Here is a 144,179-nt window from a genome sequence, read left to right as displayed (position 1 = left end):
CAAGGAAGGAAGGGATGACACCACATCCTTAAAAACTGGCAGAATGTCCTGATCAAAACCAAACTGTCGAAGCACCCGGTGTGCTGAATAATGAGTATATTTTGGGCCACTTGAAGAAGGCACAGGAAGCCAGGAGGGGCTAATGCAGGCAAGATAAGCCAGACTGCCCTCATCACCATGACGCAAGTCAAAGGTATTACCTGTAGAAGATAAAAAAGAAGACAACACAGAATCACATGCAAAGCCAGGACCAAACTCACGAGGGGATCTCCAATATAAGCTCCCTGCTTGGTCAAACAACTCCACAAGATTGAGGCCACCACCTTTCAAGCTAATCCAACGAAAAATAATGGGAAAGGCATCAGTAGAATTGCCACAAAGACCCTTCACTATGTCAGGGGATCCTTGGAACTTGTCCTTCACAAATTTCAAATTTCTGCACTTAGCCAAAGTAGCTGCAGAACGGTCCCACATGAAAATCTGAAGAATGGCATAGTGAAGAGATGAAGTGATCACATAACAAGAATCACCCTCAGCCTCATCTCCATGAAGCTAGTCTAGTTGAGAATAAACATGACCCAAAAACAGAGGGGCCAAAGGATACTGGGTACCTCGAGCTAACTTGATTGCCAACGGAAAAAACGAAGATTTAACTCCGTACCCAGAGAACTCACTAAACAAAAACTTACTGTAAGAGTGTCTTTTTCGGGATACTCAGGCCCAAGGATCCCGAGCCTGAATGAAAAAGAAAGAGGGGATTTGGTGGACTGGGCCTTGACTCACCGCAGCTAAGTGGCTGTTTAAGAATCAAGTGAATACAGAGAAAATGCTCCTGACAAAAAAAAAAGATGACAAACAGGGATATCGAGGAGTGCCAGAAATTAACAACGTAAGCTCAGAAAAAAGAAAAAGCAGGATTAGCAAGACAATAAAAGAGAAATATTGTGGGGATCCCGGGAACAATATTTAATTAGAGCATTATCTATTCGATCACAACAAGCTTACTAGGACGTGATACAAGGTCCAATCAAGCTCAAAAATTGCAGCCTTGAATGGCTATTTCAGCCTTCAAAACTTGCGAAGTTTGATTCTCGTTGGATCCGAGTATGTGCCATAGTTGCTTTTACAGGATATCGGGAAGCAATATTTGTTTTCCCTTGATATTTTCTTTCTGCCTAAACTTTCTGATAATTTTCTAGAGAATCTCTTCTTTCTATTGTGTTTCTTTTCCCTTTTTCTCGCTGCCTTCTTCACAACCCATCCTCTCCTTTTATAGTGGAGTTTTCTGGGCGTCTTGGGGAACCGTTGGTTCCCCTGTTTTGGTCTTTTGCAAACAGAGTTCGTTCTGTCTTCATCATCTCGGTAAGTCCCCTTTTCCGTTTTCACTCATTCTTTCCTTCTCTTGGTTCTGATTTCTTTGAAAGCTTCTGGTTGGCCATCCTCTTTGGGGCGTGCTGAGGTATGCCCTTCTCGGCATCCTCACTTCTGGTGTCTTTTACTTTTCCGTTTCTTTCCTATTTGGGCGGAATCCTGTTCTGCTCTTTTGAAATCGCTTTTGTTAACATTCTTCTTCCTTGTTTTGGTTCCCCGACGCCTTTTCTGTCTGTGCCATGAAGGGTCGCTTGCGTCCTTTTTTCTTTGTTTTTCTTTCTATCGATCTGTCCTGGTCTTCTTTTTTCTTCGCGCTTGTTGATGGTGCCCGAGGATCCTTGCGCCTTGTATTTTGCTGTGATGTTCTCTCTTTTTCTTCTTTGGTCGCTTTTCCTTTTCTGGGCTTCGGGATCCTCAGGGCCTTTTGTATAATCCCTTTGGACTTGGTCTCTTCTTTTTTTTTTCTTCTTCTGGGCTTAACTTACTCGTTCTTGGGCTTAGCTTATTCTTTCTTGGGCTTATTTTACTGTGAATTTTTTAGACCTCAACACTTACTAAGCCAAAAGGCCAGGAAACCGGCCCACCTCACTTCCTTATCCTTTTCACGAGAAAGGGTCATCACCCATCTCCCCATCCTAGCCGGCTTACCACCAGGAGAGGCGGAGCGACCACCAAAATGACCAAATAATTTCTCTTCTACCACGAGATCCTCACCAGAAAGGTTAATATCAAAGGGATTCTCTTCACCAAACACCAGGAGGAGGAAGTTATTAACCACATCCTCCAAGGTGATCGTCAATTCACCAGTAGAAAAGAAAAAAGTATGAAGGGAAGGACACCAACGACGTACCAGATGCCTGAGCCCTTTGGCGTCTCTGAAACCCTCAAGGTTTCTGGAAATAGCCACTGCCTTTAGGATGCCGGCGCGCTCCAAACGACCCACAAACTCAGCATCAGACAGTTCCTTGTCTACCCATATGGGCCAACCCTGAATCTTTCCCGGAACAAAATCAAAGAAAATAGGAACCGCCTCTCGGATTCCTTGTCTGATCTGGAGATCAAAAATCTCTCTTGGGTCAGGAACCTGGGTGGAACCAGCGAAACCCGCTTGGCCAGAAAACAGCCAAACGTGAGGGGATGGAGGAGCCTCACCATGAGATATATGAGGAAAAAATAAACTGAGAGAATACCAAGGATCCCGTAAAGGGAAGGCCGGACGTTCAGCAACCTCGCGAGAATCACTCGGAGTAGAACCAGAAGAACCTTCACCCTCAGAAGGACTGGGAGTACGCTCTCTCCTCTTTCGAGAAGAAGAAGAAGCCATGGAAACAACACACACTATGAGAAGAAAAGAGATTGAAAGTGCGAAAGGGAGAAAGACTAGAGTAACAGAGAAGAAGAGAAAAAGAAAGAGAAACACAAAGAATGAAAAACTCAGAGAAGCAAAGTGATAAGATGAAACGGCTACAATAAAGGCGCAAATAGCAGTTGGGGAAAACAGTTTATGGAAAGACGCGCCAGTTGCCAAGAAATTTAATTTGAAGTGGGGATTAATCAGCAGTTATTAATGAGAAATAACGGGAAACGAGAAAAGTGGGTAGAGGAGTTTTACCTCAAATACCCAACTGCCACGTCTCGTATAAAGAGGAAGCTGCAAAAAAGTAAGGGAATACAACACGCAAAAAGGAGGTGACTAAAAGCAGCAGAAAAGAGCCAGGATCCCAAGTAAAGAGGAAGGGAACCCAGTAGAAGTTGAAAAAAAGGGGGATACCACGAAAATCTTAGGAAACCTAAATCACTCACGCGTGGGTTTCAGGCAACCCACGAGCTCGGGGGGCTAAATGTTGAGGTCTGAAAAAGAAAAGGCCATAATAAAATAAGCCCAAAACAGAAGAACAAGTCAAGCCCAAAAAATTCAGGCTAAGCCCAAAGCAATAGATACGGATGACCCATGGGGGAATAAAAGGCCCAGAGGATCCTGGAGCCCAGAAAAGAAAGAAGCGTCCAAAAAAGAAAAACACGGCAGAGTGTAAAGAAGTAAGGATCCTCAATAAACGCAGATCCCTTCAAGCACAAATAAAAAGGAAGACTGGGACAAATCGATAGAAAGAAGACAGAAGAAGAAAAACAAGAAATAAAAGACGCGAGCGACCTCTCAATGGCACAGATAGAAAAGGACCTCAGGGAACCAGGACAGGGAAGAAGAATGGTAACAAATGACTTTCAAAAATGGCAGAACAGGATTCCGCCCAAAAAGGAAAGAAAGGGAAAAGAGGAAGATGCCAGAAATGGGGATGCCGAGAAGGGCATACCTCAGCACGTCCCAAAGAGGATAGCCAACCAAAAGCTTTAGAAGGAATCAGAACCAAGAGAAGGAAAGAATGAGAGAAAACGGAAAAGAGACTTACCGAGGCGATGGAGACAGAGAATGCTCTGTTTGCAAAAGAACAAAACAGGGGAACCAATGGTTCCTCGGGACGCCCAGAAAACTCCACTATAAAAGGAGGGGATGGGTTGTGAAGAAGGCATCGAAAAAAAAAAGAAAGAAACACAAGAAAGAAGAAATTCTCTAGGAAAAACTATCAGAAAAATCTGTGCAGAAAGAAAATACTAAGGGAAAACAAATACTGCTTCCCGATATCCTGTAAAGGCCACTATGGTACATACTCGGATTCAACGAGAATCAAACTTCGCAAGTTTTGAAAGCTGAAATAGCCATTCAAGGCTGCAATTTTTGAGCTTGATTGGACCTTGTATCACGTCCTAGTGAGCTTTCTGTAATCAAACAGATAATGTCTTAATGAAATACTGTTTCATAATTCCCAGGATCCCTACAGCACTCTTTTTTTTATCGTCTTGCTAATCCTTTTTTTTCTTTCTTTCTGAACTTACGTTGTTAATTTTTTGGCACTCTTCGATATCCTTGTTTGTCATGTTGTCAGGAGTATTCTCTGCATTCACTTGATTCTTAAACAGCTTGTTAGCTGCGATGAATCAAGGCCCGGTCCACCAAATCCTTCCCTTTTCATTCAGGCTCGGGATCCTTGGGCCTGAGTATCCCGAAAAAGACACTCTCACAGACATATCGAACCATACCTCGTAGATCAACAGGAAAGACCCCCTTTTCGATGGCTTATGGGGTCGAGACTATTATTCCTTTAGAAACGGGCTTTTCAATGCTAAAAACCAGCTCATTCTATCCGAGCTGTAATAATGAGCTGCTAGAGAAAAGCTTAGATCTTATTGAAGAAAGAAGGGAAAGGGCAATGGTCCAATTGGCGTACTACCAACACAAACTCAAGCAAGGTTATGATGCCAAAATAAAGTTAAGGCCACTAGTGCCTAGTGACTTAGTGTTGAGGAAAGTTCTAAGCACTGCAAAAAACCCAGCATGGGGGAAGTTAGGACCAAATTGGGAAGGACCATATCGCATTACCTCAGTGGCTAGTATAAGGGCATATTTTCTAGAAGATTTAGATGAGCATGTAATACCACGCCCGTGGAATGTAAACAACTTGAAAAGATATAATTATTAATGAAAATCTCCTTTATCATTAAATTCTTTTATTGTGAAAAAGTATTGTGCTTCATATTACTCTATCTGTTCAAGTATTAAACAGAATCTAATTCCTATATGGCTCCTCGAACTAAAGGTTTAGGGGAAATTAATTACTTTTGACATCTATCCCAATATTAAACAAAACCTAATTCCTGTTTGGCTCCTCGGACCAAAGGTTTAAGGGAAATTAATTACTTTTGGCATATATTCAAGTGTTAAACAAAACCTAAGTCCTGCATGACTCCTCCGACCACAAGCTTGGGGGAAATTAGCCACTTTTGGCATCTATCCAAGTGTTAAACAGAATCTAAGTCTTGCATGGCTCCTCAGACCACAGGCTTAGAAGAAATTAATCACTTTTGGCATCTATCGAAGTGTTAAATAGAACTTAAGTCCTGCATGGCTCCTCAGGCCACAGGTTTAGAAGAAATTAATCACTTTTGGTATCTATTCAAGTGTTAAACATAACCAAAATCCTGCATAACTCCTCGGACCACAAGCTTGGGGGAAATTAGCCACTTTTGGCATCTATCCAAGTGTTAAACAGAATCTAAGTCTTGCATTGCTCCTCAAACCACAGGCTTAAAGGAAATTAATACTTAGGGGCGTATACATAAATGTTTAAACAGATCCTAAGATATGTCAAGTCTCTCGGACCACATGTTTAGGTGAAATTAACATTCGAAGGTATCCTTATAGATGTTAAACAGAGCTCGAAATACAAGGTATATTACTTATCTCCTCTAGATTCAATATTCATTGTATAAGGGTTAATTCACGGTATAAGTAGATGATAACTCTCTATTGCTAATACATAGATAGATTTATGGGAATGTCAATAATGATTTGTTAATAGGATATGTTGGAAATAGAGCAACAACAGTTTAAACTCGTTTGCAATAATAATAATAGGTTCAGAGAGCGCAAAAAGTAAAGATTCAAAGAATAGAAGGAAAGATTCATTCATTAATTTCAAAGAAGATGTATTACAAGCGATAAAATAAATCTCGGGAAGAGAAAACAAAAGAAAGTGAAAATCCTACAACTGCTTTTTCTTTGGTTGGGGATCTTCCTTAGTAGTGGTAGTTTTGGACCTGGCATTCCCATCTTTAGGCTTCTCAGCTACCTTAGCCTAGGAGATCATATCCCTAATAGTGAGGGTATCCTCGGACGGAACATCACTGGTTAGAGGAAGGCCCTCTTTACCCATACCTGCTCCGGTAGAAGTCCCAACATCAACGGTAAGATCTTAAGTACTGGGAACCTGCTCAAGAAAGGGTAAGGGTAAAGCGGTTGAGGAAGGATCGGTTGGGATCTCTCTGATGTGTTCTGGAAAATATATGTTCTCCGCCCTCCTCAGCTTGGAGTCCGCCGAGACCCCTGCACTGTTAAGGGCCTCATTCCAGGTTATAGTGCAATAGTCCCTGTACACTTCGGCCACCTCCTTGGCTAGCCTCTGCTCCATCTCGAGCATCTCCCACTCATAGGTTGCTATCTCTGCGACTTAAGCAGCTTTTTTGATCACCTAGGCCTCTGCTTTGGCCTTTTGTAGTTCGGCTTTCAAACTCAGAACCGTTGCCTTCTCTGTGGCTAGATTCAGCTCATTGTATAGAGAAGCTTACGTTGGTCCTCAGCTTGGATCTCAGAGGTCTTAAGCCCTGCTAAAGCACTTAAACGCTCGTGCTCGGAGGTCTTGAGCTTCTCGGCCAGCTGAGTCTTTTCCTCCTTCATAGACCCGAGCGCCTTCTCTACTTCGCACCGGAAATTAGACTCAGCTTCAAATTTATTGTGGGCATTTCTAACGCATTCCTTGGCCACATAGACTTGTTGAGTGACCTGCATAAAAGCACCAAGGGGATTACACATAAAGAATATATGCAAATGGAAAAGGGAAATGAATTAAAATAATGATGAAGCTATACTCACCATTGCGAGGTCTCTTTTTAGAGACATAAACAAGTCAGGCTGCCTTATCCGCCTGAGGGCTTCCATATCCTTTGGAAGGAGGAGGGGCTGCTCTTAGGCTTGGGCCAAATACATAGAGTGCCCCCTACTAGATTCCTTTATTGTAGAATCATAAGGGACAGAGGCCCCGTCCATCTCTATTACGGGTGCCCATGTACGCTGCTGTCGGCGTACCTCGGCATCATCTCGGCTATCCACAGATTTAGACCTCTTATCTTGAGGGTCTTTGGTCTTTTGTTGTTTTGTGCCCTTCTGCGGGAGCATCTGCCCCTCTTCCAGCTCCTGAGGTGGTCTTTTCCTCTTCGGATCAAGATTGGCGCGTGGACCCAGATCAACAGGAGGAAGAGGAGGGGGAAGAGATAGGTTGGCAGAAGCCTGGGTCTTAAGAGCTTCGGGTGGAGTTACTCCTTTACCCCTATTAGCTATCAAACCCCTCAAGCTCGGCCTCTTCTTAAGGTCCATGATCTCTGCTTCCTCGAAACTTGTTTCAACCAAAGCAATGGTCTGTCCTGGTTGATGAGCTGTAGAAAGCTTGTCAGACTCGGTCAATGGTCTGTCTTGGTTGATGAGCTGTAGAAAGCCTGTCAGACTCGGTCTCAGAATCCAAAAGCTCTACAAGCCTCTCGGGTGTTCTCTCTTCCTCGGCAAAATGAAATCTGTCTATCTCTTCCTCAAGTGACAAATGTGAGGAGGAGGCTATCCCTTCCGCTACTGCTACGGCTGTGAACGGAACTTGTTGGAGTGGTATCGCAAACTATGGAGGGTTTTGTTAAGCAGGCAATACCATAGGAGGTAGATCCTACCTCGCAAGGAAATCTGATTTGGAAATGTCTATCCGAGCGAGCCCAGGGTTACCTGCTCTTAATGCTTGGCCTGCGTCTTGGTATATGTGCGACAAGGGCTCGTAACCTAGGATGAGGTGAGCAGCCTGCAGTTGATTATCCTCACTCATGAATATCTCCGATCTTAACAAAAATTTGAGCTCGAGAACGTTGACTAAACTGAGCTTCGGAGAAACATGATCTTTATTTGCAAAAACATTCGAGAAGGCAAACATTGTTAAACCAATAATGAACATTATCCAAGAAGATAGACTACTAAAAATGAATAAAGAGAGCTCAAAAAACTAAGGTCTTGGCCGAGAGACCTGATCCTAGGTACCCCACTTGGTGTTCCTACCCTAACTAGGCAGTGAAGACCGTCGTGCCATCCCCCGGAGACAACTAGATAATTGTCTTTCCTGCCTTTGTTGGACTTAGGGAGGCAGGATATTAGTCTCACCTCATCGGACCAAGATTTGAGGTAGTATCCCCCTGAAAGGGAGTGACACTCGTACAAATGAGCAACATCGTGCCACGTAAGACCGAGGTTCATCTGGTCGTTTAGCGCATCTACACACCTTAAGACTCTAAACATATTGGCAGCGCATTGATGTGGGCATAACCTATGATTGAGCAGATAATCCCTAGTTATCCTACCCATGGGAAGCATCATTCCTCCCTCTATAAAGGCAATCATTAGAATGACAACTTCACCTTCTTTTCTATTCGTGAGTACACAATCTAGGGGACAGTATTCTAAGCCTACTTTTGGGGTGATATGGTACTTAGCCTTAAAGCTGTCCATACTAGCCGGAGAGTCTACCAAATACTTGAATCTACCCATTTGAATGAATAGAAATGACGCAGAGAGAAGTTTCTAAAACAAAAGAAAGAGGGCCGAGGAGGGTGGCCGAGATTAAAAGGGAGAATATAAGGAAATAAGAACTTACGAGAATGAGTATGTTTATCTCTGTTGTTTTTAAAAGATTTTCGAAGAAATCTCGAATAAAAGGTTTCAGAAGCTTTGTAAATTGGAGAGTTCTGTGAATTGGAGCACTGGAGATCACTAGAGAGCTTAAAGATTGGTAAAGTAAAAGGGAAACAAGTTCCCTCAAGGCTTAATATAGGAAATGGAAATGAGTGGGAGTTATCCTGCTCAAATTTCCAAGAAGAGGCTCAACCGTTGGATCTGAGCCTTGCCATTGGATCTAGGGGACAATACACCGCCTGGAGCAATTAATGATGCTTCGTGGGTTGCGAAACGTCAGAGATAATCATAATGCACAGAAAACTGAACTTCCACATGTGCGAGCAACAAAATCAAATGGTCTTAGTTTTTAGAAAATCAAAACCTCACTTCTCTTCTTGGATAACAAAGAAAATAGAGGTTTTGAGGGGCTATTATAGGGGCAAGGGCCCAAGATCATATATTGGGACTTGGGCTTTATCCAAAAATATAAATGGGTCCAAGGAGAAGCAAATAATTATTTTATATTCCCAGACTAGGTCCCATAAGTAGAGAGCAAATGAAAGGTTTTCCGAGGAGTACATCCTCCTTGGACTTAATGAATATGGTTCAAAGTATGTAATCCAGCAATTAAAGTAACCTTCTAGGAAGCCTCAATGACAGGGATGTGCCTCATGAACATATGAGAAGGAAGAAAACCTAAAAATATCTAAGGGAAGGCAGAAACCACCGCATTAAATGCATTGTAGCAACTTTTCTTGCCGCATTTATATGGAGAAGACCTCTGAACAGTCTTACCTTGGCTACCACAACTCACAAAGAGTTAGGGAGGATCTCTGATGGGACCAGTACTCAAGTAAGGGTTTGATCAACAAATGGAGGGTGAAGATAATTCAAAAGAGGATATATAAGATGAAAGACTCTTCATGAAAGAGGATATATAATTCAAATGGACAAGTACTTTGTAAGTCTTCCACAATCACAACTGAACTAAGAGCATCAACAGCAGTGGAGCTAAAAATTTAGTTTTTTAACTCTACCAAAAATTATTTTATCTATTTTGCCTATACACATGCTGCAGCAGTTGATTTATTTTAACTTTCAACACAATAAAATAATATAAACATCACAATAAAATAATATATCCCCTACAATAAAATAATATATCCCATTACTTGAAAAACATCCACAGCACCAACCACAACCATCTCTACCATCAACCACAGCCATAACCACAACCACCACCACCACCACCGGCCACAACCACCACTCTACTTTGGCAACCACAACACAACATAGAAAAAAAAAAAAAAAAAAAAAAAAAAACAATCACAATCACAACCCTATCACCACCAGTCACCACAAACCACCAGCCATGACAACCACAACCACAACCCACTGCCACTGCCACAACCACAATCACGACCACAACCATAAACCACAAAACTCATAGCCAAAATCCACAAAACCCACTGGCAAAGCCAAAATCATCCACCACCACTACCATAGCTAAAATCAACCACCACCACCATAGCCACCAAACCCATATGAAAATACATTTAAAAAAAAAAAAAAAACTCAATCACAACAAGGAGAATAGAGAGATGGGCGGTAGTGGTGGCTTGCAGCTTGGGGAGGACAGTGTCGGTGTGGGTCGAAGACGTGGATCGGCGGCTTGGGGCTTGGGTCGGCTTGGGCCGGTGACGTTGAGGCTAGCGGAGGCGTGTGTCGGAGGCTTGGGGCTTGGGTCAGCTTGGGCCGCTGAGGTTAAGGCCGATGGAGGCGTGGGTCGGAGAGCACGGAGTGACTGAGAGAGAGATAGAGTGACTGAGAGAGAGAGAGAGAGAGACATTTTTATTATTTTAATCAGCAGAGAGAGAGGCATTTTTATTATTTTAATCAGCAGCCAAATAAAATAATTTTTTTTTTTAGCTCTTATGAACAGTGCACATCACATCTATCTATAGATGTGCACTGTAGCACTCATAGAAAAAGGCAAACAACAAGAAACAACATGGAAGTTGAAACCTTTTTTTTCTTTCGTGTATACTTTCTTGCCCCAAACAGACTTTGCTATTTCTTAGCTTACTAATGTTATTTGATTTTCAACCATTCATATTGGTTTGGAAGTGTTGAATTCTTGAGATTCTCTACCTACCCCTATTAGAATATCATAAAGAGTACCTAGCTCCTCAAAAAATAAAATAAAAAAACTCCTCCTATAAATACAAGCTTCCCCTGCACTAATAACCCAACTGAACACAAAACACATTCAAAACATTCTTCATACTTAAGGCTCTCATCACTTGAAAGCTAGCTATCTGTGCCATTAATTAAGCAAGCTAGAGTCATGGCCTACAACAAGCAGAGAAAATCTCCATCTTTCTCTTTCTTCAGCATCTTCAAGGCTAGGAAGCCTCGGAGAGCAGATGATTCAGATGATGATGCAAAGAGTACAACCAAGATATATCCAAGTGATTCTGACAAGATCCATTACGTAGCTGACCGCAAGGTTGATATAAAGGCTGGAGTTTACATCGAAAGAATCCACACAATCCACAAAAACAATCTCGTGGCTTCTGAAAGCCAAACTATGGGTGGACACCAATCTGTCACAGTTTATCAAGCTGAAAATGAAAAGGCTTGATCAAATATGTCTCTGTTTCTGGTTTCCTACTGTAATATTCTTTAGTACTCTTGCTTCCAGTTTGTCAATCAAAATCGTTTTGAAATAAATAAGATGAATATTTGTTTGTATATAAGCTTTTTAATTTTCCACAATATTACAGAGAACTTACCAAGTTACATGTAGTCTCTTCAAGCTCTATTCATTCTTGTGATTTTTTGATAATTTTGGTTCACTGGCTTTACACACTCCTAATTAACACGATCTTTAGCTGTTGTGGAGAGAGATATTCTTTTTCCAGAAAATTACGACAGCGATATGCTTAAAGTAGTCATTGGGGTCAAGTTTCAATACTGCTTGAACTTGATCAATATGCACGAGTTTGGGCATCTTTGGGTGCATGCAACCCTCATGGCCTAATTAGATCAATCTTGTCATTTAGTATATTGTTACAGGAACCAAGAAGCTTCCTAGCTAAAGCTTATAAAAATGTCAGGATATACATTTAAATTAACCAGTGTGGAACTCTCCAATGAATTCTTAAGAACACAGAAGAAGAGGAATGTAATGAGAGAAAGCATTAGTTCAAGTTACTGCCTAAGAACTTCAATAATGAAAAAATCAGCATATTAATGGCATCTAATTTGCTATTGGTTTCACCAAGCTATAAAAAGTCGACCATTTGCAATCATGAAGAAACATAATAATTAAAATTTAAAGAACTTTAGTGCCTGTGATCTGGAATTTTCAAATATCCTATGACATTCTTTGGTTTGGCTTTACTAGATCTATGCTAGAGCAATTTTAGATAATTAAGCTGCTGAATATTCTTGAGTCAACCATTTGCAAGCAACATAATGGTTAATGCTACACAATTCACAGGTCAATAAATTAAGATACGGTTTGTATTAGCCAAGTAGAATTTGGAATCGTAAGTACAATCCCATGAAGAGGGGTTGTGGTTTATTCCGCACAATTATTGTACATGGCACATGTTATTGTTGTCAAGTTGTCAATTCTCTTTCTTTCTTTTTCTCCTTTCTTTTAGGTTTTTGTTCCATCTTTACATTATACATTCTTTTTATTCAGTCGTAACTCACACTTCATAACTTTGCAGAACAAAACCACACATAATGTCTGTTCTGACTCTCTGAATGATTTTTGCTGAAAACAAAAAAGAGAATAAAGAGAAGAATAATATACTACTAATGTCCTTGAATGATTAAAACCCATTAAATCTCGACCAGAAACACAGAATGAAGTTCATGTTATTAGTCACACCTTAGTAATAATTCAAGACTAGAATTGGCCAAACAATTGGCGGGGGTTGTTTTGAAATCTCGAGTCATATCCAGGATTGACAATCATGCGAGAGAATCTGCAGTTGGCATGCATCATATTACAGTACTAAGTGACTTGGAATTTCAAGATTTTAGTAGCTTTCCCTTGTGTGAGTTGTGACCCCTAAAAGAATCATGCTATATATATCTATTTCAATATTCTTTACCTTGGTAAAACTACAAAATGCTTCAGTACTTGAGCCAAATTCAATGTCTCATTCTTCAGTCATGCACTTAATTATTCAACTATTTTAGAGGTTGCTTAGCATATAATTTTTGGACATGCATTTCAAATTTTGGCCAAAGGTTGTATAAATTGCATTGCTGGCTTCTACTAGGCCAAGACATATTAATTACCAAAAATAAATGATACATTCAAGGTGGAATTTTAAAGACGTAGTAAAAACCTACATATGCTAAATTCAGAAATACATTTTGTTGTTTCTTCTCTCTCTCCCTTTTTTCTTTACCACTTTCTGAATGGTGACCATTAAATTAGTAAAGAGTTTGTGCTTTCTTTTTAATGAGATCCCCTTGTATTCGGATGGTTCTCCAGTATATGTGTGCTGCCTTAAACAACTGACTCTTTTAAACCCTTCAAATTCGTCCTTTTGTACCCCACTATAATAATTAATTTAAAAGAAAAGAATCTGAATCCTATTTCTCTTTCCTATGCTATGATGTTACTGAAGATATTTCTGGAAGCCTATTAGTTCTTTTTTTTTTTTTTGGCCACCCTCGGCTCATATATTATATATCACAGTAAATTAAAAGCCTTCTTTTGGAAACAATCTTGCCCTTTTCTTTTTCTTTTTCTATCTATGTTGAAATTTCAATAAAGAAAAAAATATAAGATTCTTCACCTTCACAATATGTTACAAAATATCTATGTGAGTGGGGAATATATATTTTGCTCTCCAACTAAGGAACTTTATCTAATATTCAAATAACACAATCCATGGTCCATGACTAAATCAAAGAAAATCTCTTTACTATTTTTAAGCTAAAGTAATTGGGCAAGGTTTTACATGTATAGCACTATATTTAGAAGATATATATTGTGTTTGAAAGCATTGAATGTGTACGCAACTGCATGCATGTCTTCAGCCTGATGTATAGGTCATGTAATTGTAAAGCCATAGTCATATAGAACATGTTATTGTATAAGTGTGGGAGCAAATTTCATATTTATAATGCAAAAAATACAGAGAATTCTCATATAAGCTACTCCATAGATATTAGGTACTTGCATAGTTGCTAGGTCTTCTAAAAGGTATTCCAAATTTCCAATGACTTGGACTCAATCTCCTCCACCCAGAGGACAACTTTAAATCATGGACAGTCAATATGGCTATGGAATCTGGTATGTAGAAATGATGCCTCTTAACATGTAGTGATCCTACTTAAACTCCAAGAAGTGGTTCGTTCTATATAATATTATTCAATGTATTTAAAGTACAAGAATCATAGCCAGTAGCCACTAGCTAAGAAGTAACTCCAAGTAATAAAGTTTTAATTCCTCCATTTATTGCCTTAATAATTGGCAAGGAATCATGTTGAATGCGCAATTTGCATGTGGGATATTCTTCTTTTGAATTCAAGTCACCAAGACAGACTTCAACAATTCACAGAATCAAGTCAATAAAACTCTCCCAGACCAATTATTCACCCTACAGTTCCTCAACTGCACCTTTGAATTAGTATATGCAGAATTGATACATTCATGCCCCCATCTTAAACACTTCTACTATCTGCATTTTTGTTTTACTTATTCCTTTTTACTTTTTAGGCAAGTAATTCATTGAAACAAATCTACAAAACATTTAGAACATAAAATATCCTCACAAAGCAGCCCAACATATGTTGGAATCACATATTACAATTTACAACCAATATATTTCACTTGTTTCATTTTGTTTTATTGGTATGTTACAGACGTACCTAGTAGGTTTTAAACTCATGACCTCACCTTCCAACTAATTATTATAGGAGAAGGAAGTGCCAATTGAGCTATAGCTCATTGGCACATTTCTTCTTCATTACCAAGAACTTGCCAATACTCTCATTCAACCCCAGCCAACCTTGTTGGCTAATTACCATCCGGCCAAAGGATTCAGACAACAATTTGCTTCTTAAATTATACAATTTTTTAAGGCGACCATTAAATTTGAACAAATCTAAAATATGTGGATAATTACCACATGAAAAATGACAAGAGCATCATTCAGTTGGGTACAAATACATGGAAAGTATTGTATGCATCAGATAATTAATCAGTTGATCTACTTCATAATTTGAAAATTTAAGCTTGGATGAAGTTGTTGTATCAAATCCACATCTAATTTAATAGATATTATTATATGCAACCTTCTTGATATCACTAAATAGATTCACAAAATTGAATGGAAAAAACTACCTAAATAGGTCACAGATTAGATTCTTATTCCAATTAACTTCTTACCATGTAGGCATAAACACATATAGTAAGTAACCTAAGTTTTTCATGTATTCTGCAGGGGAACCAAAATAGGCATGACCTGGCTTTTGTGGCTTAGGTTTTTGTGCTATGGCACCATATGAATGCTCTGGCTTAAGGTATGAATTAAGTTTAGAAGAAGAAGAAGTGCATACTTTTTCATGATTCTTTCACCTCACTAGCCATTCTCTCTTTCAAATGACTAATAAAATAGTGCAAGAAAGCATGTAACATGAGACGTGTGTGAACTGTACTAATAATAATATTGTCTAAAACATGGGTTATTTATGTTTCATGCAAATGTTTTTCTATCATATAATTTTTTCTATTAAATAGTCACGAGACCCTCACTTTCTTATTAGGCTAGCTCCATTTAACAATGGAAATTTAACCTTAAATGCTATAGCAAGTAACTCAATTGTCAGTTACATTTCAGCCTCTTGGAGTTATTCCTTGTGTTAGCGTGTCCGGGCCCAAGCCCACTCTTGGGCCATATTACTGTCTATTATAATTGTATTCTTGTACTATAGCCTCATAGTTTGCAATTATTTAAAATATTAGACCTTGTGAGAGTGCCTTTTTCGTAACACTTAGGCCCAAGGATCCCGGGCCGAATAATTGTGGTTTGGTGGACTGGGCTTTGATTCACCGTAACTAACAGGATATTTAAGAATCAAGTAGTGCAAAGGGCATGCTTCCTACAATACATATAAACTAACAAACAAGGATATTTGTATTGAATGACAAATCAAAACAGCAAAGTAAATGCAGAGAATAAAATAACAAAGCACAAAGTAATGTTATAAGGATTCTTAAATCAGTAGAAAGTATTTCATTGAATTTTCTTTATTATGGTTACAGTACGCTCACTAAGACGTGATATAAGGTTCAAGCAAGCTCAAAAATTATAGTTTTGAATAGTTATTCCAACCTTCAAGACTTGCAAAGTTTGATTCTTTTTGAATCTGAGTATGTGCAATAGTGGCTTTTTTAGGATACCGAGAAGTAATGTTACTAATTTTCCCTGAATTTTCTCTTCTTTGAGAATTTTTATCAATAGTTCTTTCACTCCAAAAATCTCTGCCTTTCTTCGCAACCTTTCCCCCCTTTTTATAGTGATATTTTGGAGTCCTAGGGGAACCATTGGTTCCCCTGCTTTGTCCTTTGGTTAACAGGGCATGTATCGTGCCCATCACTCAATAGGTTCTATTCCCTGTTTTTTTTCATCATTTCCTTCCTTTAGTTTCGATTTCTTTGAAAGTCTATGACTGACTACCTATTTCAGGACATGCTGAGGTCACGCCTTTCTCGATCCTGCTTTTGGCAGTTCTTCTTCTTTACCTTTTTTCTCAGACGGGCGGAATCCCATTCTGTCGGTTTGAAAGTCGTCCGCTGCTATTCCTTCTTTTATACTTCTCCATTCTAGTTCCCTGAGGTGCTTCCCACTTGCGCCATGAGAGGTCGTTGATTCTTTCTTCTTTTCTTGCTAGGTCGTTTGGCGCTTGTGGCTTCTCCTCTGTTTCTTGTGTTTCTTTTTGTCCCTTCCTTTTGTACTGTCTTAATCTTTCGTTGACTGTGCTTATACGCCTAGGAGAATCTAAGCCTTTTGGTGGTCGCTGGGGATTCCGGCTCATCTTTCTTCTTCAATCCCCTGACATGGGCTTCTCTTCCTTTTCTTTCTTCTTTTTCTCATAAGCTTCTGGGCCTCCCTTTTTCCTTCTTTATGCTTCAAGCCTCTTGGGCCTACCATTTCTTCTCTTTCGTAGCCCCCTTGCACTTATTTCTTTGGGCTTAGCTTATTTTTTTGGGCTTGGCTTATTTCTTTGGGCTTGGGTACTGTGATATTTTTTTTTAGACCTTAACAGACCTTAAAATCAATATTTGGCCCCCACAAAAAATAAGAGCTGGCCCTGCAAAAAAGAATTGAGCAACTAATTGTTGGGTTCCAAAAAATAGTTGATAAGAACAACAAACTATCCACCTTGTAACAAAAATAGTTGTTAATTTCAAATTTTTAGTATTTTCCTCTCTTAATTGGTAGTTTTGGTTGTTGAGTTCAAAAAGTAAGTTTTTAATAAAATAAATTTTCTCTTAGAGTTATTTTATTTGGGACTAAGTCTTTTTGTTGTTTTTGTTAAATTTCAATTGTCAATAGACTCAATACTTAATTAGTTAGTCACAAAACATTAAATGAAAAAAAAAAAAAAAACTACACTGAAGATATGTGACATTAGGGAGCGACAATACTTAAAAAGCAATTTCCTGTTGTTAAGTTTCCAATTGTTTTTCAATGCTTTATTTAGACTAAATATGTTGAATGAAAAAGAAAATAGAGGATAATTTAAGGTTAAGAGGTAAAAATGTAGCTATGCAAATTTATTTATGTATATGAATATGTAATTTGGCCCCCCAAACTAAAATTCCTGGCTATGCCCCTACCCTCATACTGCATTTACTACTTGTACTATGTTTTGATAACTTGATTGTTTGGGTGATATTCACTCATGGAAGTGAATATCGTATCAAAAACATATAAAAACATATATCGTATAAGTTATTAAGTCAATAACTTCTAAAATGTAGTGAAACAATACCAGGTTGTACTAGAATATCTTGGGTGTTTCTGTCGGTATTGGTATTTTGGTTGGTACAATAAAAAAAAAAATGTTAGAAAATTGTAAAAAAATTGGGGAAAAAAATGTTCAAGTTGATATATTGGGTTTATGTACTGAGACTAATATTTAGGTTTATAAAATATGTGAATTTTAAATTTTATGTTGATAAACATAAAAATTAATATCCATACTTACATAAATAAATACAAACATACACACATATATATAGCAGTAATCCAAAAACGGAACACAGGTAATATTTCATTCCTCTAGGCACACCAAAACGGCATATTGTACAAAATTGACTCTTAATTTGAACTTTAAACCTTTCCATTGGAAATACTATAAGATATCCATTGAACTACATCTTACAAGGCTCTTAATTTTAATTCCTTAATTATACTATTAGTTACATTTGATACTATTTATTATTATTATATTTTTGGAATTGAAAAATATATTTCTATATTTGTCAAATGGATAACCTTTGAATGAAAATTTTGTGAATATTGCAGTTGCAACTTGCAACCAAATAATGCGGCGTAAAAAATAAAGCACATTTACATACAGAAATTTGGAAGAAGATTTCGAAGTGCATCTCTTGTCTAGTTTTTATTTTGTTTAATTTAGTTTTAAACAACTAAGAAAGAACACTGAATACCTTAGATGGTCATTCAAATTATATGATTGAATAGAAATATATTGACAAATTTAAGAACCAACATAAGACTGTGAATATCATAATTATGATAAACAACAGTTGAACATTATTTTAAGTACATTGAACTTATAATTAACGCAAACATGTACATAATGGAAATTGCTAAATTATGATTCTTTAAGATTTTTTTTTTTTTTTTTTAATCAAGGGAAGAAGGCATTAGACCAAAGAGCATTGTGACTGTTATCTCCAAATGGCAGCATCATCTCATCTCCACCAAACCCCATGTTGTTCTCTTGTGGGAGATTCATCATATCCATGAACCATTGCTGCCTCTGCATGGTGTCCATGTTCATCTCAAAACCTGGTGTCCTCTGATGATGATCATGAGGCTGCTTATTCATCTCTGATGGAGTAGTACTAGTACTAGTACTCCCCACCACCATTCCTTCTGTTTTTGCAGCAGCTGGTTCACCTTTTTGAGCCTCTTTGTTGAGTTGACCAATCCTTCTATATATATTCTTCAAATTCTGATCAATCAACCACCCAAGATCATTCAAGTCCATCATGGTTAAGTTGTGCAGGCTTTTTCCAGTCAGGCTTTGGAACATGACCTCTGTCATCTCCTTCTCCCGGTTGTCTTTCTGTTGTTTATTCAACTGCTCATTGGCTTTGGAATCCTTTGCCTCAGGAAACTCTCCTGGTTGACCATTTTTTTGGTCTGTTCCATTTCAGGCGTGTTCTTGAACAGTCCAAGAACATGTTGAATGCCATGCTCAGAAGCCCAAACTTCAGGTTGAGAATCATATGGGCTATAAATAATGGCGCGGGACTTAATGCCACATAGAGTGCTCAGCTCACTTACTTTCTTCAACAGCCCCTTCTTCCTTTTCTTGAAGGTAGCTTTTCTAGCAGAGTCATTAGTGATGTATGCAAGCTTGACTTTCTTTCTAGTCATGACTGATAGAAAAGGCGAACAATAACAAGAAACAATATGGAAGTTGAAACCTTTTTCTTTTTGTGTATACTTTCTTGCCCCAAGCAGACTATGCTATACATAAAGCTGCAAGAGATTGTAGATTAATACAAGAAGATTTTGCTCTTGTATATCCTGGTTGGAGATATTAATGAGCACTTAATGGCTTGTGTTGGGTGCACACATTGCAATTCATGTTGAATTTGGGCTAACAATTGGGCTTTTTTCAATAAGTTTGAGCTGTAAATATGAGGGTTGAGAGGGGATTTTTTCATTAATGGGGGTGCTCTCACAACAATTGTAATGCTTATCAATATAGGATATTATGAAATCTCGGCAGAGGATAGTGTTGCTGTAATGCAATATAGAGAATTTATTGGGGTGAATTGGTTGGGGAATCCATGTGATTCTCTTTTTTGGATGAGAGACAGCTTATCTTATTTGCATTATGAAATATTGATTCACTCATAGTAATAACCATTGGATTTTTGGGGATGATTGTGTAGACCTCATTGACACAATGAATTATCAGTCTTTGCTGTGCCTCATTCATGCATCAAATGTGATATCTTTTTAATAAGGTAATGAAGCAATTTCATATATGCAATATATATATATATATATATAAATGAATGTGTATTAATGACTATATAAAAAAAATGTGTAAGATGCAAATTTTTTATTATGTTTTTTGTAACGTGGAAGTGATATGATCTCCACGTGTTTTAAAGACAGTTTTTTTATTTTATTTATAAAAAAAAACTACCTTTATTATACAAGGCACAAAAAATTATTATCTTATTATAAAATGTTGAAAGTTGAAACAATGCATAAGAAATATAATCATACTATAAATCTTTAGCTCGATCCACTAAAAAACTTCATAATATGCACAATGGCGAAGTCAAAATTTTAGTTCTGAGGGCAAGATTGAAAGAAAAATTAATTTAAAAAATATTAATCGATAAATATAACAAAATAAATAAATCAATTCTCTATTATGGAATTTTGACATTTCTCCGTACATAAAGATAAAAGAAAACAAAAATAAATAGTTAAATAAAACCAAATGAATAGTTGATAAAAATATGTAGATTGAAACAAGTAATTTGATTTAAAAATAAATTAATGTAAAAATGTTAAAAATATAAAAATGTACTTCAAAATTGTATACTAACCACCTTGAAAATTGTAAATGGCAAATAATAAAATAGTGTAAGTAGTGAGTCTAAATAACTAATTATTTGTGTATCATATAAGACAATTGAAGCAAAGTGTGTGTCAATGTATGGTACACACATTATACATTATTGTTCTGTTAAAAGGCGTGAATAACAATGAAAACACAAATTTGATTCTTATGCAAGACAAACAAATTTATTTCAATTAGAAAAAGATGAAAATCTGGTCAAACACATAGTTTCAAAAAGTATGCAAAAATCAATACAACAAAAAAGTTTTCCTTCACATTTTCTCTCCAAAGTTTTCTATCCATTCTATTTCACCTCCAAACAAACACATCCTAAAGGGGAAAAGATAGAGAAGATTTGTTGAGATAAAAAATCCAAATGACACATTTAAGTTGCCATGATTAATGACCAATGCATTAGTGTCAACTGCCTTAAGCCTGTTGTAGGTTACATGTTCTTCTTTAGTCTCATCTCCTTAGAAACCCTCTTTGTAGTATTGGGTAATAGCTCCGCCTCTAGGCAACGCTTTAGCCCCTTGGAATGGATTATGTCCAGAATTTCATTTCCTTATTCTACAAGTGATATCCAAGATGTGCCATATGGTCAGCACACCAATTCAATTCTCTAAAATGGTGAACAACATCAAGTTTGAGTCCACTATCCTTTGCAATGACCTTAATATCCTCGTTGCAATAGGTTATTTTTTTATTAAAAAAAAAAAGCAATAGGTTTATGCAACACTAGATTTTCGTTGCAATAAATTTCATATATTGCAACGATTTATTTTGAAAATCTCCTTGCAATAGGTTTTTTTTTATTAAAAATTTGTGTAGGACACGCATGCAACCGTGTCCAGGCTAAACCCTGCATTCCAACCGCGTCCAATAATTTTAAATGTGGATGGGTCAGTTGTATATGTAGGAGGTTCTAGACATGTTGTGAAATTTGTTGGGAAAGGTGATTGATTGTATCACTTGTATAGTTTACTTGGGTTTTTTTTTTTTTTTTTATGTCAATAAATCTTTAATAATTATCAAAAAAATATGTGTGCGTTTTTACACCTATTCAGATGCAAGAGCAATGTATAGTATAGTATAGTATACTCCAAGTATAGTATAATATATTCTTTGTATTATACTATTATACTCCAAGTACACAAGTAGTATACTATACAAGTGTATACAAAAAAAGGTCTTTAGTAGGAACGAAGTCAGGATTTTGATTAAGGGCGGCAGAAGCTAGAGTTTAAACAAAAATGAAAATCCACTTTTATATTTCATTATGTAATTAATTATTCAATTAAACTAAAAGATAAAACTCACTATTTGGACATGTTGGGCAATTTGCTGGAAAAGGTAATTGCCCAGCATGTCCAAAACCTCTTGCATATACAACTGACCCATCCACATTTAAAATCACTAGATGATCTCCAAAGTCGAAGAGTAAGTGTCTGGTTTGTTGGGTAATTGTTGGGGATTGTAAAGATTCCATTGATTTTGTGATGAACAAGGGCATAGTCCCTGATATACTAAATTCTCATTTCGAGGATATTAAGGTCATTGTAAAGGATAGTGGACTCAAATTGTTCACCATTTTAGAGAATTGAATTAGTGTGCTGACCATATGGCATGTCTTGGACATCGCTTGCAGTGTAAGTAAATGAAACTCTATTCTGCATGGTAAAAATACCTAGACACAAGGCTAATATCGTGGGATATGACTCCTTAACCTTAGGAGGCATGATGAAACCTGCAAAAAATAAGTAACTTGTTATTATTATTAACAAGTAAAGTGGATATTTCTTCTTAGGCAGTATGAATATGAATGTATAAAGTGTATAAAGCACAGGAAACACATAGAAAAATGAAAAATCCAAACAAAAAATAGAAAGAGTTGAGGAAAATAAATCTAGAAAATTTTATTGAGGGACATATTAATCACTTGAGGAAACCTTGCAATGTGGATGTAGTGCAAATAAATCTCACAAATATTTATTAGGAATGTAAAATTCAATAGTTTAAACATGATGGACTAATCTAGTCTCATAGATAGTGAGAAAAATATAACAAATCATAGTGTGCATTATCATTTCAGACAGTGAATCAATGTTCCTCAATAGGCACCTCTGGAACATCAAACCTAAACAAGAATTTATCTATTCCTATAATTTAATGGAGAGACGAAAACTTTTTTATTTTTATTTATTTATATAAGTCTAATGGAGAAAGGAAAACTTTTTTTTTTTTTTGAGAAAGAAGACCGATCAAATTTTATCCAATCAACTGCGAAAATCAGCAAGTACAAAACTAGCAATGTCTGAAGACTAATAAAGGAGAAGGAAACTTTGCTCTCCTAGCTAAAGCATGAGCAGCAACATTACACCCTAATGGAGAAAGGAAAACTTAAACCAACAAAATCAATTCCATAATTGATTACTGCCTCAATGCATCGTTAGAGCAATACATCAACACAAGGCAAATGTACTACGTCAATTTTCTAGTTTCAATAAGTTAGAAGGCAAATTATATATGGATCAAGCACATTTTGTAGTGCAGCGTGGTGAGCCTACTAATAGAATGTGAGGAATATACCTTTAATTAAAAAAAAATCAGGAGTATTATACATTTAGCACATTCAGAAATAGAAAAGCACCAATCACATTATAGTTGCCCACATTTTCTCAGCTCCCAAACAGATTATTAACATATAACTGAAATTTAAAGATAAAAACTAACTAAATGATGTTTGTACAGTTAATCAAAAACATTTTATGGAGATGTCATATTTCTAAAACCCTAACAATAAACAAAAACACACATAGGAACAAATTCAATTCGATGTGAAAGAAAAGGGTTTTGTACCTATGAACAGAGATGTAGATTGCTGGAGATTACTTGATATTGCAATGTCGAGTTCTTAATGGACTGAGGGAAAGTGACAAATTTCACAGTGAGAGGATAGGGAGATAGAGATGGATTTGAGGCAGAGAAGATGTTATTTTAGATCTCAAGTTATTCTTTTTTAAATGGATTGGCTTTTAGCATCAAGAAACCAATCTTTGTAATTGATTGTATCACTTGTATAATTTACTTACTTGGGTGCTTTTTATTTTTTTATTTTTTATGTTAATAAATCTTTATTACTTATAAAAAAAAAATATGTGTGCATGTTTACACCTATTCAGATGCAAGAACAATGTATAGTATAATATACTCCAAGTTTAGTATAGTATAGTAAAGTATATTCTTTGTACTATACTATACTCCAAGTACACAAGGAGTATACTATACAAGTGTATACAAACAAAGGTCGTTAGCAGGAACGAAGTTAGGATTTTGATTAAGGGTGGGTGATGCTAGAGTTTAAACAAAAATGAAAATCCACTTTTATATTTCATTATGTAATTAATTATTCAATTAAACTAAAAGATAAAACTAACTATCTGAAGAAAAAAAATAAAATAAAATTCACACATGGTCTTAACATTTTATAAATATAAAGGTTGAACTATTGTTATTTCTTAAGATGAAATAACAATACTAAATGAAGCTCAAATATACCTTTAAAAAAAATTTCCCAAAATCCAGTGGTCAAAAGAATGGCTCCGTCCCTGGTCGTTAGACTTAGAGCTAAGCTAGCTAGGAACTTAGTTATATAATCAGCCAATTAGATTGAGAAGAAGGTCATCATTCCTGGACTTTCTTGGTCTAAGCTGAAATAGCAAACCAATGAAAGGAATGCAGAAAAGTGAAAAAAGATGGAAAAGAAAAAAGAAAAGGAAAAAAATACTAATAGAGGAACAAAAAAAAAAAGGAGACACAAGAAAGATACTCGACAAGGGTAATCCTTTAATGCTTTTAGGCATATAATAGATGCATGATTATGTATATGTGAAAGAGATGGAGTGAACTAAGTTTTACTTACATGTGGATTCGTTAATTCACTTATCAATGACACCTTTTTGATACGTGGCATTTTTTAGCCCTCCATTCTTCTCAAAAGCGCACGTTAGTACTTCAAATTTTTTTTTTTTTTTTTTTGGCAAAAACGACATTTTGGTCCCTACGTTTTGGGGTCACGGTTAATTTGGTCCCTACATTTTGGAAGCAATTAATTTAGTCCCTGCTATTTTCAAGTCACAATCAATTTGGTACTTACTGTTAGACGACTAACGAAATCTGCTTAGGTGACAAATAGAATGTACACATGGCATAATTAAATTAAAATATAAATAATCCCTCCACGTCAACCCTTCCACCTCAGCTTCCACTACTATTAAAAATCCCACGTGAGTCTCACACGACCCACTTATAATCAACACCATCCTCACTAGGAAACAACTCAAACCCGATTGAATTCAAAATCCCCAGAATGAAATTTTGAATCCTAATCCAAGATGAAATCCTTCTTGACAGCCACATCTCTTCTTGCCAAAACCCCATGATCAAAACTTAATCTCTTCTCATTGATTCCACTTTCTTCTCGCAGACTTTGGTTATTGTAGACCGAAACCATTAATGAATAACTCTGTAACTCACCCATATTAATACCTTGATTTCTATGCTCTTTAAACAGCCTGTTACTTGTGAAGGGACAAATCAAAATTTGAGGAACACAACTATTGGGTAATAATGATATCTAAATTTGTTGAAGTTTTAAAATTTCTGCCACATTTGTTTGAAATTTTTTATGGAAAATTGGTGTACTTTCTGTTGGAAATAAATGAGAGATAATACTTGAATTTTCCTTGGAAATTACACAATTTTATTTTACCAGAAGAGGTGGTGGAGATGAGGCGTGGACCAAGTCATTGTCTTGAGACAAATCGTGCTGTCTACAGTATATCCGATGTAGTTAGACAAATAGTTTCTGCATGTTGCTTCCAGGATATAACAGCCCAGCCACCTTTGCTGATTATCCTTGCGAGCCTACACTGCTCGTAGGATATAAGCTCTCTATAGTACTTTCTTTTTCCAGAAAATTTTGTAAAAAATAAAATTTTTTTGTGAGCAGTAAGAAGCAATAGATGGTAAGTGTTTAAGACAAAAAATTGTTTTTGAAAAGTCTGTAGCTTTCTAATTCAAAAATAAAAATGTGTGTGTATAACTTTTAGTTCTTTCCATATATATATATATATAAAGCCAGACCCGTGGCTTGTCCTTAGCAAAAAAATAAAAACGTTTGCAAACTTTAAAACTTTAAATGGACATAAAATTGTTGAAATCAATGTGTGATGAATAGCTTTCTTTTTATACATATACTAGAAGGTTGCCCGCGCATTGCGTGGATAATGCTATAAACTTTTATGTAAAATGGTTTTTGAAATTTTTGTACATATATTATAACATAAATGGTGGATATTTTCATTGCTAAAATTACCTACAATTATAGTAGAAACTTAGGATAATGTAGGCATATTTTGTTGCAAACCATCAGTTGATTGTAAACCAATTAATTGCAAGCATTCATTATGCATATCAAACTCCTTCAACCTATCCCTTGTCATATGAAATGTCTAACTAAGGCATTGATCTTATGAAGCATCTTCAATAATATTTTAACTATAGTAGTGCTAAGGTTGCATAGTGATTCATGTCTAGGAAAAGCAACAAACACACTTTGATATTGTCAAGGCTCTTGCGGACAACTGTACATGATACTTGACCAATAAATAAATAAATAAAGCAAGTAGTTTCAATGATGGTTGAGGTAGACATGATTCAACATATTTAACAATTTTTTAACAAAGGTGTAACCATATAATATATTTAACAATTTTTTAATACTTGAGTTTATATAGATTTTAGGCTAACCTTCAAATAATGGAGACACCACATAATTTTTTCTGCCCACTTAGTTCTTAATTTGTACCTTTGATATTCTTTTTTTTTTTTTTTTTTTTTGTGCTTATTTTTAACAATTGAGTTTCTATCATTTAGTAGGACATAGATATGTGTAGATTGTGGTGATTATTTTAAAACTTTGCAACCAAATAATACTTAACCCCTCAATAGGTAAAAGAAAATTATTCACTTGTTTCTCAAAAAAATTATTCACCTAAAAATAATAACAACTTTCTTACCCGTAGCTAGTTTAATTTGTTTCACTCATGTCAATTATATAGGCTGCTACATCATACAACCAAATCAAATTATAAATTTTCTGTCAAACATTTTATCAAACACTATGGATTCAAAATAAAATATATAATTACTCTTGGGCTCTTTGCACTACAAATCCCACAAAAGTTTTGCTTCCATTGGCGCTTTGAATGTGACCCAATCCATATAGATACATGAGTTTGTGCTCCAATTTCATGTGGCATAGAGGAGCTTGATTTATTGATTAAGCTTCTTCCTCATTGATCTTTCTACCTGCCCAACAAAACTTGATTATTTACTCAACCTGTCTTTGCCTTAGGGTCTAAATAGTACCCAATTCAACTAATTTTCTTAATCACATCCTCATGTAACATATTTAAATTACTCACCAAAAGCCAAATCATAAATTACAAAAACGGTGTGGCTTAGTAAAAATCTCAACTAGTAAACAGTTCAAATGAAAAGAAACAAATCACCATCTAGTTTGATTATCAAAAACCCATTAACAAACAACAATAAAGAATGAACAAATTGACTATTAGTAATTTGTACCTCTTAGATACTGAAGAAGGGTTTGATAAATTAGGGGCCGGTGGCTTTTTCTCCTTGGGTTTAGTGACTTTAGTCCTTGGCCAAAATAGGTAAAGTTGAAGCTTCAATCTCCCTGAGTCTGTCTTCCCTCAAACATTGCAAACCACAAACTCAATATCCCAAATAAAATTTTGAAAAAAAAAATGAAATAAAGAAAAAAAGAGAGAGTTGGCAATATTTATTTATTTACAGACACTAAGAAAGGAGCATTTGTCCATGAACTCATAGAGGAATTTTTGATCCATCAATATATAATTTTCAAAAGAAACAGGTACGTAGTGTGCCTTTAATTGAAAGGGGAAGTGAAGGAGTTTTTTTGTTTTTGCTAGAAGAAGTGAAGAGTTAAGAGGCAGAGAAAGAATTGAAGAGTTAAGAAAGAGAATGAATGAAATTTAAAAAATTTAAGATGGGTTTGATCTCAACGGAAATTACTTGGAAAGTATAATATTATTATAAAGGTGTAATAGTGCAAAGATTGGTCTCACTTTGTCAGGTGCTTATCCATAGTGTGCATTTAAATTTGAACGGGGAAGTGAAAGTTTTTTTTTTCTTGTACGGAATAAGTGAAGAGTCTTTGTTTTTTGTAATTGAAAGAAGTGAAGAGTTAGAAGAAAGGAAGAAGTGAATTGATTTTTGATGAAGCAATAAGTGCTAAACATAAAAGCTGCATTGTTTTAATTTTTAAGGTTGGAAAACATCATTTCATAATAAAGAGGATTGCAAAGAACTCATATAGAGTGCCACATGGCAGAACCTCATGCACTCTCGCATGAGGTCTTTGCTTTTATATATATATTGATTGATTATATATAAACCGATAAATCAAGTTTGTCTTTTAGTGTTATAGGTGAGGTAAGTTAATAGACAAATCAAGTTTGTCTTTTAGTGTTATAATGCCATTAAAAACAAAATTACAGCTCCTAACATGGCTATCTTTTAGCTATCAACTAATACTTTCTTTTGAAACTTTGACCATACACAATAATTACAACCAAGAATGGAAAGCAATATATAATGCTATAACCCATCAACAGTAAATTATATAAATATATAGTTGTACAATATCTTTCTATCTATAACATTGTTATTAAATATATTAAAAGAAATGTTTTAAAGCAAAAGTTTATAAAGGAAAGTATACTAAAAGCTCACAATATAGGATATTAAAATTCAAATTAATTTTCATAAATTTCCTGATTAAAACCATTGACAAAAGCTATTCAAATTTTGAATTATATCTTAATTTCAAAATTTAGCAATCAAATATCTGACATTGAGAGATAATTGATACACATAAATGAATATTAAAATAAATATAATATTCTTTTTTTATAAAAATATCCAACACTTTCAATGTTTAGGTTTTCTCAAGGGAAAACGTTGGAGAAGCGAGGAATTCAAATAAAGCCTTCCCCTTGGACCTCCTATTTGAAAGTGTTTACCCTCTCTCTCTAACTCTCTTCTGTGTTTGACTCCATTTTAGGGACCACAAAATCTCAACATTGATACCTTTTTTGTCGTCTCTTTGGTTCTGCTTTTACACTTTTGCTATGCTTTGTCATTGACTGTTTGTTGGTGCTTTTCTGTTTTATCTCCATGGGTCAAGGTAGACAATGGTTCTTGTAGGTGGTGATGTACTAGCTGTGTGCCAACTTTTGTACACTTGGTATCCTTGTCTTCCTTTTGTAAGGGAGAAAATTAATTGAACTACTTGGCCTGGGTAAAACTCTAATGGACTGATTCAGCAAAATAAAATAAAATAAAACTCTAATGGACTGGAAGTGAAAAAGAGGAACCTATAGGACAACCAAAAAAGGACAAAAATTAAAATAAAAATAATTTTATTTACCTGAATTTTTTTTCAACCATAGACATCCAAATTAAATGAAAATTTATTTTTCAACCATAGTACAATGATGCAATGACAAATCTGCATAAGTTGGCACCTGATTGTGATTACAAATGTACACAAAATGTAGGAAAGAAAAAGTTCTTTATTTAATCTTAAATAATTGTCTTACCAAAAATCCTTAATCCAAAATTCCTAAAATGGTTGGGGTTTACCAAAATTGGCCAACTCAAACTCAATCTAATTGTGATTAAGGATTTGTTGACTTGACTCTTGAGTATCGGCATTACCAAATCGTATCAAAACTTTATACAGTCAAACCAGAAAAAGTGTGAATTATAGAAGAGATCATTCAAATACCTCATATTTTCTGCACACTCTTCAACTTTATAGTTTATTCCCCATTTTTAGCAGAATATCATGCACAGCAGTAAGATCCATCCTTGTACAAGGGAGGGGGAAAGCATAGTTGGCATCACCACTATATTTTTAGAACATGCATCAAAAAGCGAATCAGAGGCAGCAGGAACGAGCAACCAGAAGAGACAGACAGTTTTTCAAGATTTGAAGTGGTGTAACTGCTACTAGAAGAAACTTTGTATCAGGCCAATCCCTAGGCTCAGACTGAAGACACTTTGAAGCAAGTTCAACCAATTTATAAGTAGCATCATCGTTGGCATACTGTCCTTCCAATAATGAATCCATCAACAGTAGTAATGCATTTTTCCCTCTTATCGGGTCCAACGCCTGGAATTGTAATAATCACTTGAATAATTATGAAACTGTCAAAATAGTGTTGGCCATCATATGATTCAACCATATACAGCTTTAGTGTGTGTGTGTGTGTGGTGGGGGGTAGGGGGGGTTTGTGCCTGTGTATTTGTAAGCATAACCCAAATACTGATATAAACAAGTACCAATGAGTTTTTACTTGTGGATATCCAATGAGTTTTTATTCAATGCCAGTAATTAACTCAAGTCTAAAACTTGTGGATGTCCCAGATGTTCTGAAAGTCATGACAAACTAAGCTCATAAAGAATTGTTAAGCGAAACAAGTTGCTTGATGAGCACACAACTCCATGTGGGGCCTTTCTCATTACCCAATCGTTTGAGGTAGCAATGATGTCAACCAAAAAAAAAAAAAGATAAATAATAAAACTTACACGACTTAGATAAATAGTGGAATCCAATGTAACATTGAATGCATTCAAGATATATTTGACTCATATGCAAGGCTGTAATCCATTTCTAGATCCTTTAGATGAAGCATTACAGATATATGATTGTACATACTAGTTATAATCCATGGTGATTGTACAAAAGAAGAAGAAGACACCTTGGAATTCAAATAAATGGAGAACAATCTCAGGGTTTATGGAATGAAGACAACATACATGGCTTGGAGGAATATGCTTCCCACTTAAGAGGTCCAAGAGAACTGTTCCATAATTGTAGATCACACTCTCTGGGATGACCCTTCCTGCAGAGTATGACACTAACCAAATTCACTAGATGTGGGTCTTCATATCTCTGTAATTATCAACTACATCTTAATTATCAGATCAACACTAGTGTAGGGCAATACTACTCAGAAGAAACAGTATTTGCATGTATCTGACAACTCGCAGCTCTTTTTAAATATAGGTCACAACATTTTCTTATTAAATGCATTATTAGCAAGAGTACAACCTAATCAAACTTGGAGTTCAATACTCCATAAACAAGCCACTTATTGCTCTGTCACACTAATATAACATATCAATGAGTGACAGAGAAGAGGGTTATGGTAGTATTCTGCTTTAGTAAAGTAATACCTAGGCTGTTCTATTTTATGTCCATAGTGTTGGTGAGAGACAATCTGACCATTTCATCAAACTTAGGTAATGATAAGTTGCAAAATGCATTGGAAGAAGGAAATAGACCCTAAAATCAAATTTCAGTCATTCAGCTTGTTGATTTTTACTTATTTGATAGTCCGTCTATAGACAGGGTTGATGTTTTTGAGGATGACCTCAACGGGATGTACTTTAATAGGATATGTCCTAAACCTCTTGTTCATTTCTAGTTTTGTTAATGAATCGTCTCTCCAAAAAAAAAAAAAAAAAACTAAAAAATTCAGTCATTTAGAAGGATACATGTTCGATGTAATTACCGGTCCTTAAAAACTTAGGCTGAGTGTAAGCTAAATTAGTACTGTAGCTTTTCCATCCTGACTATTTTTCTTAAGACCAAAACTAGACAAATGAGGGTCACCATCCCGACATGTGAATAAATCAGTCATAATCTAACCAACCCAAAAAATGATTTTTCATTAAAAAAAAAAACACTTTTTATTCAAGAATTATTTTAAGGGAGAACATTGTCTGGAGTTGCTACAGTACTATTGTACTCTCTTCTTCAAGAGAGCCACTATGGTAACTCCCTAAAAAAAAACAAAATAGAATTTAAATATATGGTTGAAGGGAGTTTTTTTTTTTTTTTTTTTTTTTAATAATAAAATTTTATTGCTTTGAAAAGCCTATTGAAGATGCTCTAAAAATTTTAAAAATAGTTTCAAATTATTATTTATTTAATTTTTTAATGAAATTTACGTAGGCAAAAACACTATTTTAGCCTCTACATTTTGGGGTCACAGTAAATGTGATTCTTACATTTTAGTAGCAGTCAATTTAGTCCATGTTATTTTCAATTTACACTATGACAAATGGTTTACATTATTTAATAAGCTAAATAGTAAAAAAAAAAAAAAAAAAAAGGTTTTTTAAGCCAATACCAAATGCACACTTAAGGTGTGTTTGGATACTGCTTATTTTGTTGAAAATTGAAAATTTATTGTTGAAAACAATAAAAAAAAAAATTTGGGGTTACTGTTTACTCTCCTAAATACTATACATCTGCCTTAATGCATTGTTCATGTCCCATGAACAATGCAAGAGGCACTGGTAAAAAAAAAAAAGACAAAAACACAAACGCGTGAGTTTTCATCCGTATCCAAACAAATACTTAGAAGTTACTTGTTTCTTCCACCATCACAACTAATACAAGCATCCACAGCAGATGTGGCATAATTTATGCCATTTTGCCACACCAAAGACCTACTTTATTATTTTATCATATTATTTTACAATATCTCATTTATCAGATATTTTATCATTCAATTCTATACATTAAAATAATATTTACTACACATTAAAATAATATAAACAACACAATAAATAACAACCACAACACTGCTACCATTGCTGCTGCCACCACCACCACCACCATCGTGGTAGTCACAATCCATTACAAAACAAAAAACTGAAAACAAAATCACCACCACAACCACCGTCATCAACAACCCACCACAAAACCCATTAAAACACACTTAACCAAACCCAGAAAACACAGCAACTCAAACCCAGAAAACACAACCAAAACCCACTAGCACCGACAACCCAAACCTACGAAACTATTAGCACTGCCAACCCAAAGCCACAAATCCACTTGCACCGGCAACCAAAACCCACTAGCATCGGCAACCCACGATTTCGATCTCACATCAACGTTGATGCCCATGATTGTGACGAACACTCCGATCTCACCTCAACGTCGATTTTGATCTCACCTCAACGTCGATGCCCACGTTGATTCCAATCCCATGATTGTGACGAACACTTCGGTGGCGGACCTCGCCCTCACAAACCTCGCTTACTGCTCACACGTCGATCTTCATGGCTTCGCCTTCCCTAGCACCAAGCTCTACCTTGCCTCCATCGCTGATTCCTTTGTTCTTTCTGAGTTTGTGATGATTCCATTTCTGGGTTTTGTTTTGAACTAGGAATTGGAGTTTGATTTGAGGTGCAAAGAGAGAAGAAAGAAGATTTTTGGGTTTGATTTGAGGAAAGAACACCGGTTGGGAGAGAGAGAGAGATTGTGAGGAGAGAGAAAATCTCAATTAAAGAAGTGAAAGGAGAGAGAAAAGCCGAATAAAAAAAAATCATATGCCACATTTCGTTTGTACCATGGCAAATTTGTGAGGGTACTGTTCAGTGTTGTATAATTTATGAGATTTAGAACATCGGATAAATGGAGTTTTTTGGTGTTTGATGTGCCAAATATTTGACATTTGACACATTTACCACATCTAGTGTGAATGCTCCAAACCTAATTTTAAAGAGATTCAGATTTTCTAGATTTTTTTAAGATACTCTATCAAATATATTGCCTTGAATCCTAACTAAAGCTATAAGACAGTTTAAATATTTTTTGACACAGCTTACGTAAATAAATATAGTATTTAATTTTTTAAAAACTATCTTTCTCTCTGATAAATAAATTAATTTTTTTACCCACACTCTCTCTTCATCGCCGCAGACATGGTCTCCTTTTTATTTTTGCCGGTGATAATCAAAAAAGGTAACCGGTCGGCCTCAGAGGTAGGGCATCGGTCAAGCTCACAATTTTAATACTCTGTCTCTGTCTCTGTCTCTGTGAATGTGTATGAAGATCTGATCCCTTTCAAATGGTATGTATTGTTGCTGCTCACGCAATTTTCTTTTTCTCCGTCTCTGTGTGTTTGTTATTATTATTCCTTAGGAAATTTTTTAAGTCTTTGACTATATGTGAAGATTAGAACATTAAATTTAATTATAAATAAAATAAAAACTTGATAGATGCTTATATCTCAACCCAAAAAAAAAAAAAAATCTGTCTTTTGTTTTAATCAAAGATCTCTGTTTTAGCTTACACCACAACATGACCATGACCATGCTAAAAAGGTAACCTTTGCAGCAAACTTTTCAAAAAAGCTTTACTGTTACTTGTTACTTGTTACTTGTTACTTGTACAGAGAAATTGGGCATGATTTTTTTTTTTTTTTTTTTTTGAGAAGGAAATTTGGCATGATTTGATTGTAGTATTATTGTGTTACTGTTCACTACGTCCTGCTACTGCCTGTTTAATATATTCATTTTTTTATTCTTGATTTTGGTATAAACATATATGTTGTTTTAAGAGTGTTTTTCCTATTAACCAGGATTTTCTTCTAGTTCGTATGTTTATGCCTATCAATAAAGCGCGGAGAGGTTTGACACAAGTTCATTATTTTTTACAATACCGAAAGCAATACACATCTTCTTCTGCTCTGCTATTCCACCCACCCAAACCCAATCCATCTCATCATGGGTTAGGGTTATTGGGGCCACCAGAAGTCCATCATGATCATCCATCCTCATCTGTTGATCATCATCTCAATATCAAAGACCCCTTCATGGATTTATTGCTAAGTGGCAGCTTTGATAAGCAAAAATTCATGCCTCCTATACCTTATTTCGAGTGGTATCAATTTCAATTTTGTCATCCTTGCATAGATCTTTACAATTGTGGGAACAATCAACAGAGTCTGAATGCTCTGAAATTCCTTTTAGAGAAATCTTGGAACCACAATTCACTTACCACCCTCAAAATTATTTGCTTCTTGAGAAAAACAATTCCTCCCAGGAAAGATGGCAAAGAGAAGTTTTTTGCCTCACTTTTATGGCTCTACAAATGTCACCCTAAATCACTAGCATACAATCTCGAGGTGTTTGTCAAATTCGGTTATTTGAAAGACTTGCTCGAAATTCTTTACCGGCTCCTCTATGGCTATGAAATTCGGAAATATGAATTTTATGTGAGGAGAGAAATTACTGTGATGAAGAATTACAAAAAAGTAAAGCTGAAATATTCAAAAATAGTTGAAGAACCACCCGGGGAGAAGCAAATGACAATGCGGTTGAGGGATCAGAAAAGAATTCTTTTGGCAAGAAAGGCCATTGAGAAATACAATAATGACGAGGATTATCGCTTTTTATATGAACATATATACGATATCTTTGCTCGACTGTTAAAATCCGATCTTGAGTTCTTGAATACTGGCCAGATTGATAAGATTAGTTTAGCTGCAAAGTGGTGTCCTTCTCTTGACTCTTCTTATGATCGTTCGACTCTCTTTTGTGAGAGTGTCGCTAGAAAGCTCTTCCCTTATGATTCTGATGCTGAGTACAGAGGGATTGAGGAGGCTCACTATGTTTATCGAGTTCGAGAACGTTTGCGAAAACAGATCCTTATCCCACTTCGAAAAGCCTTGGAGCTGCCTGAGACATACATGAGCCGTCGCAAGTGGGACAGTCTTCCATATGATCGAGTCCCCTTTGTTGCTATGAAAACTTACAAAAAGTTATTCTTTAAACATGATGACTGGCGAATTCGTCGTCACCTTCGGTATCTGAAGCGGTCGGTGAAGCCAAAATTCAATTTCAGCAGATTGCTTCCTCACGAGATTTTAAGTTTGTTGAACCATGCATTTGAGGAGGAAATTGCAGAGTATCATTGGAGGAGAGTAGTTGAAGACTTCTCTAGCAAAGGATGCTTTCACAACTGCATTTCAGTCTTTAGTACTGCACCATATTATAACTTCTCGAACTTTTGCTAGGCTTTTAGTCTTCTAACTTCTGAATTCTGTGAGAGCCCATGGAAAGGAAAAGTGGCTGTACGGAATGCCTCAGATGATGTGGACTTCATAAAGATTGAAGGAGAAGATCTTCGATCTAAGCTCAAGACTTTGAAATCTCATGATAGCATCTTTTTTAAAGTTTCGGAGATTTTGGATAAAGTCATAAATATGGCTCTTGGATGCAACCTGAGCACAGATAAGATGATAAAGAAAATTTTCATTTTCACTCATACTGGCGAGTCAGTTTTGTGTGGCTGGGGGACTAATGAAAGTGAATCAATCAGAAAGAAATTTGAAATGAATGGCTATGTGATCCCATATATAGTGTGCTGGGACTTGAAATTTTGCTTGATTCCTAGTGTGAAATCAGCAGATGATGTGACATTTATATATGGTTGCTCAAATGATATTTTTAGTGTTGGTTTGGATACGGATTATTTACGTTTGCGTTTACACTGTTGCGCATTTCAGCCATTTTTTTTTTCTTTATCAACTGTGCCGTGATTGTTGACTTTGGTACCAAACTTATTGCACACCTCAGCAACTTGTCAGCATTTTAATCAACTTTTCAGCATTTAAAAATTATTTTAATTAATTTTTCAGTACCTTTTACACAACTTTTTAGCAACTTTTCAGTTACGGGATCCATAAATCTTATTTTTTAATAATTTTTTCATTAAAAATGGATCCCACGATACTGTTCACACATTTAAAAATTATTTTACTACAGTATTTTCAGTTTTCAATTTTCAATTTCAATAAAATAAGTTCTATCCAAACAGACCCTTAGAGTATTCCCAGAGGAAGATGGAAATTTGGATCCTGTGGCCATAATGGATGTAGAACTATCAGGTGAAGAATACACAACAGACTCGTTGTGCACAGGGACGGACCCAGGTTAGGGGGGCCCAAAAAAAAATTTGTAGTAAGTAAATTTTCCCAAAAAAAAAAAACAAGAAGAAGACTTGGGCCCCCTCTAAAAATCCTGAATCATCCCACTGAGTCGGCCAGCCCGGAGCCCATGTAAAAAAAAAAAAAAAAAAAAAAAAAAGTAAACCCACACCCACTAACCCAGTAGTCCAAAACCAAACGGAAAAACGAATTGAAAAAAATGAATAGAAAGCCAGAGGCGAGAGTATACAATTTTTGTCAGCAATGCCATCAAACACTTTCAAGGCATCATTGACTGTGCCATACTGAGAGTATAAGTCAAGACAGCGATTACCCAGAAAAGTATGGCTATCAAACCCGACTTTTATCAACTGGGCATGAATGGTTTTGGCAAAAGTTAAAGACTTTAGTGACAAACAGTGGTCTATGAGGTTAGGGTAATAGGAGAGCGAAGTTCTGTGAGGACCTTGAACTTGCTTTAGAAATGGGTACATGCAATGCTGTTTGTTGGTACTAAAAACCATTGAATGAAAAGAATAAACCATACCCATGAACTAAGCGTATAAACGTACACATAATATAAGATTTTGGCTTTGGTTCTTCTTCTTGTTCTTCTTCTTCTAGTTCCATATGGCACAGAAACAAATTATAACTGTCAATATATAAACAGTGGTTTCATGTGAACTCCTTCTTCAACGGTAATTACCCCCAACGCAAGCAAATGGATTGCTACATCCAGTTGCTTATTATCAGTATGGTCAAGTGACCAATATATAGAGCCTGTTTGGTGTGTCAACTGAAAACAGTGTTCAGTGTTTAAACACTGAACACTATGTCCAAAATTTGGAACAATCCGTTTGGTGATGGTGCTTAAAATAGGATTGTTTGAAAACTACAAACTCAAAAACCTGTGTTTGAAACATAATTTTTGAAACATGGTCCGGCCACATTTTAAACAATAAACAGCATTTGTGATGGCATAATTGTAATAAAAATGACAACACTTTTTCACTGTACCCGGACCCACTGACACTGTTCACTTTCATTAAATACATTATGTGTTTGGGTGGGTAGGTGACACGTACCAAGAGCAGGTGGAAATGCACGCTGAAGGATGGCATTATGCACATAAAGCAGGGATAAAAATGGGATTACATCCTTAAAATTTAATACGGGTCAGCTTTTTTTTATCAAACAAAACATACATACCAAACACATATTTTACATTTTTTGAACACTGAAAAACATTGTTTAAACTATGATACCAAACACATTTTTTTGTTTTATTCACACTAAAAACATATTGTTCAACAACACTTTTTAAACCACAATTTTCACATCTTTTTAAACAACAATTTTTGAAAACTATAACCAAACGGGCTCATAGTCACCGCGTCAGCACAAACATTGTTTTTCTTTTCTTCTCTTTTTGCCCTTTTGCTTTTAATTTTTTCTTTTATATATATATATATATATATATATATATATATTTCTTTTCAAAGATAAGTACACAAGACAAAGACAAAGAGATAAATAAAAGCAGAGATACAAAGACCAAAGACAAAAGAAAAAAATAAATCATATAATATAGTAAATTGTCACATAAATTTAAGAAAATTACAGTGATTCACTTGCGCCTATTGTTAACTTATAATGCTAAATTTGATAAATTTATAAATTGAAAAGAAGTGAAGTATACTAAATTTATACATTGAAAAGGATATAACTTTGATATTTAGTTTGGATTCAATTATAGATGATTTTGAAAATTTAAAAGAGCGTTGAGTTCCCTTTTCATAGATGATTGTATTAAAAAGCAATAGTCTTTCGTGTCTTTTATTTTTGTTGGTAATTAATTGTATCTTAATAAATTAAGAAACAATGATTTTTGTGCATTTGTCTTGGTTGATAGTTTTTTAATACTATATGGATGCGTATTGAAATTTTTTTTTTTCGATTAACTCTACCCCCCCCCCCCCCCCAGCTTGAAATCCTGGGTCCGTCCCTGGTTGTGCATGATTGATTCTTGGGGGGTTTTCTTACTAATCCTGTGTGCTAGATGATTGAAGGTACTTACTCTACATGAACTCCTAGTTATTTTCATTTCTTAATTGAACTTCTTGTTCAAAATAGAGTCCATGAAGTAATGTTCCTCATGCAATGCTTCCTACCTCCTATAATCTTTCTCGATTAATTTTACTTATTATGTTATCCCATTGTTTGATATGTCCATAAAGGCCTCTTTAGATATGCAACACTAAGATGATCTAATTTATTAAAGTCCATGTTCGAATTCTTCAATCTAAAATTATTAAAAAAAAAAAAATTCTTAAATTTAAGAAATTTGCATTGGAGGGGGTAAATTAGATCATATATAACTTCTAATATAATCAAACAATGGGATTAATTTTACTTATTATGTCATCGCATTAATTGTTTGTTATCTTTAAATTTTAATCATATATAACTTCTAATATAATGAGTTAACAGCTGTTATAAAAACTGTCATTTACCCCCTCACCATTATCTCAGTATATTTGTAGTTATGAATTGTTTGATTTATCCGAAGAAAAAAAAAATACCGAGAGTTGTGGATTGTTTGATTTTAAAAGATAACCACCTCTCCTTTACCCTATTTCTCTCACTTTCTTGCATTTAAGGGTTTTTTTTTTTTATTTTATTTATCTCTTTACTTTGACAATTTTACACCTACTTGCTATGTGCTGAGTGGTATGCAATATTCATTTTCCTTTTTCCATTCAATGATAAATGGGTGTTTTTACTATCTATTTTAGTGAGACCTCCATCATTGTTGTAGAAAGTTCTTGCTGCAGCGCTTGGCTGGTTTATAGTTATTAGCATGTGGTGGTGGAACCACGTTCAAGGGCTGCAGTGCTTGGCTGTTGTAGTTCTTACTTTTTTAAATGCTGTACCCCAAAAAATAAGAGTTGGCCCGCTAGAAGAAAATATTGATGTCATCTAATGATCCCACACCCCCCCCCCCCCCCCCCAAAAAAAAAAAAAAACAAGTCTAGATGGTTTCCTTACAGTTTTTTTTTTTTAAAAAGAGTTCTTATAGTTGATATACTCTCGTAATAGCCTACTTTCAATTACAACAATTGATAGATTTTGTAAGTAAATTATAAAACTCAAAGTTTTGAATTTTGTTCCATTCTAGCAGAAACGGCCAGAAAATCTCATACCGGTATGCAAATTAGTACGAGAACCCATCCTATTCCAACTTGGATAAAATTTCAGTCCATTCTGTTGTGTTTCGGACGTTATGGGTTGTGTCAGTTTTCCATCGGTATAAAGTTATTTTAAATAGTTAAAATGACTTCAAACTGAGGCTTACAATTATGATTGTCTCTAGTTTCTAACAAAATCTGGTTAAGCCCATGTTCTTCCCCCAATACATATGGCATCTCATGAAGTAAAACTATCACAAATATCTAATACTTACTTTTTTGAACTTGGTTCGTAGTATATTTCCACACCTGTGACATAATGCTTTTTTTTTTTTTTTTTTATCTCTATGGAGTTCACAGAGGCATGAAGAATTCATCTTTATAATAGAGAGTTTAATTATAGAATATAATTGAATTCATCTTTATACTAATCACATAAAGATACTCTTTTTTACAGGATATTCAAGGCAAGATTTTTCCCTCATTGTTCATTCATGGAAGCCAAGGAATTGACAACTGGGTCATATGCTTGGAAAAGCATTTTGAAGGGAAGGGAGGTTACCAAAATGGGTGCAAGATTTTGGGTTGGCAATGGAAAAAACATTAAAATATGGCAGCACCATTGGCTTCCCATTAAACATCCACCTTTAGTCACTTCTCCAATCATCGAGTCTATGGAGGATGCTAATTGTTTAATAGATGAGACAACAGGGAATTGGGATGCTGAAATGTTGGAGGGAGTTCTTATACCAACTGAAGCTGAACTTGCAAAGAAGATCCCACTTGCCCGAAGCCAGACTGAAGACTCTCTGTTCTGGCCTTTCACGGCAGATGGGCAATACAATTGCAAGTCTGTATATCGTTTTCTAAAGGAGTTGGAGACCGGGGTTGAAGAAGGTACACAATCGGACTTGGACAAGAAATTCTGGAAAAGCATTTGGTCATTGGATGTTCCAAACAAGTACAAAAATATTTTGTGGTGTGCGTGCAAAGAATCCCTCCCAACAAAGTCTAACCTGAACAGAAAAACAATTATTCCAAACCCAACCTGTGACAGATGTGCTTCAATGGCAAAAGACACGCTACATGCTCTCTGGGGCTGTTCAGGTTTGAACGTGGTTTGGAATGATGATAGGTGGAGCTTTCGGTCAAGGGAGGTCTTCACTGATTTCAAGCACCTATGCGGATGGTTAATGGAGAATGGGAAGCCCCTTGAGCTCTTTGCTATCCAAGTATGGTGTATTTGGCACCAAAGAAATCAATCTCGGCTACAACAACCTTGCTGCCTAACTAAGGACCTGAAACTAATTGCACAAGAGCGCTGGGATGAGATCAGATCAGTCAATCCTCTGCCAAACCTGATTAGACTAGAGCCCAAGCCAAAATGGACAACCCCACCACGGAATAAATATAAGATCAATTATGATGCAGCAATCTCAAATGCAGAAAACAAAGCAGGGATTGGAGTGGTTGTTCGTGACTGCAATGGTGAGGTAATGGCATCCTTAATTCAACAATTGGAGCAAGCATACCAGCCTGTGGAAGTGGAAGCAATTGCCACGTGCAGAGCAGTGGAGTTTGGCAGTGAGATCGGAGTGGACTGTGCTATTGTGGAGGGTGATTCAGAAGTGATAGTGAAGGCTTTGAGGAACAATGACAATGGATTGACTCCTTTTGCACCACTGATAAATGATGTCTCTTTATTTTTAGGTTTGTTTTCAGAATTGTCATACTCTCACATTAGGAGAGATGGCAACAAAGTTGCTCATAGTTTAGCTAGGTTAGCTTTGATGACACCAGGTTGTACCGTGTGGATGGAGGATGTCCCATCTCGCACCTTACCCTTTGTTCAGGCTGATTTGGCCGTGCTTTGATTTTAATTAATAAACGTCTTCTTTCTCACACAAAAAAAAAAAAAAACATAATGGTTGAAAAAGAACATAAATCACATTAAAATAAGAATAGGTTCTAAGAAACAATAACATAACGAACAGTACCCACCATTCGTCAAAGTCTTACGCTCCGTTTGTTTTGAAGTAAAATATTTTCAAATGTAAAATATTTTACTGAAAATATTTTCATTTTACCGTGTTTGATTGTCTAAAAGGAAAATCATTTTCAAAATTTTTTTAAATATAAAATGTGAACATTTTTCTCACAGCCCACCGGATTAGTGCATATCCTACCAACCAAATCTGAGAAATCTATTTGGAGCTATTAGAGGATCACCGGTAAATACAAAGCCACAAACCCATGGAAAAAACAATCAAGATCTGCCACAATCATCTTGAAAAACAACGGTAACCCATGAGAAATGAGAAACAATTTAAGAATCAGACCCTTCCTGTTCTTCTTGATCTCCATCCATATTTAATTCTGGTTGCTACAAATTGTGGTTTATTTTCAACTATTTTAACTCTATAAGAAATGCCTACACCATGATGTAGTGGAGCCATTGTTGAATTGGTGAGCAGCTTTATCTTCATTTTGTTGAATTACCCAAAAAAAAAAAAATTAAACGAGAAACAATTGAAATCTGCCACTAAAAAGAAAGACTAAGACCCATGAAAAACAACCCCACCCATGCCATCCATCAAGCCACCATATCGAACAACTGAGACCCAAAATCCATCAACCAAAAACTGTACAATCTTGATCACCGGATCCACCTCTGACCCACTAAAAGCAAGTCCCACCACAAACCAACCTCTAGAAACCCAGCTAAATAATCTTGAAGAAGGAACAAGATTGACAGTGGCGTTGAGAAAACTTGAGAACTAGTGGTGGCACCGATGACATGGAGCTGGTGATGGGTGGCAATGATGAAGGGAGAGCCGGTGATGGGTGGTGCCGAATAGGGTGGAACCGATGATGGGTGGTGATGAAGACAGTGGAATTGGTGATGGCTGAGAGAGAAGGGCTGAGGGTGGGCAGGGTTGTGGAGAGAAATCTGAGAAAGCGTAAAAGTGAGAGAGAGGCAGTGTATCGGGACTGGCAAATTGCGATAAATGTAAAATATTTTACCGATATTTCAAGTATAAAATATTTTACACAAATTTGTCTTAATTAGTTTAGTTAACTGAAAATATTTTACTTTTAATTAAATATTTTATTTTAAAACAAACATCGTAAAATATGAAAATATTTTTCTAAAAATATTTTACATTGAACCAAATGAAACGTACTAATCACATAACTAATATTCTATCTTTACATCAGATTAAAAAGGAGGGAAAAGAAAAAGAAAATCTTAAACACTTTGACACACAAAATGAAGAATCAACTGTCCATCAACTCCTATAAACGAACCCCAAATCAGAGAAACAAAAGACATATTGTTGTCGTTCACAGGTCACACCTCCACCTGCCCAAAAAAAAGATGCTAAATTGTCAAAAGCTTAGCCCAGCTCACTCATAATTAGGAGAAAGTAGGAGAAAATATACTATGTTTCGATAATACCAACTCAGCATTTGTTTTGGTATTTTCTATCCAATAAATGAGTGACATTTTTTTAAAAAAAACCACATCAGACTATTTCAATAAATTAATCATAATCTTCTATATAATCGGGAAGATAAATTAATCATTTATTGGAATAGTTTGATGTGGTTTTTTGAAATAGGTGTCACTCATTTATTGGGTAGAAAATACCGAAACAGATGCTGAGTTGATATTACCGAAATATAGTATATTTTCTCCATAATTAGAGGAACAAGACAGCTCCCTTAACTCACAATTATTAACGTGAAAAACAAGAGGTATAGTGCAGGTAACGTCAAGATCACGCGGGGCATATCCAGCCCCATGACTCACGACTCATGAGTGAGAGAGAGTAACGTTTGGAGCCTCTCTGCTTTTGTTTTTACTTTTAAGAATTGTCTTTACAAATAAATTTTAACAATTTTTTTTTTTTTTGGGAAAACTGCCAATAATAGGTCATGTGAGTCCACAATTTCACCATCTTATAATTCTCCAAGTAAATAGATTCTGTGCAAAGTTGTGATTCTAACAAGTACTTTTACTAGTATCAAATCATCTATAGTTGTTACCCCCAAGAAGTTTTTAATTCAAACTTGTTCAACTTAGAAGAAAAGATCAAACTGCAATTTCAAGTGAGTTCTTATACAACAACAGTTTATCTTCAAGAAATTTTTATTGATAATTTTTTATTAATACACACAAACTTAAATCATAACGTACGCACCATCCTATATACAAGAATAAACATATCCATGTATAAAAAGTAACTCATGCATCTGAGCATCTCAATCGTTTTATCTTTCATATTCAATTAGCACATACAACACATCAAGTGGAGATTGGTTATTCTAGTCTGAAAATATATTTATATAACATTTTGTTTTAATAAATCTTTGATTTATAATTAGTAAAACAAAAAAAAATTAAAAAAAAAAAGATTTATATAAGAAAAAGAAAAAGAAACAGAAGCAAGGGGGAGAGATAAGTGGATGCTTACAAAGATTGAAGTTCACTGCGTGCAGATGACAATGACAGCATAAATAAGCCCAGGGAGATGGCCGAAAAAGGTCAGCAACAAACAAATCCAAAACTCGTTCTGAATTCACCCAAATGAAAAATGAATCAATCATCTTTATAATTGAACTTACATACGAAGAAATATATATATATATATATATATATATGAATTAAAGAAATTGAGTATATTATATATAGATGATTACCTTGCAACCAAACTTCAGGAGGACACCAAGAAAAGGAATAAAAATGGCCACGAGGATTTGTATGGCGGTAGTTGTGCAGTCATCAGCTCTTTCTGCGTGTATAGTGGTGTCTATCTCTATGGAGGTAGCTGTGCAGTCATCAGCTCTTTCTGCGTGTATAGTGGTGTCTATCTCTATGGAGGTATCTGTGCTATCATCAGCCATTTCTACTTATGTAGCCTTTTCTTTGGTGTTGTTGAAAGAGGAAATTCAATAGGCTAGAAGGGCTCTCTTCCGAGGTAGAGAGTAAACGATAAGTAGGAAGTTGCTAGCTTTATATATACTAGACACACACAACTAAAGTTTGAAAACGTATACTACAGGTTAACTATTGAAGGATATTTATTTATTTACTGTATTAAAAAGGCTTCACGTTATTAATTGAAAAATTGATTGAAAATCTATAAAACATGGTTTTTATTTTTTCCTCTTTTCTTTAAATATATATAAGAGAGTTTGAATATAAGTATAAAATTATGGAAAAAAATTACTTCTAAGTAATATCTAAATTATAGGCAGAATTTTAGGAATAAAAATACTTAAAACATTTTTTTTTTTTTAAAGATTTAAATGTATAACAGTGTTGGCATATTATTAAAATACCTAAAATATCGGGGGGTTTTTTTTTTTTTTTTTTGCTTGAAGTTGTAAAAAAATAGGAAACCAACGTTGAAGGACTCACCACCCTCAAAAAAAAAAAAAAACGTTGATGCAAATTTATTAACTGAGAACACGTAACACTTGATGCAAATTCAAAAGGCATGGTTTGTTTGGAGTGTTTTTTTCTTTTGGTAAGTTATTTTGGATTAGATTAAATTTTACCAATTTTTAAAATTTAAAAATTCTAAATGAAGTAACATTTTAAACTATCAAATATAAGATATATTTAAGGGTGTAAGTTGTTACCCCTAAAAGTTAGTCTTTTTTTAAATAATAGCTGAATTGGTTGAAATTTCCCTCCCCTAACTATTGAAGAATATTTATTTATTTATTGTATTAAAAAGGCTTAATGTTATTAATTGATTGAAAATCTATAAAACATGGTTTTTATTTTTTCCTCTTTTCTTTAAATATATATAAGAGAGTTTGAATATAATTATAAAATTATGGAAAAAAAATTACTTCTAAGTAATATCTAAATAATAGGCAAAATTTTAGGAATAAAAATACTTAAAACATTTTTTTTAAAAAGATTTAAATGTATAACAGTGTTGGCATATTATTAAAATACCTAAAATATCAGGGTTTTTTTTTTTTTTTTTGCTTGAAGTTGTAAAAACCGATTGATATTTTGGTTTGATGATAAAGAGTTATTATTAGAATAGTTAAAACAATCTCAAAAAAATGACAATTTGTTAATTAGACAGGGCCACTTAAAATAAAACCAATAGTGCTATGATGGTTGTTTTTTATATTTAATTATTTGTTTTATACCATTATTTGCAAGATTAACCATAAATGATTCATTTTTGTATTTAATAATTTAATATAAAATTAATTTGTAATGTCAACAATACTGTTAAATTAATAAATTAATGAATTGACCAAGAGCCTCGTAACTCAAGTGAAATATTTTAGTATTTTTAACGGAAATATTCAGGGCTTAAATCCACTCTCCCCTGTTGTAACTATTAAAAATAAATTAGTGAATCCTCGCCTACACCAAAAACCGATTGATATTTTGGTATGATGATAAAGAGTTATTATTAGAAGTGAACGCAATACATTAAAAAAATCTCAAAAAAATGACAATTTGTTAATTAGACAAGGCCACTTAAAATAAAACCAATAGTGCTATGATGGTTGTTTTTATATTTAATTATTTGTTTTATACCATTATTTGCAAGATTAACCATAAATGATTCATTTTTGTATTTAATACTTTAATATAAAATTAATTTGAAATGTCAACAATACTTTTAAATTAATAAAAATTAATGAATTGACCAAGAGCCTCGTAACTCAAGTGAAATATTTTAGTATTTTTAACGGAAATATTCAGGGCTTAAATCCACTCTCCCCTGTTGTAATATTAAAAATAAATTAGTGAATCCTCGCTTACACCAAAAACCGATTGATATTTTGGTATGATGATAAAGTGTTATTATTAGAAGTGAACGCAATACATTAAAAAAATCTAAAAAAAATGACAATTTGTTAATTAGACAAGGCCACTTAAAATAAAACCAATAGTGCTATGATGGTTGTTTTTATATTTAACTAGTATGTAGCCCCGTGCTACCGCACGGGAATGGATATATTATTAATCATGAGTTTATTCATATTTAAAAGGCTCAGTTAAGTCTAAATTCATATTATTAACTAGAAAATTTCATTAACAAAACTTAGCAGTATATATATTTTACATAGAAAGATTAACCTTGGTGACAATGTTTATCCAAAAGATCCATTCACGCTTTTGAATCTTCAATCTCTATTGGTGATTGAAATTTCGCAGCTTAAAAAATTTAAAATTAAAAAAAAAAAATCCTCAGAGTTGTACTCATTTTGTAGTTTTACGATAGGTCATTTTGTAACATGATGCGCATTTGTGTGAAGAAAAAACCTCTGAAGTTTCATGGCTGATAAAAAAAATTCTCTCCAATCTCTTTTTATAGAAAGAGGGATTTGTGCGTGTTTTTATACATCCTTCATAGTTGTATTATCACGAAGCAGGTCCAATGGATTTAGATTGGTACTACCGATTCCCAAAGCATGAGTGTTTAATGTGTTATTAATTTCATCTCATTGGCTTCTGCACATGACAGCAAAATTAAAAATAATCAGATTGTACACGTGTATAGTAAAATTGGACTCCAATTTTAGATTCTAATTGAACAATTGGAATGATAATATATGATAGTAACAACAATAGGAAAATTCAAATAAAATTTCGAATTAAATTGTAACAATTTGAATAAAAAATTCTAGTAGAAAGACAGGGTGGAGTGATCCACTCCAAGAAGGCGACCAAACTTGCGTAAATATAGAATAATAAATCTCTCTCCTGAAAATTTACATTATTCATAACATTTACCTTCACTGAATATTTTAAAAACATAGTGACTCACATCTGCCATCCAGACATCTACAGCCGGGTCCTCTCCAATTCGCGTGAGATTCCATCGATCACTAAGTTCCTTTGCAGCCTATAAAAAGTATCATCCATCGGTCCACAGCAGTGCTTTCTTCATTGTTATAAGTGCCAAACCTGAACAAAAAGTCAAATATAAGGATAGTGAATTTTAGGCATAATGTGCATCTAATCACATATTAGCAATTTATAACAAATGTAAAGATGCAAACTTTGTAAGTGAATAGTAAACAAAACTCAGTGTCAGAACTAAGAAGAAAGCACTTTAATCCGAAACTCTGTGCAAATGTAAAGATGCAAACTTTGTAAGCAATTCATAACAAAGATGCAAACTCTGGCTTTGCTATCTTTTTGGAAATTATGCAATGTACCCAAACCAAGTTCTTATCACCGATATTAATCTCTTTGGTTTTCACGTTTGACTACAAAATCAAGAAAAAACTTAATTAGCACAGTAACTCACTTGACCCGATACATAGAAGTGGTTTTAATGAGAATGAGCCCACATACATTTAACCACATGATGCAAAATTCAACTTCAATTTCAGATTCTAGACACATGGCATAAAATTAGAGTTCTAATTTGGAATTCAATTTCACACTCTCTTTGCTTCACCTATTATTTTATATATAGATTATTTGTTTTATACCATTATTTGCAAGATTAACCATAAATGATTCATTTTTGTATTTAATACTTTAATATAAAATTAATTTGAAATGTCAACAATACTTTTAAATTAATAAAAATTAATGAATTGACCAAGAGCCTCGTAACTCAAGTGAAATATTTTAGTATTTTTAACGGAAATATTCAGGGCTTAAATCCACTCTCCCCTGTTGTAATATTAAAAATAAATTAGTGAATCCTCGCTTACACCAAAAACCGATTGATATTTTGGTATGATGATAAAGAGTTATTATTAGAAGTGAACGCAATACATTAAAAAAATCTAAAAAAAAATGACAATTTGTTAATTAGACAAGGCCACTTAAAATAAAACCAATAGTGCTATGATGGTTGTTTTTATATTTAATTATTTGTTTTATACCATTATTTGCAAGATTAACCATAAATGATTCATTTTTGTATTTAATAATTTAATATAAAATTAATTTGAAATGTCAACAATACTTTTAAATTAATAAAAATTAATGAATTGACCAAGAGCCTCGTAACTCAAGTGAAATATTTTAGTATTTTTAACGGAAATATTCAGGGCTTAAATCTACTCTCTCCTGTTGTAACTATTAAAAATAAATTAGTGAATCATCACCTACACCAAAAAATGATTGATATTTTGGTATGATGATAAAGAGTTATTATTAGAAATGAACGCAATAGGTTAAAACAATCTCAAAAAAATGACAATTTGTTAATTAGACAAGGCCACTTAAAATAAAACCAATAGTGCTATGATGGTTGTTTTTATATTTATTATTTGTTTTATACCATTATTTGCAAGATTAACCATAAATGATTCATTTTTGTATTTAATACTTTAATATAAAATTAATTTGTAATGTCAACAATATTGTTAAATTAATAAATTAATGAATTGACCAAGAGCCTCGTAACTCAAGTGAAATATTTTAGTATTTTTAACAGAAATATTCAGGGCTTAAATCCACTCTCTCCTGTTGTAACTATTAAAAATAAATTAGTGATTTGATTGAACAGTAGGATGCACTATTATCTCCAAAAAAAAAAAAATCAAATTAAAAATAATATACAAGTTCCTTGAAAATATATATATTACTTTGTTTTCAATCAACATTTTCATTGGAGATTAATATGTAATTATATTACTTAGTATTCAATCAACATTTGTTTTGTATATAATCTAACTATAAAAAATTTGAAAATTTCCATATTCTATGAATAAAATAGTTATTAATAATTTAATGTGTTTACTTTGAATTTTATTAGCATAGAGTGTATAAGAATAATATTTTTATTTATTTATAGATAAATAATGGCAGAGGTGGAGGTATGATTCAAACCAAATATATAAAATGAGTCCAAATTAGGTAAGAATAAGGTGTAAAACTTATATTTTATACCATCCAATAAGAGATTGTCAAATCAATTTTTTACTTAAAACTCTATACATCTTACCACACATAATAACATTTTAATAAGGGCACAAGTATGTTGTATTTTCAAATGGATATTAGTATTTTGTTTTTTTAGAGAAAGAAATGGGTATTAGAATTACTTGAGTGTGATTATACTTATTCTTTAATATGTAGTATGATGGCGTGACTTGTTGGGATTGGATTTTACAAAATTCAATATCATATAAAACATATAAAAGAGTCCTAATAGTTTGTCTCAAAAAAAAAAAAAAAAAAAAAGAGTCCTATTAGTTCTCTTAAAAAAAAAAAAGCCCTATTAGATTATCACTAAAAAGTAAAAAATTCTATAAAAAGAAAATATTAATAAGAGGTAATTTACATATTAATAATAGGTTTTTTTTTTTTTTTTAGGAAAAATATTAATAATAGGTTGTGTAAGGTCACAATTTGGATCTCTGACCCAAAGGATAAATGAACTCAGGCTCAAAAAGCCTAATACAATGAATTTGTAGAGAGTGGATTGGAAAACTAGACTTTAATGAATCAGACAACAAGCAAAGTGAATTCGGATGACAAGAAAATGAAGATAGACTGGTTTATTCTCAATAAAATCATTCTCGGCACAGTCCGAGGAGATCAATTCTTATATATTTCTCTCAAGTTTGATTACAAGTTCAATTCTTAATTGCTACAGTATTTTTTTCTTAATTTCTTGATCCTCATTTTATAAGGGGTCTCTTACATTATATATCTCTCTTTGAATGATCTTGGCCCTCCATTTGTCGTTCATCCAAGCCACTACTTGAGTGTTTGTCCCATCGGACACCCTCATAGGTCCTCTGTAAGTTGGGGTGACTAAGGCAGTACTGTTCAGGGGTCTTCTCCACATAAATGCGGTCAGAGAGCTAGCTGCAAAGCATTCAATGCGATGATAGTAGTTTTTTCTTAGATATTTCTCAGCTTCCTCTTTGTCCTGTACATTCACAATGTATATCCTTATCAACAAAACTTTCTGGAACGTCACTCTAGATAATAGAACTCACCTTTTGACCCCTTCTTCGTTTAGCTAAGGAGATACTCTTTCTCGGCCTATCTCTCCCAGCCTTTACAGTCATAGCTTGCTCATGAAGTTCAAAGTCTTACTTCTTCCTTATTGTTGATCTATTCTCGGACCACTGTACCTCTTCGGACAAGGCCCATGGCCCAATATATATTTGGGCCTGGGTCCCCACAGGTTGATTTGTCAAAATTACACGTAATGAATGCAAACATTGACAAAAATGGCTAAAAGCCAACTCCATATACGTGTTTAAAATAATAGCCCTCAGAGGACAAAATATTCAAGTAATAGCGAAAAGGGTCCCACACTAAAAACTCTACTTTTATATATATATATATATATATATATATAAACTAGGGGTGTCAAATGGGTGGGTTTGGGGTGGGCATAATTGGGTTGGGTATATAAACTCATTTAACTAATTACTTTTAACCCAAATCCAACCCAACCCAATTATTATGGGTAAACTCTAACTCACCCAATTATCAAAATTACCAAAATGCCATTAAAGTGAAAATGACCATTTTGAAGCTTTGAAGCTGGTGGATCTAAAAGCTCATCAATAAGAGGAGGTGCTTTCCTAAGCAAAGGTAACTTAACCTTACCCTCCATACAACAGAGAGAGAATTTTGGGTTCCTAGGCCTTTTAGATTTGACTGTTCTCTCTTCATACCATAAAATTGAACCGCAATGCATGCATACATAAGAAGGCGAGCCAAAATTCCAAGGTTCAGTAAATTTTCCTATATGAATTTTAAAATATAAGAACAACAATAATAATGTAAACAAAAATGAATATCAATATTTTTTTTCCTTGTAAATTTAAGTTAAGTCATTTACTTGGAAATTCTTCACAATCACTCTCATTTTCTGATTCTTGGATTTCTTGAGGTATATCACTATTATTGAATCCATCTTCTACCAAAGTATCATCTGTACTTATGTTCAATCCAGTTTCTTCATAGGAATGATCCATGTCAACATCAATATCTAATAATCAAATATGAATTGAAAGTATTATTTTCAAATTTTTATGAAGCAATGTTTAAAGAATTTATAAATAGAATGTGGCAGAAAGAAAAACGGACCTCTTGATGCATAAAAATCCATATTTGTACCAGGTGAATGCAACGTAGAGCAGTCATGAGTTAATGTTGTTCTATCCTTCTTGTTTTTTTTCCTCTTTTCAGCAATGACCATTTTCCTGGATTTCCTCGCCTAGGTAAATTTATTCTATAAACTATTTTTCCTTTCATGCCATTTTCTGCCGGATCACCTCTCAATCATTAGCATCCGTCTTTTTAATCGCGCTTGTCTTGCATTTTCCTTTTTTTTTTTAAGTCAGAAATGAGCTGCAACAAAATTAATTATAATTATTTAAATTTCAAAAAACATGGCAAGTTTATATTAATGAAATATATTACAAACCCTTTATTTAATCAAATATTCCTTCCTCTTGTATTTTATATAAATGGAATTCATGAAACTTTTCACTCACTATTATGTAATTTTTTATTCATAAGATAAATAAATAAAACTAAAGCATCTATAAGCACTCAATCCAAAACACTAAGATACACACAATAAAAATAAATAAGTAAGCAAAATAAATAAAGCTAACAACAACATTTAAAAAAGCCTCTCAATAAACTGAGTCTAATAGCCTGAGCAGTACAAAAATTAAAAGAAACAAAGTCTTATAAGAATTCTTGTAAATTAAAGACATATATCAATAAGGAAATAACAATAAAATTTACATTAAAAACTCAGTAATTAACATTAAAAACAAAAAATTTTACTTACTAAAAATTACAAAATAATTTTACTCCTCAAACATTCAGATCTTAAACCATCCATCTTACAAAACATAAAAACAATCAGAAAAGAAAAGTGAAAATCCTTACAAAAATCTGTTAAATGGAAAAAAAAATAATAATAAAAAAGGAGAAAATTAGAACTCATATATTTTTCGATTGAGATAAAAGAAGAACCCAAGAAATGGCTCTAACAACCATATATAAAAGAAAAGCCAATAGGAAATAACAAAATGCTATTCTAAAAAAGAACCAAGTAAAAGCATTGTTAAATATTATGTGTGTGTGTGTGTATATATATATATATATATATATAGGCAAATATTCCCTTAGGAAAAATTATTACAGGCCAACACCAAAAATCTTATAAGAAAACTATCATATACTTATTCAAAGCAGCCCAAAACACCAAAACCTACAAACATTGAAAAAATACAATGATTTAGATTGTCCCTAATGAATAAATACAAATCATCTAATGACTTAGATTGTCCCTAATAACAGTAAATAATTAAAGATTATAACTTGAGGCCAAAACATTGAAAGAAAGAGAATAAACGTCTGGATTTTAATTCAAATTCAAATAACAAAAAATAGCGGTGAGGATGTGAAATAAGAACTGAAATTAATGATTACATAATCATCACAAATAGAAATTCAAATCCTTCAAAACCAACACAATGTAATCATTGAGCTACACTGAATAGTAAAATTTAACAAAAACAAATAAGCCAAAATTAATTGCAAAGCCGAGCAAACATAATAATCAAGATTCATGGACTAATGTAAAAAATTAATTAAAGAATAAATGAATTACTGAATCAATATAAGGACGCAAAATATTGTTGTTCTTTGGTCATTTAGATGGAACCAAGAATTAAAAAAAAAAAAAAAAAAAAAAAAAAAAAAAAAAAAAAAAAAAAAACGTTTGCATGATACTTTTATTGGCTTTTAAAATAAAAAGATTCTTCTATAAAAGTTTTTAAGAACCGCAACAAAGAAAGATGAAAGAGAGACTATAAAAGTAGCGGAAGCAAACATTGTAATATGGTTTGAGTTGCAAAAAATATGAAAGATTGTTTTACTTTTTAATAATCTATTGCCTATTTCCAATATGATGATGGTAAAGAATTTGGCTTCCATTAGCCAAGGATATATATAAATAAATACTTGAAGCACATCAAACAGTAAAACTTAAAGCAAAATTTACACTATATTTTGTAAATAAAACATAATAGTTCAATGTCATATGACCAGTGACTTTTATGAATAAGTAAACTTAGTATATATTTACACCCATTCAAAATAACAGCAACAACCAATAGCCTAAGGTAAATTGTAAATGCCAACTTCTAAATTTTAGTATGTATTTAGTGCTTTAACTTAATTCCATGAGCTTACAGATAAATATAGTCACTATTCTACTAACAAATGTGCAGTTAAACAATTAGGAAAGAAATACATTAATACATCAAAACAAAGAACCATAAACTTTGCATATGAAAAAGAATCTAACAAATTTAGACAATATTTATACATTTTGGTGAAAACAGATTCAGCTCTTACAAAATATAATCTTGAACAACATTGAACAAACAATTTTAATTTTTATTTCATTATATGGGGTTCTTATTGTCAAGGAATCCATACATAATAATAGAGCAGGCATGAAGATGTAGGAAAAGGCGGAATAAATATGTTTTAATATTATTATTAAAAGACTTTTCTAAGTTAGGTTGAAGAAGATCACTAAACACCAATCCAATCTAACCAACAACACAAATATACATCAGAATTGAATCTCACACCAAATACCCAAAACAAAATCAATTGTAACCCAAACACCTTAGTTAAAACAAAATCTAACCCATTTAATCATGAATTGATATCAAAAAACCTATAGTTAAAAAACAATAGTTAATATCCGCACATGAATTTATATATATATATATATATATATTCATTTAATCTAAGGACATAAAAGCATACGAACGATGTAAAGCACATAATTTCATAGATATATCAGAATCATAACAAAGATTCTAGTGCTTTAAATATTATATGATAAAACAAAGAAGTTATATCATATCATAAGTTTTACGAATCAAGTTTGTACCCATGTAAAATTATATATATGGCAAGCCACAGTATCCAAAACTTGAATTAATATATCACATATATCAATCACAGCACACAGATTTATTGAACAATAGTTCTTAAACGAAATTATGCAGGAAAATTACTGCAGAAATTTGAAGAATCAATATTCTAGGGTTCTGCATTATTGTCCATGCCGTAAGAATCAATTTTCACAACAAAGCACCAAAAGGGGAAGAATGAATACAGAGAATTGATGCGTACCTTTCGTCCAATTTTCACAACAACGCACCAAAAGGGGAAGAATGAACACAGAGAATTGATGCGTACCTTTCGTCAGAATAGCGCCGATCTCTAACTCCGTATCTCAAAACCTATGGGACGTTTGATCGTATGTAGCTTTGACTGGTTCGCAAAGTCTGAAGAGAAGAGATCGCTAGGGTTTTAATCGCAAAACAGATCTAGAATATTCTGTAAATTGACGGAAACAGGGGAAACTTATCCCGAAATCACAGAGAAGTTTCAAAATCGAATGAAAACAACAAAAACTCATAGAGAGAAAGAGAGGGAGAGGGAGAGAGAGAAGAACGTACCTAGAAAACTCAAAAGGGGATAGCGATGGTCGGCCAATCGAATCTCCAGTGTGGCGCAAGTTTTTTTTTTTTTTCTCCTAGCAGAGTTTGATGTGAAGAGATCGCCTCTATTGCAGTATGGCTAGGGTTTTTTTAGAGAGAAAAAATGTTAAGAAGACTGATGTGAAGAAGGTAGGTTTTTTTCCTTTTTTCCTTTCTCTATATCGCAATATTGGCAGGGTTTTCTTTTTTTTTTTAAGAGAGAAAATGTTAAGTAGTCTGAAGAGATCGGTAGATATTTTTTAATTTCAACGTTTTCTTTTTTTCTTTTAGCAGTTTTTTTTTTTTCTAATATAAACAATTACAGCCAAACAGTGTTAATTTTTTAAAACAATATAATGTATCGCTTTTTAAAGTTATACATGTCTAAATTTTAGGGAGACATTTTCCTATTTGTCATTATCTCCTTAATTCTAGGAACTCATTTTCTCTCAGCTTTTGCTATTATATATATATATATATATATATATATAGATATATTGATTAGACCCACTCATCAAATATATATATACTGGACCCACTTATGCGACTGAAACAGTCTGTGAATATATGTAGAGTGTAGTGGTTATAGATTGGAGTGATTGTAAATCCCTGGGCCTTAGCCCTGTTGTTAAATAGAGGGGTTGGGATTGGGGTGCATTTTGCGAAATGAAGGTGACAAGATGATTATGGACCATCTAATTTTAGCATTCCAGATCAGACATGGAATTTTTCTGAATTTTTTGTGGTCTTTGATGTTGGGAATTTCCTATATTGACTCATCTTCCCCTCCTAATACTGTTGCTGTTATTCACAGATTTTGCAACGACTAGTATCCACCTTGGACCGTTGTGTGTCACGCACATGCTCGTTGCCTGTTGAGACTGCGGAACTTATGCCTTCCCACTGTAGCAGATTTCCCTTAATCAATGTTTACTTGACATATTAGTTTTCAATAATTAATTATGTGAACATTGAGTGTCTTATTGCTTTGATATCTAACGTAATGGTTGACCATATGAAGAGAACTTGTTCAAATTCTGGTCTTCGGGGTAATTCCGGACTTCCAGTCTTTGATATTCTTGATTAGCTGCTTTACTGGAACCTGAATGCCAATGCCAATCTTTTTGTCACAACAGGTTACTCATGAAGTTATTTAGTACGATATTAATCTTTTAAACGAAATAAATGCCAGTGATTGGTCAGTTCCATCAACTAGAATAAACTTGTCTTTCTGCAACTATTAATGCATGACTCTTCCATTAGGCAACCTCTAAACCCTGTACTTTTAAAGCCTTCTTTTGTTTCTTTCAATTGAAACATCTTTAGACATCTGCAAAGCTCTGTTTTCCAATGCATTTTTATTCCAAATTTCACATACTACTATCTGTACCTCAGTTACAGCAAAGAAACCAATCATTGGAATTTGACAAGATCTGAAGTTAGCAAAATCTCAATCATGATGCTCGTGACCAGATGTGAGTACATCTTGAACAGATTTCTCACTGATGAGAATGACTTAGGCGCGTGTCTTCTTACAATATGTTGGGTTCCTCTAATGTTCATTTCACCTTCAAGATTATTCTCTTCTGAACCATCCTTCTGTTCCTGCAGGTGAACGCCCGTTGCCAGCAGCTAGGCTCGAAGAAATAATATTTGTCCTTCAAGAACTGGCACGTCTGATTATTCATTCGGACACAGCATCCATCCTTCCTTTGCATCCACACTTGAAAAGTGGCCTAGCAGAGGAGGAAAGTCAAGACAAGCGTCCTCATCTGCTTGTTCTATTTCCCTCCTTCTGTGAGCTTGTTGTATCAAGGTAAGAGAGAATATCTTTCAGCAAAAAATTTAGTCACTAAAAAACTGGAGATATCTGCCATGTTTGAAATAATGTCAAAAAAGGAGAATTTATAAGGTATGAGAAAGGATGATGCCAGTAAGGTGCCACAATATACCTCGGCCACAATATATACAAAAGTTAAAAATTTTCATGATCTGCCTGGCACTATGATAAGAAATTAAACATGAATTAATGTTTCCATGGAGTAGTGTATCCTTTTTGATGAACAGGGAAGCACGAGTAAGAGAGCTAGTGCAACTACATATCAGGCTCATCACATGAGAATTGGCACTTGAAAAGGTTAGCTTAGCCAACTGAGTTGTGGAAGAATACACTTTTAAGTGATTTAAACCTCAGTCACCTCACAACGTTATTTGTTTATAGAAGATTTAGGTCAGGAATTTTTCTCATCCTCCAATATTCAGAGTTGTATAGTAGTTTGTACATTATAGGGAAATTATCAATTTTGTTGCATATGATGTGGTGATTTTTTTTGAATTGTGAGCATGAGGTTAGCATTGGTCCTCTGTTTGCATGCAAGAGATGTATACAGTCCTATCGATTCAAAGAAAAATATTTTTGGAAAGCTTGCAACTAGCTCAATTTTGAGTAAGTGACAGTGCAAATTAAAAATGAATTGAGCATGAGCTGAGGTTTCACTTGGTTTCTGTGCTTCACAATTACTCGCTACAATATTGAATTTTATAAAAGCTTACAGCTACCCTGGAGTTTATAAATTATAATCATGAATATCCTGCTTTAGTTGAGTTGATTATGTTTTGCTGCACTTTGTTCAGTACTGTTTATCTTTTGGGTTCAATTTTGATATCATGTATTTTTCTCGTCTCTCTTGGATGGCCGAGCACTGATGTTTAGAATAACATTAGAAGAGAGAAGGGGTAAAGCATGATTCTTTTGATATTGCCCCACTGACATGTAACACAAGTTAAATGTGTGATGGGTACTCTATTCAAACCTTTAGTAAGTAGTGTTATGAAAATGAGGATAGCTATTGAAAAGAACAAGGAAGTTATCTTAATATTTCAAAAAATCTTAATCCTAAAAAAACGTTCTTTGCACGCTTAATGTACGTACTCTGTATATACCCTTTAAAAAAAAAAAAAAACACTAAAGTCTCAACTGAATATGATATGCAAATGAGGGTATGTCAAGGGCTCAAGGCATGCAAGGAAAATGTGCAAATAGAACAAACAAATAACTGATGGCGAGAGCCATCAATCAAAGACAGCCAACCCAACCTTCTCTTATCTAAAACTCAATGAGCAACATGTAATCCCTAAGAGCGACATTTTTTTTTGATATCTCCCTAAGAACGACATTGGATCTAAAAAATGTCATCCAGTTTACCAATGTTGTGGAATGTGTTCGATACTGGTCTGCGAAGTGAAACCATCGACTTATTTTTATTAGCATTCATCAGAGATTATATCACAGACCAAGCAACGCTCTGCCTTAGTTTGCCATGTATAAGGAGATGGTTGAGCCTAGCAGGCCCAAAAAGGACTGGAGTTTGGACCATCCTAGGAGCCTTTGGGCCCGTGGCAAAGTCCATCTTCTAAGGCTCCTTAGAGTCGATCCAATGAGATCTATCACCCGAAATAAGTTTCGGCCCAAATTCCATGGAAGACCTCAGGATCCCTTTAATGGGTATCGACTATTAGCCTTGGTCATCAATCTAAGAGGGTCATTTACGGTCAAAGCTGCCTCTCCAAGGGCACTTTTCCTTGACCAATCGGTTGATACAGTTCTCTCAAAAGAAGAGTAAGCCGATCGGCGATTGCCAATAACTCCTTCGTGTCAACATTTATTGCAACCCATCAATTGTCATTGACCATATCTCATAAGCTTACAATTTTAGGGGCAGCATCTCAATCGATGAAAATGAATCAAATCTAGGGCCCTGCTTGCCTTATAATCAAAAATTGATTACTAATCCAATCTTTTTAAATAGATATGATAGAATTTCAACATATTTCGTTTGCTCTACGATGATTTAATAATAGTTTTTAGTATAGGTAGAATTTAAATCTCAAATTCTTTTATTCAACGACAAAAAACTTTATATCATAACATCTTTAACTACTTCATCCAATAATAAAAACGGATTGTGCTAAATATCTTTCTTCTTAGTAGATAACCGAAGAACCTTCTCAAATAACTTATTTATAATATTAATTATATTTCTAAAAAGAGTTCTTTGAGTAGGAGTTCAATAGCCACCCTAGTACACAACTCTAGAGGAGGTGGAGGTTGTCGAACCTAACCACTTGGAGGGAGAGGAGAGGGGAGGAGAGAGGAGGCTGAAGTATTCATCCAAACATATCATAAATGAATTTAAAATATAATCTAAGAGGAGGGGAGAGATGGGATCGATGCTCAATCTCTCTATGCTTGCAAAGCGAGGTTGACATGTATATATGAGAACGTCCCCAATCCCTTCCAGTCAGGATTTTCAAAGCCAATTACTGTGCAAATTCCCATTGTCTTGAGATTCAACTAAAAGCTAGGGACTCATGCATGTGTGGTGGAGAAAGTGTGGGTATATTTGGGGACTATCTCAGAGTCTCAGACCAGGTCAGAGTCCTCTCTCCCAGTAGTGGAATTAATAGACCCCAATACAAAATGGTAGAACCTTCTGCTCATCCAAAGGTGTTTAACTAGAAGGACGTGTCCCATAAAAAAAAATTAAAAAAAAAAACTAGAAGGACGTGGAAATGACTAGCAAAATCCTAATATACCAGAATTTTGAATTCGGGCTTACATCAAAACTAACCTAAAGATGAGATTTTAATCTTGTTGATTAAAACTCAATTTATTCATACTCATTGATTATGAGACAAGGAGATAAGGGAGAGAGAAAGGAAAAAAGACAAAGAACGAAGCAAAAGAAGAAAGAGGAGAAGAAGTGAAGCCTGAGATAAGCAGTTTAGTTGTTGTAGAATTGTACCTGTAGTTCAGTGAATTGTGTTTAACTAGAATGTGTTCACACGTGAGATAATTAGCTGGCACATGTGCCCGTATATTTTTTGTATTTAGTCTCTATAACGTGTACAATTTTATTTTGATTCAGTTGGTTATATCAGTTCAGTTAATGAAAGTTCTCGCTCCTTTTAGCTCTCTGTCATTTTGCACAGACGCTCCAAATGTGAGCATAATATTATCTTTTAAACAATTTATATCAAAATTTTAACTCATCAAAATTATATAGTGTTTGTAACTTCAAAACACAAAAAAAAAAAATAAAAAAATAAAAAAATTAATAAATTAATAATAATTAATAAATAAATAAATAATTGTGTTTTGTAAAATAGTATGCAGACACCAAAATAAAATAATGATTTGTACGTGTGTAATAAAAGGAGCTTATAGAGAACATTGTAATTTGGACCTTTATATATAGACCCAGACACATATACTTGCCAACTGTTTTTTATTCTCCAATGTATATTAATTTTTCTCTTTCATTAATTAACACCAATTAAAATAATACCCAATTCTTTACATATATTTGGTAGTAACAATGTTAGTGACAAATATATTGGATTTTCTACCCAATTTTTTTTCATATATTTGTTAGTAACAATGTTAGTGACAAATATATTGGGTTTTCATTCTCACATAGTGATGCAGATTGGTTAAGGGAGAATAAAATATTTTAATATTTTATGTTGTTTTCTTTTTCCTAGTTGAATTTGGATTTTAATTGTATTTTTTTTCCTAGTTAAATTGTTTTTCCTTTTTCAAGTAGAAGTAGGTTTATTATTTCTTTTCCTAAAAAGAGTAGGAGAAATTCTATTCCTATAAATACTCTTTATAGAGAGGTTATTGTTATGTGTGTTTTTTGAATAAAAGTTTGCTAGAGAGGTTTTCTCTATTATTTTGCCTATTAGCCTAGTGTTCTTGTAGAACTTAGGTATAGTGGAAGAGTTGTAGTATTTGTGTGTTATAGATTCTGCTTCTACACGCTCACGCTGCATCATATAGTCACAATTTTAATTCTCTTTTTTATCACATCAATTTATTTTTATTAAAATGTTGATATTTCTATATTAATTATAGATATTTGTGTGAAATATTAAATCTATCTGTGAAATAATATTTTCTCGTTAAAATATATAACCACTAGAATATTGGCAAGTTTTGTCTTTTCATCTATGCTTGTTGCTCTGGCATTTAAACTTGCAGCTGACTAGGCTATGGCAGCAACCCCACCTGGGACTATGTTGATCCACCTTGTTGCTCTAACTTTGGCTACTTGAATAGCAGCGGCATCACTCCGGTCCACGGGCTTCTGCCCAGCTGTCATGGTAGTGGCTTCGAGTGCTTCACCAATTGTGATTGCACCACCACGCCCACCATCACCACCTGATTGTTCAAATATGGCTGGTGGTGCCAATGGAGCCCGTTGGTTGTATTGATCAACAACCTAGACTTATCAAAATATTACACATTTCAATCGATTAGGTACCAAAAAAAAGTTATGCACAAGAACCAACATAGACAACAGGATTACATTGTTATGCACAAAATAAGAAATGGGAAGCCTAGTGCACTTGGACGATCCTTCCCCCTCTCTCTTTTCACACTAAATTATTAAGGTATATCCTTTTATTGGGCAAAAATGGCCCATTACCATCAATTTTGAAAATACTTTGCCCAGAAACACTGTTTCCGAACAATATAGCAATATACCACTTTTTTTAGGTACTCGAGCTTGGTGAGCTCGAGTACCATGTTTTTTTAAGTCAAACATCTTCTCAAAAAAAAAACGCCGCTATAGGGCCCGAAAACGTCATTATAGGGTTTAAAAACGCCACTATAGGGCCCCTTGAACCTGTTATGGGGACTTATAAAAAAAATTTGCAGGAAAACGCCGCTATAGGGCCCAAAAACGTCACTATAGGGCTTAAAACCGCCACTATAGGGCCCCTTGAACCTGTTATGGGGACTTATAAAAAAAAATTTGCAGAAAAACGCCGCTATAGGGCCCGAAAACGTCACTATAGGGCCCCTTAACCTGGTATGGGGGCTTAAAAACGCCGCTATAGGGCCCGAAAACGTCACTATAGGGCTTAAAAACACCACTATAGGGCTTCTTGAATATGGGACGATAGTGGATTAAAAAAACATGGTACTCGAGCTCACCAAGCTCGAGTACCTAAAAAAGTGGTATATTGCTATATTGTTCGGAAACAGTGTTTCTGGGCAAATTATTTTCAAAATTGATGGTAATGGGCCATTTTTGCCCCTTTTATTGTGTGTTGCACTGTTTACAAATCAATCACTGCCACATCTCATTAACTGTACTTGGAGAAAGGTAAAGATGAAAATAAAATGAGTTCATTTTTCTATCATACTCACAAAAATTAAACCCACAAAATGCAACATCTTAAAAAAAAGCATTTTTTGTGTGTAAGGATTTAAAAAAAAAATGATAATTACATTAGGAAAGGAAGAGTTCAAAAATATTTGAACTCTGAATTTGATTAGTATTTCTTGCATGAAATATTAGATTTAAAATGATATTATCTAGTAATGGACTTAATAAGTTGAATTTACAAACAATTAAGTCTATGACAAGACAAATTTCACAATTATATGCTTTAAAAAAAAAAACTTGTAGAATTTATTGTGCCTGCCTAGTTTTTTTTTTTTTCATAGTCTGAGTTGTCCAATGACTGGATCAATAATTTGAGTTTGATTTCAGTTTTTAGAGGGCCAGTAGGACACATAAGACTCCTGTGAAATTTTGTGTATCAAATAGACTCACATCATATAAACACACTATACATGGAAGATATATATTTGCATAAAATTAAACTGTGTTCAAATCACCTATTCGCCAATTGACTCGGTGATTACACGCTTCCCAGGAAGATCAATCTCGGTGATACTCACACCACCAAGATCTGCATCATAACTCATATCATTATGATCCATAAGGCCAGCTCTCTCGTTGCGCATGGCAGTCGATTGCATGGTTGCGGCTGCACCACCCTTCTGGATATGCCCAAGTATAGTGTTCTCCGCTGTTAAGAATATAAAGTGAGAGAGAAAGACTGAATAGTCTGTATATTTTGTGTTGATAATAATGTACAATAGAGAGCCTTATATAGGCTAGGTATGTGTGTAGTACAAGTAATATGAGTAAACTACAAGTACAGTATACTAGACTAAGCCTAATAGACTAATCTAGTCTAAGCTATACACAAACATCCTTCCTCAAACTCGAGGTGGCAAGCAGGAAGCCAACTGGAGTTTGGATATAAGATCTCGAAGACAACCAGGTGGGTGAGTCTTGATGAAGATATCTGCAGGCTAGTTAGCAAAGGAGATGGAGAACAACTTGAGATTGTCTTTCTTGAGATGCTGGCGAGTGATGTGACAATCGATCTCAATGTGCTTGGTGCATTCAGGAAGACATCATTATGAGCAATGTAGATAGCACTACGATTGTCACAATAAAGAATAGTGGCAGTGGGCTGTGGAGCATCCATGTCAGCCAAGAGCCAGTGAAGTTAGACAAGCTCGCAGGTGGTGTCAGTAAGGGCACGATACTCAGCCTCAGTACTAGAATGGGAAACCACATCCTGCTTCTTGCTACGCCATAAGACAAGAAAAGTACCCAACAGGAAACATAAACCTGTGATGAAGCATCGATCAGTCGGATCACTTGCCTAGTCCACATCTGAATAAGTATGAAGCTCGAGAGAAGACCAAGAGGAGTGGTGGAGACCATGATAAAGTGTGCCCTTGATATATTGGAGAATTTAAAGAACGGTAGCATAGTGGACAAAACAAGGGGCATCCATGAACTTATTGACCATACCCACGGCATGTGAAATATCCGGACGAGTAACAGTGAGATAGATCAGACTACCAACCAACTGACGATAGCAAGTAGCATCAGATATAGGTTCACCATCCAAGGGTGTGAGCTTTGCATTGTATTCCAAGGGAGTGGAAACAGTCTTATTGTCGGTGATATCGACTTTGGAGAGAAGATCAGAAGCATATTTAGCTTGGGAAAGATAGTATCCATTAAAAGATGAAGTAACCTCAAGCCCAAGAAAATAGCTGAGAGTGTCCAGATCTTTCATCTAAAAATGCTGACTAAGGAAGTGCTGAAGAAAGCGGATACCTGCAGAATCATCTCTAGTAATAATCATATCATCAACATAAAAAAGAATAAGAGTGATATCGGCAGAGGATCTTCGGTCAAAGAGAGGAATGTCATGAGGACTTAAAGTGAAACCCTGCTGAGCAACAACTGAGCTAAACTTTTCAAACCAAACTCTAGGAGCCTACTTGAGTCCATAAAGAACACGGCGAAGGCGACAAACTTGACTGCCTGAGTGTGGATAGCCAGGGGGTGGTTGCATGTATACTTCTTCTTGGAGGTCTCCATTGAGGAAAACATTCTTCACATCCATTTGATAAAGAGGCCAATGGCGATCAGCAGCCACAACAATGAGACATTTGACAGATGTAAGGCAAGCAACATGAGCAAATGTTTCCTCATAGTCACTGTCATACTCTTGAGAAAAGCCCTTGGCAACTAGGCGAGCCTTGTACCGTTCAATAGATCCATCAGCCTTGCTCTTGATCTTGTAAACCCACCTACAACCTACTACAGACTGACTAGGAGGCAAATCAACCATATCCCAAGTGTGATTCTTATGAAGGGCATCTAGTTCTTCGTTTATAGCTTGCTGCCAAAGAGGGTCAGTATGGGCCTCACGATAGGTGTGAGGTTCATAGAGGGTAACAAGAGTAAAAGAGCAGTGATAATCAGTGAGATAAGGGGGAGGAATGCTTACCCGAGTGGAACGACAAAGTTCAAGACCAACATGAGACTCAGGAGAAGGTGGTGCCACAGGATCCAAGACAGGCGAGTCATATGCCAAGGACAAAACCAGAGATGAGTCGTCTAGAGAGGCAACCAATGTCAAAGAATCCTCCACAAGTTCAGGATAGAGAGGAAGGAAAAGATCAATAAAAATGGGAGACTCTAAGGAAGAGGACACAAGAAATTGCTGAAAACTCGTGAAATGACGTTGTTCCCAAAACTCAACATGACGGGAGACACGAAGGCGATGAGAAATGGGATCATAGCAACGAAACCCTTTTTGAGATACACCATAACCAAGGAAACAGCAGAGATGACCACGAGACTGGAGTTTTGTTCGTTCATGAGGAGGAAGAGAGACAAAGCAAGCACAACTAAAAACCCAAAAAGAAGAGTAGTAAGGAGTTTGACAATAGAGAAACTCGAATGGTGATTTGTTGTGTGTAGTTGGTGAATGAATACGATTAATGGTGTACATAACAGTGAGTGCGGCCTCACCCCAAAAGCGCTTAGAAAGAGAGGCAGAAATGAGAAGGGTGCGGACAACATCAAGAATGTGACGATATTTTCGTTGTGCACGACCATTTTGTTGAGAGGTGTAAGGACAAGACCGCTGAGGAAGGGTACCATGACTGTCTAAAAAGGATAGGAAAGATTTATCTTTATATTCTTGAGCATTATCTGATCGAAAGACTTTGACGGTGCGATTGACTGTGTTTCAATCATTTTATGAAATGTTTGGTAAATAGACACAAGTTCAAATCTATGGTGAAGTAGATAAATCTAAGTATATCGAGAAAATTCATCCATAAATATGACAAAATATCTAGATCCCCCCTTAATGGGAACAGGTACAGGACCCTAAATATTAGAATGTATAAGATCCAAAGGTGCAGAAGAAAATGAATCCCTATTATTAAAGGGAAATTTTGTTTGTTTGCCAAAATGATTGGAAGTACAATCAAAATGTTGAAACTGAACTGAACCTAAATGACCTTGAGAAGCTAACAACTGAAGACGAGATAAGGATGGATGACTAAGACGAGCATGCCGTAGATCAGGTGAGGGGGTGGCAGTGGTAGCAGCTACAAAAACAACTTGTAAAAGAATCTTCAAGTCATAAACCTCAAATATGCGACTAACCTTTCGGCCTGTCTCGAGCACTTGACTCGTCTGGGGATCCTGCACATCTACACCATGATTAGTAAATAGAAGATCTATGCCTAATTCACAAAGTTGACCAACAGAAAGCAAATTAAGGGACAATTTTGGGATATGAAAAGTGTCACTAAGGGATAAACAAGGAGAAGAGATTGTTCATTTATGACTAACAGGCATAGGAGTTCCATTAGCAGTGTAAATGGTGATTGGATGTTCTAAGGATGCCTTATCTAAAAATTGGGGTTCATTAGGAGTCATATGGTTATAACATGCAATATCAAAAAAACCAAGTTCATTATTTTTTACAAACTAGACAAACGAGGGTCACCATCCTGACATGTGAATAAATCAGTCATAATCTAACCAACCCAAAAAATGATTTTTCATTTTAAAAAAAAAACACTTTTTATTCAAGAATTATTTTAAGGGAGAACATTGTCTGGAGTTACTATAGTACTACTCTACTCTCTTCTTCAAGAGAACCAATATAGTAACTAAAAAAAAATAGAATTTAAATATGTGGTTGAAGGGGTTTTTTTTTTTTTTTTTAATTTATAGCTTTGAAAAGCCTATTGAAGATGCTCTAAAAATTTTAAAAATAGTGTAAAATTATTATTTATTTAATTTTTTAATGAAATTTATGTAGGCAAAAACACTATTTTGACCCCTACATTTTAGGGTCACAATAAATATGATCTTTACATTTTGGTGGCAGTCAATTTAGTCGATGTTATTTTCAATTTACATTATAACAAATGGTTTAGATTATTTGATAAGCTAAATAATAATAAAAAAATCTGGTTTTTTAAGCCAATGCTAAATGCACACTTAAGGTGTGTTTGGATACTGCTTATTTTGTTGAAAATTGAAAATTTATTGTTGAAAACAATAAAAAAAAAAAATTTTGGGTTACTGTTTACTCTCCTGAATACCATACATCTGCCTTAATGCATTGTTCATGTCCCATGAACAATGCAAGAGGCGCTGGTAAAAAAAAAAAAGACAAAAACACAAACGCATGAGTTTTCATCCGTATCCAAACAAATACTTAGTAGTTACTTGTTTCTTCCACCATCACAACTAATACAACTCCCTAAAGAGCATCCACAGCAAATGTGGCATAATTTATGTCATTTTGCCACACCAAAGACCTACTTTATTATTTTATCATATCATTTTACAACATCTCATTTATTAGATGTTTTATCATTCAATTCTATACATTAAAATAATATTTACTACACATTAAAATAATATAAACAACACAATAAAATAATATATCTAACACAATAAATAACAACCACAACACTGCTGCCGTTGCCGCTGCCACCACCACCGTGGCAGCCACAATCCATTGCAAAACAAAAAATTGAAAACAAAACCACCACCACAACCACCGTCATCAACAACCCACCACAAAACCCATTAAAACACACTTAACCAAACCCAGAAAACATAGCAACTCAAACCCAGAAAACACAACCAAAACCCACTAGCACCGGCAACCCACAATTTCGATCTCACATCAACGTTGATGCCCACGATTGTGACGAACACTCCGATCTCACCTCAACGTCGATTTTGATCTCACCTCAACGTCGATGCCCACGTTGATTCCGATCCCATGATTGTGACAAACACTCCGGCGGCGGACCTCGCCCTCACAAACCTCGCTTACTGCTCACACGTCGATCTTCATGGCTTTGCCTTCCCTGGCACCAAGCTCTACCTTGCCTCCATCGCCGATTCCTTTGTTCTTTCTGAGTTTGTGATGATTCCATTTCTGGGTTTTGTTTTGAATTAGGAATTGGAGTTTGATTTAAGGTGCAAAGAGAGAAGAAAGAAGATTTTTGGGTTTGATTTGAGGAAAGAACACCGGTTGGGAGAGAGAGAGAGATTGTGAGGAGAGAAAAAATCTCAATTAAAGAAGTGAAAGGAGAGAGAAAAGCCGAATAAAAAAAAAAATCATATGCCACATTTCGTCTGTACTATGGCAAATTTGTGAGGGTACTGTTCAGTGTTGTATAATTTATGAGATTTAGAACATCGGATAAATGGGGTTTTTTGGTGTTTGATGTGCCAAATATTTGACATTTGGCACATTTACCACATCTAGTGTGGATGCTCCAAACCTAATCTTAAAGAGATTCAAATTTTCTAGATTTTCTAAGGTACTCTATCAAATATATTGCCTTGAATCCTAACTAAAGCTATAAGACAGTTTAAATATTTTTTGACACAGCTTATGTAAATAAATATGGTATTTAATTTTTTAAAAACTATCTTTCTCTCTGATAAATAAATTAATTTTTTTACCCACACTCTCTCTTCATCGCCGCAGACATGGTCTCCTTTTTATTTTTGCCGGTGATAATCAAAAAAGGTAACCGGTCGACCTCAGAGGTAGGGCATCGGTCAAGCTCACAAATTTAATACTCTGTCTCTGTCTCTGTCTCTGTGAATGTGTATGAAGATCTGATCCCTTTCAACTGGTATGTATTGTTGCTGCTCACGCAATTTTCTTTTTCTGTCTCTGTGTGTTCGTTATTATTATTCCTTAGGAAATTTTTTAAGTCTTTGACTATATGTGAAGATTGGAACATTAAATTTAATTATAAATAAAATAAAAACTTGATAGATGCTTATATCTCAAAAAAAAAAAAAAAAAAAAAAAAAAAAATCTGTCTTTTGTTTTAATCAAATATCTCTGTTTTAGCTCACACCACAACATGACCATGACCATGCTAAAAAGGTAATCTTTGCAGCAAACTTTTCGAAAAAGCTTTACTGTTACTTGTTACTTGTTACTTGTACAGAGAAATTGGGCATGATTTTTTTTTTTTTTTTTTTGAGAAGGAAATTTGGCATGATTTGATTGTAGTATTATTGTGTTTACTGTTCACTACGTCCTGCTACTGCCTGTTTAATATATTCATTTTTTTATTCTTGATTTTGGTATGAACATATATGTTGTTTTAAGAGTGTTTTTCCTATTAACCAGGATTTTCTTCTAGTTCGTATGTTTATGCCTATCAATAAAGCGCGGAGAGGTTTGACACAAGTTCATTATTTTTTACAATACCGAAAGCAATACACATCTTCTTCTGCTCTGCTATTCCACCCACCCAAACCCAATCCTTCTCATCATGGGTTAGGGTTATTGGGCCCACCAGAAGTCCATCATGATCATCCATCCTCATCTGTTGATCATCATCTCAATATCAAAGACCCCTTCATGGACTTATTGCTAAGTGGCAGCTTTGATAAGCAAAAATTCATGCCTCCTATACCTTATTTCGAGTGGTATCAATTTCAATTTTGTCATCCTTGCATAGATCTTTACAATTGTGGGAACAATCAACAGAGTCTGAATGCTCTGAAATTCCTTTTAGAGAAATCTTGGAACCACAATTCACTTACCACCCTCAAAACTATTTGCTTCTTGAGAAAAACAATTCCTCCCAGGAAAGATGGCAAAGAAAAGTTTTTTGCCTCACTTTTATGGCTCTACAAATGTCACCCTAAATCACTAGCATACAATCTCGAGGTGTTTGCCAAATTCGGTTATTTGAAAGACTTGCTCGAAATTCTTTACCGGCTCCTCTATGGCTATGAAATTCGGAAATATGAATTTTATGAGAGGAGAGAAATTACTGTGATGAAGAATTACAAAAAAGTAAAGCTGAAATATTCAAAAATAGTTGAAGAACCACCCGGGGAGAAGAAAATGACAATGCAGTTGAGGGACCAGAAAAGAATTCTAATGGCAAGAAAGGCCATTGAGAAATACAATAATGACGAGGATTATCGCTTTTTATATGAACATATATCCGATATCTTTGCTCGACTGTTAAAATCCGATCTTGAGTTCTTGAATACTGGCCAGATTGATAAGATTAGTTTAGCTGCAAAGTGGTGTCCCTCTCTTGACTCTTCTTATGATCGTTCGACTCTCTTTTGTGAGAGTGTTGCTAGAAAGCTCTTCCCTTATGATTCTGATGCTGAGTACAGAGGGATTGAGGAGGCTCACTATGTTTATCGAGTTCGAGAACGTTTGCAAAAACAGGTCCTTATCCCACTTCGCAAAGCCTTGGAGCTGCCTGAGACATACATGAGCCGTCGCAAGTGGGACAGTCTTCCATATGATCGAGTCCCCTTTGTTGCTATGAAAACTTACAAAAAGTTATTCTTTAAACATGATGACTGGCGAATTTGTCGTCACCTTCGGTATCTGAAGCGTTCGGTGAAGCCAAAATTCAATTTCAGCAGATTGCTTCCTCACGAGATTTTAAGTTTGTTGAACTATGCATTTGGGGAGGAAATCGCGGAGTATCATTGGAGGAGAGTAGTTGAAGACTTCTCTAGCAAAGGATGCTTTCACAACTGCATTTCAGTCTTTAGTACTGCACCATATTATAACTTCTCGAACTTTTGCTATGCTTTTAGTCTTCTAACTTCTGAATTCTGTGAGAGCCCATGGAAAGGAAAAGTGGCTGTACGGAATGCCTCAGATGATGTGGACTTCATAAAGATTGAAGGAGAAGATCTTCGATCTAAGCTCAAGACTTTGAAATCTCATGATAGCATCTTTTTTAAAGTTTCAGAGATTTTGGATAAAGTCATAAATATGGCTCTTGGATGCAACCTGAGCACAGATAAGATGATAAAGAAAATTTTCATTTTAACTCATACTGGCGATTTTGTTTTGTGTGGCGACGTGTCTACTGAAATTGAATCAATCAGAAAGAAATTTGAAATGAATGGCTATGTGATGCCAGATATAGTGTGCTGGAACTTGAAATTTTGCTTGATTCCTGATGTGATTTCAGCAGATGATATCACATTAATATATGGTTGCTCAAATGATATTTTTAGAGTATTCCTGGAGGGAGATGGAAATTTGGATCCTGCGGCCATAATGGATGTAGAACTATCAGGTGAAGAATACAACAAACTCGTTGTGCATGATTGATTCTTGGGGGGTTTTCTTACTAATCCTGTGTGCTAGATGACTGAAGGTACTTACTCTACATGAACTCTTGTTTATTTTCATTTCTTAATAGAACTTCTTGTTCAAAATAGAGTCCATGAAGTAATGTTCCTCATGCAATGCTTCCTACCTCCTATAATCTTTCTCGATTAATTTTACTTATTATGTTATCCCATTGTTTGATATGTCCATAAAGGCCTCTTTAGATATGCAACACTAAGATGATCTAATTTAAAGTACATGTTAGAATTCTTCAATCTAAATTTTTTTTTTTTTTTTAAAAAAAATTCTTAAATTTAAGAAATTTGCAATGGAGGGGGTAAATTAGATCATATATAACTTCTAATATAATCAAACAATGGGATTAATTTTACTTATTATGTTATCCCATTGTTTGTTATCTTTAAATTTTAATCATATATAACTTATAATATAATGAGTTAACAGCTGTTATAAAAACTGTCATTTACCCCCTCACCATTATCTTAGTATATTTGTAGTTATGAATTGTTTGATTTATCCCCTCCCCCCCCCCCCCCCCCCCAAAAAAAATAAAAAAGGGAGTTGTGGATCGTTTGATTTTAAAAGATAACCACCTCTCCTTTACCCTATTTCTTCTCACTTTCTTGCATTTAAGGGTTGTTTTTTTTTTTAATTTTTTTTTTAATCTCTTTACTTTGACAATTTTACACCTACTTGCTATGTGCTGAGTGGTATGCAATATTCATTTTCCTTTTTCCATTCAATGATAAATGGGTGTTTTTGCTATCCATTTTAGTGAGACCTCCATCATTATTATTGTAGAAAGTTCTGGCTGCAGTGCTTGGCTGGTTTATAGTTATTAGCATGTGGTGGTGGAACCACGTTCAAGGGCTGCAGTGCTTGGCTGGTTGTAGTTCTTACTTTTTTGAATGCTGTACCCCAAAAAATAAGAGTTGGCCCGCTAGAAGAAAATATTGATGTCATCTAATGATCCCCCCCCCCACCCCCCCCCCCCCCCCCCACCCAAAAAAAAAAAAAAAACAGGTCTAGTTGCTTTCCTTACAAATTTTCTTTAAAAAGAGTTCTTATAGTTGATATACTCTCGTAATAGACTACTTTCAATTACAACAATTGACTGATTTTGTAAGTAAATTGTAAAACTCAAGTTTTGAATTTTGTTCCATTCTGGCAGAAACGGCCAGAAAATCTCATACCAGCATGCAAATTAGTACAAGAACCCACCCTTTTCCAACAGGGATAAAATTTCGGTCCATTCTGTTGTGTTTCAGATGTTATGGGTTGTGTCGGTTTTCCATCAGGTATAAAGTTATTTTAAATAGTTAAAATGACTTCAAACTGAGGCTTCCAATTTTGATTGTCTCTGGTTTCTAACAAAATCTGGTTGAGCCCATGTTCTTTTGTTGAACTTGGTTCGTAGTATATTTCCACACCTGTGACATAATGCTTTTTTTTTTTTTTTCTTTATCTCTGTGGAGTTCACAGAGGCATGAAGAATTCATCTTTTCTTTTCTGGTGTGTTTTTGTCATTGAGATATGGGAAAAAAATAAAAATCCGTCGGAGTCATGTTAAGTAACAATATTTCAGAGGTAGAGAATCACATTCATGATGTAGTTTTTCAACTAGGAGTTGAGAATCTTCTTCATAATTTCCTTAATTTGATACTGTATGTCCTTAGAAATTGTTAGTTTATTTGGTATATTAGTGAAAGATTGCATTCTTTTCCCCCCTTTCATTTGTTCCTCTTGTATGTATTCTTCCTGTTTACCTTTGTGCTTAAATAAATTCTTATACTTATCAGGGAAAAGAAACAATTGAATCTTCTTGTAGTTGTTGCTAAAATCTTATGACAGGAAATAATGATGTTTGTTTCGAACCTATGATATTGCAGTTTGGGGTGCTTGCAACCATGCATTCCATCTCCATTGCATCTTATAATGCGTGAATACACAGACCTCTCAAGCACATTGCCCCATGTGCCGTAGGGAATGGCAGTTCAAAGAATAAGAGAGAATTGAATGAGACATATCTGTTGTGTATTGGTTAATGTAAGGTGAGGCAAATCTTTGATCTGGAACTGGAAGCTTCAGTTTTCAATCACTAAATTGTATTATATCCGTGTTATGAGAAACGAGAAGCTTCCTTCTTGCTAATCTTCTACACACCAAATAATTGAGGTGTTTGATAATCACAATGCTAAACTTTTAGTGCAAAATAATCAAAACAGGGGTGGGTGGATGTTGGTAAGCTCATTTGTTTCTCAAATTGGTGAAACTACCGTTTTGGCTGCTTGTGACCTTTTTTTGTTGTTGTTGTCATTGTTGATTGATGATGTTGTTATCTTACTGCCTAATGTGGAAAAGGATTTTGCTTCCACGTGCCACCTTGTTGCTTTGTCAAGCTTTTATTTTTTAATGGATAATTCCCTTTTTATAATCTACAATGTTGATGATATCTAAAGGAACTCCATAGCACCTTCTTATCATAACAGCAATTAAGGTGGTGGTTGAGATCATGTGTTCAAGACCTACTAGATGCGTGTATGTATAAATTACTTTCAATCAAAACAGGCAACCATATTGATGAATGATGACAAATCTATAACAAGATACTTTACATTCATAGGTTGGGCCATGGAGGAAAAAAACTCTGAATTAGCTACTATGAGAGTACATGTTAATAAATAACAAATACTTATTAGTTACCCATTCTTAAAAATGAAAAAGTACATTTGTGAATGCTTAATTGGTTGCACATGAAATTTATGATGGATGAAATGTGTACAACTAAGGGGGTATTTGGTGGTATTTAAATAACAGTTTTTGTTATTTAAACAACACAATACGTATTTCCAAAACACTTTTTCATCTACCTATATTTCTAAAAAACTTAAACAATTTTACTAGAACAACATTATCAAACAGGCTCTAAAACTTTCTTTTGAGAAAAGTAAATGAATATTAATTGCACTTTAATTTAAAAGATTAAGGCACTCCTTCATAATTTTCTTAACAGCTTCAAAAGCTGTATGTCTATAAAGTTGTTTAAATTTAAGGTAAGATGTATGCCTTCTTCCTTTGGTTTTTATTGTGCTTGTGCTTTTTTAGTTAGATGCATGTCATCTTCCTTTTCTTGTTCTATTCTCCTCAGCTCTTTTCCAAGGAAGCCATTGTTGTCAACAATGACTAATGCTATGGTACAATTTGCTGTATTAGATTGTCACCTAGTACAATTAGCATCTAAAATTCTAAAAGTGACTGCTTTTTAAGGCATTTCATAATTTCATGTAAATTAAATAATATGGGGAGGAGGACTAGCTGTCTTGCTTACCAATAACGCAAATGTAAAAGAAAGACAGATCACTCAAAAATCATTCCTCCATAGACAAATTGGTTGAAAAAGAACACAAATCACATTAAAATAAGAATAGGTTCTAAGAAATAACCAATATTCCACCTTTACATCAGATTAAAAAACAAAAAAGAGGGAAAAGAAAAAGAAAAAGAAAAGAAAATCTTAAACACTTCGACACACAGAATGAAGAATCAACTGTCCATCAACGGCTATTAACGAACCCCAAATCAGAAAAGCAAAAACATATTGCCGTTCACAGGTCACACCTCCACCTGCCCAAAAAAAGATGCAAAATTGTCAAAAGTTTTTTTTTTTTTTTTTTTTTTTTTGAGAAACTAATTGTCAAAAGTTTAGCCCATAATTAGAGGAAAGAAAAAGACAGTCCACTTAAGTCACGATTATTAAGATGAAATACAAGAAGTATAGTGCAGGTAACGTCAGGATCACGCGGGGCCTATGCATTATACGCTGTCTATTGAGTATATCCAATAGACAGCGTTTAATGATTCACGACTCATGGGTGAGAGAGAGTGACATTTAGGGCCTCTCTGCTTTTGTTTTTACTTTTAAGAATTGTGTTTACAAATACATTTTAACATTTGTCATGAATGATGGAATAAAAGTGATAGATCGTGCGAGTCCATTCACCTCTTGCAATTCTCCAAGTAAATAAATTGTGTGCAAAGTTGTGATTCTAGCATGTTTTGTGAGGAACAAGTAATTTTATTAGTTGTTACCCCCAAGAAGTTTTTAATTCAAACTTGTTCAACTTAGAAGAAAAGATCAAAATGCAATTTCAAGTGAGTTCTTTTTCCCATGTTATATTTTCAACAACAAAAAATTGCAAACTTCTTACACGACAGTTTATCTTCAAGAAATTTTTATTGATAATTTTTATTAATACACACAAACTTAAATCATAACGTACCGACCACCCTATATTCTAAAATAAACGTATCGATGTATAAAAAGTAACTCATGCATCTCAAACGTACTCAATTAGCACATATAACACATCAAGTGGAGATTGGTTATTCTAGTCTAAAAATATGTTGATATAACATTTTGTTTTAACAAATCTTTGATTTATAATTAGTAAAACAAAATTTTTTTTAAAAAAAAAGTTTTATATAAGAAAAAGAAAAAAGAAACAGAAGCAAGGGGGAGAGAGATAAGTGGATGCTTACAAAGATTAAAGTTCACTTGGTGATGGCATAGACAGCATAAATAATCCCAGGGAGATAGCCGAAAAGGGTCAGCAACAAACAAATCCAAAACTCGATCTGAATTATTAATCACCCACGTAAAAAATGAATAAGAAAGAAATATAAAAATAAAAATACATGAAATGAAATGAAATAAAGAAAATGAATTAGGTACCTGGCAACCAAACTTGAGGAAAACACCAAGAGGAGGCAAAATAATGGCCAAGAGGATATCAATGCAAGTAGCTGTGCCTTCATCAGCCATTTTCTAGGTATGTATGTATGTATGTATGTAGCTTTTTCTTTGGTGGTGTTGAAAATTGAAGAGGCTAAAAGGGGTTTTTGAGGGGAGAAGAAGAGTAAATGAAAATTGGAAAGTTATTATCTATATGTATATTTGTAACTGACCCAATGACTACTTTTGTGTGTGTTTTATGATTGAAACTGCAGAGGAGAAATAGGTGAATATATAGAGAGTCAGTCACACGGACCACACGTGCTGTCACATGAAAATGAAAAAATATACGATACGCGGTTCCTTAGTGGTGTTAACAAAGTGTGTTAAGTATTCTTCTCAAAAAAAAAAAAAAAAAAAAAAAGGTGTGTGTAAGTCTATCTATCACATTCGCATTACACTTATTGGTTTTGGGTTTGAGATCCGAATCATAACACAGAGCTAGCTAATTCTCATAAATGGAGGCACATGGCAAAACCCAAAGTTTCCCATGTGGGTTGCTACCTTTTTCATTATTATTGGACAAACACCTTAATCTTTCCCTCTTCGCTCCACGCGCCTTTGCAACTTCTATATCCTATTTTTAGGTTCTAAATTACTTACTAGTAACTTCTAAAATTCTTGTTTATCAAAAAACAAAAAAAAAAAAAAATTCTAAAATTCTTAATTATTTCAATTCACAAACTCTTATCTTATCTTATTATTTCAGACTTAATTTGAATATTTCATTGTTCCGAAACAAAATCTTACCTTGGAATATTGGTCTAAAATACTAGTATAGATTTTAAATTTTATCTTGTCTTTTCAAAATAATTTAAAATGCTAATTTTTGACCTTCCATTTGATCTTAGGGTGTAGTTTTAGGCCTACTATGTAAAGTTGAAAAAGAGATTCTTTAATAATTTCATTAGTGGCGTAAGAATTGTAATTTAACTAATTAACGTCTCTTAGTATTTTTAAGAGAAATATCTTATATCAAAAAAGAGAAATATCTAAGTATAATTTAAACCCCCTCCCTATTATAACTATCAAAATAATAGTTATAATATTACTAATATAAAAAGTTATTTTTACTTTTTTTTTTTTTTTTTCTATTGAATCTTATTAAATTTTCAATTGTTAACTGTAGTGCACGTCTGTCAAACCTAAAAATGCATCTATCCGTGATTCATTAGTGTTAGGCACACATATTCAACGTGGTTGAACATTTTTTGCTCCTTAATCCACCAAATCCCTGTTAGAAAATGGCTTGAATTAGGGGTGTGCAGTCAAAAATGGCTTGAATTAGGGGTGTGCAGTAAAAAATGGCTTGAATTTGGTAGGTTTTTAAGGATTAGTGGGTTGGGTTCAATTGTCAAAATCTTTTTTATAATGGGTCAAGTTGAGTGAGGGTTACTAGATTCACAAATCCATCTAACCCAACCCAATCTACCTATATTTAATATATATTTTTAAAAATATATATTATATGATTTTATTGTTTACTCTTTTGTTTATCAATTGAGTTGGGATACTTTCTAAAAAAATTGAGTTGGGATAGAACTATATAATATCCTATTAAATATAGAATAGTAAAACTAATTTATGTTTATTTTGTTTCTCAACCGAGTTGAGATAGAACTATTTCATATCTTACTAACGAAATAAGATATCATTTGGTTTGATTATTTATGTTGATTTGATGTACTACCAATATAAATTTGTTGTAATTTGTATTGGTTTAGTCTTTGAAGCACTAATAAAATAGTTTGTATTGTTTTGGTACTATACTCAGGTTTATTAGGTTATAAATTTGTTCTTATCTATGTTGGTGTTGTACTAATGCTCTATTAAAATAAGGCTAAAATACCATTTTAGTCCCTACATTTTGAGACTACGATCAATTTGGTCCCTGTGTTTTGGTAACAGTCAATACGGTTCTTGTTATTCTCAACTTCCAATTAATTTGGTCCCTACCGTTAACTCACTAACAGAAAATATTTAGGTGGCAAACGGTTTGCATGATTGGCGCACATGTGGCTAACATAATAATATAAAATCAAATAATTTAACATTGAAAATCCACATAAGCATTTTAATGAAGAAAAAAAAGGCCATGTCAAATAAAAAAATTGAAAAAAAAAATTAAAGAAAATGATTTTTTTTTTTTTTTTTTTTTGGTAAATCCTCAATTTCTTCTATTTTCTTTTGTATTCTTGCACTTTCTTAGGTACCAAACACAGTACCCAGCAACACAACGATCAGGGATCCGGATCCTCTCCATTTCTATTTGAAATGGAGAGTGTCCATTTTATGGACAGGATTCGTTTGAAATAAATCTAAAGTTTGAAGCATGCCACGTCAATTAAAATCCAACTGACTTAACTCAGCAAGTTCAACCGGGGTTAGCTATAAAGGTTAACTCTTCTCTCTACCTTTCAGCTACCCAAAAAAACAAAAAACTCTCTCTTTCTTCAGATCTCTCTCTACCCAAAATTCAAAAACTCTCTCACACCATTGCTCAATCTCCATGGCTACAGCTAGCAGCCACTGCGTCCCACACCTCCACTACCGGCAGAGTTCCGATACGTTCCTGTCTCTCTCCTTCGGCCGCTGGAGGTGCTATCGTCGGTGCCACCACCACTGGTGGCCGGGTCCTCCTCTCTTTCTCTTTATTGTCTTTTCTTTTTTATTTTTCTTTTTGTTTCTCTTTTTATTTGCCTTTTAGAATTGACTGAATCCCTTAGAGTTTTGTTTAGTGACTGGGTTTCCTTTTAAGTATAAAGCTTGATGATCTGCTTTGGGTTTGAAAATTTGGGGCTCTTGGATACAGTTGAATGTGTTTTGATTAAGTATCTACTTGTAGTTGTTGTGTGGTGTTGTCTTTGACATCAGTCCAAAAATTATGTTGCTTTGTCATGAACTCATGATGTATGCTAAAAATCATTATGAAATTTCTCTTCTTCTTTTTTTTTTTTTCCTAATTTTTTTTAGGTATCTGTTCCTTTTCTAAATTTGGATTGACTATGCAAATGGGTATTTTGCTGGTGGATAATATATTTTGTTTCTTGTAGTTCATTTTAAAGATATAAACTGTGGCTCTTTTGGTTTCTTGAATTGTTACCAATCATGCCTAACAAGTTTACCCCAAATTTTTAAGTTTATATGTTAAGGCCTTCCAAAATATTCTGGTGATGCTATTTTGGTTCAAAAGAATATTTGAAATTTTGTTTATGCTATTTTTCTTTTAATAAAAAATTGTCAAATATTTCTAGTTGAACTTTAATTCTTCTAGGGCATTTCTATGTTATATAGATATGGTATTCATTTATTAACTTTAATTCTACTTGGGCATTTCTATGTTATACAAATATGGTACTAATTTAGACAATAAAGCAGAAATTGCAGTTGGATTTGGGCACAATTGAGCTTATGAACAAGAGTTTGTTTATGCACTTTTTTATTTTCCATTTATTGTCGAAAAAGGTTATATGGAGTAATAACTAATAACTATGTCTCTTGTTTTCTTATTAATAGGATAAAATATTAGCCTCTGTTGCAATGAAGTTTAATGTATCTTGCCAGAAAAATGTTTTGAAGCATTCCATGAAGCATTGAAGCCATGTATCTTGCTGTCAATAGGCTAATTTTGCAGTATCAATGAAACACTGAATGTATTCTTTAGTTTTGACACTTACTAGTTTTCATGTTCATTTACAAAAACTTTTACATGGATTTAGAATACAAACCAAGAAGAATGTAATAAAATATAGTTATTCTTTTATTGATATTGGTTTGAGAATGTAATAAAATGTAATTGATTGTGTGCCTTTTATTTCTAATTTCTTGTAATGCTTCAAATTGAACAATTTTGATGATGCCTGTACGGTCACAAATTGATGGAAGAGTTTGATCCAAAAATAAACAAAGCTTTATTAAAATGTACACTTTGATTACAAGGCTATTATTTCACTCAAAAAGAACCTAAAAATATGCACATTCATGGAACCTAAAAATTACATTCACAAATTCTACAAGGATGCAAGTTGAAGCCAAAGTGTAGTGAACAAGATTATGCCTAAGCAAAATACTTCCATTCAAAACAATTTTTGAATCATACAAGTGGCTACTAAAGGTAAGTGTTGAAGATTGTTAAGAGCTTGACTGTTGAAGAAAGTAATGGAAAGAATTGGAGAATGGAAAGGATGAGATGTTGGTTACTTCGAGGGTAACCACCTCCAATAGAGTAAGAACAAGAAAGATAGAGAAAGGAGAGTAACTGAATTGATTCCAAACTTGTTTATTATCATCCCAAAATTGGGGGTTATATACAATTACAATCTCAGAAATACCAAATGTAAAACTACCTAACTAACTCTCACTATCTGATCACTTACTAAGCTTCACATCATGCACCTGCACTTCACATGCCTCAATATAGCCAAGTACACGCACCCTTTATCACCACAACAGGCACACCTCATCACACTACTAGGCACCACCCACACACTACTAAGCACGGCATACACACTACCTTAAGTCCTTAACAAAGTTTCTACATATATCCAAAACATATATTTTTCTACAAGATTTCACCAGAATGGTAGAACTTGTATAAAGAACTTATACAAGAGTGAGAACATGTGGTCTACACTAACAAAAAACAATCTAAAATTTAGCACTAATCCCCCTCCACCTCTAGTAGCTGCCTTTTCTCGCTTTTTGTGGTAGAACAATTAGCTCATAAGGACCGCCATTGTATAACCATTCATCAACGGAAGCAGCTTCCCATATTGGGTATAGCATCCATTTAATCATGCCATTCAACCTAACAAAATAACAAAGAGTGATTTCAATGATAAACATATATCAAAATTTCAAACTAACAGCAGGCACAAGTGAAGCTATAAGATCACTATCACTACTAAATATGTAAATTTGTTGAGGGTTTATAGCTTAGGAACTTCCATATTAAGAACTCAGCTAAAAGACCAAAATTAAAAGTGAAACTGTGAAATACAAAGCAGATCATATAGTCTGAATGTTTAAGAGATACTTTTAATTTCTTCGTAATCAATGACAAAATATAATAGCTGCATAGCCCAAATTTAATGGGGGCAATCAGACAATAACAAATGTATTTTGCATTAAGGAGAAGCAAAGATGAGATATTCACCTACTAAAAAAAAAAAAAAGCGCTGAAGCAAAATTACACTCCAATAACTGAAAAGTGGGACCAAGGCAAGCTCCAAGGTATTTAGTGGCAAATGTAGGTGAAAATTTTTTGGCATGAATTTGATTTCAAGACAAGCCAATTAAATTCACAGTACGCTTAACTGTTTAAAGCTTCTGTGTTGGACAAAAACAAGAAATCAAGGAAAGAAAAAAATTCAAAAAAGAAATTATTTATATCAAAAAACGAAAAAAAAAAAAATTAAAGGAGGAAATCTTTGACAAAGAAATCAAGAAAGGAGGGAAAAAACTTTTTGATAAGCAAATAAGAGTGTGAGTAGCAATATAGCTTAGAAAACCAGTTGTGCATAACAAATCAAGAATCATTATTCTAAGCTCACAAACACTGTACCTCATTACCTATAAAGAGCCACAGTTTATATCTTTAAAATGAACTACAAGAAACAAAATATATTATCCACCAGCAAAACACCCATCTACATAGTCAATCCAAATTTAGAAAAGGAATAGATACCTAAAAAAAATTAGGAAAAAAAAAAAGAAGAAGAGAAATTTCATAATGATTTTTACATACATCATGAGTTCATGACAAAGCAACATAATTTTTGGACTGATGTCAAAGACAACACCACACAACAACTACAGGCAGATACTTAATCAAAACACATTCAGCTATACCCAAAAGCCCCAAATTTTCATACCCAAAGCAGATAATCAAGTTTTATACTCAAAAGGAAACCCAGTCACTAAACAAAACTCTAAGGGATTCAGTCACTTCTAAAAGGCAAATAAAAAGAGTAACAAAAAGAAAAATAAAAGAGAAAAGACAATAAAGAGAAAGAGAGGAGGACCCGGTAGCCACCAGTGGTGGTGGCACCGACGATAGCACCTCTAGCAGCCGAAGGAGAGAGACAGGAACGTACCAGAACTCCGCCGGTAGTGGAGGTGTGCATGGGACGCAGTGGCTGCTAGCTGTAGCCATGGAGATTGAGCAATGGTGTGAGAGAGTTTTTGAATTTTGGGTAGAGAAAGATCTAAAGAAAGAGAGAGTTTTTTGTTTTTTTTGGGTACCTAAAAGGCAGAGAGAAGAGTTAACCTTTACAGCTAACCCCGGTTGAACTTGCTGAGTTAAGTCAGTTGGATTTTAATTGACGTGGCATGCTTCAGACCTTAGATTTATTTCAAACGAATCCTGTCCATAAAATGGACACTCTCCATTTCAAATAGAAATGGAGAGGATCCGGATCCAAAAAATTCCTTTATATCTTGAACAAATATTAAACACAAAAAACGTAAAGAAACTGCAAAAAACTTGGACAAGAAATAATTCAATAAAATTGTCCTTGCTATGAAAAGACTCATTCCTCAAAACCCAAGCACTGAAAAGATTCAATACAAACTATATAGTACATTATTGAACGTTCTGAAGTTGACCCAAATCCTAAAGCATTATATTGAAACAATTGGAGAAAAGTTTCAATTTTTGTAACGTTATTGGTCTCATTCCGAATAACAAAAGTCACAGAATCATTCCCAATGCCTTGCACTTCGATTAGACAATTCACACCAATAGACAGCCCAAATCAAATTCAAATGGCTTTTTTCCTTCAAATTCTTTGCATCAACAAAATCCACAATGGAGGCTGATTCACCTTTTTCCTCAACCCAAGCATGTCGCACTGCTGCAATTTAGCCTAGTTTAATTGTTGGGTTTCCTTGCCATCATTTGTGGCTGAAGCAATCTAAAGTTGCCCTTTCTCTCTTTGACTTTGGGGCGAGGGTTTATGCAAGTGATGTAGATTTTGTTTTGTTAGGTTGTATTGAAGAATTTGGGTGAATGGTAAGGGGTTGGGGTGAATCTGTGCAGCCTAATATTATTATTATTATTATTATTATTATTATTATTTCTCTTCAGATTGTTGTGTTTCTGGGTAAGCTTTTGGTAGCTAAGAAACTAGAAGAGTACAAAGGAAAGTTAAAAAAACTGAGAAATTTTGTTTTGAATTCTTTTTTTTTTCTTTCTTTCAATTAATTTTTTTAGATTTTTTTATTTGACATGGCTTTTATTTTATCTTTAAAATGCTTATGTGGATTTTTGATGTTTAATTATTTGATTTTATATTATTATGTTAGTCATGTGTGCACCAACAATGCAAATTGTTTGTCATCTAAACATTTTCTGTTAGTGAGTTAATGGTAGAGACTAAATTGACTGGAAGTTGAAAATAACAATGGCCATATTGACTACTACCAAAATATAGGGATCAAATTGATCATAATCTCAAAATATAGGAACCAAAATGGTGTTTCCGCCTTAAAATAAAATAAAAAATATCTAACCTATAGGTCCAATCTAATCTAGGTGGGTTGGATTAGGTTGGGTTGAACTCATGTGATGGGTTAATTTTTTTCAAACTGATTATGATAGGTCGGATTTGAAAAATCTCCTCAACTCAACCTATACACGCGCCTAACTAGAATTGAGTGCACTAGCAAGTGCACTTTAGATTGACATCACATAGAAATTAACCAAATCAAATACGGCTTTGTCTTGTATGGCTAGAAAATCTAGCTCAGCCAACTTGGATTGTAGCCACCTTATTTGACTATGGAATTGGCGAATTGCTAATTGAAAAGGTACCATAAGCCAAGTAGTGCTTGCATGTGTCTTTCTCATTTTTGCGTGCATCGTCAACACAAATTACTATAGGCATAGCTCTAGGTGCATGCCAAGGTCATATTTGCCTCTTGAAGGTTGTGATTTTGGTGCATTGTCAAGAAGTGGTATCACATCTCCATCAAATGCATACGTGACTTTCTTGCATGGATGCACAATAGTGCTTACAGACGCTTTGGTTATTTTGCTCTGTATATATGTGCCTTTGTGCAGCATAGAATGTGTGGTGTGGCAAAATGTAGGAGTGAAAGATAAACGATCCCTTTGAAGGAGACTTTGTGCAAAGTTGAAAGAACTTCTCTTTGTTATTAATGGTTCAACCACTAACTTTGTATTCAGCCTCAACCTTTGTCCTGAGAGAGAACTTTGTATTTGTGTGAGAGAATAATTAGGGTCAATTGAGATTTGAGTATTGTCAGAGTACCAATACACCATTTTTGTATTTTTTATTTAGTGAAAATTTGCCCGAAACATTAATATATTCCACTTAATTTTTGATTTATTTATTCAACTAGTCACTAAGCTACAAGTTTAACTTTGTTATCGAGAATATTGGTTTTTGTTGAATTTTACTAGATGGCCACAAATGAATATTAAAAATTTTATAGGTCTTTCAATAATTCACTTGAGCTCTCTAAAACTTACAGATTAACCCATAGTGAACTCTACTATTACAACATCCCAACCTCCCCCCCCCCCCCTCCCCTTCCTTTTTTTTAAGGAGATACCTTTGTCACTTAAATCTTACCATCAACATGTTTTAATAATACACATATTTTAAATTGAAGTTTACACAATTGTTTGAAATGAGTAATGATATAAATGCTCCTAAGACCATCTTTAAAATTTTAGTAGGGGCTTATTCAATCTTTTAGGAATCATGGAACAATACAGCATTTTCTTGTTTAATTGTAAATGAAGAATTTTGATTGACAATTCATGATATCCTACCAAATTATTAAAAAAAAAAAAAAAAATTATTTTGGTATTGTATGTGTTTACTGTTTACACTATTATTTTAGAAGATTTGACTTCATACACATCTCATATTATATTATTCATTTATTTGTAGGAAGCTAAATAAAAGTGATGGGTAATCTTGACATTGCATTTTTAAACCTAAGTATAGTTTGAGAAGAATAAATATTTATTAGACAAAACTTAGGTATAGTACCTTAGATTCCCCTCTTAAGATTCAGCCATGTGATTATTTAACTAAAAAATATACTTCCATCCTAAGAAAAAAAATTCACATCGCAGAATTTTAAAAAATGAACCTAAAGAATAGCACCTAAATACTGTACCTAAGTCTTGCCCATAGTTATTATAGGATTCCTAAAAGCAAATCAAATATAGGGATTTCATGTCCAAAAAATCATAATCAATTTGTAATCAATTTAAACATGAGTATAGTTATATCCCCAAGTATCCAGATTCATAAGCATTATATTTCCCAGGAACTTGAATGCTGAAGGGCACATATTAGATTTGCAGAAACAAGCACTTCATATTAAGCCCCACAGTCATCATTTTGTCGTCAAAACCACCACCCATACTGTATACCATCATTATTAATTGTGTTATTATACCAAGTTTGCAAGGAAAGTCACTAGTTTTGTTAAATTGTGTTGTCAATTAACTCTCAATATGTAATGATTAAAGAGTTCTTTTTTTCTTTTTTTTAAACCTTGCAAAATGTTGTATATTATTTACTAAATCATAAATCATTAACAAAATATTTAAATACAATGGGTTGTGTTGTCAATTAACTCTCAATATGTAATTGTAGGGTCCGATTTTTCTGATCTGGCCCAGGATGCGTGGGACTTTAGACCAGCGAGCCCGGTACAATGAATTTGTAGAGAGTGAGCCAAAGAGCTAGGTTTTGGTGTATGGACAACAGTTGTCATGGTGTTTTACTCGATAGGATGAGATAGGCTGAGTTCATCTGGGAGAGTTGGTCCTCGGTACAGTTCCGGGAGCCCTTTCTGGTCCCTCTTGTGTGTTGGGGGTTCTTCGCCCCGCCTCCCCTGCTTCTCTTTACTCCCCTTTTATAGTAGTTTTCTTCCTCCTAAATTGGGTTCCTAAGGTAAGTACTTGTTTCATCAGCCCTTCCCTCCAGTTGTTGGGAGTGGTTGTAAGGACAAAGAAGTATGGCTGTGTCAGGCACAAGGCACTGAATGCAATAATGGCAGCCTTTCCTTTAAACACTCTCGTTGTCCTTTTCTAGTTTAGTACTTTTCCCGCTCCATGGGATGATAGGGAGTGTCACTACCGGTAGCAGGTTACCTCCTCCATCATCGGCTACACTATGCCGAGGAGGGCTCTCCTTGTGGTCGAGGAAGGGCTTTTCCTCCCCGCGACCGATGAGGGATTTTTCCCTTAGGCTGGGCCTTTGGCCCAATATAGACATCGACATGGGCCTAATGGTCTTTTACCCCCCATAATAGCCCCTTAAAATCCTGCTGTCCGGCTCCTCGGACGGAGAGGAGGGTTTTGGTGACATCGGGCTTCCGTCTCGGCTTGCCACGTCAGGCCCTCTATTAAAGGCCAGAGCCTCTTCGTTTGCCTAAGGTGCGTTTCCAGCTGTGAGACATTCTTTTAATCTATCCAAGCCGCGTCCCTGTCGTTTCGGTATACGAGAATAAGGGTCCCTTCACGAGGTGACATAAATTCAACGGTTGAAGATCACTTTGGAGATTGAGCGAGATTTATTTCGCCCGTAATTCCTTTTTGGAGATTTGGGTGAATTGATTGCCACCAGGTTTGCCTCCTATATAAGAAACACGGTGGGAGGTCATTCCCTTTATTTGCAGATCCTTTAAGCTTTTCAGATTCCTAACTCTCCAATTGTTCCCAAAGTCCCCATTACCAATGTGACTGAGCTTTAGGAGGTGGAATGGTCAAGGCTAGGGTGAGGGTGAAGGAACCACACCTTCTTCAGAAACCTTGGGTATCTTTGAGATTCAGAATGGCCCGGTCAGGGCAAGGGAGACAAAGGCTCAAGACATTTCTTCTCCTCAATAAGGCAAGAAAGGAGCCTCTTCTTCCTTCAGCCAAAATCCAAAGCAGATGGAGGTCGCATCAGATTTTTGGTGCGACAACACTGGACTTCCATCCGGTGCTGTGTGTTATGCACGTGAGGGCTTGGACTTCCCATCGTCGATACCATCCGTGCTTGCTCGATTGCTGCTAGAACGATGCTTGCTCGATTGCTGCTAGAGCAGGTATGGGGATTTGGCATCCCCGCTTCTTCCTCTCTTTCATCACTAGTGCTATCCAGACTTGCCTAGTCACTGCTAGAGCAAGGTTGTGGACCAGGTGCCTCTGCTTCTTCTTCTCTTCCATCACTGGTGCCACACAGGCTTACTTAGTTACTGCTAGAGCAAAATTGAAGGATCTATCGTTCCTGTGTATTCCCTTTTTTTTTTTTTTTTTTTTATATATATATATATAATTAGCTTATGACATAGGCTTGTCTAAGCCCTTTTATGTATATTGTACTATTTCTTTATCTAATAAAAGATGATTTTATCGCATTTTATGTATCCTTTATTTTCTGCAATAATTATTTTGTAAATGAATGTGTTGGTGTCTTTTCTTTCGAACCGTACTTAGAACCGATGCTCTTGTCAGTAAAGAGTTATTACTTTAAGCTTATCGAAAGCCACGAGCACAAAAATGCCGACTTTAAATAGGTTAACTATATAGGACTAACCGGGATAACAGTCGCACGTTCTGTATTGCAAACGGGGTGACTGCCTAAGGACGTGTAATCTAAAATAGGCTGTCCGAGGAGGCCACTGGGTACTAGGGTTCTTTTATGCGTTTCCGATGATATTCGTAGTTTTAACTTGTTTTAGGTGTCTAGTCCAAGGATCGAGGCATGACTATACCTGGTCTAAACACTCAGAAAGGCACCATTGTGTGTCAGTTCCCATAAGGCCGAGGGGCCGAGGACCATACGAGGCCTCCATTCCGCCTAGGACTTAGGTCTTTCTTGAAGTTGCTAGTTTCCCGTAGATTTGAGTCCGAGGACCATGCAAGACCTTGATTCTGTCTAGCACTTGGCCGTTAGAGTGTCTAGTTTCCCCATAGGTTTGAGTCCGAGGACCATGCAAGACCTTGGTTCTGTCTAGCACTTGGCCGTTAGAGTGTCTAGTTTTCCCATAGGTTTGAGTCCGAGGACCATGCAAGACCTTGGTTCTGTCTAGCACTTAGGTTCTTGGAGTGTCTAGTTTTCCCATAGGTTTAAGTCCGAGGACCATGCAAGACCTTAGTTCTGTCTAGCACTTGGGCTCTTAGAGTGTCTAATTTCCCCATAGGTTTGAGTCCGAGGACCATGCAAGACTTTGGTTTTGTCTAGCACTTCAAAAGATTCCGGTTTAGCCATCGGCTTCTTTGTTGTAAGGAATTCAGCGAACCGGAATATTAGGGGTCTCAAGAGTTAGCCCCTTGACAAGTGCAAGGGGGCGCATATCTGACGTCCGAAGCCCCTTGAACTACGCTGTCTAGCGGTCCTCCCCTCGTAGTGAACATTTCGAAGCGTGACCCAAAACGGAGGTTGAGCCATGATAATGGCGGTGTGTTCCGGGAAATGATGGAGGGCTTTCGCGCAACTCGCACCACTGCCAAAATGATCCTCTCGAGGGATTCTTGTTGATAGGAGCTTGACCGTGACTAATCGTCATATTCTCCAACGCACAAGCTCTTCCCACAGACGGCGCCAATTGTAGGGTCCGATTTTTCTGATCTGGCTCAGGATGCGTGGGACTTTAGATCAGCGAGCCTGGTACAATGAATTTGTAAAGAGTGGGTCAAAGAGCTAGGCTTTGGTGTATGAACAACAGTTTTCATGGTGTTTTACTCGATAGGATGAGATGGACTGAGTTCATCTGGGAGAATTGGTCCTCGGTACAGTTCCGGAAGCCCTTTCTGGTCTCTCTTGTGTGTTGAGGGGTCTTTGCCCCGCCTCCTCTGCTTCTCTTTACTCCCCTTTTATAGTAGTTTTCTTCCTCCTGAATGGGGTCCACAGGGTAGGTACTTGTCCCATCAACCCTTCCCTCTAATTATTGGGAGTGGTTGTAAGGACAGAGAAGTATGGCCGTGTCAAGCACAAGGCATTGAATGCAATAATGGCAGCCTTTCCTTTAAATACTCTCATTGTCCTTTTCTGCTTTAGTACTTTTCCCGTTCCGTGGGATGATAGGGAGTGTCACTACCGGTGGCAGGTTACCTCCTCCATCCTCGGCTACACTGTGCCGAGGAGGGCTCTCCCCGTGGCCAAGGAAGGACTTTTCCTCTCCGCGACCGAGGAGGGATTTTTCCCTTGGGCTGGGCCTTTGGCCCAATATAGACATTGACATGGGCCTAATTGTCTTTTATCCCCCACAGTAATGATTAAAGAGTTTTTTTTTTTTTTAACCTTGAAAAATGTTGTATACTATTTACTAAATCATAAATCATTAACAAAATATTTAAATACAATGGCAGTTCATGTTTGGCCATAGTTGGTTATGAGTGGGACAGTAAGGGTCTGTTTGGATTAAGGGGGACGGAGGGAGAGTAAAATAAAATTGGTTAAAAATAAGCTAATTTTGGACAAATTCTACTCCCCCACCCCCCCCCCCCCCCTCTTCAATTCAAATAGACCATAAGGTAATAAGAGAGTGATAATGTTCAAATCCAAAGTTATAGGATTAGAAATCAACAATTGAAATTTTGAGTTTAATTTATTCAACCTATTGTAGCTACAAGGTTATCACTTATCATTGTCATTGAGAATACTAGTTTGTTGAAGTGTATTATAGGAAAACTAGCCTCTAAGCACGCACGTTGTGCGTGCTCAGAAGTTCTTCTATTTTTTTGGATAAAAATTAATAATTTGCATTTATTATAATTTGGAATTTTTTTTTTCAAACAAATAAAAATGATAAATTATTAAAAATAAGGTAACTGTAATTTCTTTTTTGGACTTGAAAGGAAAAAAAAATTCTAAATTTTAAGAGTTTTCTTTTTGAATTCAAAATGAAATTTGTTATTTGTTCTTTAACATTTATGACTTTATTTCTAAATGAAGCCATTTTTTATTAATGGAGGTATTTTTGAACCATATAAAAGTCCAATTCAAAGAGAAAAATCATTTTATATAAAGTATAGATAAATGAGTGTTAGAAATTTTGTAAATCTTTAAATATTCCATTTAAGTCATAAATTACCACACATGGAAATCCCATTGTGAAAAAAAAAAAATCACCACTACTAAAACAGTATCTATTCTATACCTCTCCCATTTTCTGTTAGTGTGTTTATACTTTATTTAAAATTTATATAATTTTTGTTTCATACTAAGAATCATATTCCCGAATAAGACTATAGAGGCTCGACATTGACCCTATAGATAACTCCAAACTTGCATTGTCTTGGATGAATGCAATGATATTTCTAACGTGGGCTTCTACATACCATATTCATTTGAATTTGTACCTGCATACAAACAAGAATTTTTTTGGTAGAAAACAAACCAGAGTTGTAACTTCTATATATCATTGCATACCATTGGTGTCATAATCACTCCACGAGTATAAGTGCTTGTGAGGTGTGAAATGTAAGGGCCTGTTTGGGTAAGCATTTTTCGTCACTCAATTTCCGTCACTCATCACTCATCACTCATCACTCATCACTCATTACTCAATTTTTCACATTCGTTTGCCATCATCACTCAGTTTCCATCACTCACAATTTTTCACACTATTTGGAGGGCCCACGCCTGTCACAGTGCAGCTTTTTTTTTTTTTTTTTTCCTCCTGGGTTGGCTATTCGGTCTGGGTTTTTTTTTTTTTTTTTCACTAAGTTTGGTGAGTCTAGGTACTAAAGAAAAAAAAAAGAATAGAACAGAACAGACGAACCATTAAAAAAAAAAAAAAAAGAAGAAGAAGAAGAAGACGTACGAACAGCCAACGCCAACCCAGCAGAAAAAAAAAAAAAAAAAAAAAAAAAAAAAAAAAAAAAAAAAAAAAGATGAAAGAACAGCCAACGCCAACCCAGCAGAAAAGAAAAATAAATAAATAAATAAATGAGGAAAGAACGGCCAACGCCAACCCAGCAAGGAAAAAAAAAAAAACGAACAGCCAACCCAGAAAAAAAAAAAAAAAAAAAAAAAAAAAAAAAAAAAAAAAAGGTGGTCAAAAGTTGCGGCTGTGGGTCCCTCATGTGTGTTTATTTACAAAAATGCCATTGAGTTATGGAAACTGAAAACAGCCTTTTGTTGTTTTCAGTTTCCATAACTCATAACTCAAAAATCAGAGAATTGAGTGATGGAAACAGAGTTATGGAAACAGAGTTATCGTTTGGCCAAACAACCTTTTTGCTATGGGTCCCACCATTTTTTAGTTATGAGTTATGGAAACTGAGAATTGAGTTGTGGAAATTGCTTACCCAAACAGGCTCTAAGAATTAGAGTTTAAGTTTTCAAGAAGAAACTTCACAGACATATACATTTAAATTAGATTAGAGTAGAATTTCTATCTTATATAAAAATAAAAAATAAAATAAAATAACTTATTTAACTAGGAATATTACTAACATTAAACCAACAAGTTGCAGCAACCGAGTTTCAAAGTCATAAATATACACATGACATGGAAATGGAATGCAAAATGATAATTTTTTATATATATATATATATAAATTATGCATATCTTTTTTTTTTTTTGGTTGAAAAATTATGCATATCGAAAACTAATACTTTGTACAACACTTTTAATTTGTATTTTAAAAATAAATTTGGGTTTTTGGGCTATCTTGAGATTGTTTTGTTTCCCACGGGTATAACAAAGCGCGTGAAGATGTGGACCTGACAAATCAATTCGACCAGAGTGTCAAACAAGCGACGGTTCCTAGGTGCCACGTTGTAGAATAAGGACGGCAGAGATGGAGGCTTTATAAACCAAAAATAAATTGCCAAGTGTTCCCTAATCACTATTCACAGTTCACAGATGTCAACAGTCAACAACACAAACTCAAATCAAATACTCAAGCAAAGCATAGCAAACCCAAAAAAAAAAAAGAGTGGAAGATTCATTCAGCCGCCCTCTCACGTGTGACAGATATGATATATAGGGTTAATCTTACTTTAATCCAAATCAATTACTACTAATTATTAGTTTTTTAATAATCCAATAATCGATGTCTGTAATGGCCTTTTTTTTTGTTTTTTTCTAACTTTGAGGGAACATCTTTTGATTTGATTACTTAAAAATAATAATCTCATTTTGTTAGTCAAAACATCACATTCTGTCACATTTTTCTATGGATCTTCTATTTATTTTATTTAAATTATTCTTTGATATTGTTTTGAAGTTATACATTTCTCAATTTGATATTGTTTTGTGTTATACAAGACAACGAATTGGTGAATGGTGATCCTTATATATATTTATTGGGTTTTCTTTCATCCGTATAAAAATGTTAAGGTATTTATTTGTAACTTAGGCTATGTTTGTTTCACATGAAAACCAATTCTAGAAAGCATTTTATACCATTGTGTATGTTTGGCACCAACTGAAAATGTTTTACACTTTGACCGTAAAATACCCCCTCACACCTGTAAAATCATTTCCATAGTTGTTTTACCTTCAAACAACATTTTACAGAGAGAGAGAGAGAGAGAGAGAGAGAGAGAGAGAGAGAGAGAGAGAGAGAGAGAGAGAGAGAGAGAGAGAGAGTCGCCGCTGGAAGCTCATCAACATCGCCATCCAGATCGTCACCACCCAAGATTGGAGTCGCCATCATAGTCGCCACTGGAAGCTTATCGGTGTCGCCATTCAAATCGTCACCACCCAAGATCGGAGTCGCCATCATCGTTATTGTCACCACCCAAGATTGGAGTCGCCATCATAGTCGCCACTGGAAGCTTATCGGTGTCGCCATTCAGATCGTCACCACCCAAGATCGGAGTCGCCATCATCATTCTCAACCCAAAGCTCATCAGCGTCACCGTTCTCGTCATCATTCTCATTCTCGATTGCCATCTAGATCCACCCAAAACTCATTGGCGCCGCTATCCTCCATTCACTTTGATCTCTTTCTTTTTTCCTCAATCTGCCACTCTTTCTCCCTCTGATCTCACTCTTTCTTCCTCTTGCTCAATGTTTTTATTTTGATTTTTGGTTGTGTTAAGTGTATATATTGAAATTTTCTGTAATAAAATTTGTTTGGATGCTGAGAAAATGTGAAAAATTTGTAAGAAAATAGCATTTTTAGAATGTTACCAAACACCAAAAATCGTTTTCCGGACTATTTTTTATTGCACAACCAAACATCCGAACTTCATTTTCCTTACAGGAATTCACTTCCCCTGCATTCATTTTGCACTCGGAATTCGATTTACATTAAACCAAACGCACCCTTATTAATGTAATAGTTGGGAAAATATACTATTTTATAACATTTTTCAATTATATAAAAATTAAATATGAAATGTTGTTAAATTATTCATATGAAAAATTGTTTTAATACTTATATAAAACTCTAGTTGATATAATACTTGTAATAAGACAAGAAAAGAACTCTTTTTCACCCAAAAATTTAAAATTGGTATTCTAAATAGTATTTCTAAAATAAATGCAAAAGGATTTGTTTGTGATTGTTATTATCAGTTAAATATCTTATTTTAAATGATGGAATTTTTCTTCAACCAAATTATTCACGTGACATATTTAAATAATTATATGGCCACTTGATTAAAGTATACATGGATAATTATACGAATCTCTGTCAATCTTTCTAATCGGGAAATATTAGCTCTAATACTATATGTTAAATATGCAAAAAATATATGCAGATGAGAAAGCAAAAAATAGAGAACATATGAACACGAGGTTTACATGGTTCAACCTAAACCTAAATACTTATGTCCACAGAGTAAATTTAAGGGCTACATTTTTATTATATGAAAATGTAGTATAAATTTTGTGTTTCAATGAACCCATCTCATACTCATATATAGTAAGCTAATTAATCCTAGACAAACCATTATAACTATGGTTAATAGACTTTTAATACAAATATGAGACTTAGCTATTGTAGTTGTACTATGGTTATATAATGTATTATAAACCCGGTTTAAAATACTATTATTATTATTTTCGTATGTGTTCTAATAAGTATAACTGTTTATTAAAAAAAAAAAAAAAAAAAGTAGAATTGGGCTTGAGTCAATGCTATAGGGGTAATGTATCTCTAACATTAATAAGTTTGAACTTTTATCTTATTTATTATAACAACAATTATTTACAAAACATGTGATAATAAACAAACTAGGATTGATATTGGGCCGTTGGGTTGGGACATTATTTTGAGAGGGACCCCTCCCTGCTCCCAAACACATAATCACGTAGATATGAATATGGTGATGTTATATCTTCAATTATGTTACTAGGAGGGCCATATGCATATGATGATGATGGAAGAAAATAATGTTTCATTGAGTTGAATGCATCACATGGTTTGTGATCATCCAAAGCATATAAACAACAAATTTGCAAGAAAAAAATTGCATAACGTAACCAGATCGTGCTCACATCACAACTCACATATACTATTAGAGTAAGAAGGGACCATGCCAAGGAGATGGGGCTTAGTAATTTAATTATAGAGTTGGATGCTTTGAGTGTTGTTTTGTTGATAAATAATAATACTATTAACTTGTTAATGGAGCCATTACTTACCGATTGCAGGAACCTGCTGAGCGAGATCCCCAACAAGCAAATAGTCCACATATATAGGGAGGCCAACCAGTGTGCTGATGCGTTGGCTAAGTTTGGGGCTATTAGTGCTAACTCTTTTGTAATATTTTTGAATCCTCCGTCTGTGGTGGAAAGTATATTAGCGGCTGACAAAGCTAGCTTAAGATGTAATAGACTTATTAATCTTTAAGTTTAATGAAAGTTCTTTTGCTTACCAAAAAAAAAAAAAAAAAAGAAGGGACCATGTTAATGTTGTCCTTTCTAGTGTTCCTTTCCCTTCCCTAGTCGTGCCCCAAATATGCAGGGGCCTGACATCAACACCGAGGCTGTCAGTCACTATTTGGCTATTTGCCTCGTAGACATAGTTTGTTATTTTTATTTTTTATTAGTATTTTATTTTGAATCACTCTGTTTACATAAAGAACTGCACAGTAAATTTCACAAAATATTAATTTGTCATGCCACTTCACATCTATAGAGTATAGCCTCGCCAAAATTTGAACTCAAAAGTCTCAAACTCAAATTTTGGATTTATGTGTATGTGAGGTGGCAAGATTAAGACATAAAATTTTATGTCTTAATCTTGTACCCATGAGCATGCTTTTCTGAGTTGTCTATCTCTCAGCTGATTTTTTCCTGCACTTCTTAAGGATCCTCTCCCCGGTTTTGGCAACTCCTCAGTATCCTGGTCCAATCTTTTTATGGGCTCCTTGGGGGTTTTTCTCATAGAGGCTGAGCCAAACTTCCTCTGCTTTTTTCTTCATTCTCTAAGGCCCAAGGCTTACTCATTCATGAGCTTGGGCTTCCTTTTACCCATTTTAAATGAGCCTTGGCTTATGGATTTGGACTTTCTATCCTGAAGGGCTTATTAGTTTCAAATTTCAATACTTGTAATATTTTGGATCTCAACAGTCTTTTAAATGTTTAAAAAAAAAAAAATCATCTAGATATGAAGGAATTAATAACATGGGAAAAAAAATCACTAACAAATGTTACAATTGTGCCAGTAAAAATAAGTTTTCCGAAATTAAATTTGATAAAATTATATTTAACTTACAAAAAATATTTAGTGTTAACCATATTATCGACAAAAAGAAAAAAATAGTATAATTTTTTATTTCAAAAAGTAAAAAAAAAGAGACTGTAAATAGGAAAAAAAAACTATATCTAAAGTTAAATAAATATGATTTAATTAATTTGTAAAGATAAAATGGTCTCTCTTACAACTGCCGCCAAGCCCCAAAATACATGGAGTCGAGTTGATCTTATCTTGTAGCCAGGTCAATTGATATAGTACATCAATCACAGTTCATATTGCTCCACTTCCATGCTATTTATTTAGAGGTGACAATGGGACTTGTAAAGTGTTAATGGCCTGACCCAACTTCAGATCTGTGATTGATGTACTATATTGGGCCCACGAGGGAAACCGAAGATTAACAAAGTGACAACGCCATTGCCCCATAAGGCCATAACAGATTTGGATTCACATACAAAGTCACGGTTCTGGCTTCTGAGCAGAGACCATCAGGCTAGACTCTTTTTTTTTTTTTTTTTTTTTGATAGAATCAGGCTAGACTCTTGATTGTCGGTAACTTAATTCATAAATTTGTTAAATATACTCCTAATTTAATTAAATAGTTATTATTCCTAAACAATAAAAATTGAAGTTATAATCACAACCATGGTTGTCAAAATCCCGATTTGGATCCTACGATCCTACGATTTTACGATCCCACCTACCTAAAACGATCTAAATCTTTCAAGGATCTTTGCGATCGTTCAATATCAGTAGGATCGTATGATTCTGATGATCCCAAATGACCTTGGTTTCTTGTAATCTTCTTTAACTTAACAAAAGGCTCAGTTGGACCTAAATTAAAAATAAAATCCCAATAGATCAAGTTTTTCCACTCTAATGTATAGAGAATGTTAGTTAGACTCAAATAAAAAATATTCTAATAAAGTATCACATTTTGAGGTTTTTGACATCTTTAAATAATGCTTACAAATGAATGTAGTGATGTATGGTAATTATATCAATAAATGTATAATTTATGTGATTATTTAACATACCAATTGTGTATTTTTTGTTTTTTTCTCAAATAATGTAGGATCTTACGATCCACGATCCGATCCTACGATTCACGATCCTACCTACCTCCCACGATCCTACGTAGGATCTCGATTTTGACAACCTTGATCACAACTCAACAAAATTATTCCAAAAAAAAAAACTAGTAGTTAAAATAAATATTTTTTACCATTGAAATGTACAGATTTTCTATTCTAAAAATGTTGTGATGGAGATATCTTAAGGATCATTTTTTTTTTCTTTTTTCTTCTAATCATGTAATATTTTGCAAAATTGAAATGAATGCTTTTCTGCTATTGAAATGAATGACATAGATAATAAATCAGGAAAAGGAGAAGAGAATTATGAAGGCATCACATTTTAATGCGTGGTTGAAGGTTAGTGTATTGTATCACCTTTTTGAATTAATGTTGTTCAAAAATTATCAATTACTCTATTTTTTTTTCTTAATTTCCCCCTTTTTTTTTATACGTTGCTGGGTTATGAAATTCTGGCTTTAATTTTTCCCCTCTTATATGTTTAATTGAGATATGTTACCTAGATCAAATTGTTTTTTGTAGGATGGAAAAACCCCTCATTGGAGGGACCATTTGGGTTTGTTTTGTGTTTTTACAATTTGACGATTACACATCTCATTTCCTGTTTTTATTTGAGTTTTTTTTTTTTTTTTAATGATATTTACAGTTATTTTTTGTGATTCCTAAATAATTATGATTGGAACAACCTACATTTTTTAACATAAATCCATTTAGTATAGTTGCTAAAGATGGTATGAAGAAGTTCGTTCTTTTTCTGTTTGATACAATAATTCACTTGCGCCCTTTCCCTTCCATTGTGGATCAATTGTTGGGTGTCATTGCAAGAATGAAGCATTACTCTGTAGTTCATAAAAAGAATTATGTCCCAAATGTGAAGAAAGCATGTATTATACAACACCAACAACAGCCTTTATAATAATAAGGAATATCTTAATTTTTTATTCATTTTTGCAGGAAACCTGTGGAACCTATGGTATTTCAGGGGATCGGAGAAAGAAAAAAGTTAAGGGAATGAGCATCAATATTAAAATACAATGGCCTTTTGATGAAATTTTCTTTGCACTTGCATGGAAGCCAAGCCTTTAGTAAGCATCAACTAAAGTTTACACCTTTTCTCAAATACCCATCATGGGTTTAAGAATATCATACAAAACCAATATTCCACCTTTACATCATATTAAAAAAAAAAAAAAAAAAAAGAAGGGAAAAGAAAAAGAAAAAGAAAAATAAAATCTTAAACAGTTTGACACACAGAATGAAGAATCAACTGTCCATCAACGCCTATAAACGAACCCCAAATCAGAGAAACGAAAGACATATTGCCGTTCACAGGTCACACCTCCACCTGCCCAAAAAAAGATGCAAAATTGTCAAAAGCTTAGCCCACAATTAGAGGATAAAGGCAGTCCACTTAAGGGTTAAGTCACAATTATTAAGATGAAATACAAGAAGTATAGTGCAGGTAACGTCAAGATCACGCGGGGCCTATGCATTAAACGCTGTCTATGACTATGAGTCTTACCATAACCCAAACTCACAGCCAGCCCCATGACTCATGACTCATGAGTGTGAGAGTGACATTTGGGCCTCTCTGCTTTTGTTTTTACTTTTACAAATACATTAACAAATCATCTACTTGTTACCATAAAAGAAGTTGTTAATTCAAACTTGTTCAACTTATAAAAACGGTCAAATTGCAATTTCAAGTGAGTTTTTTTTTTTTTTTTTTTAAATTGTAATACTTATTACAACACAACATTAAGCTTATAAATAATACAGATTTCTTTTTGTTAGGACGGTAGTAGAGTTCTTTTTTCCAGGTTGATTTCTCATACCCACAACCATTTACCTTTATGAATTTTTTATTGATAATTCTTTTTTCTTCTTTTTGAGGGACACATTTTAATCATTATAGCTTACCCACCATCCTATAACAAAAGAGTAACCGTATCGATATATATATATATATATAGAAAGTAACACACCCATCTAAAACGTTTTATCTTCTATATATTGAAAGTAACTCATAACTCACCCTTGCCCTCTCATCCTACAAGGATTTATACTTTTATCATTGCACAAAAGTGTGGGTAGATATCTTGTATATTCAATTACGCACAAAGAACACATCAAGTGGAGATTGGGTATTTTAGACAATTAAGTATTATTTAATAGATAATATTATTTTTGTTTTAATAAATCCTTCTTTTAGAAATATTTTACCATTTTCAGTCAAAAAAGAATTTAGTTTAGCATTAAAAAATGGTTATACAAAATATAAAAATAAAACAGAAGCAAAGGGGGGAGAGAGAGAGAGAGAGAGAGAGAGAGAGAGAAGTGAACGGGCGCTTACAAAGATTGAAGTTCACTTGGTGATAACATAGATAGCATAAAGTATCCCAGGGAGATAGCCAAAAAGGGTCAGCAACAAACAAATCCAAAACTCGACCTGAATTAATAATCAACCACATGAAAAATGAATAAGAAAGAAAAATTTAAAAAAAAAAAAGAAAAAAAAGAAAAAAGAAATGAAATGAAATAAAGAAAGTGAATGAATTAGGTACCTCGCAACCAAACCTGAGGAAAACACCAAGAGGAGGCAAAAGAATGGCCAAGATGATATCTATGAAGGTAGCAGTTGTCATATTTCTTTTTCTTTTTGTTGGAAAAAGAGTAGTAAATGAAGATTGGTAAGTGATGATGATGATTCAATAACTAAACTTATGTGTTGTGTTGTGTTGTGTGATAGAAGAAAGTGCAAGGAGAAACAGGTGAATATATAGAGTCAGTCACGCGTACGATTCCCACGTGCTGTCCATGCATTGGATTTGGATACGTGAGAATGAAATAATCATATAATTCTTAGTAATATTTGCGGTTCCTTAGCCTTAGTGGTGTTGACAAAGTGTGTAAATTAATAAAGTCTGTCTATCACTTTCTCTTTGTTTTATTGTCGAGATAGGAATCCTAATAAATGGAGGAACTACGTGGCAAAGCCAAAGTGTTCCATGTGCCCCTTTTTTCATTCCTTTTTTTTTTTTTTTAATTCTTGGCTACCGCTGCCGACGTCCTCTTCGCTCCACGCGCCTTTGCAACTTCTCTATCCTATTTTTCGGTTCTAAAAACTTCTAAATTCTTCTAATTAAATATTCAATTCACAAACTCTTATCCTATCTTTTTTTTTTTTTTGGAAAGAAAATACATTGAAATATTCCTCTCATGTTCAGTTAAACAACCCTCATCATAAAATACGTATAGATATATGTTACAGGTTTGAGGTTTCAAATTTTATCTTGTCTAGAGGTGAAGTTTTAGGCTTTCTCATGTAAAGTTGAAAACGAAATGTTTAATAATTTCTAAGAGAACCATCGAAATAATAGTGATAATTTATTAATTTTATTAGTATAAATATAGAAAGATATTTTGACCTTTTTTTTATTAAATTTTATTAAATTTTCAATTAATAACTTCAGTGCAAGTTTGTCAAACCTAAAAATGCACCTATCCTAGATTCATTAGTCATAGGCACACAAACTCAACATGGTTGAGCATTTTTTTGCTCCTTATAGTACACCAATTCCCCGTTAGAAAATGGCTTGAATTAAGGGTGTAGAGCCAAAAATGGATTGAATTAGGGGTGTGCCCATCCACCAATTCGTTGAAACCAACCCAATCAAACTCAACCCGCTAGGTTTTGTTGATTTTTAGGGGTTTGTGGGTTTAATTAGAATGTCAAAATCTTTTTTATGATGGATCTATCTAGGTGTGGGTTAGTAGATTCACAAATCTGCCTAACCCAATCCCACCCCCCCCCCCCCCCAACACACACACACACACACACATATATATATATAATATGATTTTATTATTTACTCTTTTGTTTATTAATTGACTTGGGATAGAAACTATATAATATTCTACTAACTATAGAATAATAAAACTAGTTCATGTTTATTTTGTTTCTTAACTGGGTTGAGATAGAACTATTTGATATCTTATTCTTAATAACTAAATAAAATGTCATTTGATTAGATTAATTGTGCTGGTTTGATGAACTACCAATATAAATTTGTTGTTATTTGTATTGGTTTAAACTATAAAACACTAATAAAATAGTTTGTGTTAGTTTCATGCTAATACTCTGGTTTATTAAGTTATAAGTTTTTTCTTATTTTTGTTGGTCATAATATTTAATACTCAAGTAAAATAAAATAAAACTTATCCAACCTATGGATCCAACCTAATACAGGTGGGTTGAATTTTTTTCAAACCGACCTATGCACACCCCTAGCTTGAATTGAGTACACTAGCATGTGCATGTAGATTAGCATCACATAGAAACTAACCCAAATCAAATATGGCTCTGTTTAGGGGTGTCCAAGCTGACCCGCACCCTGGCCAACCCGCACGACCAAACCGCCGAGGCTCAAACCAAAAACCATCCTACCCAACTCCAGAAGTGGTCAGTGGCGAGTCTACATGTCCAAAAACCAAATTTGACGAGTCGGTTAGCAGGTCTTCACATGAAAAACCGAATCCAACTAGCCCAATCGAGATTCGCCACTCTCAGACGCAAATCCGTCGAGATTTGGCTAGATCTCAACGAGATCCATCAAGATCTGGCCAGTTCTCCCCATTGGTGCTGCTCCATTGGTTTTGACCGAAATTGACACTGTCCAGCCGACTTGAAACTGAACCGAATAATGTTTTCCAGCGGTTGGCGGTGGGTTAGATTTCCTATAACTCAAAGTGGTCGGGTCGGTTCTGAGTTGGGTACAAACTCGACCTAGGCCAACCCGTGGATAGGCCTAGCTTTGTCTTGTACGGCTAGAAAACCTCTCTCTGCCAACTTGGAGTGTAGCCACCTTATTTGACTACGGAATTGGCGAATTGGTGATTGAAAAAGTACTGTAAGCCAAATACTACTTGCATATGCCTTCTCTCTTTTGCATGTATCGTCAACACATGCAAGTTAATATAGGCGTAGCATTAGGCGCATGCCAAGATCAGATTTTCCCTCTTGAAGGTTGTGATTTTGGTGCATTGTCAAGAAGTGGTATCAAATCTCCACCAAATGCATACATGACTTTCTTGCATGGATGCACAATAGTGCTTAATTGCCCACGCTTTGGTTATTTTGCTCCGTATATATGTGCCTTTGTGCGGTATATATAGAAGGTTAGGTGTGGAGTGGCAAAATGTAAGGAGTGAAAGATCAAAAATCTCTTTGAAGGAGGCTTTGTGCAAAGATGAGAAAACTTCTCGTTGTTAATGGTTAAACCCCTAACTTTGTATTCAACCCCAACTTTTGTACTAATTGTCTGATAGAAAACTTTGTATTTATGTGAGAAAATAATTTGGGTCTATTGAGATTTGGGTATTGTGACCTGTGAGAATGTCATTACATCATTTTATATTTTCTATTTTAGTGAAATTTTGTCATGTGACCACCTGGACGTATGCTAAAAGTCAAATCATGTAAATCATTGGTGTGTATGTTTTTATTTTATTTGCTTGCCAAGTACTCTTCGTCTTCATTATTTATTTATTTTGGGAATCTTTTTCTAAAGTTCATAATATTTTCACATTCAATCTTGCATGGGAATGCTATTTGGATATATTTTTCCACAATAATTTAGTAATAGAAATTCTGCTATTACAACATTCTCTCCCCTTTTTAAAGGAGATAATTGTTGCTTAAATCTTACATCATCACCAATACATTGGAATATTCGGTTCATGTTAAACAACCATCATCATAAAATAGATATTATGGATTTTAAATTTTATCTTGTATATTCAAAATAATTTGAAATACAAATGGACCATAAGGAATGGATTATTGTCATACTTGGCATTTAATTCTAATTTTTGACCTTCCATGTGATTTTAGGGTGAGGGCTTAGGCTTACTCATTGAAATTTGAAAATGAATGTTTAATAATTTTATTAGTGGTGAAGAGCTATGTAGATTAATTAATTGGCATATTCTAATGTTTTCAACAAAGACATCCATGATTCAAAATCCTCTTCCCAATTATAACTATAGAAGTAAAAAAGAAAAAATAGTATAAAAATTTATTTTGACAATTTCTATTGAATTTTCATAAATTTTCAATGATTAACTGTAGTGCACGTTTGTCAAACCTAAAAATACATCTATCTATGATTCATTTAGGAGTAATTATTTTCGTAATATATGATAAAACTATTATTTTAGAAGATTTGACTTCATACATGCACGTCTGATATAATTACTATTTTTATTTTATTTGTAAGGAGCTATGTAAAAGTGATGCATGGGTAATTTTATATAATATTTTTAAACCTAAGGATAGTTTAAGAAGAATAAATAATTATTATTGTAGGGGCAAAGGCCCAAAATCATACAATGGGCCTTGGGCCCCATACAGGAAGATCAACCACGTCCGAGGAGAAGACGTGGGTGCCAAAAGGGCTCCCAGCCCAGTTCTCGTGGACATGAAGACATTTAAAGGGCAGTCCAAGGAGAAATGTCTCCTCGGACTTGACGAGTATGGCTTAAACATGCACTCTGCCTACTAAAAGGACCCACCCCTACGGACATTAGTAACAAAGACGAGTCCCACAGACCCGTGGCAAAGAATCATTTCTCCTCGAACGTGACGAGTATGGCTTAAACATGCACTCTGCCTACTAAAAGGACCCACCCCAACGGACATTAGTAACAAAGACGAGTCCCACAGACCCGTGGCAAAGAAGGAAACGTAAGATGTTCAAGGAGAAGCCGCAGCTGCCACATTAAATGCGTGACAGCTACTTTTCTGGCCACATTAATATGGAGAAGACCTGTGAACAGTGTTGCCTTGGCTACCACAACTCACAGAAAGATAGAGGGGGTGTCCGATGGGACAAGCACTTAAGTGAGGGTCCAGATAATCAACAAGTGTAAGGCCATGATGGCTTCAAGGAGACTATATAAGAAAGGAAGTTCTCATGAGGAAAAGGACGGCAAAAAAAAGGAGAGGAGAACAGAGGAATAGAAAAATAATTGGAGACTTAGAGTAAGAACCAACAAACATCCATCCCACCTCCTTGGATTGAGAATATATGGACATTAACAGGATTTATTTGTGTCTAATTGTTGTGTAGCCCAACCTTAGCCATTGTCCACTTCGCTAAGACCCAGTTCTGTAGCCCACTCTCTACAAATTCATTGTTTCTGGGCTCTTTGGACCAAGAGCCCATACTTGTTGAGCTTGGGCCCCCAAGTTGAGACCCTACAATTGGCGCCGTCTGTGGGAAGAACTTGTGCCTCAACAAGTGCGACCGTTAGAAATGGAAGGATCAGGTCTGCGCCAAACGGGACCCACAGACTCCCAACGGCAGGACAACTTTCTTAACCTCGAACGGGAAAGAGATCAAGACAAGCGACGAGAGGGTAGCGTAAATACCTCCCATACGAGAAGAAGTCGTTCGAGAGAGAAAGGTCATGCATCCCAAAAGCGGGACGATAATAGGGTTCTACAGCAATAAATCGACGACCTAAAGAAGAAGTTGCGCCGAGCACAGCGAAGGCGTCCTTCCCCCAGTCCGGACACCAGCGATGAAGAGGACAACGAATACAAGCGAAGGTCGAGAACCCCACCAAGTGAAACCTTCTCCTATGAAGAAGAGCAACCTCACCAATGCGGCCACAAAAGTTCGTCTTACAAGGGCCTAGCAAACGACGCCATGAGTAAGGCCCTGGACTGAATCTCCCAGTCACCCTTCACACATAAGATAGAGGGGGCTGAACTTCCTCGGCGGTTCCACCAACCCACCTTTGCCATATATAATGGTTGGACGGACCTCGTAGAGCACGTAAGTCAGTTCAACCAGAGGATGACCATCCATTCCAAAAACAAGGTTTTGATGTGCAAAGTGTTTCCATCCAGTTTGGGACCCATGGCGATGAGATGGTTTGATGGCCTCAATCCAAACTCCATAAATTCCTTTAAGCAGCTAACCCAGGCTTTCGGCTCTCGCTTCATCACGAGCAGTAGGGTTCCTCGGCCCTTGGATTCCCTCATGTCCTTATCCATGCGAGAATGAGAGACCCTGAAGGCCTACTCAGATAGGTATTAGGAGATGTATAACAAGATAGAGGGCAATTATGATGACATTTCCATCAGCACCTTCAAGAGAGGCTTGCCGATAGAGCACGGTTTAAGGAAATCCTGACTGGGAAACCGGTCACTAGCGTGCGCCAGCTTATGGACCGAATTGACAAGTATAAGAGGGTCAAAGAGGACCAGCAAATGGGTAAGGGTAAAGCGAAGGTTGTCCCTCAGGAGAGGAGGGACTTCAGGTCGGACCGATTTAGAAGCAACAACCAGCCTAGAAGAGATTACATGGAGCAGCCTGGATCCGCCGGGGCGCAGGCAGTCCGCGTCGTGTTCCGGGATCCATTACATCAGATCTTGGAGAAAGTCAAGAACAAGCCGTTCTTCAAATGGCTAAATAGGATGGCAGGCGACCCCACAAAACGCAATCAGAACCTATACTGTCAATACCACCAAGAATCAGGGCACACCACCGATGACTACAGAAATCTGAAAAATCACTTGGACCAGCTGGTTCGAGAGGGAAAGCTAAGACATCTCTTGCATCATTCTAGTGGCTGACAAGAGCAGACGAGCGTTGAGGCAAGGCAAAGCACCTTGAGACCACCTATTGGCACGATAAATGTCATTCTCGCCGCTCTAGGAAGAACTGGCTCCCATCCTTTCAGAGTGATGTCGGTGGCCCAACTCCCCGTTGAAGTAGACGACTGTGAGTCTAAGTGTGCGTTTGGATCCACTGAAGCTACTGCGTTTCACGTTTACGTGTCAGCTTTTTTTTTTTTTTTTTTGTGACGCTAAAATGCTACTGTTCATCACTATTATGAACAGTAGCCGCAACTTTTGACCGTGAACAGTGTATATGTGCACTGTTCACAGACCCACAAATTACACTTTTTAGCAACTTTTTCATTAAAAATGGGTCCCACGATACTATTCACACATTTAAAAATTATTTTGCTACAGTGTTTTCAGTTTTCAGTTTTCAGTTTCAGCAAAATAAGTTCTATCCAAACAAACCCTAAGAGGGCTAAAGGGATGGCCTCGCCCATGCTCGGATTCTCGGATGAGGATAAGGTTGGAACTATCCAGCCTCATGACGATGCTCTAGTCGTCACACTCAGGATTGGAGGATATGACATGAAGAGGGTGCTAGTCGATTAGGGTAGCGCTATGGAGGTAATGTACCCCGATCTGTACAAGAGGCTGAAGCTGAGACCCGAAGACCTAACGGTATACGACTCCCCTTTGGTAAGTTTTGAAGGGAAAACCGTTACTCCGAAAGGCTAGATTAGACTGCCCATACAAACAGGCTCGGATATAGTAGAGGTGGGCTTCATCGTGGTGGACGCATATTCGCCCTATACCGCCATTATAGCTAGACCTTGGCTTCATGCCCTAGGGGTTGTTTCCTCAACCTTGCACCAAAAGGTGAAGTACCCGTCAGAGGGTCGGGTCAAAAAAGTGATAGGAGACCAAGCCATGGCCCGGCAATGTATGGTGTCTACCATCTCACGACGGCCGAGTGCCGAGCCATCAACCCCTACTGAGAATGGCTTATAGCAATTAACGACCCCGACCCCGTGTGGTGGGGGATCAGTCGAGGAGGCAAGTTTTGAGGATTTGGAAAAAGTTCTTGTGGGCTCCGATCTGAAAAGATTTTTTCAAGTTGGCTCAGAACTACCACCCCAAGAGAAAGAAAAGCTAATTGATTTTCTCAAGGAAAACGTGGACGTGTTTGCATGGGACACCTACAAGGTCCCGGGGGTCGATCCGAACTTCATATGCCATCACCTTAACGTTAATCCGGCCGTTACGCCTAAGAAGCAACCCCCTCGGCGACCGTCGAAAGAGCATGCTGATGCGGTAAGGGAGGAGGTGATGAAACTTAAGAAAGCAGGGGCTATTAAAGAAGTTTTCTACCTTGAGTGGCTGGCCAATACAGTTGTGGTGAAGAAGAAGAGTGGGAAATGGCGAGTCTGTGTGGACTTCACGGACTTGAATAAGGCCTGTCCGAAGGATCCCTTTCCTATGCCTCGGATAGAGCGATTGATGGATTCAACCGTGGGACATCCTCGAATGAGCTTCTTAGGCGCCTTTTAAGGATACCATCAAATACCCCTGGCTGCTGACGACCAGGAAAAGACAGCTTTTGTTACCTCCATTGGAAACTACCATTATAAGGTGATGCCTTTTGGCTTGAAGAACACCGGGTCCACTTACCAGAGGATGATGACCAGGATGTTTGAGTTGCAAATGGGTAAGAGCATCGAAGTCTATATAGATGACATGGTAGTAAAGAGTAAGTTGGTGTCCGAGCATTTGAGGGACCTCGGCGATATCTTTGAAGTCCTGAGAAAATACAGGCTGCGCCTGAACGCGTCTAAATGTTCATTCGGAGTGGGATCAAGAAAGTTCTTAGGCTATATGGTGACCCACAAAGGTATTGAAGTCAGCTCTGACCAAATTAGAGCTATCCACAGCATGCAGCCTCCTCGGAACCCCAAGGAGGTCCAAAAGTTCACCGGCATGATTGCCGCCTTGAACCGTTTTATCTCTCGTTTGGCGGATAGGTGTAGGCTTTTCTTTCTCTTATTAAACAAGTGGAAAGGGTTCGAGTGGACTGAAGAATGCGCTTTGGCCTTCTAGCAGCTCAAAGAGTATCTATCTCGACCACCAATCATGTCCAGTCCTGAAGCCGACGAGGTTTTATTCGCCTACATCGCCGTGGCCCCTTACGCAGTGAACTCGGTGCTGATCCGGATGGACAACGGCATACAACGGCCTGTCTATTACATGAGCAAGTCGTTGCACGAAGCTAAGATCCGTTACCTCCCCTTGGAAAAGGCCATCCTGGCGATCGTACAAGCCACGTAGAAACTCCCCCACTATTTCCAAGCACACACAGTTGTTGTTTTAACCCAACTCCCGCTCAGGTCTATACTCCGAAGTGCCGATTACATAGGGAGAATAGCTAAGTGGGGAACCATTCTTGGCGCCTTCAACATTAAGTACATGCCTCGCAACGCCGTGAAGGGCCAAGTTCTCGCGGATCTGGTAGCTGAGTTTGCTGAACCCTCACCAGAAGAAGGGGGAGGAATGCCAAGTAAGGATAAAAAATTGGTCGGCACAGTCTTTCAGTAAGGGCCCACCTGTTGGAAAGCATATGTTGACAGCGCAGCAAATCAAAGGGGCTCTAGGGTGGGACTCGTCTTGATTTCCCCCGAGGGGATTACCATCGAGAAATCACTAAGGCTAGGCTTTTCGGTCACGAATAACGATGCAGAATATGAGGCCCTATTGGAAGGAATGTCTATGGTCGAGAAATTGGGCGGGAAATCCATAAACATGTTCTCGAACTCAAGACTTGTTGTAGGACAAGTAAATGGGGAATTGGAGGCAAGGGATGAAAGAATGCAAGAGTACCTAGTCCAAGCTAAGCGCCTGCGGTCGCATTTTAACTCTTTTAGCCTAATGCACGTAACCAGGAGCGGAAACACCCATGCCGATTCTCTTACCATGCTGGCCACCTCTTTAGTTCAATGCCTACCTCGGGTTATACTTGTGGAAAATCTACACAGGCCCTCGGTGGTGAAGACCGAGTTTATGCATGTTCACAGCGTCAGGGCGGGGCCTAGCTGGATGGACCCTTTAATACTGTTTTTAAAGGAGGACGTCTTACCCGAAGAAAAGAGTAAGGCCGACAAGATTAGAAGAAAGGCTTCTCGATTCTGGCTGTCCGAGGACTTGAAACTGTATAAGCGCTCATTTTTAGGACCGTACTTGCTATGCGTACACCCTGATGCCATGGAACTTATCTTAGAGGAATTGAATGAAGGAATTTGTGGGAGCCATACAGGGGGCAGGTCCTTGTCCCATAGAGCCATAACCCAAGGTTACTGGTGGCCAAGCATGTAGAAAGAGGCACACGAATACGTGAAGAAGTGCGACCAATGGCAAAGGTTTGCCCCAAATATACATCAACCGGGCGAGACCTTCAATCCGCTGTCCAGCCCTTGGCCGTTCACGCAGTGGGGCTTGGATATCCTAAGGCCATTGCCTAAAGCAGTGGGGAACAAGAGATACCTTCTCGTCGGCATTGATTATTTTACTAAATGGGTCGAAGCCGAATCACTAGCAAACATTAGAGACGTAGATGCCAAGAAGTTTATTTGGAGAAACATCATCACCAAGTTTGGAGTCCCTCACACCCTAATCTCGGACAACGGTCTCCAGTTCAATAGTAAGGCTTTCAGAAGGTACTGCAGCGAGTTGGGAATTGCGAATAGATACTCCACACCGGCTTACCCTCAGGGGAATGGGCAAGCCGAAGCCGTCAACAAGGTCATAGTAAATGGGCTGAAGAAGAGGTTAGATGATGCGAAGGGGAGATGGGTGGAAGAGCTGCCCCATGTCCTGTGGACGTATCGAACCACGCCGCGCAGATCGACAGGGGAGACCCCCTTTTCGATGACCTACGGAGCCGAGACCGTCAGTCCTTTAGAAACAAGCTTCCCGACACTAAAGACCAGCTCATTTTGTCCTAATGGCAACAATGAGTTGCTGGAAAAAAGTTTAGATCTTATCAAGGAAAGAAGGGAAAGAGCAATGGTCCAACTTGCCTACTACCAACACAAACTTAAGCAAGGATATGACGCCAAGGTAAAGCTAAGGCCACTAGCACCTGGGGATCTGGTATTAAGAAAAGTTCTGAGCGCTGCAAAAAATCCCGCGTGGGGAAAGCTCGAACCAAATTGAGAAGGGCCATATCGTATCACTTTGGTGGCCGGCATAGGGGCCTACTTTTTAGAAGATTTGGATGAACATGTAATGCTACGTCCCTGGAATGTAAACAACCTGAAAAAGTACTATTATTAATAAAATTTCGTACTCTTGGTGTACCCTTCAATTGCGAAAAGCCTTGGTGTTACCCACTGTGCACTTTTATCTAAGTATTAAACAGAACCCAAGTCCCGCATAGCTCCTCGGACCACAGGCTTGGGGGAAATTAATCACTGTGCACTTTTATCCAAGCATTAAACAGAACCCAAGTCTTGCGTGGCTCCTCGGCCCATAGGCTTGGGGGAAATTAATCACTGTACACTTTTATCCAAGTATTAAACAGAACCCAAGTCCTGCGTGGCTCCTCGGACCACAGGTTTGGGGGAAATTAATCACTATGTACTTTTATCTAAGTGTTAAACAGAACCCAGGTCCTGCATGGCTCATCGGACCACGAGCTTGGGGGAACTTAGTCACTCAAAAAGGCACAAAATAATGGGGGAAGAGTCTTACTCTCTCATTCATACTTAGCCGTATTACTTAAACTGCGAATAATGGATTATCATCAGAAATCTAGTAACACAGTCGAAATTCATTCACAATGAAGACAAAAGTTGAAGCAGTAAAATAAAGTTCAAAGAAGAAATTATATCATTCATTAAGCTCCAAGATGTGACAGCTTACAAACATTAACAAAAGCTAAGAAAATGGAAAACAGAACAAAACAACTACAAGAGAAACCCTACACTAATGTCCTAGACTTTATCTTAGGTTGAGCTCTTTGCAGGACCTTCAGCCTCGGGACGATCACCTCCTGCTGTAGGTTTGGGTCCGGCATCCTTGGCTTGCGCGACAACGTCCCTTATAGTGAAGGGCATCCTCAGGTGACTTGTCCTTGGCTTGTGGCTGTGCCTCATCGTTCTCCCATTTCCCTTTAGGTATGATGGAATTGGGAGCAGTGGTTGGAACGGAAGAGGGCTCCTCTAGAGGATCCGAACCTGGAATCTCAAGAATATCCTCAGAAAAGAAGATATTCTCGATCCTCCTAAGGTCGGAGTCTGCGGGAACTGCCGCCTGGTCCATGGCTACTCCCCAGGACTCGGTGACGTAGTCCCTGCAAACCACAGCCACCTCCTCGGTCAGCCTGGCCTCAGTGTCCGCCACTCCGCGCTCATAAGAGGCTGCCACCGCAGCCTTAGCTGCCTCCTTGGCCAAACGAGCCGCCTCCTTCGCCTGTAGCAACTGTGCCTTAAGATCCGAGACCATTTGCTTCTCGGTCGCAAGGTTTATTTCTGATAAATAAAGCTGCTGGCACATGTCCTCGGCCTACTTCGTTGTGGTCTTAAGGCCCGCCTCAGCACTGTCCCGGGCTTTGAATGCCTCTTTGATCATCTCGCTTAAGCGCTTTTTTTCTAGTTTAAGGGCACCTGCAGCCTTCTCTGCAGCAAGGCGGGACTGAACCTCAGCGTTCACCTCCTCTCGAGAATTCTTCGCCCACTCCTCGGCCACGAAGACTTGTTGAGTGACCTGCACAGGAATAACGGAAGAATCATTAAAACAAAAACGATAGATAGACAAGCACGGAATAAGGAACTTGAACAAGGAAGAATCTTCGTTTTACCATAGCAAGGTCTCTCTTCAATGACATGAAGAGGTCCGGTTGCTTGGTGGCTCGAAGCCCGTCCATGTCACGAGGTAAAAGGAGGGGCTGCTGCAAGGCCTCAGCGAGGTAAGACGCCTGCCCCCGCTGAGACTCCCAGAGGGTTGCATCCCACGGGATGGGGGCGCCGTCCAACTCTAGGCGGGGAGACTAAGTGCGCTGCTCCCTCCTAATGGCAGCCTCCTCTTAGCTATCAATTGACTTCGTCCTTTTGTCCTTAGGCTCTTTGCTTTTTTTTTTTTCTGCTATTTGGCCTTTTGGGGGCCGACCTTACCCACCTCCAGTTCTTCCACTGGCCTTTTCCGCCTCAAGTTGGGAATGGGTTGTAGCGCAGGGTCAATGGAAGGAGGAGGAGGAGGAGGAAGTTTAGCTGGAACTTGCTCTTTAGGGGCATCCTTGGAAGATTGCCCTTTGTTCCTATTGGACATAAGCCCCCTCAAACTAGATCTTGGCTTTAAGTCCATACCCTCCTCTTCAATTTCTTGACTCATGTCAATCCGAGCAACTACCAGTCTAGGAGAGTGAGCCGCCGAGAAGCGATCAAGATCCGAGTCGAAATCTGAAAGCTCTACGGGCCTTGTTGATACCTCGCCCTCCTCGTTGAGATGGAAGCAATCGATTTCAGCTTCGAGGGACGAATGCGAGGAGTCAATTCCCTCCCCTGGAACGACTACCTCTTGGAGAACGCACTAAGTGGGCGGTTGGACTGGTGGTAGGTCTCTCCGAGCAAGGAAGCCCGGCTTAGAAACGTCAATACGGGCTAATCGGGGACTCCCAACCCTTATTGCTTGACCCACGTCCACGAAAGCACGAGAGAGAGGCTCGTAGTCTAAGATGAGGTGAACGGCACGCAATTGCCCATCCTCGCTCACAAAGATCTCGAACCTGAGGAGGTAGTTAAGAGCTTGGACGTTGACCAAACTTATCCTCGAAGTAGTGTGTACTTTGTCTGCAAAATATCCAAAGGGAGGGTTATGTCAATCCGAGAAGGCAAATAATCAAAACTGAGACCAAAATAAGTGAAAGGAAAACTCAAAACTAAGATCCCCACCGGGGGAGTTGACCCTAGAGTGCCCCACCTAGTGCTCCTGCCCTAACTGGGTAGCGAAGACCGTCGTGCCATGCTTTGGAGACAATCAAATAATCGTCCTTCAAGCCTTTGTTAGACTTGGGAAGGCAAGATATCAGCCTCACCTCGTCAGACCTGGATATCAAGTAATACGACTCATTAAGGCAATGGCACTTGTACAAGTGAACTACATCGTGCCATGAGAGGCCGAGGTTCATCTGTTCGTTTTGAGCGTCTACGCACCCTAAGATCCGGAACATGTTAGCGGCGCACTAGTGGGGGGCCAGCCTATGACCGCGCAAGTAATCCCTAGTTATCCTCCCCATGGGAATCGTCATTCCTACTTCTATGAAAGCGATCATAGGAATGACGACCTGCCCCGTTTCTCTCTTGGTTAGGATTTGGTCCGAGGAGCAGTATTCTAGACCCACTCCTTGCGAGATACGGTATTTGGCCCTAAAACCTTCCATGCCGGCCGGAGAATCTACTAGGTTCTAAAACTTACCCATCCTACTAACCCTAGGTGGCATGAAAAAAGGTTTGCTAATGGAAGGAGGCCGAGGAGAACAACAAAGAAGGAGAGTTAAGGAATACAGGGAAATGAACACTTATGGGAAACGCGAGTTCTAAACCTTTCGAGCTTTCAAAGGATCCATCGGGAATCTTTACAGAAATGGCTATGGACTTTTAAGTGTTTTGCGAGAGAAAGTGCTGAAGTGCTCTAGAACGCTTAAGTACCTTTTCTAAAAAAGGGAAAGTAATTCCCCTCAGAAGCCTTATATAGCAAGGAAAAAACAAACGGGATTACTCCCGCTCAAAGAATTGGAGGAATGTCTACCGTTGATTAAGCGCCCCACCGTTGGATACGAGGGAACATAAAGCCGCCTGGTGCAATTAATGGCGCCTCGTGGGCTACGAAACGCCAGTAGCAATAATGAGGCACATGAGACTGTACTCCCACTTGCGTGAGTCAAGAAATTGTGATAATTTATCCAATAAATATCAAAATCCCACATTTTCTCCTTGGATGAGAGGGAAAAATTGGAATTTTGAGGGGCTATTGTAGGGGTAAAGGTTCAAAATCATACAATGGGCCTTGGGCCCCATACAGGAAGATCAACCACGTCCGAGGAGAAGATGTGGGTCCCAAAAGGGCTCCCAGCCCAGTTCTCGTGGGCATGAAGACATTTAAAGGGCAGTCCGAGGAGAAATGTCTCCTCGGACATGACGAGTATGACTCAAACATGCACTCTGCCTACTAAAAAGACCCACCCCAACGGACATTAGTAACAAGGACGAGTCCTACAGACCCGTGGCAAAGAAGGAAACGTAAGATGTTCAAGGAGAAGCTGCAGCTGCCACATTAAATGTGTGGCAGTTATTTTTCTGGCCGTATTAATGTGGAGAAGGCATGTGAACAGTGCTATCTTGGCTATGACAACTCACAGAAAGATGGAGGAGGTGTCCGATGGGACAAGCACTTAAGTGAGGGTCCAGATAATCAACAAGTGTAAGGTCATGATGGCTTCAAGGAGACTATATAAGAAAGGGAGTCCTCATGAGAAAAAGGACGGCAAAAAAAAAAGGAGAGGAGAACAGAGAAACAGAAAAATAACTGGAGACTTAGAGCAAGAACCAGCAAACATCCATCTCACCTTTTCGGACTAAGAATATATGGACATTAACAGGATTTATTTGTGTCTAATTGTTGTGTAACCCAACCTTAACCACTGTTCACTTCGCTAAGACCCAGTTTTGTAACTCACTTTCTACAAATTTATTATTTCTGGCCCCTTGGACCAAGACCCATACTTGTTGGGCTTGGGCCCCAAGTTGAGACCCTACAATTATATATATAGGAGTCCTAAAAATAAATCAAATATATATAACAATTTAGATGTCGGCATAATTAGATAGAGTACAAATTAAGGTGTCCTAAGTTCATAAAAGTATAGTTTCTCAAAAAAAAAGTTCATAAAAGTATCATATTTATTTCCATGAACCTGAATGCGAAAGGGCATTTAGATGATGTCTGCATAGTTATACCAGGCACTAATGACTAGCTAACCCACAGATATTAAGCCCCACAAAGCACAAACATCATTTTGTCGTCAAACCCCACCCCCCATACTACAAGTAACCGGCGGCAACAACTATATCACTCATTGTCGTATTGGTGTTACTAGAATATCATTATCAATAGTATTATAATTCAAAGTTTGCAAAGAAAGTCACTGTTTTTGGTAAAATTGTGTGGCCACCAATTAACTCTCAATAATATAATGACTAAATTTTGTTTATTTATTTATTTTTCACTTATTACAAACTTGCAAAGTGTTGTATATGAGTATTTACGGCTAAAATGGGTATTTGTTCCCTACGCCCAAAACAAGCAAGTAGCAAAATGTTTCTATTCTGAAATTATTTAGCCATATATCCTTGTTTCATGTTGGGAGTTCTAATTATTTTTACTTCATTGGTATCAGAGCATGGGAAGCACATTTGTTTTCTTGCTATTGGCTTTGCCTCCTCTGGCCGAAACATTGATATTTTCCACTTAATTTTTGGTTTATTTATTCAACTAGTCACTGAGCTAAAAGGTTAACATTGTTACTGACAATATTGGTTTTTGTTGAAATGTATTATATGAACATAAATGAATTGTAAAAATTTATATGTCTTTAATAATCCAAACTTACAAATTACCCCCACATCGAAATCTCATTGTGAAAAAATCTCACCATTACCAAACAGATGTGTTTGTTGGTACTGCATTGGTTGATATGTATGCTAAGTGTGATATGTACCCACCACCACCATCATACAAAACCAATAATATTCCATTTCCACCTTTACATCAGACTATAAAATAATAATAAAAAGAAGGGAAAAGAAAAAGAAAAAAGGAAAAGGAAATCTTAAACACTTTGACACACATAATGAAGAATCAACTGTCCATCAACGACTATAAACGAACCCCAAATCAGAGAAACAAAAAACATATTGCCGTTCACAGTTCACAACTCCTCCTGCCCAAAAAAAGTAAAAATAATAAGATGCAAAATTGTCAAAAAGCTTAAAAGCCCAGCTCAGCTCATTCATAATTTAGTGAAAAAAGCAGTCCATTTATTACTTATTAGTCACAATTATTAAGACGAAAACAAGAAGTAAAGTGCAGGTAACGTCAAGATCACGCGGGGCCTATGCATTAAACGCTATCTATGACCATGAGTCTATCAATAACCCAAACTCGCAGCCAGCCCCAAGGCTCATGACTCATGAGTGAGAGAGTGACATTTGGGGCGCCCTATCCGCTTTTGTTTTTACTTTTACAAATACATTAACAAATCATCTACTTGTTACCATAAAAGAAGTTGTTAATTCAAACTTGTTCAACTTAGAAAAAACGATCAAATTGCAATTTCAAGTGAGTTCTTTTTTCCATGTTGATTTCTCATACCCCACGACGATTTACCTTTATGAAATTTTTATTGATATATATTTTTTTCTTTCTTTGGATGGACACAAATTTTAATCATTATAGCTTACCCACCATCCTATACAAAAAGAGTAAACGTATCGATATATATATAGAAACTAACTCATCCACCTGAAATGTTTTATATTGTATATATAGAAAGTAATTCATTTATCCTATATAGTTTTGAACCCGACTCTTGCCCCCACATTCTACAAACTCTTATACATGTGTGACTATCGTACAGTACAGCGGCTATATTATATATTGAATTATGCAAAAAAAAAAACCCATCAAATGGAGATGAGCTATTTTAGACAATTAGATATTATTTAAATAGATAACATTTTTTGTTTCTGTTTTAATATATCCTTCTTTTAGAAATATTTTACCATTTTCAGTCAAAAAAGAATTTAGCTTAGCATTAAAAAAAATGGTTATACGAAATATAAAAATAAAACAGTAGCAAAGGGGAGAGAGAGAGAAGTGAATGGGCGCTTACAAAGATTGAAGTTCACTTGGTGATAATATAGAGAGCATAAAGTATCCCAGGGATATAGCCAAGAATGGTCAGCAACAAACAAATCCAAAACTCGGCCTGAATTAATTAACCACGTGAAAAATGAATAAGAAAGAAATATAAAAATATATGAAATGAAATGAAATGAGATGAAATAAAATAAAGAAAATGAATGAATTAGGTACCCGGATACCAAACTTGAGGAAAACACCAAGAGGAGGCAAAATAATGGCCAAGATGATATCAATGCAGGTAGCAGCTGACATATTTCTTTTCTTTTTGTTGGAATCGAAAAAGAGTAGTAAATGAAAATTGGTAACTGATGATCCAATGACTTATATTACTTGTGTGTTGTGTTGTGTTGTGTGATAGAAGAAAGTGCAAGGAGAAACAGGTGAATATATAGAGTCAGTCATACGTACGGTTCCCACGTGCTGTCCATGCATTGGATTTGGATACGTGAAAAATGAAATACTCATATATAATTCGTAATATTCGCGGTTCCTTAGTGTGTAAATTAAGTGTATCACTTTTACTTTTTTTGTAAAGATAGGATTGTAGGAATCATAATAAATGGAGGAACTACGTGGCAAAGCCAAAGTGTTCCATGTGCCCCTTTTTTTTAATTCCTATTGGACAACTACTTTTTTCTTTTTTTATTCTTGGCTACCGCTGCCGACATCCTCTTCGCTCCACGCGCCTTTGCAACTTTCTCTATCCTATTTTTGGCTTCTAAAAACTTCTAAAACTATATCTTTAAATTTTTACTAGCGTTTTTGTTAATCTTTTGAGATTCGTAGGAAATTAAAATGCATCATTTTCATGTTTAATTGTAAATAAACAATTTCGATTGGCAATGCATGATGTCCTTCTAAATCATTAAAAAATATTGGAAATAATTATTTTCGTAATATATGATAAAACTAGTATTATTTTAGAAGATCTGACTTCATACATGCACGTCTGATATAATTATTATTTTTATTTTATTTGTAAGGAGCTATGTAAAAGTGATGCATGGGTAATTTTGATATAATATTTTTAAACCTAAGAATAGTTTGAGAAGAATAAATTATTATTATAGGGGTTCTAAAAATAAATCAAATATGACAATTTAGATGCATGTCGGCATAATTAGATGGATACAAATTAAGGTATCCGAAGTTCATAAAAGTATCATATTTATTTTTCCATGAACCTGAATGCGAAAGGGCATTTAGATCATGTCGGTTAACCCACAGATATTAAGCCCCACAAAGCACAAACATCATTTTGTCGTCAAACAACATCCCCCATACTATAAGTAACCGGTGGCAACAACTATATCACTCATTGTCATATTGGTAGATCAGTTACTAGAATATCACTCAAAGTTTGCAAAGAAAGTAACTGGTTTTGGTAAGTTGTGTGGCTACCAATTAACTCTCAATATGTAATGATTCAATTTTTTTTTTTTTTTCACTTACAAACTTGCAAAGTGTTGTATATGAGTATTTACTAAACTATTAATAAAATATTTGAAAATAATTTTGATTGGATGTTTGGCCATAGTTGGTTATGAGTGGGGGCAGTAAGGTGATATAGAAACAATAAGATTCTAATCTAAAGTTATAAGAACAGAAATCAACATAAAAAATTATTGATCTATAATTATTGTAGCTCATGAGCTACAAGGTTTCTAGCTATTGGCTTTGCCTCCCTTGGCCGAAACAGTGATATATTCCACTTAATTTTTGGTTTATTTATCAACTAGTCACTGAGCTACAAGGTTAACATTATTGCTGAGAATATTGGTTTTTGTTGAAATGTATTATATGAACATAAATGAATTGTAAAAATTTTATAGGTCTTTAATAATCCACTTGAGCTCGATCTCCGAAACTTACAAATTACCCCCACATCGAAATCTCATTGCCAAAAAATTTCACCGTTATCAAAACACTACTTATTTTACACCTCTCCCATTTTTTCTCAGTGTGTTTATTTTAAAAGTTACATCATTTTTTATTTTTTGATAAAAAAAGTAATATAATTTTTGTTTCATGCTAAGAGTCAGAATTTATTTTCACTTCGAATATGACAACAATGTCCATGCAAAATCCAAATTTCTGAATAAAACTAGGCTCGACATCGACCCTATAGATAGCTCCAAACCTAGAAAGAAACTTGCTTTGTATTGGATGGATGCAATGATATTTCTAGTGTCCTCTTCTAGTCTTCTGCATACTATATTCATATTCTAAGAGCGTATTTAGGATCCATTTATTTTGCTGAAATTGAAGATTTTTTTGTTGAAATTGAAGATTTTTCGCTGAAAGTATTATAAATAAAGATAAATTTTAGTTGAAATAGTATTATGAGACCTATGAATAATATCAAAAAGTATAATAAGACCCAGGGGCGGAGCCAAGACTTGGAGTTAGGGGGGGCGGATTTATTGTTAGTTATATGCAGTGGTTTCGACTTTTGGCTCTATTGCTTAGTCGGCAAAGGTTTTCTTTTATTATTATTATTATTTTTTTTTATGTATGTGTAGAGTATGTCTTTTGTTGGTAAGGACAAAATTATTTTGTTTAAAGTTTTTTAAAGGGCTAAGTCGTTTGTTTTTGGTAAAATTGGTTGATTAGTCTCAAATTTTTTTTTTTTAAAGCCTACTGGTAATTTTTGTTGTTAGGCTAATATTTTGGGCTTGTATTTTTTTTTTTTTGATTTTAGATCTATAAATTTTTTCGTGGACTTTAAAAGGAGGAAAATACTAGATCTACAAATTTTTGTTGTGATTAGTGTTATTAGTAAGTAAAAAAGCGATGTAAGTGGTGGACCTAGATGTAAACCAATAAAATTTGGCAACCTCAATAGTCTGTAAAAATATTGTAAAAAAAATTCGTAATTGTAGCATTTCTCTTATAATGATCAATAAGAGAGACAGAAGTTGCTAAAATTAGTACCTAAATATATAGTTATATAATTATATTATTTTTAAAAAAAATTAGGGGGGCCTATACCCCTAGTCAATAAATGACTCCGTCTATAATGAGACTCATAAATAATAACAAAAATAAGCTAACTAAAAAATAAGCTGGCAAAAATAATCTTACTAAACAGATTAGTATCTCTATTGAACTAGTTTATTTTTGCTATAAAATAAATAACACAAGAATATGAGGGTTACATGGATAGAAATCTTGCCAAAAAATAATAAGCCTTCTCCTTTTGGTAGAATTTTTTTTTTTTTGGTTAGAAAGATGTCTTAAGAATTAAGATTTTTGTGTTTCCCACGGATAAAACAAAGCGCGTAAAGATGCGGAGCCGACAAATCATATCGACCAGAGTGTCAAACAAGCGACGGTTCCTAGGATGCCACATTGTGAAATAAGGACGGCGGAGATGGAGGCTTCTAAACCAATAATAAATTGCCAAGTGTGGACTTGTTCACAAATCACTATTCACAGTTCACAGATCTCAACAGTCCTCAAGCAAAGCAAACCCAATAATAATAAAGTGGAAGATTCAGCCGCCCTCTCACGTGTGCCAGATATATGATATTATGTGTTAATCTACTTTAATCCAAATTAATTATTAATTGGCTTTTTAATAATCCAATAATCGAATAATCGATATCTGTGATGGCCTTTTGCCTTTTTTTGACTTTGAGGGAACATCTTTTGATTTGATTACTCAAAAAAAAATCCCATTTTGTGAGTTGAAAGACCTGCCACCTATTCCTATGGATCTTCAATTTTTTAATTTAAATTATTTGATATTGTTTTGTGTTATACAAGACAACGTATCGGTGAATGGTGATTCTTATATATATATTGATTGGTTTTTTAATGTATTTGTGGTTTCAGTTAGTTCAACTAGTAAAATTTTTTATGGTTGATAAGAGATCTTCAAAATTAATTGATGTCTTGATATAATGATAAAAAGATTTCATCAAAAGGAGTAGACATTATAGGTTGAAATTAAAAAAAAAAAATTTATATATATGTGTGTGTGTTAAGGTATTCATTTCTAACTTATTAATGGAATCATGGTGGAAACATACTATTTTATAGTAATATTATTCAATTATATAAAAAAATACATATGAAATGTTGTTAAATTATTCATATGATTTTTTTTTTAATGAAAATATGAAAAATTGTTTTAATACTTATATAAAAATCTAGTTGATATAATACTTGTAATAGGACAAGAAAAGAACTCTTTTTCACCCAAAATTTTAAAATTGGTGTTTGAAAAATAGCATTCCTGAAATAAATGCCTCGTTTAAATATTTTATTTCAAATTATGAAATTTTAGTTAGTACCAAATTCATCACGTGATGTGTTTAAATAATTATATGGTCACGTACTTAAAGTATACATAGATTGTTATATGAATCAAGGTTTTCAAGCTCTGACCGTTCATTGATCCATAAAAGGGAGAGGTTCAAGGTTTTTGAGGTCGAACGGGGTCGAACCGTGATAACGTCATAATTAATTTAATAATTAATTAAAGTCTAAATATAGATATTAAAGTTATAAAACTAGCAAAATTGACTAATATATCTATATATGTGAGGGAAATTTAATGATTTTCAAGCATACATTTAATAATTAAATAAGAAAGTTAATAAAATAAAATAATAACCATGAAAACATTAAAATTTATGATTAATTTTTGAAGTAAAGTTGAATATCTTTGAAGGATTTTAATTATAATTTTTTTATTCCTTGTAAGAGATGGATAATTTAATTAAGTAGAATAAAATTTTGATAAGTTGTTTTTATTAAAAAAAAAAAAAAATTGCTAAGGGGTTGGACCGCACGGTTCTTGCCACCAGTTCATGCGGTCCAACCTCGGTTTTAGGGGTTCACAGAATTAACAAAAAATCTGGTTCTTTATGCTTAAAAAACCGATTTTCATCCCGGTTCTCAGTTTTCACGGTCCGACCTCTCGATTCGGTCCAAGTCTGAAAACCTTGATATGAATCTCTATTAATCTTTTTATATTGTTGAATATCAGCTCTGATATCATGTTAAATATATTAAAATAAATGCGAAAAAGAAACCATAAAATAGAAAATACAAGAACATGAGGATTACATGGTTCAGCCTAAAAAACCTACATCCACAGAGAAAATCTCAAGGTTACATTTTTATCATATGAGAGTATAGTATAAATATTGTGTTTATAATGAAGTCAATATGATTATATATAGTAGGCTAAACCTTAAACAAACCTGTATAACTATGATTAATAGATTTTTAATAAAAGTATGAAACTTGACTTACATACAAAATAGGATTAGGCTTGAGCTTATATTATGCAGCTAATAGATCTTTAACACTGATAAGTTTGAACTTTAAATTATTTATTATAACAACAATTATTTACAAAATATGTGATAATAAACAAACTAGACTGCTTATGAATGAGTAGGAGTGATGTGCCGTTGGGTTGGGACATTATTTTCATTGGGACATTACTAGGGCCATATGCATAATTCATATGATCATGATGGAAGAAAATAACGTTTCATTGAGTGGGAGCATCACATGGTTTGTGATCATCCAAAGAGTCGAAAGCATATAAACAACAAATTTGCAAGATAAAAATTGCATAATGTAACCAGATCATGCTCACATCACATTCACAAATACTATTAGAGTAAGAAGAGACCATGTTAATACTGTCCTTTCTAGCGTTCCTTCCCTTCCCTAGTCTTCTTGCCTCCAATATGCAGGGGACCGACATCGACAATCAACATCAACATCGATTTTCGAGGCTGTCATTCACTATTTGGGTATTTGCCTTGTGGACTCGTGGTTTGTTTGTTGTTTTTATTATTTTTATGCTGAATTTGAATCACTCTGTCTCTGTTTACATAAAGAACTGCACAGTAAATTTCACAGATATTTTATTTGTCGTGTCACTTCACTTCTATCCTATAGCCTCGCCAAATTTTGAAATCAAAAGAAAAGTCTCAAACTCAAATTTTGGATTTATGTGTATGTGAGGTGGCAAGATTAAGACATAAAATTTTATGAAATATTTTGTAACTAAAGACTTATTGGGTTTTAGCCAAGAAACTTGCAGTGGGGTAAACTTATCTAGTATATAGGCAATTGAGAATTGCCTCAGCCCTCCAACTGCAAAAAAGTTACATAATTTTGGTTTTAATATATTGCAGCTTACAATAAAATATGTTTCTTATATATATTTTAGTTTTTTTATTTTTGGGTGGAAAAAAAAAAAAAGAAGAAGAAGAAGTAAGCCATATTTTCTTTTTGCTCTTTTTCTCTAGAAGTTTTTCGTGGTCCCTTTTACCCGCCATAAACTTATCATCAAAAGTCATATTTAACTTAAATAAGATTTTTTTTTTTTTATAGAAATATAAGATTTTTTATTTTATTTATTTTATACTTTATATCTTATGCCTTACAATTAAAGTGTAAAATTGTAGCATTAATTTGATTTTCAGTTAACCAATTTTTCCTTGTGAATGTTGAAATTATTGATTAATTGAATCTATAATATTTTTTTTTTGATAAATTAGGTTTTTTGGCATGTCTTTTAAATGTCAGTTAAAAAAAATTCATCTGGATATGAAGAAATTAATTAAATGGGAAAAAAAATCACTAACACGTGTTACAATTGTGCCAGTAAAAATTAGTTTTTCAAAATTAAATTTGGTCAATTTTAAATTTAATATCAATTATGTTACAAATAATATTAAGTGTTAACCATATTACCGACAAAAAAAAAAATATTATAATTTTGTATTTCAAAAAGTGAGAAAAAAGAGACTGTAAATGAAAGAAGAAAAAAAAAACTATATCTAAAGTTAAATAAATATGATTTAATTAATTTGTAAAGATAAAAAGGTCTCTCTTACAACTGCCGCCAAGCCCCAAAATACATGGAATCGAGTTGATCTTGTCTTGTAGCCAGGTCAGGTCATTTGGCATCTTCATGTACCTCTGTCAAATTTAAAAAAAGAAAAAAAGAAAAATGGTGCTTTGTTTGTTCATATTGTTCCACTTCCATGCTATTTATTTATTTAAAGTGTTAATGGCCTGACCCAACTTCAGAACTGTGATTGATAGACTATATTGGGCCCACGAGGGAAAACAAAGATTAGCAAAGTGACAACGCCATTGCCCCATAAATAGATTTGGATTCACATACAAAGTCACGCTTCTGACTTCTGAGCAGACCATCAGGCTGGACTCTTGATCGTCGGTAGCTTTATTTAAAAAATTGTTAAAAATACTCCTAATTCAATTAAATAACCGTTATTCCTATAAAAAAAAATGAAGTTATAATCGTAACTCAACAAAATTATTCAAAAAAAAAAAAAAAACTAGTAGTTAAAATGAATGTTATTTTACAATTAAATCTATAGATTTTCTAGAAACTTTCTAAGAATAAAAAAATGAATAATATACATCAATATTATATAAAATAATATCCTTTACAACAATAATATCCTTTAAAATAATTTATAAAATAATATACATCAATACTAATAAAATAAAAGTTATATCCCAAAAATAGTAGTTGCGCGAAGTGGATATCCTTTACAACTAATGGAAAAGAATCTAATGAGACAACTCTCACAACATGAGACATCCACGCATGTTGTGAGAGAGATGTCTTAAAGATATATTTTTTCTTATTTTTTTCTTCTAATCATGTAATATCATGCAAAATTGAAATGAATATTTTTCTACAATTGAAATGAATGACACAAATAAGAAAGCAGGAAAATGAGAAGAGAATTATGAAGGCATCACATTTTAATGCATGGTTGAAGGTTAGTGTATTGTATCACCCTTTTGAATAAATGTTGTTTAAAAATTATCAATTACTCTTTTCTTTTTTTTCTTAATTTTCCTTTTTTTTTTTTTTTTTTTATACGTTGCTAGGTTATGAAATTCTGGCTTTAATTTTCCTTCTCTTATATATCTATTCTATTGACATATGTTACAACGTTTCATCTAGATCCAATTGTTTTTTTAGGATGGAAAAACCCCTCATTGAAGGGACCATTTGGGTTTGTTTTGTGTTTTACACTTTTATGATTACATATCTCATTTCCTGTTTTTATTTGAGTTTTTTTAATGATGTTTGTAGTTATTTTTTGTGATTCCTAAATAATTATGATTGGAACAACCTACGTTTTTTAATATAAATCCATCTAGTATAGTTGCTAAAGATGGTATGAAGAGGTTCGTTCTTTTTTTGTTTGATACAATTCTTCCCTTGCGCCCTTTCACTAGCTAACGCTTAAGTAGAGGCCTTATATCAGAACACAAGGGTTCCTAGATGGCTTACTCAACTTAGGCTGGCAAATGGAAGGAATATGGTTTAGAATAGCTAATAAGAGAGTGCTTAAAAAAGTGGATGATCTTGGGAGGTAGAACAAAGACAAGGTTGAAAATTATGACTACTTGCTCAAATACTGTAGCAGAGAAGAGTTGGTGTAACTAACGAAAGAGATATTTTCGAGCCTGCAAGCAGCAAGCAACAACGGCTGAAAAGCCGTTGCATGCTAGCTTGTAGTTTAGGGGTATAGTAAGGGCGCCCCTTTCTAAAACTTGTACTTCAATTTAATATATATATATATATATATATTTTTTTTTTTTTTTGAGAATTACTTCTATTTAATATAAGGTAAGCTTTTTGGAACCCTAGTTTTGGAGTTTTCCCCAACCTATAACCTATACCAACCTAAGAAAAAGGGGCTTACATTTTTCAGCTGCAACGCACTGCCGCATAAACACAGAAGTGAAATATCTAAGCTACATTTTATCCCAAAAAAAAAAAAAAAAAAAAAAAAGGAAATATCTAAGCTACATAGGACTTCTTTTTTTTAGTTGTGATTTCTGTGTAGCTACCATTATTGCCTTTTATTTTCTGCTAAGTTGCTAACTGATGTTGTACTCTTGAGTCTTGACTATGAATATTTAAAATAAATAAAAAAAGAGAGAGAGAGAGATAGAGAAGTATGAAAGGGATTGTTGTAGCATACTTGCAAACTCGAAAAGAGCTATATGGATTAGGAAAGAGGAAAATAAACCATTGTTCTAAGAGGTACCTGTGCAGAAGATAAGATCATGTGCAAAAGTTATGCCAAATCTTTTTTGGCACAAGATAATATTGGCATACATTAGATATTTTAAAAATATGTTTTTTTCCTTAATTTGTTTTTACAATATATCGTAATTAATTAAGGATACTAATAATAGCTGAAATTAAGGAAAAATGGACATGAAGAATCCTATTTAACTGGCCTACTAACAAATATTATTAACAAATATAGTGCAACTAAGTGAACAATTAAATAGACCCCATTGTTAAAAAAAAAAAAAAAAAAAAAAATCCATTAAAATAAGTGTCCTTTACAAAAAAAAAAAAAAAAATTATTTTACACTCCCACTTAACAATATACTAATGCTCTTTTTTTTGGTTTAATGTCATAATTTTTTATTCATCACAATTTAAGGTTTAAATGAATGTTTGATTATATTATGCATTTGAGAACTACTAATAAAGCTAGGAGTGGGCCAAAATTGGAAATTAACACTGTTTGTCAAACAATATAATTAGTAAGCACTGTTTTCAAACTATATATATATTACTAACATCTCGAGTTTAAAAGACTCGATTTAGGGGCCTATAAATCAAGTCACAAAGACTCAGTTTCTATGGTTTGATCACGTCTGATGTGGTGTTTTTTTCAGGTGGCGTCCACTTGGAAATCGAGTCTCTAAGACTCAATTTATGTTTAGGAAAAAAAAATTAAAAAAATTTAAGATAAGATTAAAAACATCTCTCGGCCTTTCTCTTCTCTCATCCCTCTACTTCTCTCACATTAACAACCAATGGTGTCCGCAACCATCGCAAAAACACCAACAACCACCGCATCCACACAAAACAAAACAACCACCGATCTCAATGCTACCATAAGCAACCCACAAACTCACTGATCGTAACCCATGAAAACCCATTCACCGCCAAAACACCAACAACCACCGTGACAGACGAACCCCAAAATCCAACCCATTGTAACCACCGCACACAGCCCAAACACCCATATATACCGCTGACCCAAAATACCCAACTCGCTGACCCACAGTCGTGAACCCACGACTGACTAACCAGCAGCCAAAATCAACCGCCTCGCCTCCAAAACAACCCCACCACCACCAAACAAACACAAACACAAAAAACAACAACAACGTTTTCATTCTAAGCTTTTATTTTTTGGTTCCATTTTAACAATGGAGAGAAAGCAAGGCTTCTGCTCGGCACTAAAAGAAGAAGTAGTCCGAGGACTATCACCGTCCAAGTCACGTGCCAATAGCCCGGCTCGAACTGGGTCACCCACTGATAACGCCTTCAAATGTATACTTGTTTTATATTTATAAGGGCGTTATCTCCTTATTATTATGCTTAATTTATATAATTAAGCCATGATTTGCATTAGTCCCTATTATTTATCTTTACATAATTTCTTGAATAGAATGCTATTCATTGTGTGTAATTTTCTACTTTCAGGAAATCATGTGAGAAAGATGAGTTTACAAGAATTTGTGAGAGAATGGAGGCCAAACTAGAATTAAAGTGGAGCTAAAGGACCATGCTTAAATTTCTAAGGAGGTGCAGCTGGAGTGCTTGGATCGTCTACCATGATTAGAAGCTTCAAATAAGGAAAGAAATCAAAGAGGCAGAATCTGAAAAGGAAAAATCTGATTTGAGCACTGATCAGTATTTTGGGTGTATCTCCCTCCTCAAAAATCCAATTAACACAAAGCTAGATGGGTTGGAACCATGACTTAAATATCTACAACTTTTCAGTTTTGAGTTTTTCGAAATTCTCAATTTTTGAAGGTCAAAATTAACTCACAAGTTACTGCTGTAAACCTGGACGGAAATTAAAAATAGTAAAATTTTATTTTCTTTGGACACTTTTTACGTTAGGGTTTTGAAGGGAGGCTGGGTAGAATGAATTTGGCAGAGAAAATCTTGTATTTTTTTTTCCTCTAATGGCAGCCTAAACTCTTTGCTAGGGTTAGGGGTTATGTTTCTTCTATACGGTATGAATATTCAATGTGATTCTTTTTAAGATTTTATCAACAACATATTTGATTGTTCAATTAGATTTCTTTTGATGTATTAGTTCTTCCATACTTTCAATAAATTCAATCATGTTTTTCTTATTATTTAGATGAATTTCTAATAGTTTCAAATAGAAATCAGGTCTTAAAGTGAATGGGTTTTTCTGAAAACTTTTCTAACTGTGTTATTAATCTAGATTATCATGTGTTCTTGAATTGTCTCAATTCAACCGAATCATAAATGTTTAATTCTATAAGAACAATAAACTATGAAATATATATATTTTCTTAGATGATAAAGAATTTCATATCGATATAGGGAAACACCTCGATGCCCTAGTATTTATACATTATTGATTTAAATAAGTTATCATTGTTATTCTTGTTTACAATCACCAGAAAAAAATTATTCTTCATCTTCACTAATTTTTTTTTTTTTTTTTTACATTGTCTTTGAATTTACCCTGCTCCTTATGGTTCAACCTCGATACTTCGAGAATTATATTGCTATGATCTCCTGCTCTTGGGAGTGAGCAAGCACCCATGATAATGTTCGGTTTACTCTGGCAAAAGAAGAGCCACCATGCGGCCCAACATGAGGCCGCATTGATAGCGAGATTCGGTAGCCTGAGGTCGTTGGGGGAAACACTGATGCCACTGATGGAGGGTCCGGACCAAGACGGAGTAGAAATCTGAGAGTCGAAGAGAAGCGGGTCGGGTTTGGGTCAGTGGATGAAAGGACAACTGGGTCGAACTCCTTCAGTGATAGCTTCTTCCATGGGTTACAACAACAGCAGCACTGATAATGTTTGAATAATATTAAATGTAAAGTGTTTTGTTTTATTTGTTTTAAAGGGTCGGCTTATAAATCGAGTCTCTAAGACTCGATTTCCAAGTAAGACGCCACATGGAAAAAATGCCATATCAAACGTGATCAAATCATAGAAACCGAGTCTTTGAGACTCGATTTATAGGCCTAAATCGAGTTTTTAAGACTTGAGATGTTAGTAATATATAAAGTTTGAAAACAATGCCTACTAATTATATTGTTTGGCAAACAGTGTTAATTTCCAATTTTGGCCATAAGAGTCTCATTAGGCTAGTTCCAAAAAGTGAACACATTCACACATGAACATATGATTTCAATGTCTTTTCAGCGTTTATTTTTGATGGCTAGCCTCATGACACTCCTGACTGTATCAATAATTCTCAAATGCATAATATGATCAAACATACCCTTAAACCTCAAATTATGATAACCAATGCATCAACCTCAACAAACTTAATATAACCATAAAGAGTTAGCTTAATGGTTCTTAAGACCTCATGATATTTATGAGATCTTGGGTATGAAATTTCTTGCCATCATCTAATTAAGATCATCCCTATGGAATTCCTTCTTAAAATAATCCGGTGCCCGTGAGATGGGAGAACTATATTTGTCCCAAAAAAATACTCAGAAACTCAAGAGTTCTCCATGCCTCGTTTGTCCCCACCCCCCCCCCCCCCCCCCCCCAAAAAAAAGAAAAAAAGGACTTTACATAAAACCCTTAACTGGCGGCACGTAGCGTCGCACTATTTATCGCTACACCAAAGTTTATTAGTTTTGAATTCAATCTTTTGACGCTGACTTCAGCTCTCAAATCTCTCTCTTGAGAACATTTGACCTCCGCCTCACCACTGCGACACCAAATCAGCGATCTGGGTCTGTGTAAAGAAGGCGCTTGGGCTCAAGACGAGGAGAGTTGCTGCTGTTGGTGACTCATTGTCTGTGGGAGTCAGCTTCTTCTTCTTGTTCGGTATTTTTATTTTGATTTTGATGGTTTTGTGATTTGGGTTCTGTGTGGAAGTTGAGAAAGTTCACTGGATTTTGACATTTTCTGGGTTTTGGGTGTGCAGTTGGTAGTGGAATTTGGGATTAAAGACGTGAATGGGAGGAAATAATATTTGATTGAATTGGTGATGTAGAATTGACTATTGAGGTTGATGCATGTCTATAAAGAAGAAGAAGCAAAACCAGAAAAAGTCAGAGGTTTTTTTTTTATGTTAGTTTAACTAGATTATGAAACTTCTCTTCGCTCTAAAATCTCACAAAAGTGACACGTTAACAACATCTCAGTTTCACTCCACTTCAACTCTTCTTATCAAACTCCTTCACCAAACATCATCACCTCATACTCCCACACATTTCAACAATCTCCTCAACACTACTCTCCATACCAAAAACCTCAAACATGTTATCCAAATTCACGCCCAACTCATCACAAACAACTACACTTGTCTCCCTTTCCTCTTCAACAACCTACTCAACTTGTATGCTAAATGTGGCCATATCAACCAAAGTTTACACCTTTTCTCAAATACCCATCATGGGTTTAAGAATATTTTCACTTGGACCTCGCTTATTACCCAATTATCACACTTTAACAAACCCTTTAAAGCCTTGACATTTTTTAACAATATGAGAAGCACTGGTATTTATCCAAACCACTTTACTTTCTCTGCTATTTTACCTGCTTGTGCACATACTATGATAGTTACTCATGGTGAACAAATGCATTGTTTGATTTGGAAACATGGGTTCAAAACAGATGTGTTTGTTGGTACTGCATTGGTTGATATGTATGCTAAGTGTGATGATCTGAGCTCTGCAGACAGAGTGTTTGATGAAATGCCTGAGAGAAGCCTTATTTCTTGGAATTCAATGATTGTGGGGTTCTTGCAGAATAAGTTTTATGATCGGGCAGTTGGGGTTTTCAGGGTGCTTCTTAGGGAGAGTTCAGATAGTCCTGATCAAGTGAGTTGTTCGAGTGTGTTGAGTGCTTGTGCCAATATGGGTGGTTTGGAATTTGGGAGACAAGTTCATGGAGTTGCTGTAAAGTATGGTTTGGTAACATTAGCTTATGTTAAGAACTCATTAATGGACATGTACTGTAAATGTGGGTTGCTTAGTGATGCTGTCGAGTTGTTTCAGACCATAGGAGATAGTGATGTTGTTACTTGGAATGTTATGATAGTGGGGTGCGTCTGTAATGACAACTTTGAAGAAGCTTGCAATTATTTTTGGGTTATGAGGAGGAAATGTATTTCACCTGATGAAGCATCGTACTCTTCTGTTCTTCATGCTTCTGCAAGTCTTGCGGCACTTGATCAAGGCACTTTGATTCATGATCAGATTATAAAAACAGGTTTTATTAAGAATGAGTGTATTGCAAGTTCATTGGTTACAATGTATGCAAAATGTGGGTGCTTGGGAGATGCTAGTCGTGTGTTCGAAGAGATTGAAGATCGTAATGTGGTTTGTTGGACGGCTATGATTGCAGCTTGCCAACAACATGGCTGTGCGAACCAAGTGATTGAATTGTTTGAGGAAATGCTTGGGGAAGGGGTTAAACCTGATTACATTACATTTGTGTCTGTTCTATCAGCTTGTAGCTATGCTGGGCGTGTTAAAGATGGGTTTGGGTACTTTGATTCCATGACTAAGGTGCATGGCATGAATCCTGGGCCTGAACACTATGCTTGCATGGCTGACTTGCTTGGTCGTGCCGGTCGATTGGATGAAGCTAAGAGGTTTATTGAGTCAATGCCAATCAAACCAGACTCATCAGTTTGGGGAGCTTTGCTTGGGGCTTGTAGGAATTATGGCAATGTTAAAATGGGAAGAGAGGTTGCAGAGATTCTTTTTGAGTTGGAACCAGAAAATCCAGGGAATTACGTGCTGCTATCTAATATGTATGCACGTAATGGGATGTTGAAGGAAGCAGATGAGGTTAGAAGGATGATGAGGATCAATGGGGTAAGAAAGGAACCTGGATGTAGCTGGATTGATGTTAAGAACACTACCTTTGTGTTTACAGTGCATGACAGGTCACATCCTAGGACAGATGAGATATATGGGATGTTGAAGAAGTTGGAGGAGTTGGTGAAGAAGAAAGGTTATGAACCTGAGACACAGTTTGCAATTAACAGTGAAGAAGGGTACAAAGAGCATAACTTATGGCATCACAGTGAGAAACTAGCCCTTGCATTTGGGCTACTGGCCCTACCAGTTGGAGCTCCAATTAGGATAAAGAAGAATCTGAGGACTTGTGGAGATTGTCATGCAGTCATGAAGTTAGCATCAGAGATATTTGAGAGAGAGATTATTGTAAGAGATATCAATAGATTTCACCAGTTCGCTAATGGTTTGTGTTCCTGCGGTGATTACTGGTGACTGGAGTTTGAGTTTGAAGGAATAGAAACATCATCTCTTGGGGGCTTTTTCTTTCCTCCTTTTGCCCCCCATTTTTTCTTTCAAAAAAATATGTTGATTCAAAGTTGCTTGAATTCTATCCAAGAGGTCATGTGTGATATTTGGTATTATTAAGATGTGGGAGTTTTACATTCATCACATTAGGAGATTTGTTGAGAAGAATAAGTGATTGCCACTTCAGTGTACGTATTTAATCATCTTTCAACGATGAGAACTAAAGCTGTCAGCCTGCCACCTTCATGTACCTGAGGATTGCCTGTATATACAGTATATATTGAGCTTAGAATCTTCACCTCAGCTAGGGGTTTTCAAAATAAGTAACAATTATACGAAGTTGAGTCATGATGTCAAGGGTTCATCAGGATTAAAGGCTATACTGATTAAAAGTATGTAATTTACATCTTGGATATGCAGCAAATACTCATTAATTATTTTGATTGTCACTTTCTTTCTTATATTACAGTGCAAAAGCAGCCTCAATAACGTTGTATAAATTCTTTATGGTGTTTCACCTGAAATATATATATTTTACTTAATTGAGTTTGCACCAAGATTAGCATTAAGTCATATCTCTTAGTACTAGTGATGGATGAGCTCACTAAGGGTCCGTTTGGATACAGCTGAAAACTGAAAACTGAAACTGAAAACTGAAAAACACTGTAGCAAAATAATTTTTAAATATGTGAATAGTATCGTGGGACCCACTTTTAATGAAAAAGTTGCTGAAAATATATTTTGTGGGACCCATGAACAGTGCATAAAAGCACTGTTCACAACAAAAAAGTCAAAAAGTTACGGCTTGACCAAAAAAAAAAAAAAAAAAAAAAAAATTTCTGAAACATAAACGTGCGTCTGGGAAGCAAAACGCGCTTCCCAAACGCACTCTAAATCGATTCAAGAGAAAGTCTCTTGGTGCTTTTTGCAGATGATATGATTTAATTAGTTGATGAAACTAGAAGTGAAGTTAATGCCAATTATTCTCTATTGAGGATCCATAGTCAACCCCCAAAATTTGGAATTAAGGCTTGTTAATGTTGATGCTGTTTACTTGAGTAAATTCATATTCACACCTTTAAAACCATTTTATCCACGTGTTGTGCAATGCTTTGGTGGATGCTTAATAAGCAATTATCATTTAAAAAGGGAAAAGAAAACCTGTAAAAAATGACAACCAATTTGGCATATGTGATATTTTGTATTATTATTATTATTATTATTAATGTGAGGTTGAGATATTACGCCATGATTTCATCATCTCAATGTTTAAAGATGTGTTTCTCAAAAAAATTAAAAAAATATAAAAAATGTTTAAAGATGTGTCTGCATGGTAAATACCTAGCTTTTCTAAAGGACAAGAAAGGCCTTTGCAGAACATTGTGTGACAAGTATTGAAGCTTAAGTATAAAATTCCACATTACACATTATGTGACAAGTTCAATAATTATCTGCTTGCAGTATAAAGGCTAGGAAACCCTTCTGCACTGTAATTGATAGTGACGTAGGTTCTGATTGGAGGGTTTTAGTTGCACAAGGGACTGTACTATTATTGGACATAGGTTCTTAATGGATGGATGTGCAAAAAGAATCCTCTCTGCTTGTAATTATATGGCTATCCAGCAACAATAACTTTAGAATCTATGCAAAGTTGTTTCTTACTTATCTTCATTTTTCCTTTTTGTCTTTATTTTATTTTTAATCTGCTCAGATGGTGCTAGAAAGCTATGGATTACCATTCAAGAAACCATTGGCTGTTTGTTGGAGAAAAGTTGCAGATGATAGGAGGTCACCATTGTCTATTGTTATATTTCTAAGAACTTGGGAGACAATTTACATGTTATTGTTACCGAAGTTCATCAATTTTCTACCCTACATGCACATTTAAAGCACATGGAGGCATGAATACACACTTTCAATGATGAATGAATTCTGCTTTAACAAGAAGTTGCATTAGCAAATCTGGACACTAGAGTATTTCCTGATTTGATGCTCTTGAGATTGTATCTGAGATAACATCATGTGATCAAGTTGCACCAAAATACTATTCTAGCATATCTGTAATGATGCCTCGTATACTCCATTAACTCATATCTTTGAAAATGATATCGTAATATCTGGAATATCTTTGGTCTAAGTGACAAAAATGTCAGTACTTATAAGAGTCATGTCATCAAGAATATAGCTATGCATAGTCCCCACACATAAGCGTGACAAATATAAAACCTTTCTAGTAAATAAAAGAATTTATTTCCTAAGAAAGCATTGGAACAACCACCACTGCACCTCATTTATCTTTGCTGCTTCAAATAATGGTCAGGTGATGAAGTACCTTCCATACTCCACCCTCCCCCAAGAAATATAAAATTGGAAGAGGTTCTACCTTCCATGAACTGATTGATATCTCTACAGTAGTCCTGGCAGATATGTCATTTGAGTTGAATTATTTTTTAGTACTTAATATCAGAACATCATGGGCAGAGTTAATATAATAAAGTCAGGTGGTCCGTTCAGAAACTTGAACAAATGGTTTGTTTTTATCGTATCTTAAATGTGATGGCTGCCTCTGTCTGCCTTCTACTCCCATTTGCAGGTTCTCTACCTTAGCCTTCTGAATACATGCTTTTTGCACACAAAAACAAAATTAGAAAATAAAAGGGAATGAAAAAAGAATGCGATTAAGTGGTGACATTCTTAAATTTTACAAAATGTAGCAAAAAAGTAATAGTAATGAGTGTCTTATTATTTTAATTTGGAAAAAAAAAAAAAAAAAAAAAAAAAAAAAAAAACACCAATGATATTCTATTTACTTGTTTATGAATGAGCATGATGTAAAAGGTGCATGTTTAACATGGTGGAAACATTATCCAATTGTTTATGGATACTTGATATGGGTAGCATTTATAGAGAAGAAAAAAGATAAAAGCATTCTAGTTGTTGTGGTTTAACACTGAAAGTTTAAGATTCATAGTCATAAAAATATCTGTGCGTGTTAGATGCTTCTAGGGCTCATGTGCAGATTGCAAGGAAGTAAAGACAATGGCCTGAAGAAGCAGTAAGCACTGGGAGAGCATTATTCAGGTTTTGGAACAACCTACAAGGTTCCACAGCAAAGACAGTATTATTTTATAGAAGGTCCATCCCAGCTCTCTTATCCCATGAAATATGTCACTTGATTAATTTTTATTATCCTCTGTTCTTCCCATTTCTGTGTAACAGACACTGTATTTTCTTTATTCTGGTATCTCATTGTGTCTGATATATTTACTTGGGATCTTCAGGTCCTTACCAGCATGCTTTAGCAAATTATTTCTTTATTTATATTCCTAGACACACTGCTTTGTTATCTGCATGATACGCTGTTTAAGAATAATAATAACGGTTCCACTCACAAGGTTTTAAGTTTGTTTACTTAGCTTATTACAATTTGGAACCATAAAAAATTCATTACATCAAAGAATATTTATGTTGGTTCTATGCTCTTATTGCAGAGGAGGAAATGACTGGCTGCTTAAAAAAGGTGGTGGCTGCAGGTTTTGGACAGCAAGTTCAAGAAATTGATAGCAGTGGGAGCTTAGAAGATTGCAGATCAAAGACAAGGAATAAAAACAGTGTAAATATGCAAACCTCTGCCTCCTAAAATAGTTACAAAGATGACTTTATAATGGTATCCGATTATATTACAGCAATAAAAATCAAGTATTTCGCCCAAAATTTTGGGGTTGAATAATATGGATTCTCAACAAACAAATTAATTAGGATTGACTGCATGTATTCTTCTCTATCATTAGTATCATATTCTAATATGTTTGGTGATTTATGACTTTGAAATAGGGTAGATGCAACAATACTTTGATTGCTTGCAATCTGATTCTTCACTAGTATCTTTTGAAAGGATAATTATCTTATTCACCCATATGTCTGTAAGAGGCGCGCTCCATACTCGGGAGCATAAGACACCACGAAATGATGAAAGTGGTTATGATTAGCCTGTTATGACTGCAATGTGGTACATAGTACCTCCAAAGGAGATGAAACTGACTTGACATGCATGTTAGTAGGAGCAACGCATTATTTTTGCAGGCAGCAGTGTACAATGTACTTGTAACCAAAGTTGCAATCATCCTTTTGCATAGGCGACACGAGTTGCGCTAACTTGCAAACCGTGTCATGCAATCACCAGACCAGCATGGTGGGCTCAATTTTGGCTAAGAATGAGTGGTTGGTATATATAATATGGACACAAAAACAAAGAGTCACGTGTGAGGTTCACACATGCACGTGAATTTCACACACTCACATTTGAGAATCTAGCATCCACTCAATATTTCCACCTCTAGAGTCTAGAGTAAAACCATATCACATTCACCCTCAATTTAATTTCTCAAGAAAAAAAAAAAAATTGTACATTGCACACCCTATGGGAAAGATAAAAGATGCTCTAAGGATTTGGGGGCCCACGTGTATGGTGCCAAATCCCTTACTGGGTCACTAAGGTTCCACGTGGACAATGCCCATTCCTTCATCTTTCAACTGTTGGGTCTACTTGGAATCCCAACTCCCCTTTAAAAATTGGGACAACTAAGAATTTAACTTTGCTCTCAACACAACTTATCCGCCAAAACGGAAAATTAACATTAATTTTCAAACATTATAATTAGTAGGTTAAGTTTTCAAACTATATTTTTTACTAACATCTCGAGGCTAAGAGGCTCGATTTTGGACTATAAATCGAGTCTTTGAGAGTCGATTTTCATATTTTGATCGGGTCCAAGGTGGCAGTTCGTCCACGTGGAAATCAAGTGTTAGAAACTCGATTTATATATCGATGCTCAAAGGCTCGATTTGTTCTTGAAATTTCATGAAATTTCAGCAAGTGTTGGAGTACAAAACACAAACACAGATCAGCCAAAACATCCAACCAAATCTACCCCCAACAACCACCTAAAATCCAGATAAAAAAAAAAAAAAAAAAAAAAAAAAAAAAAAAAAAAACCCATCAAATCAGAGAGAGAAACAACCCATCAGATCAGAGAGAGAAAGACTTGGGTTGCGCTGCTCTTGGAAGGCTTGATGTTCAGGCCAGACCTCGTCGTCCAAGGCTTGATGTTCTTGGAAGGCGACTCCTGCTCTGATAGTACCACCAAGAAATGTTTTGCTGGGTAAGAAAATGTGAGATGATGAAGATAATAATAATAAGGAATGGAACCCATTAGACACATGCTGGGAACAGGAAATGAGAAAACATTATATAAATCGAGTCTCAGAGACTCGATTTCCAGGTGGTCACCACGTGGAAAAAATGCCACATTAAACGTGATCAATCCATGAAAATCGAGTCTTTGAGACTCGATTTATAGGTCCTAAATCGAGTCTCTTAGACTCGAGATGCTAGTAAAAAATATAGTTTGAAAACTTAGCCTACTAATTATAATGTTTGAAATTTAAGGTTAATTTCCCGTTTTGTCAATAAGCTTAGGATGCAACATTTTTATAATATTTTTCATAATTGTTAAGATGGTAAATTATAAGTAGCAAAGAGTTGCTTTTACATAGATTTGTTTCTAACACCATTTTTATTTCACCCTACACAACCCAAAAAAAAAAAAAAAAAAAAAAAAAAAAAAAAAAAAAAAACAGAAAAACTAATTACAAAAAAAAAAAGTTTCAACTAATTACAGAAAAAAGTTAGGTAACAAAAGAAATTGTGTTCTTAGACTTATATAGTAAGGATTAGCTTCTCACATTAAACTTTGTGGAATGCTACTATAGATTAAGATAGCTTCCCATTGTCCATCTCTGCAACAAAAGCAAAATTAAAACTATTATGTCCTCTTCATAAAAGACAGAAAGGCATCCACTCGCTGCCGATAATCCACTTGAACCAAATCTAATCCCATTGTTCCTTTATTGAATTATCTTCCCACTATATTATGACTTTCCTAACTTTACACATATTGCTGTTTTATCTCAAACAACATTTTCCTTACTATTTTTTTATGAGGGTCCTACATATATCTTATCAAAGCAAAATCAGTGACTCAGTGGTTAGAGTATGAAAAGTCCTTAAAGTCCCAGATTATAATAATTTGTACCTATATAAAGGCAATTCTGACCTTGATATATCATATCAAAGTGCTTAAAATGATGAGCAATGGTGACATTTTGTTTACCTAAATCAAAGGAAGCGCTAACTAAGCTGATTATAAAATGTGTGATAATGTCATGGATTCTAATCCATGAGAAAGAATCATCAATTACAGAATCGATTGTGACTAATGGTTTTGAATATCTTATATTTCTTTAGCTCAAAAAAGGGATTACAAAAAAGCTTCATCTAGCAACTTTGAGGTTCGTGTAAGCCTGTATATTTAACTAAATTCAAATTAGTGATTTCAAAGCTTCTTATCAAAAATCCAAGTTTATGACAAAAGGGAAACATTGCAAAAGGACCATTCTTTAAATCATTAAAATGCCAATACTACACTCCTCCACTTAATTTTACAAAAAGTCTATCCAAAACTGATGGACGAGAAGATTTATTTATTTTTTGTATGAATCTATTTGGTTCAACTTATTTTCATCCTAAAATAGAATTTTCAAAATTTTAAAATATCATTTTTTTTAAAGGGCAAATGTATTTTTCACAATAAAGTAAGTTAGATAAATTGATAAAAATAAATTCATCCAAAATATATTTCCAATTAGCTTAATTGGTGACAATTTTTGTTGTTGGACAGAGACCTAGGTTTAAATTCCTCCTAAACTAAAAAGAAATTTATTAGTATTATGATTGATGAAACAAATGCTATAAATTTCAAATTTTATTCCTAAACAAATGTAGAATAATACTCTGTTTGTTTTAAAACAAAATATATTCAAATGTAAAATTTTTTACATATAAAAAATTTTCAGTAAAATTTTTTTAAATGTTTGGTATGACAAATAAAAATTTTCAAATAACTATCAAATCGGTAGCTCAGCCACTAGAGCAACTAGTGCCGAAGGTTCGATGACCAAATCGTTGGAGTCAATAGTTGAAACGGTGGCTCTAGCGACTGCCATCAAAGCAATGTCTATGGTGGATGGACCACCAACATAGGTGGCCAAAAGGGTGGCTCCGGTTATCGAATCATTAATATCTGTTGTCTAAACAGCGACTCTAGCTACGTAACCCACTAGACTGGTGACCTAATTGGTGAGAGGAAGTCACTTGTGTGTGTTTTATAAAATGTTTTACTAAAATTTTAAAAGTAAAACATTCTACAACTTTTTGTAAAGAAATTTATGGACAAAATTGTAAAATATTTTACTTCAAAAGCGTAAGTAAACAATAAAAAAATCGACTGTGAGCAAGTCAATGGCTATATAAATCCCTTACCCCACAATTTTAAAACCAAAGTAAATTGTATTAGTTGAAAAGGATAGATTACAGAGAGTAGAGAGTAGAGAGCAGACTAGAGAGACCCCTCCAACTCATATATCATAATAATGATCTTGTTGTGTTCCATTATGAAAGCATCCATACAACTCACAAAATATAAAGTCCAATCCGTGGCCAAATAATCTCATGTGAAGATAACATATATAATTGGAAAAAGATAATATGTTGTATTCCAATACAGAGAACAGGGACAGTGCATCAATCTCAGCCGAACAACCACACCAACAAAATGGGACACTCATGACTTATGACTTGCCTTGCCCCCTCCCCCCTTCCTCTTCCCCTTCCATATTTGCGCGTGAACTACAAGAACCATCTAGAAGTATAAACATGGTGGGCCTATTGAGCTTGATAAGCAGATCACACACTCCTCAAGTAACCGTTGGATTAAAAATGGAATAATATTGAGTTATTCACTCATTGACCCTTATAAGTCTCATAGATTTGAGATTTTTTTTTTTTTTTTTTAACATTATTTTGGTTTATTAAATTTGATTTGCTTTATAAAATGGTCATTCTGTTGTGGTTTTGCTGACACATAAATTAATCATGTAAGGTGGACAAAAAGACTATTATAAAAATGGAATCAAAATTGATGGTTCAAATGAAAAAGAGAAAATCTCAGATTTAAGCAAGTAGAATTGAAAAAAGATACAACCTTTAAGAGTCAAAATTGTAATTTAATCATATAATTATGATTGAAACTCTTTGGAGATGTTTGTTTCCTCAAAAAATGTTTGTTTCCTCAAAAAAAAAAACTCTTGAAGATGGGCCCCTCAGTATTTAGCCAAAATCATGAGCCACACACTCTTAAGAAAAAGAGTCTAAACCACGATTTCAACATTTAACTGTGGTTAAGCTTAGTTCTCTCTCTCTCTCTCTCTCTCTCTCTCTGATACTGTACTGTGCCTTGGTCCCCTGCAACTCTGCAAGCCTTTCGCCGTCTTCTACGTCCACTTGGATCCTCTCTCTTTCTCTCTCTCTCACACACACACATTGAGCTGAGCTACAAACTCTTAAAAGCTCAAACTTTTGGGAACACTTACCCTGATTTACAACCAAATTCCACATTTTTAATGCATATGGATTAGCAAACTTTGGCTGGTTCGAGGAACCCAGATTTTCCAAATACTTCTTTTTCAATGAATCATGTGAGAGTTTTTTCCAAGTTGGGAATTGGGTATTGAGTATTTTGAGCTGGTTTCCAGCTTAACATGACTTTCCCATGATTTTAAGTGGTGTTTGTTTGAGGTTTTTGGTTTTAATGATCTGGGTTTTTTCTGGGGTTGCTGTTTAGTGATTTAAAAAGTGGAAAACAGAGTATTTTTAAACTTAAAGAGCTTTAATTTGGAGGGTTTTTGTATCATTGGAAGCCATTAAAGAATTGGTTTGACTGGTACTTTATCCTTAATTAAATTTTGTTAACTTTTATATACATATATTATATACTTCACTGACAAGGACTTTAGTATTAAAAGAAAGATTTTATTCTGTAAATTTTAACTGTAAAAGAAGTGCCATTTCCTACTTTTTTTTTTTTTTTTTGGTTTGGGGTTCCCTTATAAGTTCAACTGGGATTGTCTTATAGTGGGTTTTGGACAGGCTTGTTTCTTAAAACCTCGTTTGGTTTCTATATTTTTTTGGGTTCTTTGAACCATGCATTGAGAGTTAAAAATAGTAGGCTGTTGATGTGGATGTTACCATCAACGATGGCCAAGTGCTTGAATCTGAAGCGTTTCTGAGGAACAAACTGTGTTTCCACCTCTCACAACATGCCTTTGTCTGAGCTGTATCGAATGGCTAAAGGAAAGCTTGAGTCTACTAGGGAGAAGAACACCACTTGTTCAAATGATCTGTCTTTTCTGTAAGTTCAGTTTCACTTCATTTTTTTTTTTATTTATAACCTTTATGCTCTTTGCTCTTTTGGTTCATGCTTTAAAATTTCGTTTCGTTTTGTTATCCTATTTGATCTTTTGGGTATTTTTGGTGTTGTTATTCTTCTTTGTTGTGGGTTATAATGCAGACCAGAGAATGATCTTTTTGAGCTGGTATGGGAAAATGGTCAGATTTTGAAGCAAGGTCAGTCCAGTAGAGCTAGAAAGAGCCCAACTAGGAACAACTTTCAATCTCACTGTTTACCATCTTACACCTCTAAGATAAGAGATAAAGATATAGGGAATGGCAGCAATTCAAAGATGGGAAAGTTTGGGGGAATGATGTCTGTATTGAATGAAATCCCAATGTCAGTGCCATCAGATGAAATGGATTTGAGTCAAGATGATGACATGATGCCTTGGTTGAATTATCCAATTGATGATTCTTTACAACATGAATATTGTTCTGAGTTCTTGCCTGAATTATCTGGGGTCACTGTAAATGAACTGTCCAACCAGAATAATTTGGCATCTATCGACAAAAGAAGTAGTTGTAATCTGGTATATAGGGATTGCCATACTAATTCAGTAAATGATGTTGTGAGTTTAGGACAGGGGAATGCGTCAAAAGTTTCTTCAGTAGGAGTAGGTGAGGCCACAAGACCTAGAACTACTCCTTTATACCCATCATCATCATCACAACAATGTCAAACATCCTTTTCATCTCTTAGATCAAAGGTTACAGATGGCGCTGGCAATAATACGAGCAGTGTCATGCACCGTGCTGTATGTGGGGATTCAACACAGGTTGCATCTGCTGCAGGTGGATTTCCTACTATAAAGATGCAGAAGAAAGATCAAATGTCATCTAACAATAATTCCAATCTGATGAATTTCTCTCATTTCTCACGTCCTGCTGCTCTTGTGAAGGCTAATCTTCAGAACATGGGCCTCATGGCTGGTTCGGATTTATCAAGCATGGAAAGGATAACAAGTAAGGATAAAGGTTCTGCTGCAAGTATTAAACATCCTCCTGAATCAACACATATCAATTCCATTAGTGGTTTACAAAAAGAATCAAGTTCCCATTGTCAACCTCTTGCTGCACCTGCGCCATCCAAGGTTGATTTAAAACCATCAGAGGATAAGCCTGTTGAGGAAACAGTTGCCAGAAAACAATCTGAGGCTGTCTGTCCAGATGAGGCCTCTAGGAATGACAATATCTCCAATCAAGTCTTCGGTGAAAGTGTGACAAAGGGACTGCCAGATGGTGAGAAGACTACAGAGCCTGTTGTTGCTTCTTCTTCTGTTTGTTCAGGCAATAGCGTCGAGAGACCTTCCGATGATCCAACGCATAATTTGAAGAGAAAATTTCGTGACACTGAGGAGTCCGAATGCCATAGTGAAGTGAGTTCAGTCCTGGTTTGATATCTTTTCAATTTTTGTTTGGCTTCCCTTAGTGTATCTCTTTCCTCCATTTACCAAGAACACACTGTCATGTGCAGGACATTGAAGAGGAATCAATTGGGGCAAAAAAAGCAGCTCCTGGCCGAGCGGGTACAGGTTCAAAGAGAAGCCGGGCAGCAGAAGTACATAATTTATCCGAAAGGGTGAGCAACACCATTCAAGATTAGCATCTACCATTAAGAACATCTTTTTTTCTTGTATAGTTCTGCAGTGTTTTGTTTCTGAATTATAAGGTTTTAACTGGTGCTCATTTTGGAATTCTGCAAACAGAGGCGAAGAGATAGGATCAATGAGAAGATGCGTGCATTGCAAGAACTTATTCCAAACTGCAATAAGGTTGATGTTTTGAATTACAGTTTTGCTTGATTATTTGTTTGATGAACTTCATGTATTCTTTTAAATTTATTGTTTGTGGAAGTGTATCCTTGTGTATGAAGGTCTAAAGCTAAAAGCTCAAGTCTGTGTATGAAAGATTTCGGACTTTGACTCTATTCTAAAGTCTAGTTGATTAACAAATTCAATAGTTTTTGACAGTGATGGATCTTAATAAAGTATGTTACCTTGAACATAACCAACTAAAAAAGATTGATATTTTCTCCATTTTCGGTTCTGCTGACTTGCACATTTTGGCATAATAAGGTGGACAAAGCTTCAATGCTTGATGAGGCCATAGAGTATCTGAAGACACTTCAACTTCAAGTGCAAGTAAACATTCTTTTCTCTTTCTCCAAGAAATCATTTTTTAGTTTTCTATTTACAGGAATTGGATAATCCAATTGAAACATGGCATCTTTCCCTTGTTGTGCAGATTATGTCAATGGGAGCTGGTTTTTATATGCCTCCAATGATGTTACCAACTGGAATGCAACACATGAGTGCACCTCATATGGCTCATTTCTCTCCAATGGGCGTTGGAATGGGAATGGGAATGGGAATGGGAATGGGCTATGGGATGGGTATGCCAGACATGAATGTTGGACCTACGGGTTACCCTATGATTCAAGTGCCCCCCATGCAAGGAGCACATTTCCCTGGCCCACCTATATCAGGACACACTGCTATGCATGGGATGGCCGGATCTAACCTTCAGATGTTTGGGCTTCCTGGTCAAGGACTTCCAATGCCAATGCCTCGTGCACCATTAATTCCTTTGTCGGGAGGGCCTGTTATGAAGTCTGCCACAGGACTTAATGCCTGTGGGGTTGTAGGTCCTGTGGAAAATGTGGATTCAGCTCCAGCCTCTAGCTCAAAGGATCCAATGCAGAATGTTAATTCTCAAGCGATGCAAATCACTGGTGCTAGTAGCTCAATGACTCAGACATCTAGTCAGGTTTGTGCATTTATTTGGAGTTGCTATGCTGAATGAATAAATAGAAACCTACAATATTTGGAAAAGTGGGATTTCTGTTTTATTAAAAGGTAGACTCAGCATAAATTAATGAGAACATATCACTAAAGAAAATTATGACAACAGACGTGGAAGGAGACACTAAAGTGTGGTTATCAGATTATATATTTCACTAGCAAGTTTTCTCTTTAGTGAGGCCAGACCTCCCTCTCTTTATTTCTAGCAAAAGCAAGAAGTGCAAACAAGCTGGTTTTTCCAATCTATGCTTCTTATTTGGCCTTTAAGCTGCTAACTATCTCTCAAATCATGAATACCTTAGCCACTAAGTTCTCATACTGACTTGTCAGGATTAACTATCTATTTCCAAAGCAGATGCTTGAGAGGAAATAATGACTCATTGTCCTTTTCTCTAACAGCTGTGGGATTTAGTTCATTTACTCTTATGCATGATTGTTGGGGTTCTTTGTTAGGAAAGAAGAGTCTTGCAAGATGGAATTTTTATTTTTTTGATAGGTAAAGATGGCATTATAGATGTAGTTAAAACCCTAAT

The 144,179-nt window shown here is 35.3% G+C and overlaps 9 protein-coding genes, 1 long non-coding RNA gene and 1 pseudogene across 17 annotated transcripts in view; 5 read left to right on the top strand and 6 right to left on the bottom strand.

Annotated features, from left to right (window-relative positions):
• Positions 1-18,604: 18,604 nt before the first annotated feature.
• Positions 18,605-19,359, bottom strand: LOC126720016 (agamous-like MADS-box protein AGL80; annotated as a pseudogene).
• Positions 19,360-26,739: 7,380 nt separating this feature from the next.
• LOC126720015 (uncharacterized) lies at positions 26,740-27,479 on the bottom strand. Its single transcript, XR_007653203.1, has 2 exons — positions 27,221-27,479; positions 26,740-26,941 (listed from the first exon to the last, which is right to left on the bottom strand). It is a non-coding gene; the product is annotated as an uncharacterized LOC126720015 (long non-coding RNA).
• A 6,881-nt stretch (positions 27,480-34,360) lies between these two features.
• Positions 34,361-35,563, top strand: LOC126716489 (uncharacterized). The gene has a single exon (XM_050417308.1). It carries the CDS (start codon positions 34,361-34,363, stop codon positions 35,561-35,563), a length of 1,203 nt encoding a protein of 400 aa, XP_050273265.1.
• Positions 35,564-41,588: 6,025 nt separating this feature from the next.
• Positions 41,589-76,049, bottom strand: LOC126716582 (hydrophobic protein RCI2B-like). 2 transcript variants are annotated; one of them, XM_050417406.1, is made up of 3 exons: positions 75,758-76,049; positions 75,565-75,660; positions 41,589-43,027 (listed from the first exon to the last, which is right to left on the bottom strand). In XM_050417406.1, exons 1-2 carry the CDS (start codon positions 75,845-75,847, stop codon positions 75,577-75,579), a joined length of 174 nt encoding a protein of 57 aa, XP_050273363.1. In that variant the 5' UTR covers positions 75,848-76,049; the 3' UTR covers positions 41,589-43,027; positions 75,565-75,576. The 2 variants fall into 2 exon arrangements, with proteins under 2 accessions (XP_050273363.1, XP_050273362.1); XM_050417405.1 differs by lacking the exon at positions 41,589-43,027 and adding an exon at positions 74,381-74,649 and having other exon boundaries at positions 75,758-76,045.
• Positions 41,589-99,314, bottom strand: LOC126716583 (hydrophobic protein RCI2B). Of its 3 annotated transcripts, none has more exons than XM_050417409.1 (3): positions 99,112-99,314; positions 98,901-98,996; positions 41,589-43,027 (listed from the first exon to the last, which is right to left on the bottom strand). In XM_050417409.1, exons 1-2 carry the CDS (start codon positions 99,190-99,192, stop codon positions 98,913-98,915), a joined length of 165 nt encoding a protein of 54 aa, XP_050273366.1. In that variant the 5' UTR covers positions 99,193-99,314; the 3' UTR covers positions 41,589-43,027; positions 98,901-98,912. The 3 variants fall into 3 exon arrangements, with proteins under 3 accessions (XP_050273366.1, XP_050273365.1, XP_050273364.1); XM_050417408.1 differs by lacking the exon at positions 41,589-43,027 and adding an exon at positions 74,381-74,649; XM_050417407.1 differs by lacking the exon at positions 41,589-43,027 and adding an exon at positions 97,738-97,892 and having other exon boundaries at positions 99,112-99,313.
• On the bottom strand, positions 47,173-55,373 carry LOC126716580 (uncharacterized). Of its 2 annotated transcripts, XM_050417403.1 has the most exons (5): positions 55,144-55,373; positions 54,881-54,969; positions 51,728-51,991; positions 51,480-51,629; positions 47,173-47,617 (listed from the first exon to the last, which is right to left on the bottom strand). In XM_050417403.1, exons 3-5 carry the CDS (start codon positions 51,837-51,839, stop codon positions 47,568-47,570), a joined length of 312 nt encoding a protein of 103 aa, XP_050273360.1. In that variant the 5' UTR covers positions 51,840-51,991; positions 54,881-54,969; positions 55,144-55,373; the 3' UTR covers positions 47,173-47,567. The 2 variants fall into 2 exon arrangements, with proteins under 2 accessions (XP_050273360.1, XP_050273359.1); XM_050417402.1 differs by lacking the exons at positions 47,173-47,617; positions 54,881-54,969; positions 55,144-55,373 and adding an exon at positions 50,150-50,799 and having other exon boundaries at positions 51,728-52,549.
• On the top strand, positions 56,529-57,663 carry LOC126716581 (uncharacterized). The gene is made up of 3 exons (XM_050417404.1): positions 56,529-56,684; positions 56,776-56,980; positions 57,232-57,663. The coding sequence occupies exons 1-3, from the start codon at positions 56,621-56,623 to the stop codon at positions 57,281-57,283; spliced, it is 321 nt and encodes a 106-aa protein (XP_050273361.1). The 5' UTR covers positions 56,529-56,620; the 3' UTR covers positions 57,284-57,663.
• LOC126716579 (uncharacterized) lies at positions 69,060-73,241 on the top strand. The gene is made up of 2 exons (XM_050417400.1): positions 69,060-71,050; positions 72,915-73,241. Exon 1 carries the CDS (start codon positions 69,268-69,270, stop codon positions 71,002-71,004), a length of 1,737 nt encoding a protein of 578 aa, XP_050273357.1. The 5' UTR covers positions 69,060-69,267; the 3' UTR covers positions 71,005-71,050; positions 72,915-73,241.
• LOC126716584 (hydrophobic protein RCI2B-like) lies at positions 74,381-116,511 on the bottom strand. 3 transcript variants are annotated; one of them, XM_050417413.1, is made up of 3 exons: positions 116,322-116,511; positions 116,119-116,214; positions 74,381-74,649 (listed from the first exon to the last, which is right to left on the bottom strand). In XM_050417413.1, exons 1-2 carry the CDS (start codon positions 116,400-116,402, stop codon positions 116,131-116,133), a joined length of 165 nt encoding a protein of 54 aa, XP_050273370.1. In that variant the 5' UTR covers positions 116,403-116,511; the 3' UTR covers positions 74,381-74,649; positions 116,119-116,130. The 3 variants fall into 3 exon arrangements, with proteins under 3 accessions (XP_050273370.1, XP_050273369.1, XP_050273368.1); XM_050417412.1 differs by lacking the exon at positions 74,381-74,649 and adding an exon at positions 97,738-97,892 and having other exon boundaries at positions 116,322-116,510; XM_050417411.1 differs by lacking the exon at positions 74,381-74,649 and adding an exon at positions 114,800-115,167 and having other exon boundaries at positions 116,322-116,490.
• Positions 116,512-128,768: 12,257 nt separating this feature from the next.
• On the top strand, positions 128,769-131,945 carry LOC126716578 (pentatricopeptide repeat-containing protein At5g04780, mitochondrial-like). The gene has a single exon (XM_050417399.1). It carries the CDS (start codon positions 129,310-129,312, stop codon positions 131,461-131,463), a length of 2,154 nt encoding a protein of 717 aa, XP_050273356.1. The 5' UTR covers positions 128,769-129,309; the 3' UTR covers positions 131,464-131,945.
• A 7,813-nt stretch (positions 131,946-139,758) lies between these two features.
• Positions 139,759-144,179, top strand: part of LOC126716577 (transcription factor PIF3) — a 5,348-nt gene continuing 927 nt past the window's right edge. Inside the window, exons 1-6 of one of the 2 annotated variants that reach the window (XM_050417397.1) lie at positions 139,759-140,804; positions 140,964-142,221; positions 142,320-142,424; positions 142,552-142,617; positions 142,921-142,986; positions 143,090-143,611. In XM_050417397.1, coding sequence (XP_050273354.1) covers positions 140,713-140,804; positions 140,964-142,221; positions 142,320-142,424; positions 142,552-142,617; positions 142,921-142,986; positions 143,090-143,611 — 2,109 coding nt within the window. In that variant the 5' untranslated portion in view covers positions 139,759-140,712. The remainder of the gene's footprint in view (positions 140,805-140,963; positions 142,222-142,319; positions 142,425-142,551; positions 142,618-142,920; positions 142,987-143,089; positions 143,612-144,179) is intronic. The other variant, XM_050417398.1, reaches the window with a different exon arrangement.

This window comes from Quercus robur, chromosome 3 (genome assembly GCF_932294415.1).
Source record: "Quercus robur chromosome 3, dhQueRobu3.1, whole genome shotgun sequence".
Classification (NCBI taxonomy): Eukaryota; Viridiplantae; Streptophyta; class Magnoliopsida; order Fagales; family Fagaceae; genus Quercus; species Quercus robur.
This window is presented reverse-complemented; position numbering and strand designations above follow the sequence as displayed.

Excerpts from the sequence above, each read along its gene's own strand:
- LOC126716489 (XM_050417308.1), top strand. The coding sequence starts at position 34,361 with ATGGATTTATTGCTAAGTGGCAGCTTTGATAAGCAAAAATTCATGCCT.
- LOC126716580 (XM_050417402.1), bottom strand. The coding sequence starts at position 51,839 with ATGGTCATTGCTGAAAAGAGGAAAAAAAACAAGAAGGATAGAACAACA. Across the intron at positions 51,630-51,727 it reads GGATTTTTATGCATCAAGAG|ATATTGATGTTGACATGGAT; the intron begins GTCCGTTTTTCT and ends TTTGATTATTAG. Across the intron at positions 50,800-51,479 it reads TGATTGTGAAGAATTTCCAA|GCCCAAATATATATTGGGCC; the intron begins GTAAATGACTTA and ends GTGGGGACCCAG.
- LOC126716581 (XM_050417404.1), top strand. The coding sequence starts at position 56,621 with ATGATGCTCGTGACCAGATGTGAGTACATCTTGAACAGATTTCTCACT. Across the intron at positions 56,685-56,775 it reads CACTGATGAGAATGACTTAG|GTGAACGCCCGTTGCCAGCA; the intron begins GCGCGTGTCTTC and ends CTGTTCCTGCAG. Across the intron at positions 56,981-57,231 it reads TGTGAGCTTGTTGTATCAAG|GGAAGCACGAGTAAGAGAGC; the intron begins GTAAGAGAGAAT and ends TTTGATGAACAG.
- LOC126716579 (XM_050417400.1), top strand. The coding sequence starts at position 69,268 with ATGGACTTATTGCTAAGTGGCAGCTTTGATAAGCAAAAATTCATGCCT.
- LOC126716582 (XM_050417406.1), bottom strand. The coding sequence starts at position 75,847 with ATGGCTGATGAAGGCACAGCTACTTGCATTGATATCCTCTTGGCCATT. Across the intron at positions 75,661-75,757 it reads TCCTCAAGTTTGGTTGCCAG|ATCGAGTTTTGGATTTGTTT; the intron begins GTACCTAATTCA and ends TTAATAATTCAG.
- LOC126716583 (XM_050417409.1), bottom strand. The coding sequence starts at position 99,192 with ATGACAACTGCTACCTTCATAGATATCATCTTGGCCATTCTTTTGCCT. Across the intron at positions 98,997-99,111 it reads TCCTCAGGTTTGGTTGCGAG|GTCGAGTTTTGGATTTGTTT; the intron begins GTACCTAATTCA and ends TTATTAATTCAG.
- LOC126716584 (XM_050417413.1), bottom strand. The coding sequence starts at position 116,402 with ATGTCAGCTGCTACCTGCATTGATATCATCTTGGCCATTATTTTGCCT. Across the intron at positions 116,215-116,321 it reads TCCTCAAGTTTGGTATCCGG|GCCGAGTTTTGGATTTGTTT; the intron begins GTACCTAATTCA and ends TAATTAATTCAG.
- LOC126716578 (XM_050417399.1), top strand. The coding sequence starts at position 129,310 with ATGAAACTTCTCTTCGCTCTAAAATCTCACAAAAGTGACACGTTAACA.